This window comes from Nyctereutes procyonoides, unplaced genomic scaffold (genome assembly GCF_905146905.1).
Source record: "Nyctereutes procyonoides isolate TBG_1078 unplaced genomic scaffold, NYPRO_anot_genome, whole genome shotgun sequence".
Taxonomy (NCBI): Eukaryota; Metazoa; Chordata; class Mammalia; order Carnivora; family Canidae; genus Nyctereutes; species Nyctereutes procyonoides.
The window spans coordinates 9,476,528-9,620,706 of record NW_026575117.1 but is presented as its reverse complement, the minus strand read 5'-3'; positions in this window follow the sequence as shown (position 1 = coordinate 9,620,706).

Below are 144,179 nucleotides of genomic sequence, written 5' to 3'. Positions count from 1 at the left end.
ACTCAATTTTACATAGGCTGGGTGTAGTGTTTCATGTCATGGATAGAGTTTCTTTACTGCTTTTAATGGTGGATGTTAGAAGCCTTCTTCCTGCAATTAGTATAATGGAGGATATAAGAGTGGAAATAGAAGCCTTTTCCCCTGTTCACCTAGGCAATGAAAAAGTTTAAAATCATAAATAGTCCCAAGGTTAAAAAGAGGTCACATAGATTATCTCCCCCCTCTCCCCCAACTCTGTAACTGTGCTCATGTTTTGAGAGAATTTCCTGCTTAAAAATTATTCTGGTTAAATGGCATCTTAAGGAGATAGACCTGGTCCCTCATCCACCAACAAAGTGGCCCCAGAGGAAATTCTTAGCTGTGGAGGATATATTCAGCATGGCCTGTGCAGCCTTCTCATCCCAGCAGGAGGCAGTGGACTCTCTGAAGACTGTGATGGTCACCACTGGCCCCTCACTAGCCTCCCTTTTGGTCATGCCCATTTTGCCTCCAGGTTATCACTGCATTTGCGATTCCTTGCCGCCCTGTCTAACCCTAGACTGGGAGCTCCCTGCACGAGGACTATGCTTCAAGCCTTTTTTTTTTTTTTAAGATTATTTATTTATTTATTTGAGAGAGAGAGAGTATGGGCAAGTGAGAGAACATGAACAGGCATGAGAGGGAGAAGCAGACACCCTGCTGAGCAGGGAGCCTGATGTGGGGCTCTATCCTGGGACTCCAGGATCATGACCTAAGCCAAAGGCAGACACTCAACCAACTGAGCCACCCAGGCAGCCCTCCTTATGGGCTTTCTTGGTAAGTAACTAGTGTGATACATTATTTAATCTTAAAGTTCTGATGATTTCATAGATGATATGTTTCATGCATTAGCTACCACTGGTGAATTTAATTTCAAGAAAACTGGTAAGATCCTAGTGCCCTGATAAGATTTCCATGTGTTGCCAAGGCCTGGCATTCTCATTCCACATTTTATTTCTTTGTGGATAGATTTGGTATCTGATAATAATTAAATTCTCAGGAAGTTTAGCATACCAAGTTATTATCACTTATAAAAGCAGGAATAAAGAATCTTGAAGAAGAAAAAAAAAGAATCTTGAAGAAAGTAGGTATGGTGGAAACATGGTTTGGAAACAGGACTTCCGAGGAGAGGAGTTCAATGAAAAGTGGGGAAGAGGTAGAGAATTGAAAGTTTAAGGGCACAAAGGAACTTAATCCATTTTCTTTAATGAGTAGTATTTCTGCCCTGGTAATTCCAGAGAGCCTCAATTTTCATCTAAAATTAAGTTCATTTTTTAACAGCCTTTTGGAAACATACTTGGGAAGAAGAGGACTTTTAGAGCATATCTTAAAAAACAAATATAGCCTACTATTGAGCACCTACCATGTCCTAGAGACTCTACATATTTATTTTCACTTAATTCTCAAACAACTCAATATCAAGAGCTCCCATTTTACAGATGAAGAATCAAAGGCTCAAAGAGACTAAACAATAATTGGAAAAACAGAGATTCCAACCACATCCCCCACTGGACCACCTACTCCAACACCACCAGCATCAACATCACCCCCAACAAGCAAGTCCTCCCAAATATAACACTATGCATGTGATCAAAAATATAATTCTGTGTGGTTCTGATCCACCGAAGCACTTTGCCATACTGCTCCTGGTCCTGACTCAGTAATGCCATGAAACTACATGCTGCACTGGCCTGGCACAGAACTCTTTCTCAGAAGAGACCCAAATAGAAAGTAGCATTAATATTAATAGAAATAACTATTTTTTTAAAACTCAGAAAGCCAGATCTAAGGGGTAGCCAAACGCTTGCACTAAATCTGACTTGTGGTGCTTAGCACATTCATGCTTAATGACCTAAGCAATTCACAGTCCCTGCTCCCCGTTGGTGCAACCCATTCCCAGCAGCCTACATCAAGCTGGTGGTGAGTATCCAGTCATCAGAGCTGGAAATGGACTCAGCACCTACTATGAGCCAAATTATGACTTCATGCAAGGGCTTTTTTTGGTTTGTTTGTTTCTGTAGCTGTAATGATGAATTAAGGAGGAAAAAATTAATGTCAACTTTGAGTTCAACAACCATCTTCTTTTTTTTTTGTAAATTTATTTTTTATTGGTGTTCAATTTGCCAACATATAGAATAACACCCAGTGCTCATCCCATCAAGTGCCCCCCTCAGTGCCCATCACCCAGTCGTCCCCACCCCCTGCCCATCTCCCCTTCCCCCACCCCTAGTTCATCTTTGAGTGCCTCTTATTGCAACCGCCCCTGCGCAAAGCAGGCACTGAAGGGACAGATAGATTTCCACATGTGCTCTCAAGGAACTCATCTGATCATTGGCACGGATATTTAAGGGAAAATAGGCCATCCTGGCCTTCCAGAATGAGACTTTGCCATATTCCACCTCTTGAGTGGAAGAGAAAATGCTTATCCAGATTGAAATAATGTCTTGCTCTTCTCCTGAAGCATAATACACTTTTCTTTATTTGGCAAAATGGACTCCTTTTCCACTCACGCCTGCGGTGAGGGGAGCCCCTACCAGGAGTGGAGAGGTTTCTGTTAGCTGCTGGCTGAGAGAGTTCTTGCTAAATCTCCCCTCACATGCTGCCTCTCGATGTCTTTGCACCCTTCATTTGAATACAACGAGCACGTGTACAATTTTAGGATTAATTGAATATCTACATCCCATACCTCTGCTTTATCAGGGCTTTATCTCAGTCATTACATCTGCCCACCTATTCCACTCAAAGTACAATCCTGCCTGTCACTGAGACAGATTAATGTGATACAAATTGACATTTCCCTCCTCATCCCAGTGGGCAACCTGGTCCTCATTAGAGTCAACAAAATTAAAACATCCCTGGAAAAAGTGTATTTAAATTTTACTCTGAGAACAAAGGAGCAAATGCAAGTACAATCTGTCAGTTTACCACACAAAATTTTGTTGGGTTTACTTAATGAATAAATTGCTGTTAACTCATAAATAAGCCATTAGCAAAACAAAACTGCCAAACAAAACATTATCTCCTAATCTGCTCATCTCTCTTCAGACCACCATGGAAAAAGTGGATAAACCTGTTGATCAATCCACCACAGAGATGGAAGTAAAACACTGAGGACCTATAATCAGGTTGTTCGGAATCTAGAAGAAAAAGAAACGGCACTTGTGCCTCAATTACCTTAAGATCTTGCACTAAAAGTCTTGCTTTGGAGTTGGTGTTTTGGGTTTACTGTTTCACCTCTCACTTTTTTTTTTAAGATTTTATTTATTTATTCATGAGAGACACAGAGTGAGAGAGAAAGGCAGAGACACAGGCAGAGGGAGAAGCAGACCCCACACAGGGGACCCAACGTGGGACTCGATCCCAGAACCCCAGGATCTCGCCCTTTGACCAAAGGCAGGTGCTAAACCACTGAGCCACCCAGGCGTCCCTTTCTTTTCTTTCTTTTTTTTTTTTTAAGTCACCTCTCACTTCTTATTTTATGAACACACATAACCTCAGTGCTTAGAGACTATTTAGTCCTATTTCCTCATTTTAGAGAAATGAGGAACAGGAGCCCAGGGAGGTTACTGGAGGCCCCTGCAGGTAGGGCTGTGCTGAGAACCAGGTGTCCTCACTTCAGCTCCTTCCAAGACCTGAGTATCCTCTCTGCACTACCAATAAAAGGGGGGAGAGAGGAGGTGAGGAGGCCTCCCCCTGCTTCACAGAGGAGGGGGAAGTGCTTCCTTTAGCACTACCATGGAAGGTACTGAAAAAGTATTATTCCTGCAGAGTGTGATGACATCAGAGTGGGTCAAGGGTCTTCGAAGGGAAGTCTATGGGTGCTGTTAAATCTGACCAAATCACACAAGACCGAGATAGAGGTGGTGTGGAGAGATGGGGATATGGTTGGAGAAGAGGAAGAGACCCCAGGCCAGGCCAAGTGCAAAATGACTGACATCCAGAATGGGGCTCTGTGACATCAAGATTCCTTTCCCGAGTCCCCTGAAGGTTTTTCTCTTTTTAAAGATCTTCAGCTGCGGCCATTTGGTTCTCTGGTGCCCTTTGTTTTCTGGCTGGTGATCCTTTTCTTTTTCCTTCCCTACACTTAAGAAAGAAAAGGAAAAGAAGGGGCTGGGATGGGGTAACTGTTCCCAGGCCTACAAGCCACGGCCCTGTGCAGCCAGTCTTAGAGCTCCCCCTGCTGGTCCCAGCAGGGCGCTTTGCCTTAAGCAACCCTACTGGGTCTCACCCCCCAACTTGCTAAAGAGCTTAGACTCCATGCTGAGTTCAGCTGATAAACAGGTTACAGCAACATCTCTGCTGACACTGTGCTTCTGTATGCTCAATAGGAAAAGCTTGGGGGAAAAAAAGGCAAAATTGAGTTTATAAAAATTGTTTCCTGCAGGAGTGCCTCCTAATTCAAGCAGAATGTCACTCACCAGTGGGGTTCAATAAACCCTTAATCTTAACCATCCACTTTATCATGAAAATGGCACTGTTTATTCCACTGGTAATATCTTGTGTCGAAATCTGAACAGTATTTCTTCTCTAATGGGAGTGAGACAGAAAACCCTGCCAATCAAACGGGAAAGAGAAGCCCGCATCAGACAGCAGGCCTCTGTTTTCAGGGATAAAAACCCATATTCATTCGCACAGGACCACTGCAATTTTAAAAACAATATCAAAAGGAAAAAAAGTTAGAATTGCAGAGGAATGTTCTCTGGGTGCTTCTATTTTTCATCTCTTTTCTCTCCCACTTTCTCCCCATAAGGAAAAAAATTAAAGCTGGTTTGATTTCTTGTTTGCTTAAAGGCTAATGTATATTTACAGAAGCATCTAAGGCACGGATTGCTTTGAATTTAGTGGTCCTTCGATATACAATAGGGCTACTGTGTTTCAAAGGATTTGGCCACCCATCATGACCCACGACTCAGTCTGTTGTCCATTAATCTAAACACAGGCTCTCTCAGATATATCCAGATGCCCAAAAATCTTTTACATTTTTTGATACAGACTTCTTGTTTCTGTATCTAAGGGGAATTGTTGCTGATATTCCGATGTGTCCCCAAAGGATTTCTAAGCAAGTTCCCATCCACTTGTCATAAGCACAGAAGAATAGGTTTTCTTCTCCCTAAGCGAGAATCATACCCCTAGACCAACAAGCCACACAGTTTTCTTCTCCCTTGCCAAGTATCCATTCTCATATCAGGTAGACACCAATTGTTGCTAAAACGTGATAACGGTAACAACGGAGTGACCTGTAGTGAGGGAGAGTCTTCCCATCACAGTGAAATCTGATAAGGATTTGATATGACCTTGCAACTCTTTTTTAGAGCAGTTTTGGTATGACCATGCAACTCTTTTTTTAGAGCAGTCTGTAATTAGCAGAAATAAAGTTTCTGCTAATATTGCAATAAGCCAACATTATCAATGGAACTTTACAAGAATGACAATTTTAAAAAGAAAGAAAAAAGAAAGCTGACTCTCAGATATCTATGCCAAGTAGCCAGTTTCCAGCTATGTTTTGGTTCCTTCCCCTTGCCTTACCAACAGCTACATGTTACCAGGCAGGTTTCCAAAAAAACTCCCTTCTCTTTCTCCTGTTGGATCAGATGATTCATGGAATCCACCAAAGAGTTACAATAAAAATTTCATTCTACCATGAAGCAATGGGTTTCACATGGAAATGTCTTCCTGCTTGATTTCACTTGTGAAGTCCTCTTGATCTAACATCATGCAAGGAGAAAATCACTTATTCTGCCGGAAATTTACTTATTTATTTGTATTGTAGGATCATTGCCTCCTCTACGATATTCATAATTTTATTTAGGTTAACAAGGAAAAACAAGAGCGTTGTGTTCCCTAAGATTCCTTCTCATTTTATGGAGTAAAAGAAGGTTTGAGGTATGACCCAATTACTCTCCAAACATCCAGGTATCCAAATCTAAAACATCTAAAATATCCAAAATATCTAAAAACCTCAAATGGGTGAAAGCCTACTTTGTTTGGAAGATATCCACAAGAAGAGAGAGAAAGACCTAGGAGCCTTATTTTAAGTCACTACTAAAGCCTAAATATCCCCTACTACCACAGCCTAAGCTGCATTCCTCCTGAAAATGCTCAGCACTGGTTAACAGAGCAGAATTAAATCCTATGCGGAGCCAGTCATGATGGTTTCCATTTACCAATGCCATGGCTGATTTGCAAAATTAAATGTCTATCAAATTCTCATTTACATCCAAATGATGTCAGAAAACAATCTGACCCAGTTAGTCACTGAAATTCTTTCACTGTGGCCAGGTGCTCTCGAGAAATTCTGTTCTCTCTCTAACTTCCTCACCCACAACTTTCACCCAATCGTTCAACCTTTTAACGGCCTCCAATGACATGGAAAAGTTAATGACCGAAAAATACCACAATGATCCATAATCGTGCATCTATACACATGCTGTTGTTCTTGCTGCATGTTGAGCTTCTATCCATCCTTAAAAACCCATAGTCCATACCATAACCTCTATTATGAAGCTAACTCTAACTTCTAACAACTCCTAACTCTACTTCTAAACAAAGGCTTATCCTGCTTCCTTAATGTTGCTTCTGCTTCCAGCATGACAGTCTCCTCCAAGTGTGGGCCATGAACACCCTGCATCAGAATTACCCAGGACTAGTGTTAAAATTTGCAGGATCCCAAGCTCCACCCAGACCTGCTAAATAATCAGAAACTCTAGGGTGGACACCCAAGAATATGCATTTACTAAATTCTTGTCCCCTCTCCTGGTTAGTCTGATGCAAATACATGTATTTTATTGCCCACATAATTCTGAGTAGCAGTTCATATTTATTGAGCTCCTATGTTATGCCAGGCACTGTTCTAAGCACTTTATACATATATTACCTCATTTAATTATCACAATAACTGTAGAAGAAGAAACAATTTTTATCTCCATTTACATGTTAATTAACTTCTCTGAGATAATGTGAAATTAGAAACTCTCCCAAGAGCACATACTAATAAATCACAGAAAAAAGATTCAGGACCAGGAGATCTTATTCCTCGGTGCCTGTCCCTAAATCACTGGGTTTTACAGTCTCAAAAATAATTGTTTGTCTTCTGCCTCCTTTACTAGGCTGTGAATTCATCTAGAGCAGGAATTGGATCTTTCCATCTTGGTAAGAGCAGCACTTCTCATAGTGCCTGATGTACTCAATAAATGTTTATTGAACTGTTTAAAATGTAGAATAAACCAAGGTATCATCTTTTTGTCTATGGGTAATAATATCAGTGAGGTAAAAAAATTTTTAAAAGCCAAAACACAGAGGAAGAAGAGAAGATGGTGGAAGAGTAGGGTCCACAAGTCACCTGTCCCCACCAAATTACCTAGATAACCTTCAAACCATCCTGAAAATCTACGAATTCGGCCTGAGATTTAAAGAGAGAACAGCTGGAATGCTACAGTGAGAAGAGTTCACGCTTCTAACAAGGGATAAATTTGTAAACATTTATCTCTAGAATAAATCCCACTTGATTGTGAAAAAAATTTAAAAAAAATAAAATAAAAGCCAAAACACTCATGGACCACAAATAATAAAATAATAATAATAATAATAATAATAATAAACAGGTAAATATGGCAATGCTTTGGTGAGACATAGTAAAATTATTATTTATAAAATAAATAAATTAATTTTATACCGGAAACCAAAGTCCCTCTACAGTGTCACATCATAAACTTCATACTGCAGAAAGCATGCCTGGGGACAGTGAAGCAGTCCCCAGGGAATTACTAGGAACTTTCCAAACCATATTTTCACATCTCTTCATCTAGATGTAACTTCAAACAATAAGAAAAAAATACATCAGGTTATGAAGTTGTTTCATTTTGAGGAATGGTATAGAACTCTACCGCTTCCTTATCAAATACCTAGAAACTTCAGCCAAACAGCTTGAAGAAGTAAATTTTTCAAAATCTTTGAAGAAAGATCCAGCTCTACAGGGTGGTAGCACCTTTTAAGTCTGGCTCTGCTCCCAAGAAGGCGTATCATATGCATTCATTCCTTTCACCGACATGGTATATTGACAGGCAGGCCCAAGCGCATTAGAAATGCCACAGATGTTACCGGCCACTTCCCAAGAAGAAAAAAGGCCTGGACTCTGACCTGTTAAAACTGGCATGTTATTTATACAAGTGATATCAGAACCTACATGCTGTGTCTACACTTAGCCTAAGAACCCAATGAAAACTGAGAATGTCATAAACCATTCAGCCAGAAATCTACGCGTTATATACATGGATAACAAATGAGAGGGGTTTTTCCTATTTTTTTAATCCAGATATTTTGATGCTGTGTATACATACATACATATACACACAAATGATTCCAGTCCCCATATTTCTAACCTGTCGCCTCACCTCTCACGTCTTCCGAGTTTGGGCTATCAGCCAGGGGCACAAGTACCCACCAGCAGGTGCACACGCCCCCATACAATGTGGGTCCCAGTGGGAGTTTTAGATGAGCTTTGTGGATCTCACATCTGAGTCAATGCAAAACCCCATCAAAAGAAACCTCCAATCCCCAGAAATTAATTCCCTCCTTGCTTCCAGACTTGCTGAGAAAACATTTTTCTCTCTTTTAAGAAACTGTATACATAATACCCTGCAAGAGCAAGTGTAAAGGGACAGTTTGCTGGTGGTGACTTAGAAGTTCAGAATGAACGAACACTCAGCACAAATATAATATTTAAAGATAAGCTATTTCCAGACACGTGTGTGGCAGCATGTTGCCCAGGGCTGCCCCGCTCTAGACAGCTTGCATTACATGCCTACACCTCCAGAATGTTCCAGCATTTAGGTCACGTGGGGCTCACCAAATTTCAGACAGGGTAAGAAGTGGCCTTGCTTGCACTAGAGCAGCAGGGTCATCAGCATCCTTGTGACTTGTAGTGGTGGAACATTTCCCTCCCTTTCATTTCCAAGAGTTAGTAGTGGTGAAGGATGTAGCTATGGTCAGCTCCTCCAGGACCTACAACAAAAAGCAGAGATCTCATCACCAAAAGTACGATTTTATATGATTTCTGTTTCCTTCTGTGAGTTGCCTACAGATTCTCCTGCCAAGGAATGCAACAGCTTTATAAACAGTGACATGAGGACATAGCTGGACTTTCCAATCTAAGTCAGAAGTGGTTTGGTTTGGACTCGCTAAGGGGAAGCATTCTGTGTTCAGCCTGATTGGTTCTCTCAACTCTCCTTCTAAGGAAGTCTTGTCCTCCAACTGTCAGAACCGCAAAATACAAAACCATTCATCTCTTGCTTTAGAACCTTGCCTGAGCCACTCAACACCCCTGAGGCATGCGTCTCTCCAATCAGGAGCACTTGCTTCCCAGAGCCAAGTACATTTCTATAAATGCTTCACGTGGGAAGGAACAAAACCAATAAGTCAGAAAGCTGACTCAGAAATGAGCGGAAGTGTTTCCTTTCCTCCTCCCAGCAGATTGGTTGTTCTGTGGTGATGCTCTGGTGTGACCACTATGCAAGGCTTGGCGGCCTGTCAGCACAGGACAAAGTATTTGGCCACCAACATCATGACTTCTACATTTGGGGCAATTGCTTGGAACAAATACAAATGTACCAGTGAACAGACCTAGAGTGTACAAATTACACTCCACAGCAATAAGTTCAAAGGGACAAATGCTCCAGATGTTCGGGAACCTGTGGCTGGGTCTCATTTACATTTCGCAGCAATGGAAGCCAACTGTAAGGGCCATAGCTTTGGAAGCCTGGGATCTACCACCCGTTAGAGACTGGACAATAGCCAGCAGAATTCAGGGCAGTTGGGCCCTGGATACTGGGCAACTCAAACAATAAATACTTATTGATCACTTATGCCTGGATCAAAAGGCACCACATTTTTTACGTGAAAGAGCCACACTATGCATTTAGAAAATAGTGCAGCATAAAAGCACTTTTGAATACATTATGTTCTTTCACTCCAGACAACAGACAGCCTCATTAGTGATTACCCTCACTCTGTCTTTATTGACAGAGGAAAGAGCCATCTCAGGGGAGGTAGACGCTGTGCCCTGAATCACAAAACCAGGGAGTTCAAAGCCACACTTAGGCCTAGTCTCTTTCCACTACTGCTCAGCTGTGAACAGTAACCAGAAATTCAGTCCTGGTACCTTCCTCAGAAGAGTCCTATAGCCCCAAGAGTGTCACAAAGTTCCTTGGGAAATCACACAGCCCGGAGGTTACAGGCAGGAGCTGTCCCCGCGCTTACCTGCTGGCCCAAAGGCAGCCCGGCCTCTCTGCTGCAGCTCTTCCAGAATCTGCCACCTGGTAGATCCTTCTTGGTTCTTTCTTGATTAGCTCTCCTCCTCAAGAAGATGGGAAGGTGAGTCAAGACTTGTGCTCACAAAAAAAAAAAAAAAAAAAAAAAAAGACTTGTGTTCACCACAGAGTGCTTAGTACAAAAGCTCTGGAGTCAGAGACCAGCTTGGCAAGGGGCCTCAGTCAGTTAAGCATCTGCCTTCCACTCAGATCATGATCCCAGGGCCCTGGGATGGAGCCTCGCATCTCTGAGCAGAGAGCCTGCTTCTCCTTCTCTCTCTTTCTCTTTCTCCTTCTCCTCTCTGTCAAATGAATAAATAAAATCTTAAAAAACAAAAGTAAAACGAGAGACCAGCTTGGAAGAACCTACTTCAAAGGGTCATTATAAGAATTAAATAATACTGAAAACAAAGCCTTGTATCAGTAAGCACTCCATAATCACTATTCATATTTTTATCATCCTTAATTTTATATTTATAAAATGTAAATGAGTATATTTATAAAATATAAATGAGTATGTTTCCTGTATGAAGACAGCCTAACAAGCATTAGTAGAGCACCTGGCACTAGCCTGGGCCCCAGGAACTGGATGAGGCATTGGATACAGTCTCTTCAGTAGAGAAAGGAACTCCACTCTAGGAGGAACTTGATTTATGGAAAGAGGAAGTAGACACTAGTTTGAACTAAGAATTCTTTTAATTATTCAAAATTTGGAAAAGGGAGTTTTTTGCAAGTCAATGCATACATGCACTACCTGCACCCGGTACCTCCAACCCTCACGGTTCTTGATCCTTTACCTTCCCCCCACACACACACACACATAATGCCTTGCTTCTAGCCCATTCTCTTGGGCATTTGCTAAGTAGCTATTTAGTTTGGAGGAGGGACAAAAATCACAGTGAAATATTAGTGATTTAAGTTTACTACTCCTGGAAAATAAATTCAAATTGGATTGGAATACTAGAACCTCTCCCCATGAGGAGCTTCAAATAATGCTGTTTCTAAGGAGTGGCTATCTGGGGTTCACCAGATGGAAATTCATTCACTCACTTATGTAGCCAGCCAATCAGCCAGACAGACAGACAGCCATTTATTCAACAAATATGTCAGGTTGTAGGTACCCTGACTGCACTGGACTTCTTCTAGTCTAGCATGAGTGACAAGCATTATACAAGTGAACTAAAAAAGAAATAATTAACAAATCATGGTAAGAGCCAAAGAATAAAAGGTAAGATGATAAAGGAGGGGGCAGAGGTATATATACAGAGAGATAGCTGGAAAGACTTATTTAAATGAAGTCTACAGATGGATATTTGATTTGAGGCATTAAAGAGCCAACCCAATTACTTTGTAATATAAACAAGTACTGAATCGTTATGTTGTACACCTGAAATTAATACGTTATATGCCGATTATACCTCAATTTTAAAAAAAACTTTTTTTTAAATAGGAGCCAGCCCTACCAAGGGGGACAGAACTGGGAGTAGGTAAAATGGCAGTGCAAAGCCCAAGGCAGAAAATGACCCAGAGTCTAGGACTCAGACAAGAATAACACTGACAGCTTGGGATGGAAAGCCAGGGAGAGATCATACATCGCCTTGTAGATCCTGGAAGGAGTTTGGTTTTTACTGAAGGACTCCACCAGAAAAGCCTTCCAGATCCCTTACATGTGTTTGATTCTTTAATATATATATTTTTATTTCAAGGAAATGTAAATTCATTTTTAATTTAGGACAAAATCTTTGCTCTCTTAATTCTTGGCCAGCACCTTCTCACTTCTCTGTAATTCCAGATTCTTGCTCCCACCCAGTGTGCTATGCTGGGAGGAGCACAGGCCCCCACTTGCTCTGGTGCTGGCCCTGCTTGGAATGTGACCTTGAGCCAACCAGCGGTCATTGCAAACCTTGACTTCTGCATCTATAGAAGAAGTGGAACCAGGTGATCTCAGAGATCCCTTTGGTTCTAAATTAATTGATCAACATGGAAGGGGAAAGAATGCCCTTAGAGCTTACCCTTCCTGCTGTAGACAGTTTGGTGTGGGGGTTAAAAGCCTGAACTTGGGTGTTATAAATGTAGATTCTAATCCCGACCCTACATGCTAATGCCTCTACCTTGAGCAGGTGCTTTATCTCCCTAAGCCTCTTTCCTTACCCGTAAAATATGGATAATAGTCATGCCTACTTTGCAGAGTTCTCATGAAGAAGCAGGGGTGTCATTATTACTACGGCATCGCTATGCACAGATCATCCCATTGCAGGATGGCAAGACTTGGACTGGGGAGAAATAATAGGTTTAAGACTCAAGGCAGGTCTTTGGAACTTACTCTCATGAATCAGCATCTATTATGCCAATATTAAGGGTGAACCAACATGAAGTAAGGCTGGATCTGTGCGGAGCCCAGAGGTAAAGTCTGGTCTGGAAACTTGAGGCCGTTGAAAGGTTTTCAGCCGAAAAGGTATTTGCTCACTTGATGTGAAACACATGGTCCAGGGGGAAACCTCAGAAAAACACCAGCCGTCCCCAGTCCCCATCTCACGTGTGTGAGGAATGAGAGGGGCGCTTGGACAAAGCGTTATTCTCCTAGATACAGTCGTGGCCAGCAAAAGGACGAATAAGAAAAAAACAATTAAACTTCTAACATGAGCTAACTCAAATAAGCCCACCAACCTCTTAGTAAAATATACAGGCATTGAGCCAGGCTGTCCTGACAACGTGTTTAAAGAATACCCAACGTGCAGAGGAATTGAATAAATAGACTTGAAGTCGTGCAGTTCTTGGGGAATTTTCAAAAGCGTAAATGCCATTTGTTGGCCTCGTCTTCCTCCTCCTCTTCATAAAAGTCACAGAGTCACAGGGTTGGAAGAGAAATCAGAGGTCGTCCTGCCCCAACCTCAGATAAAACGATTCTGAGCAAAATGATCCTTGAGTTCAAATCATAATTTGAACCAAACCGCTTAACCAGATAAGAAGTGATCTGAAGTGGAATTGGGGGCAGGAGCTGAGAAAGTAGTCCCAGTTTGGGCGTCTTTTTATTTCTCTGAGTGCCCAGTGATTTACAAGTCAGCTTCACTGTGTAGAATCCTGAGAATGTTCTGCCTCTGTAAGCGTTTCCCAAACACATCTTTTGAGATCCGCACGTAGGCTCCCTGAACTTGGCACCTTCCAGTTATTAGCCATTTGGAAAGCCAGGAGGGAATGGGGATCAGAGGGAAGGACGGAAGGCAGGCAGATTGCCAGACCCAGCTCCCTTGCTGAAGCTATGACAGGGGAACACAATGATGAATTGGCATTGTCAAAAAAATTAGTGAGTGGGAAATGGGGTCCCACTCTCGTACTAAGGATTACTTGGTTCAAATGTCCTAGACAAAACATCTCTGATAAGTTGATTATCAATCTATATATATGTAGTCTATGTGTTATAAAGAAGGAGCGACAGAGGGGGAAGAGGGAAAGGGGTGGAGGAGAAGGAGGGTAAGAAGCAAAGTGGTAAACCTGCAGAGACACATGAGAATGTGAATTATTAAATGGTGCAACCATTTATTGGAGGTTAGGCCCTGTGTTTTATGCTTTAAATAGGCTATTGTATTAGTCCTCAAAAATGGGTAGGTTATTATTTTCTTTTCCCAAACAAAAAAAGAAAACTTGATGGTTTGTTAATTACTTCAGAAGGTTTGAGGGACTTCTTTTCTCTGCTCTTTTCATAATGCGCAAAGATTGCTTTGAAAATGAAAAAACAAGGGGCTCCGGGGTGGCTCAGTCAGTGAAGCATCCAGCTCTTGATTTCAGCTCAGGTCATGACCTCAGAGTCGTGAGATCGAGCCCCATATCAGGCTCTGCATTCAGCACGGAGTCAGCTTCAGATTCTCTCTCCCTCCCACTGTCTCTCTCTCTCTCTCTCTCTCTCTCTCTCTCTCAAATAAATAAAATCTATAAAGAAAAAAAATGAGAAACAAATGTTTACTGCCTTATGATTGGCAGGGGTGTGTGTGTATGTGTGTGTGTGTGTGTGTGTGTGTGTGTGTGTGTGTAAAAGCACAGAGCAAGGCAGCAACCACCTAGAAGACCCAGGACTCAGAAGGCAGATACTAAAGACAACACAGAGCAAACCTTACCTACTAATGGGGGCATACAAGAGACCCTGAGGGGTCAACAAAGGTTGCCAACCGGTCAGAAATCCCTTTATTTACCCCATCCCTTCTGCAAACTGCATTGTGGCTTGCACCTCTCTGAAGAGGGTAGTTAAAATCCACATGAAACCCTCTCTCCGTCTTCACCTAGTCCTACGTGGGCTATGTTAACTGAGTCAGCTCCTCACCACCGAGCACTTACTCGAGAGCATTCATTTATAATAGACATAGCATTCAAACATACACAGGTTTCCCTCTTCAAAAAAAAATTGTCTTATATTTTGGAATGCGACAGCGGAGGTATTTAAGAGAACAAGCTTGTAACAACAGAGTAAGCAACAGCACAATCTTCTCTAATTGGGAGAGAAGTTCCTCATTTTTCCATAACGGCATCTATATTACATGTCCAGATGCCCTGCCAGATTGTTAACTCTACACCCCAAAGCATCTGATTTTGGCAAGCTTAGATCAGGACACACAACTGAAGCCAGAACTGCCGAGGAGCCATGTGAGTAGAGACCAAGTCTCAATTAGCAGGTCAAGAAACAAGCTAATCAATTAGCAGCCTGGCTTTCTCCAACTCACCAAATTAAGATGCCTTTAAAAGCATAACTGATCTTTGTAAATGAACGTTCCTCTCTGGTCCCTCCTCTGCGAGGTTAGACATTATAAGAAAATAATTGTATGAATCATTTATATTTCTGGAAAATGCTGAGCACCTCCAGGTGTGACACAGATGGTGGACAATAAAGGGGGGAGGGAGCAATTTTTCATGAATCAGGCACACACACCCACGTACTCGCATAAACAGCAAATCCTACTTACTTCCTGGCAGGAATCCCCACCTCTCCACCAAGGCCATCAGCAATACCAAGGCTCCTATGCCCCACACCCTATAAAATCATCCAAAGGAGGTGAGAAATCTAACACACACAAAAGGTAGCCAAAAAGGGCTCTGGAGTCAAACTACCTGGATTCAAATTCCAACGCCACCACTTACTGGTTGTGTGATATTTGGGTAAGCAATGAAGACTCTCTAAGCCACAGCTCCCTCATCCATAAAATGGGTATTATACCAGTACCTCCCTCTTGGAATTGTTGTGAAGACCGAGTTAAAGCCTGCAGAGTAACTAGCATGGTGCCCAACACTAAGCTTTTGTGGTTGGGACATAATTGTTAATCTGGAATTATTTCCACCAAAGAAGAGAGAGAGGGGAAGGAGGAAGGGGTAGAGGAGGGAAGAGCAGAAGGAGAAAGACTCTACAAGAGAGGATGAGAGAGACAGGGAGATGAAGGGGGAGGGGTAGACAGGAGAGAACTATCCTCTTCATATTTCGGTGATGATGGAAGAAAATCGAGCTGAACATCTTCAAGAGTGTCACAGCCAGGAAAGGTGAGATGTGCTTTCAAAGAGGGAAGAGGAAAGCCATGAAGGAAACAAGGGAAGCTTTGCTCCCAGAGTAGTGATGATGTACCACTTATCACACACAGCATCTCGCTTTCCGTAGAAGCACACACTCACACTCACAAGCTCTGGGGTGACCTGCCACATGCCACCTCGTCAGTTGAGCAGTGGAACCGAGATTCAGACTCAGGTCTACTTCGGCCTATAACCCACTTCCTTGCTGTGCCACCACCCAAGAGCATTCACTCGCAGCTGGGGTGGCAAGTTTCACCTGAAAATCATGCGCACTGTCCTGTTCCGAGCACGCTATCCTCCCAGACAATGCCTGCGAAGAAATATTTGAGTCGCAATATTAGTACCAATTAGTTGTACAGTCCCTACTTTTTTTTTTTTTTGGTCTCTACTTTTAAACTGAGGCTCTTACTGGCATATTCATATACAGGAGTTACAGATTTTGGTAGTGGGGGCGGGGGGGGGGAGGTGGTGGTTGTTTTAACGTCAGACTCTGACCAAAAGGAGGAACTGGGCTTCTCAGGAAACATCCTGATGAAAATTAAGTTTGAAATAAGAGCTGTCTTTCCAAATACCTCAAACGCCCCAGGTTTTAAATTAGCCTGTGCATTCAGTGGCCTACAGGCAGAAGTCTGGAATCGTGAGCCCATTTTTGTGGATCTGATGAAGGATGGGAGAAAGACTGCCAGAGAGGTGTGTGCGGTACATGAGGCTCATCGGTGGGTCTCTTCTCCACCTATCTTGCCCACATTATTGAAGAAGCCTCCAAGCTGCTCTCCTACCCTCTTCCCACCTCTAATCTGTCCCTGCCACAGCACTGAAAGTGATTTTAAGGTGCATCAGATCATGTCACACCCTTGCTCAAAATTCTTTTGTGTTGTCACACTGCCCATAGAATAAAGTTCAAAATGTTTCATGTGGCCTGCAGGCACTGTGTGATCTAGCCCCAACACCATCTTAGGCACATTGGTTAACCAGCTCTTCCAACCCATGACCAAGGGTGTTTATGGCCAATCCTCACCAAATCTTTCCTGCCTCAGAACCTTTGAATACTGTGCTTGTTCTGTCTAGAATGATCTTCCCACCACCAACAACACACACAGCATCGTTCCCTCCACTACTTCCTTCTCATAATTTAGGTCCTCAGAAAAGTCTTTCCAAAGCCCCTGCCTAAAGTACTCCTAGGCCCATCCAAACTCCTATCTAAGCCCCTGCTTCTTCGTCTCCACCCCTGGTTTCCTTAGGGGTACTCATCCCATGTCAGTCTCCAATGGCTCCTAAGTGTCTGGAAAAGTCCCTGACACCTGAAGAGCCCTCAGTGAAATGTTGTAGGACAAATGAACTAATGAATGAAGGTGTCTGTGGCATATTATCTTCATTTTGCTTTTCCTAAGTCTCTTATCACACCCTACAATTATATTTTTGGTTTCCTTGCTTACATTTTATTGTCTGACTCTCCCACTAAGAAACTGACTCCATGAGAGCAGATACTTTTCCATGTTTACTAGTTTATCCCTGGTATCTAAAACAGCACCTAGTACATAAGAGGCAAACAGTATTTGTTGAATGAATGAATGAATGAATGAATGGATTGTGCATGAATGAATGAGTGATCCCAACCCTAGGATCAAAGGCAGTGCCTAGGTCAAAATAAATACTTAATAAATGGAAAGGTTGGGATCCCTGGGTGGCGCAGTGGTTTGGCGCCTGTCTTTGGCCCGGGGCGCGATCCTGGAGACTCGGGATCAAATCCCACATCGGGCTCCCGGTGCATGGAGCCTGCTTCTCCCTCTGCCTGTGTCTCTGCCTCTCTCACTCTCTCTCTGTGACTGTCATAAATAAATAAATAAATAAAATTTTTAAAAAAATGGAAAGGTACTCTTGTTTCTTCTCATAATTTAGGAACAATTCAATTTTGGCCTATATTGTGACTATAATTAATTTTTCATATAGTTAAAGACTTTTATAAATTAGTTCACTTTCAGGAACAGGAAATGTCTTTTGCATCACCAAAGCTTTATAATGGTCATCTATTGCAGGTTCTGAATTGAAAACCCCTCTCCTGGTAGGGGTCACTTTTGGCTTAATGGGCTTCCACCACCTTCCCTTAAGGCCAATGAAAATCAATCTTGAGAGAGAAGAGCAATGTGCCCTTCAAACAGCTGTTTTCATGACCAAATCCCACTTCAACTCTTTCAAGTATTGCCTATAACACTCACAAAAGAAAACAAATCTGTCTTGACACAACATTTTGACCAAGTTCAATGTGGTTATTCATGTTATTCCAACTTTTTTTGGTAGAAAAGATAAACACGGTCTCTGAAAAAAAAAAAAAAACATAATCAAAAAAGCAACCACCCAGGCCCTTCCAAGGCCCAGCCCTGGTTTCCAGATGCTCTCCATTTTCAGCTTGGTTTAATTAAAGCTCCATATGTCAGCAACCCATCAGCTTCAGGTGTGATTCAGATTGCCCCAAAGCATCAGAAACCCTGCCAAACTACCCAAGCATGAGAGCAAAGTTGAGAAATGTACTCCCTAGAACAAAGCCCATCATTACAAGGGGAAGGCTTGTTGGGAGGAGAAGTAAAGTGATTATCTCCCTCCCTGCTTTGGATTTTGAAACATAACAAAGAGAACTTGGTTCATATTCAGCCCATGTCTTAGATCAGTGACAATGCTCTTGAGGGAGGCACGAGATGTCTGAAGTCTAACTCCTGGTCAGAGTTGGCTACCTCTCAAACTATGGTCATGGTATGCAAAAGATGCTAAGAACTCGAGTGCATCTGCACCCTTACACAGTAGAAAGCTCACAGCACACTTGTTTATTCTTCTTTTTTTTTCCTCTTGGTGTGTCAGATCTGAGCTTTTTATAGTGCCTCTGGGTCTGTAGGGAGACCAAAAAAAAAAAAAAAAATGCAATTAGCTAACAGAGTTTTCTGGCTGTGGTAGCCAGAAATTGAAAGATAACTCCCAACATGATCCAGCCATAGATGAAAACCAAACTCCTGGAGGGGGGAAGGGGGAAGTCATTTTGAATCAACAGGGCCCTTGCTCAAGACCTGAAGCCCAGAGTGCACAAGCCTGGCAAAGACAGCAAGAGAAAGTATGAAAAAGCTCCCCCAGTTCCAGGATATGAAATACTGAGCCCCAGGTTACATGAATGGAAAGCTTAGCCAACCTCTTAAGAATTTTACATTATGCAGCTAAAACAAATGTAAAACAAAAGTGGTGCCTATACAAAACTGGATAGACAAATCCGTCTCTGTAATTCTAGGAATCACCAAATATCTTTTCTCCACCACATTTCCAAGAGCTGAACCCAGAAGGATTGGGTACTGCCTGAATACAAAGTAGCTCATTAACATTATTTCATCTATAAACTTTCAGAACAATAGATCTGAGTGGCTCATGCTTTGGACTGAATCAACTGGCTGATTGTCTTTTGATCGGGAAGAGAAAAGCTGCAAATGATTCATGTGGGTCGAGAGGGGTCTCCTTGCAACAGCTTTTATGGTATCAGTTGCATCTTGAAACATGTTGAGAAAGATCTAAAAATGAACAAAAACCTGAATCTCCTGGAGTGGCCTTGACGCACAGAATATGAACCAAGGAGCAGCTAGATAGGATGGCTTATCATTGGGATATGGGATGCAGTTCCTCAGAAAACCCACAAAAGCTACCACGCTAATGGGTGTGGTTGGCCTTTCATTACTCTGCAGCCACTTCTCCTCAGGACCAACAGACCATGCTTGTAATCTCTCTCTTAGCTGCAACAGATTCTTGCATAGTCACTGGCCTCCTTCCCTAAACTTCACGCCACCCTGTGTGAATCACTGAGATCTCCAAAAGCTTCCTTTTCTTCCCCAGCACAGCTTTATAATCCCTTCCCATCCCACTGGCACAGGTTATTTTAGCAAGGCCCCCACCTTTACTAATCTCCAGGGGAAATGTAGGCACCTGACTCTTAGTTCGTGACCCAAATCAACTACACCTGAACCTCAGACTCAGCTGTGCTCCCAAAGCTGTTCCAGGTTGGGCCTGTGGCTCCCCAGCAGAAAAGAAAAAAAAAAAAAAAAAAAAAAAAAAACATTTCTTGCTACAACCCCAATCTTGGTGAATGCTTATCCACCAATGGGAAAAGAAAGAAAATAATAACATAAACAATACATTTGATTTCCTCTCTTCTCTCCACATTTTTTTGTATGGGAGGGAGAAAGAAAAGCAGCCATGATGGGTGGGAAAGGCAGGAATGGTTCAGCCTCCCCTTCCATAGGTTCTGTAGTCAGGGTGGTTTTTGGATGAAAGTATAAGCAGTGTCAGTCCGGAGTACGAAGGGTTTCATTGCTATTGTTTTAGTTCTGGGACATTAGCATCAAATTCAGAGTAACAGAAAAATATTTCCCACAACTTCTTGGAACATATCTGGTCCCCATTTCTAGAAAATCAATAGGATTTTTTCAATGTTGGTATTAGATCTATATAACTCTATCTTAATGTAGATCTTAGATTTATTCATTCTTTGTAGAAAGTAACAAAATTAACACATTAACAAACTTCTGGTGACTATCACTCTTTTTAAAAAGTTATTATCACTCTTAAAAATTATGTATGACTCCTAACTCTGGGAAACGAACTAGGGGTGGTGGAAGGGGAGGAGGGCGGGGGGTGGGGGTGAATGGGTGACGGGCACGGAGGGGGACACTTGACGGGATGAGCACTGGGTGTTATTCTGTATGTTGGTAAATTGAACACCAATAAAAATTAATTTATAAAAAAAATGGTATTAATAAAGATGTTGACAAACTCATGAAAAAAAAATTATGTATGTATTAATAAGCATATGTATTGAACATTTTTATGAAAAAATAAAACACTCTGCAAAATACTTCTTGTTTGACAAATTCTTTTCCAGGCAACTATATATTTAGGTTTAACGTATTTTCCACAAACCTAATAATCTGAAAACTAAACCCAATAGAAAAACAAAAAAAAAACCATATATATGGTTAAATTGTAAATTGGCTACCCAACCAGAAGTGATGACAGTGGCAAAAATAATAGTTAAGATAAAGTTGGTAACGTCTTGGGACTCCTGGGTGGCTCAGCAGCTGAACGTCTGCCTTTGGCTCAGGGTGTGATCCCAGGATCCGGGATCAAGTCCCACATCAGGCTCCTTGCAGTAAGCCTGTTTCTCCCTCTGCCTGTGTCTCTGCCTCTCTCTCTCTCTCTCTCTCTCTCTCTCTCTCTGTCTCTCCTGAATAAATAAATAAAATCTTTTTAAAAAGTTGGTAACTTCTACATATTTGAAAAAATATTTCAGACACTACACAACTGACATTCCTCTTTCCATCATCAAATCAAAAAAAAAAATTATCTGATTACTTCCATGGTTGCTATACAGGAAAGTAAATCACATTCAGGAAGAAAAAAAAAAGACATTTCTGCAAACAGGTAGTAGAAAATTTGGCAGAATAAGTATTGCAGTAAAGTGAACTTTCTTAAATTTAATAAATGCATGGAATGGGTCTACTTCTTAACAAATTAGGAACCATTAAGACTAAAGGTTTTGGGACACCTGGGTGGCTCAGTGGTTGAGCATCTACCTTTGGCTCAGAGCGTGATCCGGGATCCTGGAATCTAGTCCCACATCAGCCTCCCCAGAGGCAGCCTGTTTCTCCCTCTGCCTGTGTCTCTGCCTCTGTGTGTGTGTGTCTCTCATGAATAAATAGTCTTTTTTTTTAAGATTATTTAAAGGTTTAGAGAGTTGTACTAAAAACAATTCTTCATAGATCTGTTGCATTTCTTCATATTTTGCAAACAAGGCTACCCTTCATTCTATCTTTTCAAAAATTTGTATAGTAAATATTCTTGGAATGTAGAGATAATATCTTCCACTGGCGCAAAGAGCAGGTTTCCTTACAGTCTTAAAATATAAAGACAGTGTTTCTCTCTGAAGCAACGGGCAGTCATGCTTACTGTCTAGTATAATAGTTAATGTCTTCCATTAGAACAAAGAGCAGCATGCTCACTGCCCAAAATAAAAGATTCAAGTTTCCTAAAGTCTGATTTCTCTCTTGCAACCCAACCCATTGAGTGGACAAGTATCATCTCACGCTCTGGGCATCACCCTGTGGGAACTGGAGTTTAGGGAACTGAGGGCAAAATATTGATGCTCTAGATGTTGCTAGTGAAATGAATATAGTCAACTTTCTTTTGGGGTGTCTGGTGGCTCAATTGGTTGGTCATCTGCCTTTAGTTCCTGTCATGATGTCCTGGGATCGAATCCCACATTGCGCTCCCTGCTCAGCAAGGAGTCTGCTTCTCCCTCTCCCTCTTTCTGCCACTCCCCCTGCTTGTGCTCTCTATGTCTCTCTCTGTCAAATAAATAAATAATCTTAAAAAAATGATAAACTTTCTTTTGATTTATATGACCACATATAATCATATAGTATTTTTCTTTTGCTGTCTGACCTACTTCACTTTGCACAGTACCCTCTAGGTTTATCCATGTTGTTACATATGGCAATTTTTAACACTCTTCCTCATGGCTGATAATATTCCAACATGTGTATATACATTCACACACACATTATATATATATATGACATCTTCTATATCCATCCCCCATCAATGGACATTTAGGTTGCTTTCATATCTTGCTGTTGCAAATAATGCTGCAATAAGCACCCAGGTGCATAAATCTTTTTGAAAATTTGTGTCCTTTGAGTAAATACCCAAAAGCGGCACTACTGGGTCATATGGTGTTTTTATTTTCAATTTTTGCAGAACCTCCATGCTGTTTTCCACAGTGGCTGTGCCAATTTGCATTGCCACCAACAGTGCACAAAGGATTCCCTTTTCTCTACACTCTTGCCAACACTTGCTATTTTTTGTCTCTTTGATACTAGCCATTCTGATGGGTGTGAAGTAATATCTCATTGTGTTTTCTATTTGCATATCCTTGATAATTAGTGATGTTGAGCATCTTATCATATGTCTGTTGGCTGTCTTTATGTCTTCTTTGGAAAAATGTCTACCAGGTCCCCTGCCCATTTTTAATTGGATTTTTTTTTTTTTGGTATTGAGTTGTATGAATTCTTTGCAAACCAGCCAAATCTTGCTTAAGCTCACTTCTTTCTTTGAAAAACTAGCTAAGTCAGTAACAATCAACACCCTCTAGTAACATTCTATTTTCCAGCCTAGAGCTATACACTTTGTCTTCTCTGTGTCTGCTTTCCAAGCTCTCCTAGATAATGGCTTTCCCAAATGTTTCACCACTGAATAGCATGGGTCTGTATCTTCCCAGATTTGATCGTCAATTTTCCCACCGCGCATTGCCAAGAAACGAAATGCTAAGTCAGTGTCACATATTTAGATTTTGATAATATCATATATCCTTTGGCTCCAATTTCTATGTTAATTAAGGCAACAGTAGCTTCTGTGACAGATAAACCCCTAAACTTCAGTGCCTTCACAAATTTCTCTTGGCCTCATCAGCCAACCAGCCAATGATGGAGGAGATAGAATGTTCTCTGTGGACAACGATTTTTTTGTGGACTAAACCTGGATGTTGTATACATCCATCAGTACTACCCAAATTCTCTCAGCCAAAATTCTGTGGTGTGGCCATCTGTAGCCACACGGCATACTGGGATATGTAGTTCTGGCTGTGTTTCTAGAAAGAATAAGAAGTTTTGATAAAGTTGCCACAGTTTATGAATAATTTCATGTTGTGGCCAATTCTGCTTCTATAACTTCATAATTGCTCAGAATCAGGTGATAAATATTCAGAAAATAAGGACCTCCCATAAATCTTAGAAAATATTGGTCTAGTATTTAGTTACAAACTAAGCTCTGTTGGAGGTCAACTTTCTTCTTTTTCATATTGCCAGCAAATAATCATTGAGTCCTTATTTTGTTCCCCAAATGGTGAGCCATCTACCATATCTGCCTTCCTTCATAGGGTAAACCAAGAGAGAGACCTGCCTATTTTCTCTTCCTCCATTTATTCTCATGCCTTTCCTATTCACCAAAGCTAGAGAAAAGTTATTTAAGGTTTACAACTTTATTCACACTGTGGTGTCAATCACTGAAATGATGTAATGTGTAAATTATCTACCCAGTATTTACATTTCAGGCGGTACAGGGTTGGTTTTGTCTTTCTAGAATTTCAGGAGACCACAGTTTTGCTGTGTGAGAGAGCTATGCTGATCCTAAAATCATATTTTGCAAGATAATCCAGCCTCTTTAAGTATGAATTACATTTCAAGGTTTCAAAGGACAGAAGTAAGTGAACTGATTTCCCTGAAAACCCTGCCCGCCAATCTAGCATGCTAGAATTCTACTCAGCTGTCCTGTTGGAATCAGAACAGTTTAGGTTGAAAAAAAAAAAAGACTTTAGGGATCCCTGGGTGGCGCAGTGGTTTGGCGCCTGACTTTGACCCAGGGCGCGATCCTGGAGACCCGGGATCGAATCCCATGTCAGGCTCCCGGTGCATGGAACCTGCTTCTCCCTCTGCCTATGTCTCTACCTCTCTCTCTCTCTCTCTGTGACTATCATAAATAAATAAAAAAATTTAAAAAAAAAAAAAAAGACTTTAAAAACTCTATTCCTATGATGCATATTTTTTGATACCTACTTACCTGACATGGCAACCCAACAATCTGGCCACCCAAGGAAAGCCAGCAGCAAGGAAAGAAGGCAAAGAGACGCATTAAATGAAGTAACACTACTCTGCCCAACAAAGGACAACACATAGAAATCCAGCTGTGCATTCTGGGGAACTAAGCACTTTTTTTAAAAGATTTATTTATTTATTCATGAGAGACACAAAGAGAGAGGCAGAGACATAAGCAGAGGGAGAAGCAGGTTCCCTGCAAGGAGTCTGATGCAGTACTCCATCCCAGGACCCCAAGATCAGGACCTGAGCCAAAGGCAGACACTCAACCACTGAGCCACCCATGTGCCTCCTAAGCATTCTGAAGACAGATGTTCTGCAAGCATTTTCAACACCTATTATGTAGCAGACATTAAAGTAAATGGTAATATGTATGTTAACTCATTTCATTTTTTGCAGTATACAATGTTGATCTAATTTTTGTAGATACAAACAGAAGTTGAATGAGTTCCTAACATCACAGTTAAGAAAGGGCAGCACCATTTCAGCTCTGGCCAGTTTAACTCTAGCATTTGTTTTTACCCCTGTCTACCATGCCTTTCATTATCCTATCCAACTTTCTAATAAACTTGGTAAGCTCATAAACCAGCACCTGATCACCCCCGCTGTTACCTATCCTTAGTGTGTAACTGCTGGGGACATATAAGTCAAAGGCCAGAGCTTTCCCAGAGGATCTTTTGTTTTTTGCCAAACTAAGGTTGAAAATTCAATATCTGATTTTCCCATCATGATGAAAAGGACAAAGCAAAACCAATATGCAGTGAGAAAGGGCAAGTAAAGTGTGCTAAGAAATATCAAAAGGACATATCTTTTGAAATCTTCTTTCTATACCCTTAAAAGAAGAGGTTGCCTAGATATTTTCAGAGATTGGTTCTTACTTGACGGTTGGGAAGAGAAGAGAATAGCAATGATAGAGAACAATTCAACACCTAATTGTATAGGGAAAGTAAAAAGATGCACAAATTTGTTATGTGTGAAGAGTAATCTCCCTCTTTGTTGTAGAAGACATGGTTCAAACATGTGAGTTAAGGGCAGTAACACTTTCCCTATTTTACTAAAAGCATTACAGCCAAGATATTCTAAATGGGTCAATTTCTTGCAGTCTGAATCCAGTGAGAGATAAATGAGATTTAAATCACTGGAAACGTATGCCTGATGCACCTTGCTCTTTAAAAATCCAACATCAAGTTTCAATTATGCAAGACAAATAAGTTCTAGAGACCTGCTCTATATCATCATGTCTACCATTAACAATACTGCATTGTACACTTGAAGATTTGCTAAGAGGGTTGATCTTATGCTAAACATTAACACAATTTTAAAAAATCTATCGCTGGATGACATCAAGAGGAGTTGTCAAAAACTGGTCAGGACATTTCTTGCCTGGAAATCTGAGAGGTCTTAAGATTGTACTTTTAAGGGACCAATAATAGCAGTCTGCCTGACTGGAAATCTTCCTCTTTATGTGATGATGAAAGGTTATTTTTAAAGAAGTTGGAATTAGATACTAAAGGAATCTGTTAACATCTTTTGTCAAAGCAGAAGAGTTTCTAAGAGGTGAATGCCAATCAATTTCTTTTCATGTCTGTAAAGATAAAATGAAGGGACTAGGCTTAAATTACAGTTTGAAAGCTTTCATATCAACCTAGAAATGGGCCTTCTTGAGGATGATAATGCATTGTTTAGAATACTGAGAAATGTGTTAAAGCCTCCATATTTAGACATCTTCAAGAAGATAAAGTATCAAAAAGAAGATGAAGAAGAAGAAAAGAAGAAGAAAAAAGAAGATAAAGATATATATATATTATATATAATATATACTGACCTAGATAAGGATCCCTTGCTAAAAAGTCAGGGAAAAAACAAGATGTTTTCATGAGGTTCCACCCAGCTCTGCTCCATAAAATTAGTATTTCCCAAAGATCTATGAAAGTAGTTGATTTTGAATGTTTTCACTATAAATTTAGGGTTGAAATTTAAGCTAAAACCAAGCAATTCCAAAGCTTATTTTGATTATCCTTGGAAGTGACAAAATGGTCCTTCTCTGAACATCATTACTTTCAAGATAAACTTTAAAATATAAATCTGCCCATCTTGCCCCTGAAGCAATGTTCACTCATACTTCCCAGTCATGGTGTGTCAAAGATAGCTTATATTGGGTCAGAAAAGCCAATTATGCACATCTCTTCCCAACTCCACATTCCATGACTTCACAATAGTAGCTTGAAATTGGCCATGATGTAAGCATTTATATCATAAAAATTAGCAAACACTGCAAATCAGGGATTTGTTCATTTGTTTTGTTGTTGTTTTGAGAAATCTAGTTCAACATTTACCAGTTCATCACTGTGTCCATCTGTTTAGAAAAAGAAACATCAACTTTCTGCCCAACAGAAATTCAAGCTATGTGGTATTTGACAAATTAATCACTCTAAATCTCCCTGCTTACTTATCTTTGAAATGAAAATGATAATTCCTCTTTCATAGGATTGTTGTGTTAATTGGGATAATTTGGTGAAGTATTGTAGCACAGTGCCTACAACAGGAAGGAGTTGGTTGTGGCCAAGATGTGGTATGCTAGTAATAGGCATTGTTGTGACATTATCAGTGGCAATCATGATATAGTAGGGATTTTAAAAAAATTTCTTTGGGGCTTGAGTTGTAAAACTGTTATTGTAAATTTGGAGGCCAATTCTAAGTTTCAGAGGTTCAAAATAAAATAAATAGCACCAAATTAAATAAAAATTCTTTGCTTTCCAAACTATCTGAAATTTTCATACTTCTTAAATAATTGTACCAATTTGCATGGTTTGGGTGTTTTCATGATTACCAATGAGTGAGTACCACCTAAAGACTTCCCAGGAGAGAGGTATAAGACATTTTCTTCTTATCCCACTTCTCTTCAATCTGAGTGGTTTTCAAATTTTCATGAGCATCACAATTATTTGGAGGGCTTATACAAAGAGAGATTGTTGGAACCTACATGCAGAGTTTATGATTCAGTGAGTCCAAGAATTTGTATTTCTAATAAGAATAAGGATGATGTTGATGCTGTCGGTCCTGGAACCACCTTTTGAGAACTGTTCCTCTATCTGTATTCTGAAATGAGCCATTATCTGAGAACCAAACTAATACATGATAGTGCCCTTACCTTTAGGATACTTGCTTTCCCACCCATTTCTGTATCAGTTATATAATGCTGCATAACAAACCATCTGAAAATTTAGTAGTTTAAAAAATAAAAATTGATTCTTGTTAATGAATCTATTGTTCAGCTAGATGGTTTTGCTGATCTGGGCTGACTTAGATGATCTCCAACTGGACATAATCACAAAGCTGGGGTCAATGGGCTGGAAGTTGGCTGGTCAAGGATTGTCTCCTAAGTCTGGTAGTTGACTGACATCAGCTATGGTGATAAGGGCAACTGAGGCCCTGTGTCGCTCATCATCCAGTAGGCTAGCCCAAGCTGGTTCAAATGGTCAAGCTTCCAAGGCAGCACAGAGATACTCACAGTCTCTTGATACCTAGACTTAAAATTGACATGATTTCATTCCCTCTACATTCTATTGCCCAAAGCAAGTTATAAGACAGCACAGATGCCAAGGGAGGGGAACTAGATTCTATCCCTTGATGGAAGCAGCAGCAAATTCACATTGCAAAGGGTGTGGCTGGAGGGAGACATAGAAAATAAGGGACATTTTTGTAATCAACCTCTCCTAATCCGTTCTTTCAAAGAAAACATGAGTTAGCACATTTGGTATTCTAAGAAGTGCCCAGATGCATCTAAACACTAAAGGTAAAAACAGCTTGGGTTCTCTAGCTGACACTCCTACTACATAGATTATGGCTCTTTGAGTATGCCTTACCTCTTCCCATATCAGAGGATGAAAAAAACATCTGATGCCAAAATGTAGTTACCCATAATCACATATTACAGAGCCAAACTTCTGCTTCCCAGGTGTAGCTGGATCCTATCCACTCCCACATGTGCACATCAACCACTTACCAATTGTTTGGTCTTGGAAGAGGGATGTTACATAATAGGTTTACCACATAATTAAGAAATATTTTTCTTGGATCTCTATATCTCCTTCCTCCTCCACTCTGTCCTTAAATGCATTTTATATTTTAATAACATTTGCCCAGACATTGCACTAAAAGAAATTCAGAAAAAAAGTGTTTCTTAAAAAGACTTTGATCTAACTTCCCAGATGAAATCTTTTCAAAACCATTTAACTTTAATTTAGTATTAAAATGCCACGTATTGTTTCCTTAATAGAAATAATGCCAACACTACCTCAGGAAAAGGTCAAAGAGATGAGAAGACTCAGTGAGCCATGTCATATTTATATTGTGTATGGATATTTTTTCTTCTTTATTCTTCCACTATTGATATTAGCCTTTGAAAATGCTTGAAGTGACTTAAAATTATAGTTCTTTATTGGGAATTATTAGAATATGTATGGAGGCCAGAACCCATTTCTAATGCTTTGTGCTCTTCTAGGAAAAGTGTCCCTAAGTTTGGACTGCAAATGGTAATATTGTGAGGGAAAACTCCATAAATAAATGAATTACAAATGTAGCAACTCTGAAAATTTGCTGATGAACAATCCTATAGGATCTACATCCTGGAGTGAATAAATCTATAGGATCTCTTTTCTTTCTCCCCTCTACTTCTTGGATTCCCTATTCTCATACACGTGAATATCAAGGTACACATTTGAAGAAAGAAAAAAATCACAAAAGAGCAGCATATCACTTAACACAGGAATCTGTATAAATGGGGAGGACTAGTCTCTCTGATTTTGCTTTGGTGACTTGCAAAGGAATATATGAGCTCATAGTATGTATAGCGGATAGGAGTTTCCTTGGCTGCAACAACACTGCAAAAGTAAAGCTCTTATTTTCTATTACTGATCTCAAATCTGGATCCTTCATTTCAGCTCAGCAACAGAAAATCTAATTTAGCCCAATATGATCTAACTCAAAACTCAATTTAAACTCAGTTATTTTCTTAAAGGAGTTTTTTCCACTGATTTTCTATTCTCTCTCTCTCTCTCCTCTCTCTCTCTCTCTCTCTCTCTCTCTCTCTCTCTCCTGAAAGCATGGAGAATTTAGGCAGTCAGGTACTAATAATAAAAGTCTGAGAGAAAAGGGCAGAGAGAAGGATATATTTCCATTCTTGATGTGGCTTTGTTCTCATCTTCTTAGATATATGGGCACTTGGCGCTATATGAAGAGTAAGGGTTTGAGCAGATTTAGGCAGCATCTTAGATGGTCTAGAGCCCCTCAGCTGGATCCTTGTGCAGCTCCCTGGCCTGAATGATCCCATAGAGGCAGCACTTTGAGCAGTCTTCTCCATAGACTTTGCACATAGAGTGTGCTCAATTTGCCAAATAACCCCTTGGACATGTTAACAGCTAATATTCTCTGTATCCTAGGTACAGAGGAAACTCATGAGTCTTTGCCAACCATGTAGGGACCTCAGGTTATCCACTGGTCCGGTTTCTTACCAACTTCTACCACAATCTTTGTCAAGCTCCCCAACTTCATGAGGATTTGTGTTAAGCCTCATCCCAACCCTCTACAGGACAACTGGTTTGTGTGTAAGGACAAGTTTAAGTTTTAACTAATTTTTTTGAAACCACATTTATGTGTTTAAGTGGTCTAAGAGAAGTGAAATTCAGAGGAAAACTTATTGCATATTTATTTACCCAAGCACCAAAGAAATCCAGATGTTTAATATATGGGAAAACCTTGAAAATGAGAATTCACTTTATATATTAGCTATGAAAAATGACCAACAATTGACCAAACCAATGCTTATGACAAAACAAAATGTTCTAATTTCTCTTTAACAGACTCACAGATAATTATAAATTATAATGCCAGAGAATTTCTTGGCTATTCAAATTCATTACAGTAGGCAATTGAGAGTTCAGTAAAAAGGTCATCTTACCAATAAAGCTTGAAATGTGTGATTATGTTTGCTAATTAAATCTAGAGATTTTGCTTTGCTATGAATTCCAAACCCTAATTCATGATTTCTCTCTAGCAAGACTATAAGTTCCAATGGGACAGTACATCTTATTCTTCATGTGCCCAGCAACAACTATAAAACTATGTTTTAAATATATTAATAAATACTGATAATTACTTAATTAAAAACCTCAAATTCAGAAAATTCCTAAAGAAAATAAAAGACCTTTTTTTGCCAGAATAGTCTTATATCTGGGTCATCGTCTCCTTCTTTGATCAACATTTCGTCTCTAAGTTTATGAAAAAAAATCTTTCCACATTTGTGGAATTGGATTAAGATAAGAGAAAATAGTTGATGAGTGCAACATTTTAAAAGAAAATACAGTAACCATACAGATGTGGAAATCCCTATTCATGACTACAGGCAGATTAGACCGTATCAATTTGCTACTTGGCAGGAAAATAATAATTATAACTTTCAACAAAACAGAGAACTGCAAATATATAGCCACACATAGTTTATTTCCATCATGTGTTAGAAGCTCATGAAACAAAATGATACAAGTTTTGTACATGGAGAGGGTTGCAAAGTAGAAAGCAAAACTCTTCATTGAAATCACTCTGAATTTTAGCAAATCCTGAAACAGTATTTTCGGATGAGTCTTATTTGCAATAGTCACTATATGCATATTTAAAAATAGCTATTCCATCCATGGTCGAATGAGTTAGAAAACACTGCATTAAATAAAAGTAAATGGGTTTCTTAACTACAGGACGTCCCAAAGACTTAAATATGCTAATGACATTATGAACCTAACAAGGAATTATAGTGTGTACATCTCCAAAACTTACTTTACTAAGAAACACTTTCCTCAGGAAGAAAGTTGAAAGTTGAAAGGTGAAAAAAATCTAATTTGTGAAACCTAGCCATTTAAAATAGTGTATATGTTTCAAACATGCTCCATTTGTTTTAATGCTTCTAGGTACGGATTAAACCAATCCAAATAATGTGAATACATCTGTCAAGTAGCTGAGTCTGCGTTATTCTAAACATTTAACTTTTCCAAATATCTGGATGTTTGCTATTATTTAAATAACAAAAAGTTTAGATGGTAAACTGAATTTTTCATTTCAGTCGCAGACACAACCTATATATACGTACCATTTTTTTAAAAAGAGGGAAAGAAAGGTAAAGTAGGGGATCTATTAAAGCCTCCATTTTCTCATCTAAAGTTTTGGATTATAATAGTCTCTATTACATAACTTTTATTTACTCATTCATTCAACAATCATTGACTGCCGACTATGTACCAGGCATTGTTCCAGGGCTGAGGGAACAGGAACGAGCAGGGAAGAGAGAGGCAATGCAGAAAGAAACAAGGTGATTTCAGATAATGATATGAACTATGAAGACAATAAAAAGCTAGAGAGAGGGACTGGATGGACACTCTAATTTGCATGATCAAGGAAAATCTCACTGAGGAGGTCATAAGCAACATGAATCCTGAGTGATTACAAAGAACCAATTGGCAATAATAAGAGGAAGGATGTTCCCAGCAGATGAAACAGATGCCAAAGCCCTGAGATAGTAACATGCTTGGCTTTTTCAAGGATCGAAGAACCTGGTCTGTGTGGCTGGAGCATAGTACGGGAAGGCAGAAGGAAAGGGAGCTCCAAGTAAAAGCCTTAGGCTACTACCTGACCCATAGTAAATGCTCAATATATGAAAGTTAAGGTGATGATGATGATGATGATGATGATGATGATATAACAATGATCTTTTAGGAATAGAAATAAAAATAGAATAAACTCCCAAAATGTCAGAGTCACGAAATATATTTTAGAGTAAACATAGGTTAAAATATCAACCAGTGGCCCTCACCCTTTCTGCCATGATGTAGATGATGTATTAGTCAAGGTAAGTAAAGCTAATAACCCGTGACGCTGAAATCTCAGTGGTGTGCCAAAATAACAGTTCTTTCTCAATAACTGTCTGCTTTCAGTTCTTAGCTCTGCCCCAACTGGTACCTCAGTGATTCAAGCTCTTTCCATCATGCTACCCCACCATCTTAGAATCCTTCAATTCTTGTGCCAGGCAGATAGGTAGGGGAGGAAACAGTGAGGAAGCTACACCTCATACTTTGCCATCTCCCAGAAGCAACGGCCATGACTCCAGCTCATGTTTCATTGGCCTGGATCAATCCCATGATCTAAAAGGGCTGGAAAAACAGGTTCTTCCTGTGTGCTCATAGGGGAAATGGAACAGTTTAGTGAGCACAATTGCATTGTCTTTGCACAATATACTTAATCTCATGAGCATAGCCAGATTTTGGGCAGGGAGGAGAGGATCTCCTCCTTGAGTTGGCAGAGAAGTAAAATACTGTAGCAAACTCTGAGAGATTCAAAAATCATTCACTTCAGGCTGTGGAAGGATTGGGCAGATTCTGGGTTATCCTACCCTTTACCCCTTTTTTTCTTTCATCTAAGAAAGTGCATCATATTGTCAGTAGTGGCTTTGAATCTACCTATAAAGGCTATTTTTCTTTTTTTTTTTTAACCAGAACGTTTATTTTAACTAATTGTTGAAATCTAAAGGCTATTTTTCAATAAGCCATTGGAAAACTTTCTAGGACAACAAATTATTGAACAAGCCTCATGACAGATTGGTACATAGTGCCACACCTGAACATTATGGTTAGGAACTGCCAGATGAACCGCATCATAATAGAACATACACAATAAACAAAAGACTGTGCTGGTCATTGTTCAGTTCATTTGGCCTTTCCTTCAGCGATTATTAACTGAGCACCCATTATGTGCCTTCAGCGGCCCCATCAGAACCTTCATACCTCAAGAACGTTTTTTATCATCCCCATTCTGAAGGGCCAGCTGGAGTTCTTCTCTTCCCTATGGCTTTCCCTGATGACACTGACTGAAGTGTAGAGAATTATGGAAGGAGGGAGAGAGGAGGAGACAGAAGGCTCTTTAGACCTCCAGGTCTGAGGTGATATGAGGAGATTTGAGCACCTTTGCATGAAAAAGGAAGTGATAGAGCACAGTGTTAAGGAGCACGATGGTTTTTCAGATAGTGAGACATTGCACAAGTGACTTTATCTCCTTCAGCCTCAGGTTCTTCGCCCATAAAACAGATGACAGGGTTATGGCAAGGATTCGATGAGAAAATGTGTGCAGAACACTTAGCTGCTCAGTGCCTAGTTGATAATAAGTGGTAAATGTCAGTACATAGTATGGTAGATGGAGGAGAGATCTAGGCATCCACGAAACGTGATCCATGGGATAGGCTGAGGTAACTGATGAACATTATCCAAGAACCAACTAAGGGAAGGATGACTAACAGGATAAAGGGAACAGACTGTCAAGAAACCACAGGGAGATAAATCGGTGAATGTTCTGCTTAGGATGAAGGCAGACAGGGAAGAAAGGGAGGAGCATGCCCAAGGCTGTCCTACAGGAAAGCTCAGGGCGTGACCCGTGTGTGCTCCATCCCAACCATGCTGCTGAAAGGAACCTTCTCAGAGCTCAGGCCACCCACTCCATAATTTGGCCCAGTCCTGCCAGGATTCCTGATACAACGCAGCAGCTATACCACCCACAGCCTGTGGTTAGAGCAGTCCTGAAGGAGAAGAGACAGACCTAGCAAAGAAAGAAAGGAAGCCACAGAGGAAAATGGGGTGCAGGGAGAAACAACACATCCTGATGTTAGCTATATTATTAGGTACTTGCACGTAGAAGGGATAGGAAGCTGAAGTCTAGACAGTCTGCAATTATACTAAATTTAATTAGTGTAATTAGATATAAGTGAATATACAAATATAATTGATATACAATATATTAATTCAATTAGAGAACCATGAAAAGCCTGTGCTGATAACCTGGTCTGATGAGGCCATGATTAACAACTCCAGTGATCAATAGGAATCAAACGCTAACAAGCAAGAGAGACGGGCTCTAAAAAGTAGGTGTTCTTCCAATACTCAGAATCTCATATTGCCAAGTTCATTTCAAAATCCATTCACTAATTTTTGACTTTCTAAATCTTGGAAAACATGTAAAAATGTGTTCGTTGTTCAGGAGATATGACCCACAAAGAACAAGCCCAGCATTCTTTCCTATAGTATCTTCTCATTAAGCTCCTGAAAATGCTGCTTGTTTCACACTTTCGCTTTAGAGCCCCTTAATTTCAGGCATATATGTCCCAAGGAGAGGTAACATATTCATCTGTCCTTAGTTGTTAAAAACTAAGCATAAACTATGACTTGAAACCACCTTAGAATACATAGGGTAGAATCCTGAGAGAACATGCAGAAAACATGGCTACAGAGATTGAACCGTGGTAGCCCAGAATCCACAGGAGGGCATCCACACCTGGGGAAGAGAAAGAAGAGCATAAAAGATATGGAGAAGAAGGTCCAAAGGCAAATTTCTCTGTAACTTTGTGTGAGCCAAGCGAGTACAAGAGAGATGAATGCATCTATAAAAGCTGTGAATGCTGAGTTCAGATCTCATCACAAGAATGAGATTATACAAACAGGAGAGATATGACCCCACACACAGGTCTAAGAATGCTCTATTCCATTGGGAAGGTCAATATTTTTATTCAATTATATGAGAAAGCTTTGGGTCCTAGTTTATAAATATGTAGAATTCTCTTGAGTGTTATAAACCTTTGTTATCTTTATCGGAATGTTTCCAGGCTGGTGGACATTTTGGTGAGTCCAGATCCTTCTAAAATCTTTCTGCAAGTCTGATTAAATCCATCTGGCTCTGATTAATTTACAATTAACCTGCCAAGTACTGTCTCAGAAGAACAGCAGAGTCCAAGCCTCTCTGAACCATCATTTTGCTAAAACTAGATCTTAGAAGAGCGTGTGAAGCCCAACAAGAGTTCAAAGGAGAGTGATGTCACTGCGGGCTGGAGGCATCAAGAGGTTCCATGGAGAAAAGGGAATGTGGGCCAGGCTGGAAGGAAGCAAGAATTTTATCCCTTTGTAGCCACCCCAGTGTTCAACAGTGTCTTACAAATGATAGATATGCAATAACTATGTGTTGACTAAAAAGAAGGGCAATAAGAACTAATATACTTCTCAATAAATCACCAACAGAGCATCTCCAAGATTTCAGTTAAACACCATCCCAAGGTTTCAGGACCGTATGTGACCTCAGTGAAAAAAATCTGCCTTCCTAAGCACTAGCACCCTGCTGGGGAGGCCTTTGTGGTCACTGATATTCCCAGTCACTTCTGAGACTTTTGCCCAAGTCAATTAGACTACACATTGAGAGTCAAAAATGCTCTTTTTAGGTTATGGGACAGGGAGAAGACAATACAAGAATTGGTTGTTTGAGCAAATTCATTAGGTATATTGGTGGGTTCTTGTTTTTTCTTCTTCTGTTTGCAGTCTAGCCTATTATTTCTCCAGGAAGTTTAGCCTCAGTATTCTATGCCCAAAATGTTAGGGGAAAAGAGGGAAAATGTGGGGCAAACTCTTGTTTGTCAGGGACAAACTTGAGTCCAGCAGATTTCTGATGTTGTCTACTGATAATGTCTACTTGACTTGCCCTTTTTAACAAGCTTTTTGCTACTTCATAGACCTTTGGTTTCGTAAAGACAGATATGTATTTCCCAAAGACTCAACATTCCTGGGATTCTCTATTTTTTCTACTGAATGTTGGACAAATATGTCTACTTTCATGTCCTCAGTGGCTCTGACTGAAGAGTACTTTCTTCCCCAGCACTTCCAAGATGGCTCCCCATTCTTGGTCCTTTCCTCCTATGTTGTCACTTTCCAGGCTTCTATCTTCTTCCTTCTCTTACCCTACATAATCTTGCTTATCATATATATTCCACTTCTACCTTTTAGCCATAACTTATAGACTGATGACTCCCAAACTGCAGCCTCACGCAGATCTTACTCCTGAATTCTGAGTGCTTAGTGGATATATTCACCTATAAGTCCCATAGGCCCATGTCCAACTTGAAGTCACTAATATTCTCCTTTACATACTCTTTTCCCTGTGTTTCCTATTTTAGGGAATATGAATTATCTATCCTTCCCACAAACCAAAGACTTATGAGGACAACCTTTCTCCCTCTCACTCCCCATTCCCAAGGTATCACCAAGACCCGCTGACTAGCAGGGGACTACCTCTTAGAGCCACCCACTTCTCTCTTTGATACCACCACCCTCATTCTGTCCCCTAAGCTGCACCTGGACTATTGCAATAGGCTTGACTGACCTCCCATGTTTCCACCCCCATTCATCTCCACGCCATTCTCCACATTGCAGCCAATGTGGTCTTCATAAAATTTATAAAATTCAAATGTGATTAGATCACATCCACCTACACACACATCCCGCTCTGCTTAAAATTCTTCTCTTAGCTCCTCTTACTCTGAGGATAAATACCAGAATCCTCTACACAGCCTTCAAGACCCTGCATGACTGACTCCTACCTTCTCTCTAATCTTATTTCACACCACTTTCTACCTTTACCTTACATTCCAGCTACACTGGTATTTCCCTATACCTCCCACACTCATGTTTCCCACAACTTCATGCAGTGCTGACTCAGCCTGTGTAAGATTCTCTTCTTCAGAACTTCCCCTCCAGCAACTGGTTGATTTCTGTTTACCCTTCAGATCCCAACTCAAAGCTCTCTTGCTCAGCCTTCTCTGAACTATAGACTAGGTAAGGCTGTTATACACACACAATCCATGCCATCCTGCTCCTGTGTTTCAGGCCACTTATGATTTTATATTTGTGATTACTTGATCAATAATAAATCTCCTGTCCATCATATCCACAAACAGGGACTAGATCTACTTTACTCACTATTATCTCCCCTGATCCCTGTATGATGCCTAGTATGTTGTAAGCAGTCAATAAATGTGATTAATGATTCCACGAATAAGTGAACGGATTCTCTATATTACTCCAAACAATATGTACCCAATTTTTTTTCAATTCTACCTCTTTAACATCTCTTATCTTTAGCTCTGCCTCTCTATCCCCAATGCTACTCATTCAGAGCTTAATAACCTCTCACCTCATCTATTACAGAAGTCCCCTAAATCCCTCCTTGCTTCCAGTGCTATAGCATTACAATCCAGTGAACACCCTAAAATACAAATTTCAGTATGGCTCTCCCTTGCATAAAAATCCTTTGGACATTTCTAAAAAATGGTGGCAATTTCCATCTCAGTCTATTTGCCTTAGCACCTCCCTCTACTTCTTCCCTCTTCAAATGTGTCATCTTAGCAGTGATCCCCAACATTTTTCATGGCATGGCACGTATTTAAAAATGGCAATATTTATACAACATACTGGAGTCTTGTAGAGGAGGTTCCAAGAGCCCAAAGGCTAAGGAACTTGGCAACCTAACGCATTTATACTCCCTGTGGCCTGACACCTAGAATGGGAAGCTCTGGTTTGGGAAATATCAGTACAACAGTCAAGTCTCGCCGAGGATTGGCTTTCTCTATCACTTTTTCAGTCACTTTTGTGACTCTACTACTGCCTGGCAGACTTTTTAATAGCACTCTAAATACTCTGTTTACATTCCTGTTTTTTTCTGTGAGACTGAAAACCCCTTTGGAACAGAGAACATATCTCACCCACTTATGAATTCTCAAAATATAATGGCTGGGCCTAGATGAATGAATAATGAACAGAAAAAGGGACTAGAAAGATTCAAGAGTCCAAAAATCCTGGATGGCCATTAGGTAATTTTCTTCAATCATCACTTTAGTGTGTGTGTGTGTCTGTGTGTGTGTGTATACACACATATGTATATTAGAAATTAAAGTGATTTCTTTCCCTTCCCCTAAGCTCCTTTTTTCTAGAGGCAAGTTCCCAAGCTACAACTATGACTAGAGTGCTGGCATTTTAAATTATAAATACACCAAAAAGCAAAATACGGCTACTCTGAGAAGTTGAGTCCTCAAGTACCCAATAAGGTCATTGTGCTTTTTACTGCCAGAATATTTTCTATCAGTTGATGCTTCTAAAATCAGATGTTTCTCATCAGCAAGAATAACGAGATTTCAGAAGGTGAAGATATTATAAACGCATTGAAAAAATGTCAACATTTTTGGTTCAAGTTATGATTTAAATAAGTATAGCCTCATATTTTAAAATGCTAGGAATGCTCTCAATGTGGCGAAAATGCAAAAGGAGAGCTGAGGTTCCCAGAACAATGTTTTCATTTCTCAGATGGACCTGACAACAGAATGAACATGGCCAGAAGCCCCCTTTCACCTGAAAAGCTCTCAGGTACTTACTGAGAAGTCAGTAGACATCAGCAAGTTCATCAGTTCCATCTAAGAATGGATGGCTCCAATCAACATGCCCAAATTCACCAATTTCCATCAGATTGCACTTGGGACACTCAATTTATTGCTGCTGACCTAGAAGCCAATGAATCATTTCTTTGTGGTAATAAACATCCCTGCTTCTTTCTCATCCTCAGTTTCCTGGTGAATAAATACTCCAGTGCCCTCACTGGAGTAAAATGTACAGAATATAAACTGGACTGCATTTCTCAGTATTTCCTTCCATGCATGGTGCCAGGTTGGATTGGCAGGAGAAATTTCCCTGAGTCTTGTAAAGGCACCAGTGAAGCAGCAGCCTTTATACTCTGAAGGTTGCTAAATGACATGAGGCACAGTTGTAGCTTGTGGATATTGTCACTGATCTATCAGCTCACCTTGTTGACATGGGACTCCCCAGGCCTACATCAAGTCCAGTTCTTACCACAGAGCTTCTTTCGTCTTCCTCCAGTCCAAGGCAGTTTTTCCTTAAGTCCAGTTGAATCTCATAGGTTCCGTTAAATTGAAGTATAGTTGCTCCCTCCCATTCCACAAGGAGCTTCCTGACCGCAGTCCTACAGACTTGGCAACTTCATGCCCACGTCAGATACATCAGAGCAAAGAGCCTTCTACAGAGTTCTTTACCAGATCCCACAATCGTGGTAAGCCTAATCACTATCACAAACCCCTTATTTTATGTCACTCATTGTCGTTCTCCTTCTCAAATTAAACCTGATATAAGAGAATTCCTGCTCATCTTACCTTTCCCTCTAACTATTCCTTGGAAAACAAAGTGAAGCTTTCTAAGGAAGTATATCCTCTGTCACAGGTGAAGCAAGTAGGTATCATTTGACTCAGGAATGCACAGTCACCAGTGCATCATCCACCTCATCCCCAATTACAGGGGATCAGAGCAAACATCTATGTCCTTGTAAAACAAATACCTTAAGAGAAATATATGATCTTCAATCTGAAGCATCCAATGGACTCAGATCCAAAGGAAGCAATTCTTGATTCCTGTAACAGCAGATGAAACTGGGGAGGAAAGATCCTAATGCTCCTCCAAATTTCTTAAGTTCCTAAACTACCTAAACTCAACATGACCAGAGCTAAAGGAGTTTTTCTGCTTTAAAATACACATACAGCATGGGAAACTAGTCAATGGTATTATAATATGGTGACATAGAGTAACTATACTTGTGGTGAGCACAGCATAGTGTACAGACTTGTTGAATCACTATGTTGTACACCTGAAACTGATGTAACATTGTGTGTCAACTATACTTCAATTTTTAAAAAGGAGGGGGATGCCTGAGTGGCATAGTCAGATGAGCAATGATCTCAGGATTATGAGATGGAGCCCTGCATCAGGCTCCATTCTCAACAGAGTCTACTTAAGATTCTCTCTCTCTCTCTCTCTCTCTCTCTCTCTCTCTCTCTCAAATAAATAGATAAATCTAAAAACAAACAAAACAAAAAAAAAACACCTCATCTTCACATCCTGGACCACATCATCAATAGCCCTTTCAGAAGCAGAAGAAAACACATATCTGGTGCTTGCTGTGGACTTAGTGTGTTTGCCAAGTTGCCCAGGCAACCAGAACCACTGACTTCATTACTTCTGTCAAATGTTTCAGAAAACACATTTTTAACTACAGAAGATAATTTCCATAATTCAACCTTTCTTCAGAGTATCACAGCCAAAGAGCTGCTGTGTGACCTCATGAAAGTCTAGGTGTGTTGAGAAAACAGGGTGCATTGTCAGTATAAGCACTTAATTACTGATGGTGCCTCATGTGGCTAGAGCACTTGCCAGGACTCAGGAGGCTCATCACATCTCATCCCATCTGAGCTTCACAATCATCTTATTGGTCAGTGATTATAATACTCTAGTGGCCATTTTACAGAGGAGAAAAATGGTCACTCAATACTGACATGACTTTCCACAGTCACATAGCCACTGAGCAGTAGAGTCTGAGCAAGAGCCCAAGTATTCCAAGTCTTTCCACGGAGGGTGCCTACTATGTCACACTAACTTAAGACAGTTGTTCTTGCACAGAAATATCATTTTACAAGTAGACCAGGAGGTTTCTACCTTCTTCCCCAGGTGAAGTTTACCACATCTACTGAAGTGTTGTAAGCACTGGCCAGTTATCAGGATGAGCATCCAGGCCCAAAGAAAAGAACAAAGTGGATTTCACTGATTTGATATGTCAAAAATACTCATTTTTTAGCAACTAGTCCTCTGTTTTCCAGGCTTCAAAGAATTGCAGGTTGTTAAGCAGGGAGAAGTAGCCAAACAGAACTTCTCCAGAGAAAGAAGGTATCTACAAGAGGCACGCTATCTCCCTGACCCCACCTGTATACCCTCTGAGAGGAGACAGAGAATCCTTTTTAACTGGCTTCCACTCCCAGCTTGTCTTGGGAAAATCCCTTTCATAAGCCTCAGCTCTCTTGTGTGTAAAATGAGGAGCTTGGAGGAGATACCTGCAAACATACCTTCAGGTATTATGTTCAATGTTTGGTGGACGATGCTTGAGGGAACTAATGTGTCATGGGAGAGCACTGGATAAGGAGTCAGAGAATAGACTCCGATTAAGCTCATCTGTGCCTCTTGCTGACTACATGACATCAGGTCACTCAGTCAGCCTCTCAGAATTGAAACTGCCCCTCTCATAGATCATTTGTGAAGAGCAAATATACAAGTGACAATGGGATGGGCTATTAGTAACTATCACAAAAGAGTTACCTGCCAACCCCAGATGAGCCACTGGGACTCTAAAACCTATTTCCTGAGGTGATGTAAACTAAGGAAAGGAGGTCCAAAGGCAAGAAGTTTTACTCATGGTATCTTGAAGAAAGAAGAGTTGGCTACAGAAGAGGACAAGCATGGTGTATGAGTCCCCTCCCAGGCTTAGGGGGCTGCACCTACCTTTACCTCCAGGAAGCTGCAGGTAGAACCTAAAATCATTTCCTTGAGGAACTTCTACCTCAAGATAAGTCAAGGTTCCTTTTAGGACCCAAGAGATCAGATTCATGCAGTTGGAGAATGGGGATATTTCTGCAGGGGAACACAGCATTGTTCTAGGCACCATGGAGGATCCAGAAGAGCCATATTTGGCACCTAAGAACTCCCACCAGGGTAGCACCAAGTCTGGATGCTGCACTGTCTCCCAGAATGCCTGCAACAGTGGCTACCCAGATATTTCCTTCTGGTGGTCAGTGTGAGGAGCAGGAAGGACAATGGCAGAGGGTAGGATAAGAAAAAAAACACATGCGAGCACATAGAAAATGCTTCAGGGACTCCTAATGCCTCCACATTTGCTGGGCGGTGGGGCAAAGTATATGAAGTTTACTATGACTCCATGGGTGTCCATGAGTAGAAAGGCAGGGGCTATTTGGGGTCTAGTCCATAGACTAGACTAGGGTGGATGAGAAAAATACTTATCCCAAAAGGTCATTCAATAAGCAAACTACAAAGTAAAACTTCAAACTAAACCTTCTTTACTTGATTTTTATACTTACCAGATATTTTAAAATATATATTCTTAAAAATTCTCCCCAAATGATATATTCCTTGGCCACTTGACAATATAAATTGACTCTCAATCCATCGTGCACAGGTTAGTGTCCATTATATAATAAGCTGGTCCCTGGCTTCCAAGCCAGGTGACTTAATTTTGTTGATGCCACCTTGCTCAGAGTTTCTTCTAGATGTAATGAATTTCAAGCCATCCTGTTTATAAGAGGAAAAACCACACAGGAAAAATATTTTTGAATGTGAACTGTATTACTCTGAGTCCTATCATATAAGACTTTCACAGGGGGTGGCAACATTTGGACATATCAGAGTACATTTGGACAGTGTCACATAGAAATACACGAAATGTTGAGCTTTCTTATTCACCTGCACAACTGAATGCATTGTCCAGGTGTTCCTCAAGGGCTTGTCCAGCTTCAAAATTGCATCTCAGCATTTCCAGCATGATGGGACCTGCAAATTCCATCCATGGGCATAAATCTCCCCCAGAACCCTTTAGAACATTTTTATGTAAGTATTGAATAGTACATGATACATTTGTAAATAAAGATTTGTTTTAGATTGGAATAGTACTGACTGACTTACAAAGTTCCATTATCAATAAATAATCATGATACATGACTCCTTTTGACTTAAGTTCTGTTAAATTTCATAATACAAAACAATTTACAAAAAAAAAGTTTTAAAATGGCATGTCATATTTAGAAACCATAGGATATACATAATTTTATACCTGTAAATATGTATATAAATACAAAAATTATATATATTAAAATGTGCACTAAAATTTAACCAAATATTGGCAACAAATTTCACTTTTTCAACCATTTTGTTTCCAAATTCAGAAGGAAGGTTTTTTTTTTAAGATTTTATTTATTCATGAGAGAGAGAAAGAGAGAGAGAGGCAGAGACACAGGCAGAGGGAGAAGCAGGCTCCATGCAGGGAGCCTGACATGCGACTCCATCCCAGGCCTCCAGGATCACACCCTGGGCCGAAGGTGGCAGGAAACCACTGAGCCACCCGGGCTGCCCAGGTTTTATATTTTTTTTAAAGATTTTATTTAGTTATTCATGAGAGACACACACACAGAGAGGCAGAGACACAGGCAGAGGGAGAAACAGGCTCCATGCAGGGAGCCCAATTTGGGACTAGATCCTAGGACTCCAGGACCATGCCCTGAGCCAAAGGCAGACACTCATCTGCTGAGCCACCCAGGTGTCCCTAGAAGGAAGGTTTTAGACTTTTATTTGTAGACCCTCTCCACAAATATTGCTGGTATATAGTCTTTATTCTCAATTATAATTTCTCTTTAAACAGTTTTTAAAGTACTAAAACATCTCAATAAATTGTGTAATAATTTATATCAGATAAATGAAACAAATATCATGAAGAGCCTCCAGAGATTAATTTATAGAATTGTACCCATATTTCAGCATCAGTGTTATGATCCTGTATTTATCCAACAGTGCTGTTATGGATACAAATTTCAAGATACATGAGACTAAAAGTCATTTTTAACTGGACCACAAGGGAAGAAAATGTTCAGCTGAGAAACAAATTAGCTGAGTGACTGAATCTTGAGCAGCCTCCCAACAAGCTCACATATTCACTAAGTCCTGAGAGTCTTTTGCACTGATTTGTTTTGAAGGGGAAAAAAACGAATGACTTTTATTTATTGATTGAAAAACAGATGGCGTTCTTGTGTTTAGTTATATAATCTACAAGATACTTTGCAAACCCCAACACTAACAGCCATGAGTTAGGAAATGTCATAATATTAAATCATTGTCTAATCATTGTCTACTCTGGTGTAACTGAGTTCTGTTTGCCAAGATCACCAGAACTTGGGAAGACAGAGACACTGCTTCCCCACTGCAGTCCTAGGATGGGCCACAATGTGAGATACACACATCATTGGAACATCTAAAATCACCTGTTTTGTTTTTTTTTTTTTAATCAAAGGCAGGCTTTGTGTCTCCTAGGAAAGACCCTTTCTTGCTAATAAATCTCCTTCGACTCTGCTTCTTGTGGTTTGTTTCTTTGGTTTTTGCAAATTTTTTGCCAACTTCTTCATCCTTCCTGGTTCTGAATTACCTATGTGGCTTGACCTGGGACGTAGCTCTCAAGCTTTCTCTTGACCTTACCTGCCCACTCTCCCAATTTAAAATCCTGACTCAGCACTCAAAACAAAAAGCAATTGTTTGCCCCTTTTCAGTATTACTGTTCATCTCTTGAGATGACAGGTCTGAAACAAGACCTCAGAGATTCAGATGAAAGGTGGTAAATTCTAAGACAATGGGACAATATCCAGGAAGGCAGGCAAGAGAAAATTCATCAAACTGCTTTTTCTAGACACAGCTGGCATCTTTCCATTTGAGTGAAAGAGAAAATAGAATACATTTTCTTAATCGAGTCTGTTTTTCCATTTCTAAATTGTGTTCTTTTTAAGATCAAAAAGAATCAAAGAAATCTCTTGAGGCTGTTTTCTTGTCATTGATGTTTTAAAAACAGTAAAACACCTTCACTGAATTGTCATAAATTCAAAGCCGCGTAAAGGAAAAATGTTGATAGTGCGTGTTCTCTTTTGTCAGAAAACATTTTTACAAATCCTCTTTATATCACTCCTGCTATTTTTTTATTACTTCAAATACACTCTGTTGACCTTTTTGCCAATAACAGTGGGGTCAGCCCAACAAATTTTGCTGATAGAAAGAAAACATCTTGCACGTGTGAAGCACACTTCACATTGACCTCCATCATGTACTTCACCGATGTCATCACTAGCATCAGAAGAAGAGGGTTGTCTTGCAACTACATATACATGGAGGAGTCCAGCCTTTTAGGAAGGCAGCAAAAGGTAAGGGCCAATAATAGTGATCTCTTCCTCTCTGAAAATAACTTCAAGCCATTGATATAGCAGAAGACAGTGGTCCCACTCAGCAGTCTGTATCTACTGACAAGCATCCATGAGAAGAGAGCCTCAAAAAACTCAATTAGAGGCCTCTTGTGGAGTGGGCAGTCACAGCCTTAGCATTGCAGGGTGTCAGAAGGAACACCCCATTGCCTAAAGGAAACAGGAGAAACATGTTGCCATGCTTCTGATAGGTTCAATTATACATGCTCCAAAAGGCCATTCTAACTCCAATAAGGGATTGCAAGGGTAAGAAGGCTTTTGGACTCAGGAAGAGTTCTCTTCTCTGATTGTCATTGTGTTTTGCCACTGAAGGGGCCATGATATGTGTCTTTGTATAGCTCATTATTTCAGAAAAAAAATATTCACAAAGAATACAAAATGTAAAGTATAAGTGGGGGGGTGGGATTGGAGGGTAAGAAATTACATACACCTATTGCAAACCTCCCTCCATGAGAGTGAATAAACCCCAACACTGGAAAATATAGTCTTCTTTATCCCTCATAGCTTGCCTTTAGAAAATGGAAATCTCATTATAGACCAGAATTAGCCCACTGAACTGTAGGGGACTAAAAGTTTTTTCTCTAGCCTCTTAGATTCTATAACCAGGGTTTGTAAATTAAGCTGGAAAAGACAGATTAATAAGATCAAAAACATACAAATTGTGTTAACATTTTTAATTTTACATGCACAGTGGCTTCACAGAAAAAAATATATAGCTAGAGATAAAAGAAAACAATTAGACTTGGAGTTTTTATATACCACTTTAACAAAGGGTGATAAATTATGACATACAACTACACATATGAGAGGGAGTTTGAGTTTCCAGGGGCAATAAATTGTGGGAAGGTAACTGGGAAATATACAGAGGAAACTCACTGTAGATTAGAGTTATTTAGTAAGCTTTGCTTAATAAGATTTACCTCAATACTATCTCTGTCTCCAGCGATAAAGTTTATTCTCTCTTCCTGATATAGGAGAATAGGAACAACTTCCAAAATTATATATATATAATAGGTTTTAGGAAGATGGAAGAAGAACAGAGAGCTCTTCCCATGTCTTCTTTTTCCCAAACATGGCCGAAGTGACATAGGTTGGGGTGACATATTTAATCAATATCCTTCAACTCTGTCTCTGACAGGTGACATAAGCAGTGATGTGATGCATCCGGTCCACAGGTTTACAGAGTCACTTATTAAAATGTCAAGGATTTTGTGAGCCAGTGTTAAAATAGGTGTTATTAAAAAATCAACTGTATAGCAGGAAGTGTGCTCCCCCTTCTCACTCTGTCTCTGTCTCTGTCTCTCTCAAATGAATAAATAAAAAGATCTTTATTCAACTCTACAAAAACTTATATGAGTTATACTAAAAAACAGAGATAATAATACTCTGATAATACTCAAATAAGTATAATACTTATAAGTATTTATAATACTTATAATACTTATAAGTATATACTTATACTTATATAAGTATACTTACATAAATATACTTATATAAATATACTTATAATACTTATAAGTAATAAGATAATACTCAAAACTCCCATTTATTTTAGTATATTTTATAATCACCTACACACTTATACACATCTACCACATCTGTATGATAATACTGTAAAATATTGTGTTATTGAACACCACCACTTCCCAGTTTCTCTCCCAATTGCATGTTGGTGACTAGAAATCAGCCATAGTAGTAGTATTTACACCGTGGAAATCAGCAAAAACTAAACATCTGGGTTTGATTTATTGTGTTATTTTTTAGTCTTAAGAAAGATGGAGAAAATGTTTATAATGCAGATTAACTTTAAAAACAAGTTAGCCATGTATTCTAAACTATACAAAATACTGAGGAAATATTCTTCCAGTATTTGGAAAGTATCTGATTCAGCAAAGAGTCACTCATGTCATCAACAAATGAGTAAAGTTCTGACATACACAGTACCGAAGCTGAAAAAATTTCTGTTTAATGAATGTGATTTGGACAAGAATGAGAAACAGCTGAATCATAGGTCACATAACATGTGTGAGGACAATAAATTTTACTGGGAAAAGAATTAGCAGATTGAGATGAAACTCTACTTGTCAGGTCATGGTTGACCTACAATCATAGACTGGCTACAGACATGAGTTCAGCAAGAATCAACAGAAGCATTCTGAGAATTGGCTATATGGAATTTACAATAAGAAGTGCTATACATGCTACTATTATTTGTAAATTGTGTGCTATGCATCTATATATCTGTAATATTACAAAATACATATATGGATATGTGTACCTAATGCATATATTTTTTTTGCCAGTGATTAAACATTTACCAGCACATCATTAGACATTAGATGCAAGGATGGTTGTGGGAAACCATGGGAGCTGACCCCCATTTATTAGCTTCAAATGTGATGAGCCCTGAACATTCCTATGTTCTTTTTAAACTTCTTAAATGGATTCTTTTATCTATGAATTTAACTAAAACTGACTTGAATGTGCTCATATTTTTGGCCTATATGATCTCAGGGGATAATGAGTTCCACATTTCTTATTCATGCTTCATAAGATTTTAGAAAAAAATCTCTTTAATCAAGCAATGCTAAGACTTCTTTTAAAATTAATTGCCCAGCATACATAAGATACTCTCAATGGTCAGTCCTGGGAAGTAAGATTGAAGAGTCAGGAAAAGTGAAGGGGTATTTTTATTTTCATTCTCTATCAGTCTAACTTGGTTTCCTGAAAAAAGGGAAGTATAAGATAAGGTAGGAAGAGGAGGATCAGAAATGTGCTATGTGGCACATTTTGTATGGGATAGGAGATTTTTATTTATTGAGATCACAGTCAAGAAATATTTAAATGGCTTATAGAAATTCATATAATGCAAATGGACTAAAATAATGACAATACAACCAAGGTGATGGGATAATCATGGTAGCACAGAAGGGGAAGCCACAGATAAAGTTAGCATACTAAAATACATGCCCTAAGGGGTTGCACTACTATTATGGGTAAACAGGATTCACCTCTACACGTGGGAAATTTAGAGATCAAAACAGAAAGCTATATAAACCAGTTTTTTCAGACTTGTTCACAAAGACTTCTAGGCACTAAATAACTCTTGCTCACTGTTGAGCATTATTGGAGAAGGCAAAGAGCCATTTACAGAGCAGCGTGAGACATGAGAGCTAACAATACCATTGTGGCTTTAGCTACCAGTCCAGTGATGCTTCTTGCTCCTATCAACTGAACAGATTAGCATTCCAGTGCTTCAGGATTCCACATTGAAGTGGTCCCTGTGGAAGCTACAGCACTAAATTAGAAGAGCCTCTAAGCTCTCTTGACCTTCTATTTAGTTCAAGGAGTCCTTCACAGGGCACTCCAGAATGTTTCCTTCACTCCAGACTGGGGTATCATGTAAGGGTCATTCAAACAGTCCCTGAAGCAATTCTTTCAAACCTAGACATCTCTCTTTTCCTCTACCCCTCATCAAATTTTCCCAACCAGTCAAAGCCCAGCTAAAGCCCCAGGTAGTCCCTTTTTGAGTATACAATAACTGATTGAAATTTTTATCTACTTTCCATGACTAAAGCTAAATATTTTCCTGACCATTTCCCAGCCAGAATTCTTTGAGATGGGAGGCTTGTTGGCAATAGGCACTCCTGGCTGAATGACTAAAATGACATCGCTACCTTAGATAGGTAGAAAGGGAATCTGAAAGCCAAGGCAGAATGGAAAAAAAAAAATCAATAAGGCAGCTTTTTAAAGTACAGGTATGTTGCACAAACATCACACTCAAGGCCCTGGGAAAATTATCCAGAATACATTTCCATCCAGGTCTATGTTTTTTAAAAACTACATTATAGCTGGAAAAAAACTGCTCCATTCTTTTGGAGAAACAAATGTATCAAAAAACTTAGATTTCCAGGAAGATGGGAGTAGGAATTTCCCTAACTTGAATATCAACAATGAACAATTTGACAGAATTGGCTAATTCCTCAAAAAACACAAGCCACCATAACTCATCCCCTAGGAAACAGATAATAGCCCTCAAAGAGGGAAGATCAAATTTATAATTTAAAAATTCCCCAAAAATGAAGTCTCCAGGCCCAGGTGGTCTTACTCGACAATTCTACTAGATGTTTAAAGAAGAATTAACACCAATCCTATGTAATTCCTTCCAAAAAATAAAAGGGAATAGTTCCTCCAACTTGTTTATGAACCTAGTGTTACCCTGATACTAATATCAGACAAAGGCAATATACAAATTAAGGAAGGAACGAAGGAATGAAGGAACGAAGGAGAAAGAAAGAAAGAAAGAAAGAAAGAAAGAAAGAAAGAAAGAAAGAAAGAAAGAAAGAAAGAAAAAAGGAGGGAAAGACCCATATTTCCTTCTTAAATAACTCTTTGTTATAGAATATAAATCAATAGCAGGACTCTCCCCCAAGAGATTCAGGTTGGCATTACACACTCAGCAAACTTTTTTTAAACATTTAAGTAGTATTACAAAACCAAAAAGATAAAGCAGATATAATAGAGAATCTGGATTAGGAAGATGCTATCTTGGAGCCTTTAGCAGGCTTCAGGATCCTTGGAATAATTATAAAAACACAAACCTCTGGACCCCACCCAAAGAGTGTCTGATTCCATACACCCAGGGGAAAGCCTGAGAACTCACCTGTCCAACAAGTTCCAGTGGATGCTGATACTGCTGGTCCAGGAGCTACACTTTGAGAACCACTGCCTTACTACTTTGTAGCTCTAGGACTATCAGGATACCACCTATATAAGTTTCAATGTCCTCATTTGTAAAATTCATTTGGCAATAACATCTATACAAACTATCTAAAAAAAATAAAGAGCTATGAAAATCAAAAGAAGAAAATGTAAAAAATAAGAAAAAAATGTGAACAATTGTGTATTTTATCAATTAGGAAGAATTACATGAATTCCTTCATTCAAAAAATATTTTTATAACACATATTAGGACACAAAACCAAATCAATCATTGGAGCTTATTGTCTAATATGGAAGAAACATTAAACAGATATTTAATTTTGAGTGTAAATGCTGCCTTTAATAAAAATATTTGAAAAAATAAAAATAAAAAAAAATAAATAAATAAAAATAAAAATAAAAATATTTGAACAAAGTTTTATTTTTTTTTAATTTTTTATTTATTTATGATAGTCACAGAGAGAGAGAGAGAGGCAGAGACACAGGCAGAGGGAGAAGCAGGCTCCATGCACCGGGAGCCCGACGTGGGATTTGATCCCGGGTCTCCAGGATCGCGCCCTGGGCCAAAGGCAGGCGCCAAACCGCTGCGCCACCCAGGGATCCCCTGAACAAAGTTTTAAAATTTGAAATAGAAAGCAATAAAGTAAAAAGAAGTGATTAGAAAAATAAACCAAGTTAAGTGAGGCCATAGGAAGTTTCCAGATAAAGCCCTGTCAACCCATCAGCTATACTTGAGTGCACTGGATTCCTTCTGTAGAAAAATTAATTAAGGAAATAATCCCCAGCCCTCCTAAATTACTGTCAAGCAGGTTGAGAAAGTTTTGTGATGTCTGGAGTATAGAAGATACAGCAATCAGACCTAGTAATAAGAGGCAATTGAAGAGAGGAGATACATCCAATTCCAATGTTCAGTCCCAGCACCTGCAGGAAGCAGTCCTGGCCACTCACTTCAGCTTTCAACAGTACTTTATGTTTTGCAAGTTATTACTCAGAGCCACAGCATATTGCCTTTTATTAAATCTGACTGGAAATAAACTGAATGTTTTCCTTAATCAAGTCCACACTACCACTTGAGTCACCTTTAGGCCAAAATGTATTCTCCTGTGCTCATCAGAAGACTCTCTAGGGGAACTTTATCTTTGAGAGGGAATTTCCTAGATTTTCAAGCTGGCAGTGACCAGGAACCTGTCTGCCCTCCAAGAACAGCCAGCAGGCTGGAAGAGCCCTGTGCTGCCCATCTGCATTTAGTAGCAAGTTGGTGATTTGCTCACAAACTTGAAAATTCAGCCAAATAAATACAGGATTAGATTAGAAGTCCCTTTTTTGGCTCTCTCCTCAGTTCTTTTAAAACTAAAAATTAGGGACGCCTGGGTGGCTCAGTGGTTGAGTGTCTGCCTTTGGCTCAAGGTGTGATCCTGGGGTCCCAGGATCAAGTCCCACATCCGGCTCCCTGCATGGAGCCTTCTTCTCCCTCTGTTATGTCTCTGCCTCTCTCTCTCTCTCTCTCTCTCTCTCTCTCTCTTTCTTTCTGTGTGTGTGTGTGTGTGTGTGTGTCTCATGAATGGATAAATAAAATCTTTTAAAAATAAAAATTATTTCTTTTTTCTGCTCAATACTTTAAAAAGGCAAAAAAAAAAAAAAGGATTTCCTCAAAGAGCTTTCTATAAACTATGGGAAGAAAGAGTTCTGTTTTCCAGAACTCACTTTCCAGGAAGAGACCAAATTTTTCCAATTTCAAAATATTAAAGTTTACCCTTGCTGCTCCTATGTCTCATTCACAGCAGAGGACAAGTCTACAAATCTTGACCAGACAGGCATCAGTAGGTGATGGGACAGTGTACCTTCAACTTAATTTAACATCTTGAATCTATCTCGGGATAGTTTATCCTTGAAAAATACCTGCAATAGCCCAATCCACCACCATGTCTAATTTCTATCTTTGTCATCATTATTCCTCTTTCTTTTCTCCACACGGATCTAAGAATAGAATTGTATGTCTTGATTTGAGTGACCTGAAGAGACCCAACTGGCCTTGTTCGCCACATGTTTTCAAGCCTAGAATCACTACCATCACTCATTCCCCCATCCTTGTACTACCCTTTCCTTTGTTTAAAGTTGCTTTCAGAAGGAAAACTCCCAGGTCTATTTGCATGTGGAAAGAGGGGAAGACAGAGGCCTATCAAGAAAACAGTCATGGGGGACAAAAGGCAAATTGAAGACTGTTTGTTGCAGACTGGACTCTCCTGAAATCAGATTCTGATACAGGTATGTGTGCAAGAAGCTGACTGGTCCCAATTTTGAGGATGAACACCTGCTAGGGAGAGAAAGATGCAGATTGGTCAGGGGAGAAGCTGGGCTGTTATAGCAAAGGCCTCAACCAATGTTATGGAGGGCTCTAGAGTTGGCATGGTCTTGCACAATCTTTTTACCCTACACTGTATCTGACTAGCCACTGGATACAGGATGCCTCCCCTTCCCCCCAGGAAAGGAATATGATCTTGATTGAGGTGGCTTTCTTCAGTGGAGGACCAATCACCAGAAGGGAACTCAACCACTAACACCTCTGGCAGCTGGAGGAATGAGTATATAAGTCCTAAAAGAGGAAATCTGGACAACACATCGAGCATCTATAACAAAGACTAACTACTATCCCACTTATTTTATAATTTTGCCTGAATCTACCAAACTTCAGGAGCTCAGGCTCATTGTTAACAAGAGGAATTGGGAGGATCAGTCAAGATCCCAACAGGAAACAGATGACACACTAATGATAGGACAGTGTAAAGAAGGCTTAATTACAATGGAGCTTTTTGCAAAGATATAGGTCAGGTACAAGGAAATAACAAGGTGACCACATAGAGATTATTGCTCCTAGAGAGAAAGAAAGAATACTGGAACACAGCAAATACCATGTAAGGGAAGTGATGTTCTTTAAAGAAGCAGAGACCTTCAGTTGAGGTAACAGCCAGCTCAGAGTTATCATAGAGAGGAGCTGGGAGGACTGAATAAACCAATCTTACATTCTTACTAGGGCTCCCAACTGGCCCAACCCAACCTAGCAAGGGAGCCTATTGCTGGCATCCACTTAGGTCAGCCTCCTGGGACAGAGAGCCAGATGACAAGAGTAGAGAATGAATCTAAAAGCATAGATAGAAGCTCTGACAGTGACTTAAAGGGACATTGATTTGCTCAATAATTTGCTCAATAACACAACTCCATGCTAGCTCCCACTTCCAACAATGAATATATAAGGTAGTGTCAATCAGTCTCCAAAACTGAGGCCACATCTTAGTAAAAAAAATTCATAATGCAAAATACAGTAGCAGTGAGGGTCAATGAATGTTGAGATATTAGGGAGGTCATCTTTCAAAAAAATGTTTTGAGCCTTTGGAATGTGCTGATAATGAAAGTCAGTGATATGGTGTGTTTAGAAAGTCAGGATTAAGAAACAGAAAAAGAACCTAGCAACAATGAGAAGGTAACACCTGGGAATATACCAGTGACCTAAGAACCTAAAAACAAAAACAAAAACAAAAAACAAAAAAGTTGAGCTTTATGGACACTGAGTTAGAATCAATGCAACCTTCATATTTGTATCTTTAAAAATTCCACAAGTGACCTCAATGCACAATTGTGGTTAAGAAACATTGTCATGTCCCTGAATAGATAAGCTCACTAGGGACTTCTGCAAAACATAGACAAAGAAAGAAAGCAGGACACTTTAGCCTTTGACTGATTTAAAGAACATGAAAGCATAAAGTATTTGGAGTGTCTTCTGAAGGCTAATGCCAAGTAATTTGAACATAAAAACAATTTGCTGCTTCTCATCTGATTAATGTTTATTATTCATATCAGGCTATCTACAGCTATATACTCTTTGTAAGTATGATCTCCAAAGCATATAGAGGAGAAGATATTACTGAGAGTTTTCTCAGAATACAACCCTATTGTACCATAAAGTCAATTAAGCCCCATATATGTCAAAATTATACAAATAGGTGGCAGAGTCTTAGAGAAGATGTTAGGAAAAGGGCAATCTCAACCCACCTAATAATCTCTCCACCCTGACTCTACTCTGTATATTCTTGAGCCAAACTGCTGCTGGGGTCCATGGCCACCCAGATATAGGTAGGACCCCAGCCTCTGCATAAAATCAAGTAGAAAGAAATGACACTAGCATTTCTCTCTGAAGAGTTGGCCTAATGGAAGCTAGGGAAAAACCTGCTGGGTGGACTGAGTCCTCCCTACCCCTGTTGCTGGAGATGTTGCAAGGAGATCTGGGAAAAAGGATAACACAGGGGCCCTCCTCTCTACTGCCAGAAGAGCAACCATTTGTAATTCAGCACACCCACAACCAGACCTGCAGGTCCGTGAGCCAGCAGCATGAAATAAAACTTAAGGATGCTCAGCATCCACAGAAGGGAAGAAGTATGAGCACAAAGCAAGTACAGACATTTTTATAATCAATGAGAAGGATAAAATTCCCTCATTTAAAAAAGACTGACAGATGAAGCTAAACAATGAAAATAAAGCTATATTCTATTTACAAGAAACACACTATTTAAAAAAGATAAAGAATGGTTAACAAAGAGGAAAGGATGAGAAAATACTAGGCAAATATCAAGAAAAACAACAATGGCAAGAAAAATACCAAATGAGTAGAATTTAAAGACAATAGCATGAACCAGAATGAGGAACATTAGTAAAAGGCACAATTTGTGAAGATAAAATAGTGATAAACCTAAATACATCACATGACAGTTAAATATATAAAACACATTAAAAAATAAGCTAAAATACAATTATAAGAAGTGATTTTAATATATTTCTTACGGAATTAAACATATCTAATTATCTAATATATCAGTAATAACTAAGTCAAGGGTAAGTTAAAGTAACACTTGATTTTAGAAAGAGGAGAATTTTAATCCTTGAATAGAATATATATTCATTCCATATATTTATAAGATATTTGCAAAAGTGAAGCACCTGGGTGGCTCAGTTGGTTAAGCATCTGCCTTCAGCTTAGGTCATGATCCAGGGGCCCTAAGATCAATCCCCACACTGGGCTCCCAGCTCAGGGAGGAGTCTGCTTCTCCCTATTCCTCTGCCCCTCCCCACACCTCAAATAAATAAATAAAATCTTTTTTTTTAAGAAGACATTTGCAAAAGCAAGTTATGTATTTGACCACAAAAGGAAAGTTTAATAAATTTAATGTAATAGAAATCTTACAGGTCATGTTTTCCGATAATATAATAAAATTACAAATGAGAAACAGTTGATGCACAAAATATTAAATTCTTAGAAGCATGCATTTACAAATATCTAGATAATCCTTGGTTCAAAAGATGAAGCTAATTCAAAACTGGCTGAAGACCCAAGGAGTAATAGAAAGATGTACGCTTCATATCAAATCCTATGAGACTTAGCAAAAGCTAAAATGTACAGCTTTAAATGCCTTCATATTTGAAAAATAGAGAATGTACCAACTTAGTTCTTTTTAAAAAAAAATTAAAGGTAAGCCATTAAAATAAATGAAAAATACATAGGAAGGGAAGTCTGCGTGGCTCAGTCAGTTGAGCACCCAACTCTTGGTTTTGTCTCAGGTTATGATCTTGAGGCAGTGAGATCAAGCCTGGCATCTGGCTCCACACTCAGTGGGGAGTCTGCTTATGAGTCTCTCCCTCTCCTTCTTCCCCTCCTCTCTTTCTCTCTCTCAAATAGATAAATAAATCTTTTTTGAAAAAAATACATAGGAAGAGGGAATTAATAAATCTAAAATGTGGTATTGGTGAAGTAGAAAATAAAATTGATAGATAAGATAAATATACCCAAGAATTTATGCTTTCAGAAATAAGCAATGCCATTGTATACCTAATTACAGCACAAATAGATCTGACTGGGAATGAGGAAAGGAATGAAATCAGATTCAGGAGAGATCAAAAGTATAAGAGAATATTATTCATACTGATCTATGACAACAAATCTTAAGCTCATAAGAAATGATTTGCTACTATTATAAAAATAATTTTTTTACGAGATGTGGAGAACTTGGATAGACCAACAACCACAAAAGGAAATGGGAGAGGTGATTTAAATCTACTGTGAATGGGACACAGGACAGGAGGGTCAATGGCTAAGCTCTACTCAATCTTTAAAGAACAGATCATTCCTATGTAATTTAAAATATTTTGGCCATATAGGGACACCTGTGTGGCTCAGTCAGTTGAGTACCTGACTCTTAATTTTGGCTCAGGTAGTAGTTTCAGGGTCATGAGACCAAGCCCCACGTCTGCACTGAGCACAGAGCCTGGTTGAGGTTCTCTTGCTCCCTCCCTCTGCCCCTCCCCTGCTCCCTTGCTCTAACTAACTAAATAAATAAACAAACAAAATCTTTTTAAAAATATTCTGGCCATAGAAATTACAATTCCTAATTCACTTTATGAAATCAGTATGTCTCTAAGGCCAGAATATAACAAGCAAATAAAAATAATCTCACTCTTAAATATAAAAGAAAAGTATCTAAATAAAATAGAACTATAAAAAAAGAAAAAATAAATAAATAAAATAGAACTATAGCAATCAGATGAATAATACACTATGACTAAGGAAAGCTTATTCCAGAAATACAAAGGTAATTCAATATTGACAATAACTATAACCCCTCCATGAATTCTTTATCATACCTTTCCCTCTCTTACCACTATTTCAATCTTTCTGGCTCACTCTCTTTGGTACCCAACTCCTACAAGTATTTCCCCCCTACAGGATCTCCAACCCATTGATCACACAACTATATTACTTGCCCCCACTTTACTCCATGATCAATCATTATAATCAGGTCCTTACATATGCCTTGGACAGTCTTTCCATCTCTAGCTTTACACTTTTTGGAAAATGACAAGCCTGGCTATATCTAGCAACCCAATCTTCATGCCCTCACCTGAATATTTGAACATGACTAAGGAAAACACATATAACTACCCTGAATGGTCACTGAAGTTTCTTATTGAATCTCAAGTGGCTCCTTAATTGCTCAGTAATCATATTGGATTCCCTAGAACCCTCATTTTCCTGCATTACATCTCCTCCCTCCTTAAGCCTCCAATCTTCAACTGATGATTATTTTGCATTGCAGTGAGAAGGTTCATCAGAACATAATTTCAACAGATTCATACTATCATATCTACCAAGATGTGTTGACATTTATAGCCATATACTCTGCTTTCCTGCCTTTTACTAATGATGCTGTCTTATCCAAAGCCAATCCCTTGTGCATTAGATCCAAAAAAACATATACACTGTCTCCAATTCCTCTTCTTCAGTGTTCCTATTTTCAATTTTTATTGAGAAAAATGTTAAGCATACTTAAAAGTTACAATAGCAGAATGAAGATCCACATAGACTCCCCCTAAATTCACTTATTACTAATATTTTGACACATTTTCTTGATACATAGATGTATGTGTAAAAAATAAAATGCGGGCAGCCCTGGTGGCTTGGTGGCTTAGTGGTTTAGTGCCGCCTTCAGCCCAGGGCATGATCCTAGAGACCTGGGATCGAGTCCCACATCAGGCTCCCTGCATGGAGTCTGCTTCTCCCTCTGCCTGTGTCTCTGCCTCTCTCTCCTCTCTCTGTGCCTCTCATGAATAAATAAATAAAATCTTAAAAATATAAAATTCATGCATGTGTTTATTACACATGCACATGTATTCCTTTGGCTGAAACATTTCAGAGTTCATCTTTATTATTCCTAAACACATTAGCATGTATATCCTAAAAATATTTCCCTAAAGGACTACAATACAATCATACTCAGAAAATTTATCCTGCTACAATATTATTAATAGCCCATATTCAATTTCCCCATTTCTCCTAATAATATCCTTTACAGATTTTTTATTATTGATGGTAATGGTAAAAGCCATGTGGTAATAGACAGTAGTATTTTAACCTAAGATTCAATCAAGGATCGTGCATTACATTTAATGATTATTCTTGAACTCTGTATTAACTACATTACAATCAAACTTTCACCCCAACACTGCACTCCACTGGTGGCTTCTTGTCAAGGTCACCAATGTCTTCCATATTACCAAGTCCAATATCCTCCTACTCTGTCTATAACTAGCATCTTGACATGGCTGAGCACACCCTCCTCCTTGAAAAATGTTTTTCCCTTCGTTCTAAGACACTAAACTCTCTTGGTTTTCCTCTGACTAATCTTGACCTTCTTTATCACTCCCCAGTATTCTTCTCTGCTCTACCACTGCACAACATCCCTCCAAAAAAAAAAAAAAAAAAAAAAAAAAAAAACACTACATGAAAGAAATATGGACTCCCAGGTCTCCCCAAGTGAAGATCATTATTTTTTAAATCTCCTTCAGATCAGATTCCAAACTAATAGGAAATAGCCAAGGGATCTATAAATAATCAATTGTCTATAAACAATTCCAAATAGCCATCAAATGTATGAAAAGAAGTACAAACTCTTGGTACAGGCACTATGGAAAACATCATGGATGTTCCTCAAAAGTTAAAAAGAGATGTACCATAGGATCCAGCAATCCCTTTGGGCATTTATCCAAAGGAAATGAAAACACTAACTCAAGATGATATCTGCACCCCCATGTTCATTGCAGCATTATTTACAATAGCCAAGATATGGAAATAACCTAAGAGTCCATCGATCGATGAATGAATAAAGAAAATTTGTATACACACACACACACACACCATGAAATATTATTAATAAAAAAAAAGAAGGAAATCCTGACATTTGTGACAACATGGGTGGACCTTGAAGACACTATGCTAAATGAAATATCAAGCAGAGAAAGCCAAATACCATATGATCTCACTTATATGTCTAATCTAGAAAACAAACACCTTATAGATACAGAGAAGAGACTGATGGTTTCCAGAAGAGGCAGTTGGGTAGTGGGTGAAACAGATGAAGGTGGTCAAAAGATACAAACTTCCAGTCACAAAATAAATGTCATGGGGATATAATGTATAGCATGGGGACTATAGTTAATACTGTATTGTATATCTGAAAGTTACTCAGAGAGTAATCTCAAAAGTTCCCATTACAACTATGTGAGGTAATGGATGTTAACTGGACTTACTGTAGTGATGATTTCACAATATTTACAAATATCAACTCATTATGGTATACACCTGAAACTGTTATGTCAGTTATATTTCAACTTTTTAAAAAAAGTACAAACTCATCTGTAAGATATGAAAACAGCACTTGAGATCTAGCAGACAAAAAACTAAAAATAACAATAATAGATATTACTGGCAGGGATGAGGAGGAAATGATAGAAATGGGAAATGTTGCAATCTTAATCTATGCATGGACAGATGGGTTACTGTAGAAATATTTCTTTAGTAAAATTCTTGAATTAGCATTTTTTAAATAGCCGCATCAAAACAGTGGCCCCAAAGGGAAGTATATACCTTCCAAATAGGTTCATTTAGACCAAGAAATGCCCAAGATCCTGGGAGAGGAAACAAAAGATAAAGAACTGGAGAAGGAAAGGTCAAAGTGGCCAGAAGCTCTCTCTGTTCTACTCAAAGATTCCCTCCCAGCCATTTACCCAGAGCACTAGCAATTTCCTGAAGGTCTAAAAACAAAAACACATCTCACCAGGAGTAATGACTATTGATTTCCAACACAATTAAAATCCTTTTAACCAGCACTGAAAGCCACCAGCATACAAATAACTTATATTACAATTGTCTGTAGTTTGGAATTTATTTGCCCATAAAAACAGTATGATAAATCTCCTAAAACATCTCAAACTTAAATCACTCTAACAATGGGAAGAAAAATGTAAAATCTTGTTACTAAAGTTCATTATTTCAGCAACATTCTGTGTCTGCCTTGAAACCCAACCTCCATTTGTAATGTTTCAGTGGTCTTGGTCATCTCCCAAACAGGTTATGTGCTCCTGACCCTCCCCTGACTCTCCAGTTGGAGAATAATAGTATCAATATCTACTACTTAACCCTGGTCAAGTTCATGATACTTTTCACATGCATCATTTAATTTAATCCTCACACAACCCATGCTATAGATATTATTATCCCTACTTTCCTTAAATAAGGCAATAGGTTACAAAATACCTATCTTCTTCCCTGTAACCAATAGATGGCCGAGAGAGACATATCTGACTCTGAAGCCATGTTCTTCTTACCTGCTATACCACCAAAGTTCCAGTGTTCTGCCCCCAGAACCTTAGTTCACCTACCACCGGCCCTGGGTTCCTAGACTATGTGCCCAACCAAATTCTAGAAACACCAGGCTCCTGGACCTTTACCACCACACCATGCTTTGTTCACAACCACCAATCCAGATGAGAGTATGTGGGCATCCAAGTAACACATCTCTGTTCTTGAGAACATTCCTTTGGACAGACTGGATCTTCCACTCCAATGTACAGAATTCTAGATCCATTGGTGAGCTCCTGCCTAGTGTTTTGGTTGCCTCCATGGAGGCTGTAGAGATAAGGATTATGTTTCAATTTCTGCCCAAATTTAACCAGGGTCCAACTGGCTGTAGACGCTCCACATTTGGGAATATTTTGACTCATAAATGTCTATGATCTTGCATGCTAGCCCCACATGAATCCAGCACACGAGGTTCTTGTTTAATAGGTGACCTTCTCAAAATAGCTTCAGATATTAGCTCGCCCTGCAAGGTCTCTCTGGGGAAGCTTAAGAGACAGATTTGCCTTTCAGCTTTCCAAATCCTTTGTTTGGGGTTTCAGAAAATAACCCACAATCCAGCACTCCCTGTACCTATCATCGCTTTACTTTTTAGAAAGTTGAATCACTTGGAGCTTTGTACTATATTCATTTTCACTGATCTCATTTTTTCCCCTTTCTTCATTTTTTCCACTTAAAGGGCCATTTTCCCACAATTTTGCCTAAGGCTCTGTCTCATGAGAGGTGATAATAACTAAGTTAAGTGCTGAAAACTTCCAAGATGTTTCTTGTGGATCATTTTGGGCTGTTGCTTTTCTTCTTAACACGAAAGACAAAAGGGATGGTAGGACAGGATATCTTCGAGATTCTATAACAGGTATACAGCTTAACTAAGATGAGCTCACTTCCTATTTTGGAAGAAATGGAATTTTTAAGAACTGAATTTCTCAAGTGATATCATCATCCTGTGAGGGGGGTAGGAAAATCTATGAGACAAAGGATTCCAAGGGAGCAGGACGCTCTTCAAACAAAGAGTTCTGTAAGCACAGAGGCAGACTGACCCATTGTGAAAAAGGAAAGGAAGCCCAAGGTCAAGTTGGCCACACCTGAACTCTGGAGGCTTCTAAGAGGAAGAATTGGACCACAGCATTAAGTCAATGAAAAACAGATTTATTCATTCATTCATCCACAGTAGTTATTGAACATCTACTAAGTTACTGATACATTATGCTAGGCACTAGGATATCAAGATAATTAAGACCCAGTTCTTATCACCGAAGAACCACCGCCACTCCCAACCCCATTCAAGTGCAGTGGCTTCTACTGTTTTCTGTCATGCTGTTTCTGGTTTAATATAAAAAACTTTGGTGAGGTCATGACAGTAAGTCCACTCTTAAAACCCACTGGCTGGGAAAATACACATGCCTATAGACTTCTAGATCTCTTAGAGTAAGTCAGGGGAGTACCTGGGTGTGAAGAAGCACTGGGTAAATGAGATAACCAATAAAAGCAACATGACGAAGAATGAATCTTGCTCAGTTTGGCATGAGACAGAACTTGCTTTCTGAATTAAAAACTGTGAGTGAGCAAGTGCCCACTGCAGTCACACAAACATCTACTAATTCTTTGCCTGATGCTCTAAATTCCATATTAGTAATAGCTCTGTGACAATCAAAGTATCAGAATCATCATCTTGTGCACTCTTTATAGTGCCCCTTGGAGATAAGGATTATTAGCAGCAACTATGAGACAGACCACTGAGGTGGCTTGCACAAGATCACTGAGCTAGAATGGGAGAGCTATTCCCATGATCCTTGCAACTCTGATGCTCTTTTTACTACATCAGGCTGGTCCTGCTAATAAAGGTCATGCATAATTCCCCCAAGTGTACCAAATATGTCCCATATTACAAATGGAAGGAAGGAAGAAAAGGGGGGAGCAAGGAAGAAAGGGGAAAAGAAGAGACACCTAGCTAAGTGCTTCTTATAATTTTATCACCCCTTTCACCTGCCCACTTACAAAGTTGTAACTATTCTACAGAAAATTTTATATATGTGGAAACTAAAACTCAGAGAGATTGAATCGCTTGCCCAATGTCACATAGCCCATAAGAAATGAAGCCAGAACTAAATCCCAAGTCCAACTAAATCCACAGCCCACACTCCTAGCTCCTTACCTCCCTGTCTAGTATGGTTCATGTGGGCAAATTCTGAGGAGCTCACATAACATCTGAGGATCATTTTTCCCATTCCTCAAATGGGACGTTGACAGAAACGACCATTTTTTTAAAAGATTTATTTATTTGAGAGAGAGAGAGAACACATGTGAGCAGGGGTGTGGGAAGGGCAAAGGGAGAGGAAGAGAGAATTTTTCAAGCAGATTCCCCACTGAGCATGGAGCCACTCTGGACCCTGAGATCACAACCTGAGCTGAAACCAAGAGTTGGTAAGCTCAATGGACTGCACCACCCAGGCACCCCAAAAAACTACTGTTTTTTAAGCGTACTTTACCTACTTCTTTTTCAGAGCTCACAAATGTGCTGCATGACATGTGTTTTAGCCCCCTTTTACTGGAAAAAAATAGATCTCAAAACAACAGATCAAAAGCAAGAGTCTGGACTTGAACCCAGGACTCTCTCATACCACAACCCAAGCACTTTCCACTATTCTGTGCCATCTCTCCAGACAGTGGACAGGCAAATGGTGGAGAACAAATGAGATGATGAATTTGATAACCCTTCATGAAACATAAACTAGTAACACTAACATGTTATTGGTGTTAGTAATAGTTAATTTCCAATTATTCAGCTGAGATATTAGACAGAGGTTACAGGTTGAATAACTTGCCCAAGATTACATTGCAAAGAACTGAGAGTTGGGTTTATATTCCAAGTTCTAAGTCCTAGGCCAGTGTCCTATTCCCTTTCTGCTGTGACTCACTTAATCACCTGGTGCCTCAGCCTCCTTGGCACTAAAATGAGAGCAATGGTAACTGGCTGTGTGAGAGCACATACACACCTACCAGATGTTCCTTAAAAGGATTCTTTTCCCTTCTCCCCAGCACTCAGATCACAGAGCTGCACCCTGGTTGCATGCGTATAATGACCTGCCACATTTTTACAACCACAAAAATAAAACAGCATTTTGAAAGGTCATCTCCCTGCTCCCTGGCTACTTATGGAAACACTTGCTACAATAAGATCTGTGAAAAGCCACCTCTGTTGTGCAAGCCACTTGGGGGTGGTGCTGTGGTAATTGTAGATTTGGGGCAAATGGTGTTGTTTTTTTTTTTTTTTCATGTCATCATCCTTTCAACAAATGTCCCAACTACTCCTTCCACAGGGAAGAACTCTAATGACCTAATGCACCGGAACTTTAGTGCTACTAACACCATCTTAATAATCAATTCATGCTGTCAAGATGCTTCCAGGAATTGTACAATTCAGTAACTGAAGTTCTCAAAACAAATAAAAAGACCAAGTTCTCAAGGGTTGGATTTTCCTATGGGAGCATATAATTCAGCGGATGTTTAACAAGTGCCAGATTTATCAGGATACTTCCAACCCTGCATCTGATAAGAAGTGTCTAGAGAATAAAGTCTTCTATTTCTCCCCCTGGACCTAAACAGCTGGAACCTTACCACTCCCAGACACCGCAGAATTAGCATTAGCCTTTGCTACTTGCAAGTAGGTCATCCGGATAAGCCTGTGTATTGGCTTACACATATATTTGAAAATGAAATTCCTCCAGCAACTGTAGCTCCACTGTAGTTTTTCTCAGGTAACTCCTTCACTGGCATCGACCTTCCTGTAACATGCTTCTTTCGATTTTATAGTGATTACTGTGATGATAAAACTGTGTGTGCCCACAACAGACTATCCTCACAGTGAAGCTTCATGCAGTTCATTCAGGGTCAGGCAAGTAGGTCCATTCCATGATTCTTAACTCATAGGCAGATATCGGGAATGGTACGCATTGCTGATCATCCTTTCCCTAGAAAAGCCACAGCGCATGTGTCCTCATGCCATGTGAGAAATCAACTGTTCTTGCTCTGTGTTCCCACAGCACTTTGTTCTTGATTTGTATACAGTTGTGGTTTATCTGTGTGCATGTCTGTGTCCTCCACAGCCTGTGAGTCCCCTCAGGAGCAAACCAAAGCCACAGCTAATTGATTTCTCATATTTGCATCATCAAGCACAATGCTGGGAGTCCAGAAAAGGTCAAATGAATAAACTGTTAATAGGAGCCCGAGAACATACAATGTTGTTGGTTTTCAATGGACAGCGTTCAGTGAAGTGACAATCTGGAAGTGGACTATACAGGTCAAGGGTTATGTAATTTGTGTTCCCTTCATCTGTCATTAACCAAGTGGCTGGATCTCATAAGTGATGGACAGAACCATAGTTCTGAAAGAATGCTTGTCACCAATGCAAACCATTCCAATTGTTCAGTTCCCCAACCTCAGCTCTGAGAGGAGCTCTCAGAAAAAAACCCACTAAAAGTCTAGAGCGAAGTCCCCTGTGTTTTTCTTTAGCCTGGGATAGAGCACATACATCGGTGGCTCATTGCCAATCTTCCTCTCCATTAAAACCCCACAGAACATAGTCTGGTCTCTCAGAATTGACACATCCCTTTGCTTGACAAACTCCTCTTCTTCCAACAACAGTGACTCATTCCCCACTAGTGTCACATGAAGATGACCAATTGTCCTAGGCTCAGTGGGTTATGAAAAAGCAGCTTGGCACGATGACAGCCTGCCCTCCCAATCCCCAGTCACAAGCCTATTTGGCTGTCTACCCTCAATTCTGCCTTTTAATTGCTCATCACCCGCTTCCCATTCGCTCTTCTCTGTGACCCTACACAGGGGTTCAGAGTCAGAACCAAGGGAAATGGATAAAGAGTCCACTCAAGCATTTTATAATTACTCAGAGGCTGACAACTTTGGCCTCTAACCATGTTCCATAGTGAAATCTTGTCATTTGAAGAAGGATGAGGATGCAGAAGGTTTTTAAGTAAAATGAAAATTAAGATGAAAAAAGCATAGCAATCATCATTCTAATGGATCAATTTAGCATAAATGCACCAAAACTGTCTAGAAAGATACCCAAAGAAATAGATTCCTTTGCATGGAGTCAAGAAGATAAAGGGGGCTTCAGATTATAAAAAACATTTCATGGGGATCCCTGGATGGCTCAGCAGTTAAGCGCCTGCCTTTGGTCCAAGTGTGTGATCCTGGAGTCTCGGGATTGAGTCTTGCATCAGGCTCCCTGCATGGAGCCTGCTTCTCCCTCTGCCTGTGTCTCTGTGTGTGTGTGTGTGTGTGTGTGTGTGTCTCATGAATAAATAAATAAAATCTTAAATAAATAAATAAATAAATAAAATAAATAAAGTGTAATTCCTGTTTAAAAAAAAAAACATTTCAACATTTCATGATGCTTCCACTGGTTCTGAAACACTTGTGAATCTATATGAAAGAAACTTTTAAAAGTAAGAAAAACAGGATGCTGTGGCTTGGATATAATTTTCTATTATACAAACAAAACAGATTGCTGGAGATACTAACAGAACACAGTTTAGAGAAACAACAAACAAACAAACAACCCTCCTGTTTTCCATGCCTAAGTTCTGAACCAATTAAGAGGCACAAAAAAAGAAGTATATAGAGATGAAAAATCATCTTTTTCATCAATCTCCTTTTGGAGAATGTGGCTTACAGGTTCAGAATGAACTCTATGTTACTGACTCCTAGAAGCAGGCGTATGTAAGTGTGAAAAAGCACAGGCTTTCTAGTTAGGAGCTTGTCCCTATAAAATGTTCAGTGTACAGAAGCAGGTCAGAGTGTGTTTACAGGCTCCGAAATCTCCTCTCTACCCCTATCTCTCCTTCACCCATTCCCACAAGGCAAAATGAGACTTTCTCATGTTCCTCATCCCAAACTTCCTGATCCCAAATGTATTCTCATTAAGACACTTCTTCCCAAAGAAGACATGTGTGAGGCCAGGATAGTGTGCTAATAGAAATTCCTCAACACAGAAGCAAACATCAATATTGAAGACCAGTTCTTAACCATAGGGTGTGATAATCATTCACCCCAAAAGAATCTGCTGATTGCTTAGTTGGCAAGAAACTTTGCCTTGGGCATTAAGGAGAACGGCAAAGGAAGAGGAGGAAGCTACCATTTGTTGAGCACTTGCAAAGGCCAGGAACCATGGGAAGGCACCTTGGGCATCTACCATTTCACTGAATCCATGAAGTTCTGGGAGGTAAGTATTAACATCCTCTTTATTCTTTTCACAGAGGAGGAAAAAAGGCTTGGAAAGATTGTAGAGAAGATGACATAAGTTTATAGCCAGTTCACAATGCAAAGAAATTTGAATGAAACCATTATAAGGCCACAACAAATCCAATCATCCATGCTGAACACAAAGAGAATGAAAAGTAAACACCATGGTGTTTACAAGGAGAACATAATGTACAGATCGACAACCTGCAAAACCAGAGAACAGAGGGTGAAATGGGATCACTAGCTGGAAGTAGAGACAGAGGGCTGGAGACGGGCATGGGGAATGGAGAGCAGAGAGAGGCTCCAAAGATAAGGGAGGAAGTCAGACATCTTTGAACTGGTGGCCTGGATCCTTCAGCTTTGATTGGCACCAGGCGTTCCCACTAAAGTGCACTCCTGCATTTAGGCTCCTATCAGCACTTCTACTCCAGAGAGGCTGAAAGAGGAAAGTCAGTCTGAGAAGGTGACTGGGTGGGGAGAGAGGAAAATGAGTGTGGAAAGTTTCCCTTCTTTGTTTCTGCTGCCTCGTAACCCATACGAATTGATGTTTTACTATCTCCCATCACACAATCAGCAGAGGGATGAGCATACCCTGTTGCCACGAGTCCAGTGTTAATGCTAAACAAATATTTCATTTCAGACTCAAAAAGCTTTCTCTGCAACCATTCACAAAGGGAAGAACTTCATCAACCAAATATGTGCTATTCTTTAAGACCAAAATAGCTTTTGCAAAAAAAAAAAAAAAAAAAAAGCATATACTTTCTTATCCTAGGAAGAAGCAAATTGATCCTTAAAACTTGACCACGGCAGCCCCGGTGGCTCAGCGGTTTAGCACTGACTTGGGTCCGGGGCGTGATCCTGGAGTCCCGGAATCGAGTCCTGCGTCGGGCTCCCTGCATGGAACCTGCTTCTCCCTCTGCCTTTCTCTCTGCCTCTCTCTGTGTGTGTCTCTCATGAATAGATAAATAAAATCTTAAAAAAAAAAAAACTTGACCACATAGATCTAATAATAATACTACCACCTACTAAAGGAATTTGGGTAATGAAGTAGATTCCAGTTGTAGAGTTCTACAAAGCTGCCTCACACGTAAAAATCCTTTTTATTCTAATTTTATAGGTAATGAAACCAAAGCTTGAAGAATTTAATTCATTTGCTGTCACATGTCTTAAAGACAGTAGGTTAAGCTTCCAGTCTAGAATTCTCAAACTTCAAAAATTTCTCCAAATATTTCATCATGCTAGCCAAAAAAATATGAGCCAAAGATACCTAGGAAATTCTTAATCGACTCTTCACATCTTTAATCAAGGGCACCTGGTGGCTCAGTGGTTGAGCATCTGCTTTTGGCTCAGGTTGTGATCCTGGGGTCCTGGGATCGAGTCCCACATCAGGCTCCTTGCAGGGAACCTGTTTTTTCCTCTGCCTATGTCTCTGACTCTCTGTCTCTCATGAGTAAATAAATAAAATCTTTAAAAAAATCTGTAATCAAATGTCTCTTGTTTTGGGAGTGAAACTGAGCAACCATCCAAATAATGAAGACTTTCGGTAGTTTTTTTTTTCTTAGCCACTTGTGAACCCCTAAGAAATATTTTTTATTTTATATTTCCTTTTATAAACAGGGAAAAAGAGCACTAGGACAAATGTTGTGCTGGTAAATGTTAAACACTCAGATCTTCCAGGACCTTTACAATTCGATGGTTTCTGTGGCACCAATACCCCCACTACAGTCTTTCCAGCCACCACTGTGAGGTCACTGAACGAAGAACTGGGTAGAGATCGCATCATCAGCCATACAAGGGGGTCCAGCACACCACTGCCCTTGACCATCAAACTGAATTAACCAGAACCCTCGTAATGAGGTAGCCCTTGAAGAAATACATCACCGGCAGAGCACTGCATACAAATAACAGGCTCCAGGTGCAACATTTATGAGACTAAGGGTTGGCAATGGAACTGGTCTGACTTGCAAATGAAGATATGAGCCCTTATAAAGGAGTCTCAGCTTTCCAAATCAAACTAAAGTCAGAACTGCCCACTGGAGGTTTTTAGCTTGAGAAAGCAAGCCTCTAGGTGCAAAGAGATGAATGAGCTGCAGCCCAGATCTGACCTTTGGCTTTGCCCTTGCCCTTTCTAACTTGAATCCCCACTGCTACCCCTTCACTGGCCCCTGTGGTGAGCAGCCTTGCTTTCAACACTGTGGATCTTACCTTGGTTTGCATGGGCCCAGGACTCACAGGTTCTAGCCCACTGTACACTTCGAGATGCTTACCCTAAAACTCAAAGGGCTGATATAACTGGACAGCTTCCTCCCTGCTTACCTCTAACTTCTGGACTTTTTTTCACCAAGAAGCCACCGTATTAGGCCCCACCACCTGGTTGCTCCCCCCTTGAAAGATCTCAGTATCTGCACCCATGCTGAAGACCAAACATTAGACAAAATTAATTAATTCCCACCTGAAAGCATTTCACATTCTCTCTTCTTGTACCATTTTCTGACCTGAACCATAACTCTTCCTCATATCAGGAAAGTTGTCACCCCCCTCTGAAGATACAACCACACCTCCTATAGACTCACAACATTTTCTTTAAAATATACAATAGCCATAGCATTCCAATAATGAGAAGTTCACAAGTACCATAATAGAGATATCGTTCCCTCCCTCCAGTTGACCTGAGGCCTAAGCAGTCTGACCCTTACTTCACCATCACCACGTTTTAGGAAACCAGAATGCTGTAGGTGCTCCAGTCTTGAAAAGGAGATGGTCCTCCCTCTGATGTTCAAAATAAAAAAAAAAAAATTACAAAAATGCCTTCCTTTCTTGAGGATCAAGTCAAGCTCCATAGCTTATTGACCCCAAATCAGTATTCTCCTTAAAGTAGCCCCCTAGGCAGCTATGTACATACTCCCTAAAAGTCCCACTGATGCAAGCTTCACTTGGAAAGTTGGAACTTCACTTTGAGAATCACCTTCAAAGTTATGGCTCACCCGGGCGGCGGCTCCGCGGAGGGGGCTGCGGGGCGGGAGCGCGAATCCCACAGCGCAGGCCCCGGAGCACAGGGCGCCGGGACACAGCCCAGGATCCGGCCTCCCCCGGGACAGGCAGAGGCCGGGAGGGCCCAGGACAGCGAGGACGCTCCTGCCCCGAGCTGAGCAGATCAGCGGCCCCGCCCCGGAGCCTCCAGCCCTGCAGACGGAGACCGAGAGCCCCGAGCCCCGTAGTTCCTGCGGAGGCTGAATCCAGGCTTCCAGAGTTGCCATAGCAACTGCGGCTGTTCCTCCTGGGGCCCCACGGGGTAAACAACCCCCGCTGAGCCCTGCAGCAGGCAGGGGCAGAGCAGCTCCCCCAAGTGCTAACACCTGAAAATCAGCACAGCAGGCCCCTCCCCCAGAAGACCAGCTGGACGGACCAGTGATACTCCCCCGTGTTCCAATACAACTTGTTTTTGGCCACTCTGCACTGAGCAAAATGACTAGAAGGAAAACCTCACCTCAAAAGAAAGAATCAGAAACAGCCCTCTCTCCCACAGAGTTACAAAATCTGGATTACACTTCAATGTCAGAAAGCCAATTCAGAAGCACTATTCTACAGCTACTGGTGGCTCTAGAAAAAAGCATTAAGGACTCACGAGACTTCATGACTGCAGAATTTAGATCCAATCAGGCAGAAATTAAAAATCAATTGAATGAGATGCAATCCAAACTAGAAGTCCTAACGACGAGGGTTAACGAGGTGGAAGAACGAGTGAGTGACATAGAAGACAAGTTAATGGCAAAGAGGGAAACTGAGGAAAAAAGAGACAATCAATTAAGGGACCATGAAGACAGATTAAGGCAAATAAATGACACTCTAAGGAAGAAAAACCTACGTTTAATTGGGGTTCCCGAGGGCGCCGAAAGGGACAGAGGGCCAGAATATGTATTTGAACAAATCCTAGCTGAAAACTTTCCCAATCTGGGAAGGGAAACAGGCATTCAGATCCAGGAAATAGAGAGATCCCCCCCTAAAATCAATAAAAACCGTTCAACACCTCGACATCTAATAGTGAAGCTTGCAAATTCCAAAGATAAAGAGAAGATCCTTAAAGCAGCAAGAGACAAGAAGTCCCTGACTTTCATGGGGAGGAATATTAGGGTAACAGCAGACCTCTCCACAGAGACCTGGCAGGCCAGAAAGGGCTGGCAGGATATATTCAGGGTCCTAAATGAGAAGAACATGCAACCAAGAATACTTTATCCAGCAAGGCTCTCATTCAAAATGGAAGGAGAGATAAAGAGCTTCCAAGACAGGCAGGAACTGAAAGAATATGTGACCTCCAAACCAGCTCTGCAAGAAATTTTAAGGGGGACTCTTAAAACTCCCCTTTAAGAAGAAGTTCAGTGGAACAATCCACAAAAACAAGGACTAAATAGATATCATGATGACACTAAACTCATATCTGTCAATAGTAACTCTGAACGTGAATGGGCTTAATGACCCCATCAAAAGGCGCAGGTTTCAGACTGGATAAAAAAGCAGGACCCATCTATTTGCTGTCTACAAGAGACTCATTTTAGACAGAAGGACACCTACAACCTGAAAATAAAAGGTTGGAGAACCATTTACCATTCAAATGGTTCTCAAAATATACCCTAAAAACTATAGAACACTTCTGAAAGAAATTGAGGAAGACACAAAGAGATGGAAAAATATTCCATGCTCATGGATTGGCAGAATTAATATTGTGAAAATGTCAATGTTACCCAGGGCAATTTACACGTATAATGCAATCCCTATCAAAATACCATGGACTTTCTTCAGAGACTTAGAACAAATTATTTTAAGATTTGTGTGGAATCAGAAAAGACCCCAAACAGCCAGGGGAATTTTAAAAAAGAAAACCATATCTGGGGGCATCACAATGCCAGATTTCAGGTTGTACTACAAAGCTGTGTTCATCAAGACAGTGTGGTACTGGCACAAAAACAGACATATAGATCAATGGAACAGAACAGAGAACCCAGAAGTGGACCCTGAACTTTATGGTCAACTAATATACGATAAAGGAGGAAAGACGATCCACTGGAAGAAAGACAGTCTCTTCAATAAATGGTGCTGGTCACCAAGATTGTCAATTATATTTTGTTTTTCTCACCCATCATATACACTGTACTTGGATCTTGAAAAAAGGCCAAAATGCTGTCATTACTGAGCATATTCAGAACAGTTGCCAGGCAACAGTATCTCCTCCACACACATATCCCCATACCACCTCACACCATCTCAGACTGCCCCAAAGACAACTTCTAAGAACAAAGGAGCTGGGGATCCCTGGGTGGCTCAGTGGTTTAACACCTGCCTTCGGCCCCAGGCATGATCCTGGAGCCCCAAGATCTACTCCCGCATCACGCTCCCTGCATGAAGTCTGCGTCTCCCTCTGCCTGTGTCTCTGCCTCTCTGTCTGTGCCTCTCATGAATAAATAAAATCTTCAAAACACACACACACACACACACACACACACACACACACTCGAGCTTATTTTTACAACTAAAGCTTCTATCATTGTTTACTCTCACCCAATTTTTCCTTAATGAAATGACTAGAGAATGGAGTGTAACATATGGTATGACCAAAGCACAGGCTAGTACTCTCCTTAGAAGGGCCCAGAAGCCAGGGATTCTCATGGGGAGACTGAGAGGGACCCAAAGAAGACATCTAACCCATCTTTGGGTCTCAAATCAGTTTCTTCCCACATTAGGACTGTCAGAGACTGAGCTGCTGGACTGGATCAGGTCACAATATCCTAGTGCCAGCCCCTTGCTGTTCCTCAAACATGCCAGGCAAGGTTCCATTTTATACCATTCATGCCAACCAAAATAGCTCTTTATGTGCAGCTAATTCTCTCTCCTCCTTCCAGGTTCTGCATAAATATCATTCTCATACTGCAATCCTTATTTAAAATTGTAATCATTCTCTAACTCTATTCAGATTCTTGCCAATAGCATTCTACTCTGTTTCTCTATATAATTGTTACCTTCTACCATATAGTGTATTTATTACACTTATTATTTATTCTCTGCACCACCCACTCCCCTATTAGAAGATAAACTTTTAGAAGGCAGAGATTTTTGTCCTTCTTGTTGACTGAATATCCAAAGTGGTGGCATAGTAGCTAGTACAAAGTTGGTACTCAAAAATATTTGTTGAATACATGAATGCTAGCAGAGACCTTCTTATGCAAACTGCAACCTCCTCCCCAAATATGTTCATAATGCTTTTCCAAGACCACTTACCATCCTCTGTCAGGTTCCCATTGCCGTGGAGATGGTGGGCACTAAAGCTAAGGTGTTCCCATGAGCACATGTATAGGATTTTTCTTTTTTCTTTTTTCTTTTTTGATTTTATTTGTTTAATTCACCTATTTACATTCAGAACTTTTTTAAATAAATTTATTTTTTATTGGTGTTCAATTTGCCAACATACAGAATAACACCCAGTGCTCATCTCGTCAAGTGCCCCCCTCAGTGCCCATCACCCATTCACCCCCCGCCCCCTCCTCCCCTTCCACCACCTCTAGTTCGTTTCCCAGAGTTAGGAGTCTTTATGTTCTGTCTCCCTTTCTGATATTTCCCACACATTTCTTCTCCCTTCCCTTATATTCCCTTTCAGTATTATTTATATTCCCCAAATGAATGAGAACATATAATGTTTGTCCTTCTCCGATTGACTTACTTCACTCAGCATAATACCCTCCAGTTCCATCCACGTTGAAGCAAATGGTGGGTATTTGTCATTTCTAATGGCTGAGGAATATTCCATTGTATACATAAACCACATCTTCTTTACCCATTCATCTTTTGATGGACACCGAGGCTCCTTCCACAGTTTGGCTACTGTGGACATTGCTGCTAGAAACATCGGGGTGCAGGTGTCCCGGCGTTTCATTGCATCTGAATCTTTGGGGTAAATCCCAGCAGTGCAATTGCTGGGTCATAGGGCAGGTCTATTTTTAACTCTTTGAGGAACCTCCATGTAGTTTTCCAGAGTGGCTGCACCAGTTCACATTCCCACCAACAGTGTAAGAGGGTTCCCTTTTCTCCACATCCTCTCCAACATTTGTTGTTTCCTGCCTTGTTAATTTTCCCCATTCTCACTGGTGTGAGGTGGTATCTCATTGTGGTTTTGATTTGTATTTCCCTGATGGCCAGTGATGCAGAGCATTTTCTCATGTGCGTGTTGGCCATGTCTATGTCTTCGTCTATGAGATTTCTCTTCATGTCTTTTGCCCATTTCATGATTGGATTGTTTGTTTCTTTGCTGTTGAGTTTAATAAGTTCTTTATAGATTTTGGAAACTAGCCCTTTATCTGATATGTCATTTGCAAATATCTTCTCCCATTCTGTAGGTTGTCTTTGAGTTTTGTTGACTGTATCCTTTGCTGTGCAAAAGCTTCTTATCTTGATGAAGTCCCAATAGTTCATTTTTGCTTTTGTGTCTTTTGCCTTCGTGGATGTATCTTGCAAGAAGTTACTGTGGCCAAGTTCAAAAAGGGTGTTGCCTGTGTTCTCCTCTAGAATTTTGATGGAATCTTGAGCACATGTATAGGATTTTTCTAATCTTGCCTTTTCTTCCAGAACCTGCCTAATACCTACTGTACATCATCAACACACACATTAACCCAGGAAGGATGGGGAAGAGGAGCATGGGATAGGGAATGTGAAACACACATGCAGGACAGAGAAATTCTGCAGGTAACTAGAGAGTGTATATGTACAAGCGTGAGGGGATAAGGTGAGGGAATGCATGCTCCACTGTCCATGTGCCTGCACCACCTGGGGGTAAGGGATTCTACCTGTCAATTACCATGCTTCCCCAAGCCAGCAAAAATAAATGCATCAAAAGCTCAGCCTTACGTGAGTTTTCACCATGTGGTTTAGCTCCCTCTACAAGCTTCCCACCAAAGGGAAAAAAAGAAAAGAAAACTTTCATTTTTATTTTAAACCTTTAGGACTGCAAAGAAAGGATAAAAATGAGAAAGTACGGTGGCTGGGGGTTTTCTCCCTATTCTCTTTTATATAACAGCTTAAGAGTTCAAAAGATCATAATTCACTATCGGTGAATTGAAAACCATGATCTGAAATGTGCGCTAGCACACCGTCATCCATAGAAGGGTTTTCCAGTGGTTTGTAGAGTTACTTCAAGGGTACATGAAGTAGGACTATAAAATGGATCCACACTCCAGAACTACCCTGGGCTGGAGGAAGAGAGAGGGAGACAATCCACTACTGGGCAGGGAAACCAAAGGCATAGGATCCATGTGTCTGCCAAGGAAATTTCTGTTCCACTCATCACCTTCCAGTACCTTCGGGACCATCAGCAGCAGGACACTGTTAAAGCACTCACCTTTCTCCATAAGCAGGTTTAACTGAGCATATATTCATGTATCAAAAATGCTACTGTTAAAAGTTGTACTAGTTTTCCTGTCTTATTAGTATTAAAGGATGTTCTAACAGCATGATTGCCTATGTAAAAAAATCTAATGGCACTATAAAAATCTACTAGATATAGTGAGTTTACCAAGGTTCCATGCTGTAAGAGAAATGTACAAAAATCAACTATATGTCTATATACTAGCAACAAACAATTGAAAATTAAAATTTTTAAAGTACTATGCATAATAGCAGTAAAAAATGGAATACTTAGGAATAAGTATCACAAAATATGTGCAAGACTTGAAATCTACTGCAGAGAAATTAAATCAATTGTAAGTTAATGGTGAGATAGAATATGTTCAGGTGAGATATAATATGTTCAGGGGTTGAAAGACTTATTACTAAAATATCAGTTCTCACCCAACTGATCTACAGACTAATGGGTAGGAAATATCAGAAAGGGAGACAGAACATAAAGACTCCTAACTCTGGGAAATGAACTAGGGGTGGTGGAAGGGGAGGAGGGCGGGAGGTGGGGGTGAATGAGTGATGGGCACTGAGGGGGGCACTTGACGGGATGAGCACTGGGTGTTATTCTGTATGTTGGCAAATTGAACACCAATAAAAAATAAATTTATTATTTAAAAAAATAATAATAAAATAAAATAAAATAAAATAAAAAATCCAAGCAGGCTTTTTTATTTGTAGAAACTAGCAACCTGATCTTAAAGTTTATCTAGAAATGAAAATGACCTATAATACCCAAAACAATTTTGAAGAAAAAAAGAAAAAGAACAAAGAGAACTAACACTATCTGATTTCAAGCCTTATTATAAGGCCTTAGTAATCAAGACAGTGTAAATTTGGCCTCAACAGAGACAAACAGTTAAATGGAACAGACATAAGCTCCATATAGGTCTTAGATATGACAACTGATTTTTGACAAATGAAAAGAAAAAGAACAATTCAGTTGGTATAGAATACTATTTTCAACAAATGATGCCAGAACAATTAGATATTCATATGTAGAAAGATAAAATTTAATTCATACCTTACACCATATACAAAAATTAACTTGAATTACAGTCTGAAATCCAAACCTAAAACTGTAAAATATCGGGAAAAAAAAAAAACATAGAAAGAACTCCTTGTGGCCATGGGTTAGCAAAGATTTCTTAGATACAACACCAAAAGCATGATCCATAAAAGAAAAAACTGATAACTTGGACTTCATCAAAATTTAAAACTTTTTGAAAGACTATTTAGAAAATGAAATCACACATCACTGAGTTGGAGAAAACATTTTCAGATCATGTGTCTGATAAAGGACTTGTATCTAAAATATAGAAAGAACTCCCAAAACTAAGTAACAATTGTTTTTAAATAGGCAAAAGATGTGAACAGACACTTCACCAAAGAAGATATAAAAATGGCAAATAAGCACAAGAATATGTTTATTATTAGTCATTAGATAAATACCAATTAAAAACACAACAAAATATTAATACATGCATATTAAAATGGCTAAATTTAAAAAGACTAACTATACCAAGTGTTGGTGATGGTGTGGAGGAACTGGTCAAACTATAAAATGGTTCAACCATTTTGGAAAACACTTCGGCATTTCTTTAAAAGCATTCAGTTCCCTAAAAAGTTAAGCATTTATTATGATCCGCCATTCAACTCCTAGGTTCTGGCCTAAGAGAAATAAAACCATATGTCCATGAATAGGAATGTTCATAGCAGCTAGTAGCTGCTATGAATAGTAGCTGTTCAGAGCAGAATGCAATGACCAAAAGCTGGAAACAACCCAAACACCTATCAACAGGTGAATGGATAAACACATTGTGGCATACTGCTTCAATAAAAATGAATGAAATATTGATACAAGCATAATATGAATGAATCTCAAAATAATCATTATGAGTGAAAGAAGCCAGACCCCCCCCAAAAAAATGTATTGTATTCATACAAAATTCTAGAACATGCCAACTAATCTGTAGTGACAGAAAGCAGATCAGTGGTTGCATAATGATGGGAGGATTCAGAGAGAGGTAAGAGGGAGAGAATACAAAGGGGCATGAGGAAATTTAGGGGATGATGGATAGGTTCATTATTTTTATTGTGGTGATAGTTTCACAAGCACATACATATGTCAAGACATCAAATTATATATTTCAAGTATGGGTAATCTACTGTATATAAATTGTATATCAATGAATCTGGGGCTTTTCTAATTTGTTTGAAATAAAAAGAATGTTCTAAAAAGATGCTAATATCCCTAAGGCTTTACATATGATCTCTCTCTTATCAGCTAATATCTTACTGTAGAAAGAGAATGAATGATCATTAAGGACAAAACTCCTAACTTTTCCAAGAACTTACCCTAATGACACACTAATCAGGTAACCCAAAACTCTTGACAAAAGTCTTAATGATGGTGTATAATACTGAATCCACTCAGGGATACTTCCTTTTTACTCAAAGTTTCCACACAAGCCCATATAAAATTAAGGGGTGGGCACTACCTGGATGGGAGTAGTTTTTCTATTTGTGACCCTTACCCTTTTATTTCTCTCCTCTCTCCACCCAGGTCCCCAAAGTTAGAATCAAGCCATTCAAATCAGGACAAAACAACAGGACAATTTTCTGGATCCCAATTAGCCATCCTAACCTCTCGGGGCTTCTCCAAAGCCAAGAGAGGGAACCTTATATAGTGGGGACCTTGGCATGCTGTGTGACGATGGTCTCATCTTTAGACCACCCCCAACTTGCTGAACTACAGAGGACATCTGGTCCTCACTGAAATTCTTGGGCTTGAGAAAATTCAGCTCTACCGTTCATGTCAATTCAAGCAGGTACTACTGATCATAAATGAAGAGAGTGCTCTAGAGACTGGGGAAATGGAAATGTGTCATGTCCTATAATTTTGCAAATAACCTTCTAAAGTTTCCCCATGCCATGGGCTGACTAGCATATGATGCTCATCATTGCATGGGTGCCCAGTGCTGGCACCCGACCAACTCAACTGGGAGCATTCCAAACACCAAGCTGAATAAGGGAAGAAGAGGACACCGAACCTCTCTGAGCTCTTTCCATTAACAAGGTGAAGGGTTTCTGGCAGAGTCAGATTTCTGGAGTGGAATCATCAGTTAGCCAGCAGAGACCATTTCAAATCCTGCTTCCTGTCAGATAGCATCCTAACTCATGACGAAATGGAAGGCAAGTTCCAAAGCTACTTGGCCGCCGGCAGAGTGTGGGCAGCCCTCAGCAACTTTGACCTCCTCGCACTGAAATGAGAGGAAACTGTGATCCAGGGCTGACATTTCCGCAGAGCATCGCCCAACTCTCCCAAGAGGGGGACCACAACTCACTGATAATGGGGCTTTGAAGTGTCTGGCCCAGGGCCAGGAAACATTGGAAGTGTCCTTTGGAGAATATCTGTTTTAGATTACTCCCAGTTTATAGGAAGCCACACATGCTAACTTTAGCATTTCTCCTGCCTTCAGAATGCAGGGGCTTTAGAAGATTGAGCGCAAGCCTGCTCTTTTGGCTCCGACTTAAATGGCAGGCCTACTGGGTTTGGGTGGTTTAGTTTGGATTTTTTCCCCTTCTGTGCTACATTCTAACCCTACATACATTTCCCCTCCAACTGTCTTAATTCTCATATCACAGGGGACATTTTATTTCTCCTTTTTTTCTCTTTTTCAAAAGGTATTTCTACAACAGAAACCTAAATCTACCTGACAATTAAATGCTAGCATAAAATGCCTCCTTATAATACCACTTGGATTGTGAGATGGGTCAAACAATATGCCCCAAAATGTGCTGAAGCAGCTCTCTCATTTTAACTTTAAAAATCCCAATCCACTTTTTTTTTTTTAAGATTTTATTTATTTATTCATGAGAGACACAGAGAGAGGGGCAGAGACAGGCAGAGGGAGAAGCAGGCTCCATGCAGGGAGCCCGACGTGGGACTCGATCCCGGGTCTCCACGATCACACCTTGGGCTGAAGGAGGCTCTAAACCACTGAGCCACCAGGGTTGCCCCAAGCCCAATCCACTTTATAATGGGATTCTGCTCCTTGGTCAAAATAATCAGAAATTGGTTCTGCTGAAATGTGTGCTGTTAATTCTACCAACAGACCCAAATTGATTTGGCCCTGATTGCTTCTCTCTGTAGCAATTGCTTTTGATGAATAAATCCAAATTATAATCTAAATCCTCCCCCCTAAAGTATGGTTCTTGAGCTGCCAGCATTGCCATCACCCTGGGAGCTGTGAGAAACTCCTGCTGCTCTCTTCCACCTGAGAAATTAGATTTTCTTCTAGTCTAGTCTCATCTTTGGGTCTTAAACTAATAATCTTATCTGCCCATTAAGAAAACAGCTTTTCCATCAGGTTAACATTCCTAAACCCAGCCCAGCCCTTCCCCAGCTTCCTTTCCAGCTTTATTGCCCAGGCACTGAAATCCCAGTAAACTTTTGGTCAAGCCTCTCTGTTACAAAAGAGGTTGTCAAGTGTCTATGCTCCTGGCCATCCATTGGCTTTGCCAACTCCTGGTGTATTACACACAAACACAATATATGGCATGGAAAATACTATATAACTGCAGGGGACCAAGGGCCAGGGTCCCTCTCCTGGAGTCTGGACACTGGTCTCTACTCTAACCCAGAGGGCAATGGGCAACAGGTCACCTGTGTTTGTTCATTCATAAATTCAACAAGTATTTACTTAAAATAAGATTACCAAATATTTACATGTTGCTTTCATGTGCCAGGTAGTAGTCTAAGGATTTTTACCCTAATTACCCTATTTAATCCTCACAGCTCCACCGCAAGGTAGGTATTAGTACCCCCACTGCCCACTGAAGCATGGCTCCAGAGACTACGCTTTTTACCACTATTATCTTACTTCCTCTACCAAGTGCCACTGTGTGCTGAGCACTGTGTGCAACAGCGAAAAGCAGGCATGATTCTTGCCAGGTGGGGGGATGTTTGGGAGACGAAACATACATTAAAGACAATGCCAAATTAATCAAGAGTGAAAGTACTGCAAAAGAGAAGTGTAAGATGGAGTATGAGCCTATAAAAGGGATGATTACCTACTGAGGGGCTAGGCAATGCTTCCCTGAGAAAATGACATTTAAACTTTTCTATGGACCTGGAAATTAAAGGTTCTACCCTGAATGACACAGAGAAATCCTAAAGGTACAATCCTCTTCAACTGCATCTAAAACATTTATACTGCCTACCCACATTGCAAAAGGGTAAGACAGAATTTTGTTAAATGTCTACTCTGCGTACTTAGCTCAGAGCTACAAAGAACAGTCCTGCTGTCTGGCCTCGAGAACACACAGCATAGTTGAGGAAATAAGATTCACATCCATTCACTGATATTTATCACACAAATTGAAAGTCCGACTCTGGAGACACAGGACAAAGCAGAATTTCCAAAATTATAATGACATACTATCTAAATAGCGGGTAACGTGGAGTGCTTACTATAACCTAAGTGCTCTGGGTACATGTGTCATTTAAAGTTCGCAAAACCATGTAGGGCATATTCTAGTCTTATACATTTTTTTGGAGCATTTGGAGATGAAGAAGAGGTTTTGGAGATGAAGAAGAGGTTGAAGAAACTTGCCCAAGGTAACATGATCAACAACAAATGGGAACATGGAAATTAAAACGCAGGTCAACTACAAAGCCCCTATGCTCACCACTTCAAGGTTCCCAAACTCTAGTGCCCCCAACCAACTCGATATGGACTACAAGTCAGGGAAGCAAACCTGAGAGCACCTGCCTTGCTCCAACTGACAGTAGCTATGGAGCAGTGGGGTCCCTGGGATGCAGACCTTCTGATTTTTTTTTAAGATTTTGTTCATTCATTCATGAGAGACAGAGAGAGAGGCAGAGATACAGGCAGAGGGAGAAGCAGGCTCCATGCAGGGAGCCCTACGTGGGACTCAGTCCCAGGTCTCCAGGATCACACCCCGGGCCAAAGGCAGGCACCAAACCGCTGAGCCACCCAGGGATCCCAGACCTTCTGATTTTTAAAGAAAAGCCAGAAGTTTGATTTCTCCATGAAATCCCTTTCCCAAGTTGGCAACTAATTGTTTAAGCTTTAAACACTATGAAAGGCATATCAGCCACCTTTGTAGAACCATATGTGGCACCACTTTACCATATCTACGCTTCCCCATATCACTCCAGATGCCTAAGGAATCCACAAACAAATGCCAATAAGTCCTTCACGTGGGTGAGTGAAATAACAGAGAAGTACTACATCTAAGATGAACATAAAAGAGGAATAGGTTAGATCTATTTGAGTCAGAAAGAGGCACAGAGAAAGCTCCACAAACAAGCATCTGAGTTGATGTGGCTACTGAGTAGCATAGAAGGCAGGGAGGACAGCATTATGAAACCTCAAGAAAGCACCATATTCTCAAGAAGTTATAGCAGCTTGGGGATCCCTGAGTGGCTCAGCGTTTTGGCACCTGCCTTTGGCCCAGGGCGCAATCCTGGAGTCCCAGGATCGAGTCCCATGTCAGGCTTCCTGCATGGAGCCTGCTGCTCCCTCTGCCTGTGTCTCTGCCTCTCTCTCTCTCTCTCTCTCTCTCTCTCTCTCTCTCTCTCTCTGTCTCTCTCTATCATGAATAAATAAATAAATAATCTTAAAAAAAAAGAAGTTATAGCAGCTTGAAGTTCATAGCACTAAAAAGGAGCTTGTGAGAGAGTAATAAAAGGCCAGATGGAAGTGGTAAGCAGAGGCCAGCTCTCAAGTGATTCTTCCTGCCCCACTGAAATGGTTGCTCCTTATCCAATGTTTTCATGCATATGAACCAACAGTGCATGACCTAAATCTATCAGATAGGCATTTTACAGAGATGCCTCTGGCAAGAAGAGAGGGACCAGAAGCAGGAAAATCAGTCAGAAGGAAATTGCAATAGTCAGGAGGAATGGCAAAGTCCTGAACTAGTGAAAGAGGAAGGGAGATATAGAGGTGATAAGAAAGTGGAGTCAAGAGAGCCAGGTTACTAATTGCATATGGCGGCCAAACAGGGGAGAAGGGTTGGCTCTCAGGTGTCTGGCCTCTGGCTAAATGGAAAGTTAAATGCAACATGAGGCAGCACCTGGCAAGTGACTCCCCAGGTAAAATTCAATAGTAGCAAAGAAGTTTATTAACTCTAAAGAGCTGAAGACTGGACAACACTCTTAGTGACTTATTTATAATAGAAACTCCAAAGCTGCTCTAAAATTAGTGAAGGAAATGGAGGCATATTGCAATAAAAATTCCAAATACATTCAGCAAGTCTAACAAACAAAAATCAGAAAGATGAAAAAATAAGCTAAAAAGAGACAGGTGATTCCACAAGAACTATAAAGACAGGGGATCCCTGGGTGGCTCAGCAGTTTAGCGCCTGCCTTCGGTCCAGGGTGTGATCCTGGAGACCCGGGATCGAGTCCCACGTCTGGCTCCCCGCATGGAGCCTGCTTCTCCCTCTGCCTGTGTCTCTGCTCACTCTCTCTATCTGAGTCACTCATGAATAAATTTTTAAAAAATTAAAAAACTATAAAGACAAAGATTACGACTCACAAACTTTAAATGAGGCTACGGCATATTGGTGGCTGAGGCAGGAGAAGGAAAGCCATAGTCTTCTATAACAGACAGCTGGAGGCTTTGACCTGGTAGGGAATGCACAGGCTTCAGAGTCTGAGGGACCAGGGTTTGAATCTCAAGCTAGTTACATACTGTATGATCCAAGATTCATGGTTTAGGTTTTCTGAGCCTCACTTCCCTCTTATGAAAAACGATGAAAATCATCTCGGGGCACCTGGGTGGCTCAGCTGGTTGAGCATCTGACTCTTGGTTTTGGCTCAGGGTCGTGAGATCAAGCCCCGAGTTGGCCCGGAGCAGGGTCTGCTTAAGATTCTCTCTCCCTCCACTCCTTCCTACCCCCTCTCTAAAAATATATAAATATAGAGGATAGATAGATCTATCTACCTATCTATATCTTTAAAAAGAGAAAATCATCTCTGTACTGAAGATGTGTGAAGCATCTTGCTCATCATAGGTCCTCAAGAGATGATCCTTACTATTATTTTTCCTCAGAAGACAAAACCTTTCCCAGGCATTAAATTCTCAGAGGAACCGAAGCTTGCTCAGCAGAGACAGGTAGACAGATGCACACTTTTACAAGCATTAGGTCACCCAAGCAAATGATAGAATAGACTGTGCCTGAGCAAGTCAAGAACAGGAGGCTCCCTAAATCTGGAAAATCTTTCTTCTTTCAGGGAGGTCTCAGTTGGGTGGAACCAAAAGTTTGGAAACCTCCTGTTAAATAGAAGGTGGAGAAGGGTCAGAAACGTATCCTCCAGGCTGAGGAGGCACTTTAAGATCGAAAATGAAGCAAGCCACCCCACACCATTCAGTTTCGTTTAAGATAACTTATGGATAGAGGGGGAAGCAAACAAGGACCCAAACTACACAACTATTTTCCACAAAGTCCGGACCTTAATCCCCAGCTTTTATAGACCAAGGGGTGGTGTGGCGCGGTCAAAGGGTAGTTACCTAAAGTGGCACCATCTGCGTACTAGTCATCTCTACTAATCATCTAAAGTGTGGCTGTCTTTGCCCATCCTCTCTACTAATTAGCTAAATAACACCTTCTGTGCACCACTTTAAGGAACATCAGAACAAGCCTTCCTGCATTCAGTCAGGGCATACTTAAGCTTCAAGTTACCTAAAACACGTAGCCTGAAGGGAGGTCATTGGGCGGACATGAATAAGATGGAGGGCCAAAGATGGAGGCAGTGTTGTCAGCACTCCTACATCTCCCTATAGATGAGCCCTGGATTTTTCTCAGTTTAGGGTCCTGTGGGTGATGTCAATGCAGTGCTGGGAAAGTGTCTACCAGATGAGAGGCTCCATCCCAGAAGCCTTCCATGGGATTCACTGATGCATACAGTCTACAGGTCAACCCCAGGACAGGACCAAGAAGATTAAAGATTCTCACTTGAGCCTCTTCATAAGTTATAAAATCCTCTCCTCCAGTAGAAATTTAGTCCAGGGGAGTTTTCTGGAAGACAACCAAATACTGGTCTTGAAGTCATCCTCCCTCCTCACCAACCTTTACTACTTCTCTTGTTACCCAATTACCTTATTAAGTCAGACACATGTCTCTGATACAGACACATCTTTGTGTCTCTAAATGAAGGAGGGCCATGCTCCACCTTCTCTCTTCAGAAAGGAAGGTGTGGGGACACCTGGGTGGCTCAGCGGTGGAGCATCTGCCTTCGGCTCAGGGAGTGATCCTGGGATTCCAGGATCAAGTCCCACATCAGGCCCCCTACATGGAGGTTGCTTTTCCCTCTGCCTATGTTTCTACCTCTCCCTTTCTATGTTTCTCATGAATAAATAAATAAAATATTTAAAAAAAAAAAGAAGGAAGGAAGGAAGGTGTGGGGAGAAAAGGTAGCCATGGTTTTAGAGGAAGTTGGGGACCTCAGGAAGTGAGAAAATAAAATATGGCCTTTTAGCCAGAAGATGGCTCTGTGATTGGAATCTCCAACATAATCATTATTACCATGGATAGAAGGCCCAAACACCCTTCTAAAACCTAAGTCTGTTGGAAATTTAAAAAAAGAAAAAGAAAGATGGAGAGGTGAGAAGGAGAGAGAGAGAGGGAAGAGATGCAAAGTGATAAAAGAACAATAATTAAAGTCTGTACTCAGGGCAGCCCTGGTGGCCCAGTGGTTTAGTGCCGCCTTCAGCCTAGGGCCTGATCCTGGAGACCCGGATTCGAGTCCCACATTGGGCTCCCTGCATGGAGCCTGCTTCTCCCTCTGCCTCTCTCTCTCTCTCTCTCTCTCTCTCTCTCTCTCTCTCTTACTCTCTCTCTCTGTGTCTCTCATGAATAAATAAATAACATCTTTAAAAAAAAAATCTGTACTCAGAATGAGTGTGCAAACAGCAGTTCCAGAACAGATTGGAAAAATGCACTACTGAGAGAGCAAGCAAAATCAATCATTGGAACTGAATTAAGTCCGAATGATATTAATTTTGTGGAGTAGTCTGAAAAAAAATGTGTTTGAGAGTTCAAAAGAGATCAAAAAAAGCATAGTATCCATTTTTCTTAAATAAGAAAATATTTTTAAGGAATTTTAAAAAATGAAGTAACAAATAGTGAAAAAGAACCCAAGAGAATTTTTGGAAATACAAAATCTAGTCATTAAAATAAAAAAATTCAAATTATATGAAATGACATAAGTTCAAATGTTAATATGCAAAGATTATCAGATAGGAATTAGAAATAAAAATTCCAAAGTAGAAAAATATGTTGGAGAAGCTTTATAAAATATTCCTAATAACTCATGAAAAAAGTCACAAATGAAAAAAATCAGAAATGCAAGATGAAAAAAGTACAATATATGTGAAAAAAACACCTTGTAGAATATAACTAAAATCATATTTACAGGGATATTTGTAGCTTAAAACATAATTATTTAAAATAAAAAGGAATAAAATAATGCATTAAGCATCCAACTCACAAAGCTAGGAAAAAAGAGAATAAATCTAAAAACCAAAACAATAGAAGAAAAACCCTCTGAAGTAATAACTAATGAAGTAGAACATAAAAAATAATAAACAAATAGAATAAAAAGTAAAATTTAAAAATAAATACTAAATAAAACAAAAGAACAGCAAAGTTAAAGCTCATACTTCCAAAAAGACAATAAAAGAGGCAAGAGTTAGCACAATGGAGCAAAAACAGTAGAGGAAAGTTATAATTAAACAATATTTAGAGGGAAAAAAGGACATATCCATAGACAGAACAGAAGTTTAAAGATCAAGAGAATTTAGGCCTACCTTTATACCAATACATTTTTAAAACTTAGCTTAAATATAATGTATATATATAAGTATTATTATATATAATATATAATAAAATATATATAAGTAATAAATTATACATAATAAATAATATCTATTATCTCCAAAATTTGCTTAATAGAAAACCTAAATAAACAAAAAAAATAAAAGAAATGGAATTAGTCATCTGAAATACTTCCCTTCAATGGACACCAGGGTCAAAGGTTTTTATGGGCTAAATCTACTGAAACTACAAGGGAGGGAAGGTTATATAGGTTAAGTTTTATAAAATAAATGGAAATATAAAATATCACCTTTGTTTCTGATGAAGCCCATTAGTGGCTTTGTTCTGCTTCTACAGTGTTTTCATGAGGCCAACCTCCCACATTTATTATTTTTTTAATAATAAATTTATTTTTTATTGGTGTTCAATTTGCCAACATATAGAATAACACCCAGTGCTCATCCCGTCAAGTGCCCCCCTCAGTGCCCGTCACCCACTCACCCCCACCCCCCGCCCTCCTCCCCTTCCACCACCCCTAGTTCATTTCCCAGAGTTAGGAGCCTTTATGTTCTGTCTCCCTTTCTGATATTTCCACCCATTTCTTCTCCCTTCCCTTCTATTCCCTTTCACTATTATCTATATTCCGCAAATGAATGAGAACATACAATGTTTGTCCTTCCCCAATTGACTTATTTCACTCAGCATAATACCCTCCAGGTCCAACCACGTTGAAGCAAATGGTGGGTATTTGTCATTTCTAATGACCTCCCACATTTAAACTCACCCACTAATTACAGGCCCAGCTCAACACCTTCAGAGTCAAAAATGTGTGCTCCGTTAGCAAGAGGAGCTGTTTGGGATGTTTCAGCAGATAGGTGGCAGGGCTGATAAGAAGATTTGCTTGGCACCAATGAACAGGACAAGTTGGAAGTCATAAATACCTATGGCAGGGAAAACCCTTTAAGAAGAGATAAGGTTGTGAGTTAAGTAAGAGCAATAAAAACACAAGGGTTTAAAAAAAAAGGATGAATGCAAGAGATTGCACAGATAGAAGCAACAGGATTTAGCAGTTGATATGGTATTTGGGAGAAAAAGAGGCTGCAGGGAATAAGGATTTCACTCTAGGGAGCAACCAGGAGTGAGTTTGCCCCCTAGGGAATATTTGTCAATGTCTGAAATTAGTTTTGATTGTCACATCCGGAATGGTGGAGGTACTCCTGGCATCTAGTGGGAGGAGGCCAGGGACACTGCTCCACATCCTACAATGTGCAGCACAGCCCCTTACAACAGAGACGTATCCAGCCCCAAAGGTCCACAGTTTGGGGACTGAGGCTGAGAAACCCTGCCTTAGAGTTATGGGAAGAAAAGTAATACCTTTAACCAAACTACAGAAGTTAAAAGGAGATAAAGAATTTTTAAAAGAATAGGATAAGCTCTGATTATACACATTGCGTTCCAGGAATTCATAATACCTACAGGTTGGAATGTTCAACAACCAGTAATGCAACAATTATGTAAACATAAGCTTATCAACTCGGTTGGCTTCAGCACTATATTGGCAAGACTTTGGATTTTGAAACCTTACCTGAACACAAAGAGTGGTTCAAAACTTGGCTCTACTGCCAGAGGTATTTTCAGAAAACATTTTAGATTCCCTGATCCTTGGCCTCCTCAGCACATTAAAATTATTCTCAGATACTTCTAGTGAGGAGTAAATGAAAAGTATGTGGGGGCTCCAACCCAATGTCTGGCACAAACTTGCTGTTCAATAAACATTATTTTTCTTCACTGTTTTTGAAATTAATGTTACATGTTTTTTTCGTAGAATATGTGTATTGTGTGCCTGGTATGTGCCAGACTAAATTCCAATTAGAAAAGAAAGGAAAGGACTATAGAAGGAGTTCTGTTAATTAGCTACGTTTCAGTATTCAAGTTCAGGAGGCTAAATGAAAAGGCCACTTCCCAGATGGCCAACTCCAACATACCCTTCCAATCTAGGTCAGCTCTGGAGATCCCACCCCAGATCAGTGTCAGGTCAGCAAGTCTGGGGTAGAGGGGTGAGGGGGAGAGCCCAGTCCAGGCCAGAAAGACACCAAAATGATTCATGAGAGGCCAGAGCTTCATGTACTTTCCACTTTCCTGAACTGGAACTAGAACTGGAGCTGTCCCATAAAAAAAAAAAAATTAATAAATTAAAAAAATAAAAAACCAGTTTTGCATAATCCTAGACCCAGAATAATCCAGAAGCAAGGAGTGTCCTGAAACAGATATAATAACATCCAGGGGTCCTTATATATATACAACTGCTGTTATCAAGAGAAAATAAATAGGGTATCCCTTATAAGAAAATGAATCACAAAATTTAGGGGAGAAAGGCAATTATGATTATCTATGTATTTGTCAAGTTAAGGTCCTGCTTTACGGTCTTCCCAGGCAAGTGTTAATATCTGGGTACTCAGCAGCCATAAGTATGGCCCTGGGAATAAAACTAGGAGGCAAGGGCCCTGCTGTTGAGAAGCTGAAAAAAGATTCAGGGAGATAGACATGGAATTCAAAAGATGAACAAAAACCATGTGTAGGCTGCACAAAGTGTAGTGCTAAGTCTCCCGCGCAGCCCACACCCCCATCAGCTTTCTCTGTGTCACCACCCTCTTCAACCTCTGCCACGGTCCTGGGGCCTCTTCCCTGAAAGACTCTCTGTTCATCAAATGCACCAAGTGCTGAGTTCTCGCTATGCAAAATGGTTGAGTAAGAAGGGCCAGAGGCAATCTCTGTGCACAGAGTTTCCAAAATAAAAAAGCTAGACGAGGACACACAGAGAAACATGTCGTGATCGTGACTTGGAGGAGCCCCTGAGTTCATACATGGGCAGCAGAATGAAAGTCCCTGCGCCTTTTTCACGCTCTGCCTAATTGATTCTTGCCCCGGTAATTAAGGAGCTTCTTTGACATCATGTTGGATTCACGAGAGAACAATTCAAAGTCACTTAGTAAAAACAATAGCAAACACAGCAGTTTCCAAGACACACAAGGCTCTTTCTAGCATCGATATAGACATAGATGATATAGATTATAGATAGAGATAGATAGATGATAGAGATAGAGATAGAGATATGGATAGAGAGAGATATGGGTAGAGATAGAGATATGGATAGAGAGAGATATGGGTAGAGATAGAGATATGGATAGAGAGATAGAAATAGAGAGAGAGATAGAAACAGAGATAGATAGAGGTAGAGATAGAGAGATAGAGATACAGATAAAGATATGGATAGAGATAGATATATGGATAGAGATAGAGATAGAGAGATAGAGATAGAGAGATATAGTTAGAGATAGATAGATAGAGATAGAGATAGAGATGATAGAGATATGGATAGAGATAGAGATAGAGATGATAGAGATCTGGATAGAGATAGAGATAGATAGAGAGATAGAGATAGAGATAGATAGAGATAGAGATATGGATAGAGATAGAGAGCTAGAGATAGAGGTAGAGATAGAGAGAGAGAGAGAGAGAGAGATGATAGAGTTATCCTCTGATTCCATGTATTTCATCCCAGGAACTAACAACACAAGCACATCTTCTGACTGCTGGTTCTCTTAGGAAGAATCTTCTGGGAGGATCTGGACTCCTCCCCGAGGAAGGCTCCGCATGTTGGCCAGTCTCATCTCTAATGAAGAGTGTGACCGCCCTGGCATGCACCCCCTCGAGGCTCCCTCACCAAGAAATTGTTTGGCTTGGCTGATGTTCACCAGTGGCCTAGCAACTGCAAATCCCCCACCGTTCATGTCAGCACTGAGCTGGGCTAATTGTTTTACATGATGAGTCATCCGGAGCAGCCAACTCGTTGTCGGTCATCTCTCCTACCTTCCATGGGCATCTCGAGGCAGTGCTCCCACATCTGGTTCTTTTTTTCTTTTTTTAATAAATTTATTTTTTATTGGTGTTCAATTTGCCAACATATAGAATAACACGCAGTGCTCATCCCATCAAGTGCCCCCCTCAGTGCCCGTCACCCAGTCACCCCCACCCCCCACCCATCTCCCCTTCCACCACATCTGGTTCTTCTTGCTGGCTGACGCTAAGGGTGCTGTGTGATTTTCACCAACCTAGAACCTCCCTGAGCTTCTGCATTATCACCAATTAAAGGGTAATAATCATCCCCTTTTGCGAATATCAGGGTCTAACATTTACTTAGTGATAAGATTATAATTTGACTAAGGACTTTAGAATCAGTGACCAAGATCTCTATTACTAGGTAATCTTCCAACTGCCTAGCAGACTGTTCTCAGACGTGTTACCCACCTGGTCCACTGGCTTCAGGGTTCCTATCAGTTAGACGGTTCCTGTACCTTTCAAGCACCAGCCCTAAATCATGGGCATGACTGCGGTGTTGGGCTTTTGTGTTACAGTTCCCCATGGATTTGTTGCCATCAGTTTTTTCCTTTTGCATATTTCTTTGCATGTGTCTTAGTTAAAAAATGCCTTTTAATGGGGATACCTGGGTAGCTCAGCCAGTTGAGCATCTGCCTTTGGCTCAGGTCATGTTCCCAGGGTCCTGGGATCAAGCCCTAGATTGGGCTCCCTGCTTAGAGGGGAGTCTGTTTCTGCTCGTGCTCACTCTCTCTCTCCCTCTCTCTCTCTCAAATAAACAAAATATTTTCTTTTTAAAAAGAAAATGCCTTTTAGTGCTTGTTTATACTATGTAAGAGGGTTAGAAATAAGTCAGGTCAGTATTTCATTGTTTTGGGTCAAGTGACTGAAAAAGGTTCAGAACAAAGCCTGGGAAGAAAGCAATCACCAGAGAGGATCACAGAGTCAAGACAGAACCACTTTTGTACACATATTTCTGAATTTGAAATCAAGCTTTATGCAATTTTAACTTTTGGACTTAAAATCACTTGAACTAGACAATGTAAAAAGAGAGATACTAGTAGTCTCTTTGTCCAGTCTTTTCTGGAATGGTTCCTTCCATGAATTCCCAAGAACCTTGCTATGTGTTTTTACAAATGAAGAGCACGTACTCCATTGAAGAAGAGTCCAATGGCATCTGCTTCCCATCAATACAACGGGAAGTAGATGGCCAGAGCTTTATTGGAGACAATTCTGTTGGGGGTCCAGTAACCCCCCAAATGACAGTGATTGTCTGGCCTGCCTCTTTCTCCAACTTCATCTCACACCACTAGCCCACATATCCTTTTTGTTCCAGCCACACTGCACGGTTTCCAATTCATTAATCTGCTGTTTTTTAATATCCCTGGACCCTTGTATCTGTACCACTGTCCAAAATGCCTTCCCCATAGTCCCCTTCTCTGCCAGGTTAAGTCCCACTTGTCTTTCATCTGTAAAATGAAGATAGTCTTCACACATACTTCAGAGAATTGTGAGAACTGAAAAAGATCATCTATGCTACATTCTGAGAATGGTATCTGGCCTGTTCTACGTACTCAGTACCCTTTAGCTGTTATCATTACTCTTGTTTCCAGACTCAGTTCAAACATCACCACTTATAGGAAACCTTCCACAAAATCCTTTCCTGCCTATTAGGTACCTACCCTATATGCATTCCTTGCACACTGAACATGCCTCCATCACAATGAAACAATAACAAGGAGTGGTGGGATGACTGGATGGCTCAGTGGTTGAATGTCTACCTTCGGTTCAGGTCGTGATCCCAGGGACCTGGGATCGAGTCCCCCATCGAGCTCCCCCGCAGGGAGCCCACTTCTCCCTCTGTCTATGTCTCTGCCTCTATGTGTCTCTCATGAATAAATAAATAAAATCTTAAAAAAAAAGGAGTGCTATGTGCAGACATTGCTCAAAGTTCTTACAATATGAATCCTTACAATAACACTATGAGGTAGACATATTATTATTCTCATTTTAGAAAAGAGCAAACAGGTTAACCTATTTTTCTGACAACTGACAGCTAGAAAATGACCAAATCAAAATCTTGAATTCTGGGGTACCAGGGTGGCTACAGTCAGTTGAGCATATGACTCTTGGTTTTGGCTCAGGTCATGATCTCAGAGTGGTGACATCAAGCCCCACACTGGGCCCCACACTGGACTCCACACTCAGCCGGGAGTCTGCTTGAGATTCTCTCTCCCTCTCCCTCTGCCCTTCCTCTCCATTCTCCTCTCCTCTTCTCTCTCTCTCTCTCTCTCTCCCTAAAAATAAATAAATAAATATTTTTTATTTTAATTTTATTTATCTATTTGAGTGATTGATCAAGAGAGCACAAGCAGGGGAGAGGCAGAGGGAGAGAGAGAGAAGCAGGCTCCCCACTGAGCAGGGAGCCCGATGTGGGACTCGATCCCAGGACTCTGACATCATGACCTGAGACAATGGCAGACGCTTCACTGACTGACCCACCCAGGTGCCCCAATAAATAAATCTTAACAAAACAAAACAAAACCTTGAATTCTCTGGTTTGAGCATAAATTTCTTATGCTTTATCACATTGAATTTTGCTATTTTTTGTTTTGTTGTTATTTCTCCCCATTAGACGGCAAGTTCTTCAAGGACAGAGATGTGTTTATTGTGACTATCGTTTTTGCCAGAACCCTGCTTTCTGCCTGGCACAAAGCATTTGTTCAATAAATGTTTGACAAATTAATATATATTCCAATTCTCACCACATAAAGAGGAAATGAAGACTAGAGAGTCCTAGCAAAATAAGTCAATCCAGGAAAGGCAGAAACTTGTAGTTCCCATTTCCTGCCTCCATTTTATGGGTAAGATGAGGCTCTGGACCCTAAGTTCTGCCTGACTAGAATTCAGCTGCATCCACAGCCTTATATTCCCATAAACAAAGACACGGGGTGGTCCAGTGCTGCATAAATCCAACAGGGGAAAGTAGTTGGATGGGAGACAGCTCTTCCCTGTGAAAAATCTATTTAGCAAGGAAACCAACCAGAGCATGACACTTGCCTGGATTGCCTTACCTCTCCCTCCTGCCAATCCATCCACGTGGCTCCCCTGAACTCCAAGCGGCCCTCCAGGTGCCCCCCACCTCCCCACACCCACAGGAGAACACAGCATGTGCTGTCTCTGTGTTCCCGCAATTCTTGGATAGACTATTTGAACCACCTTAATGGGTCTTCTTCATGTGTTAGTCACAATTTGTCCTCTCTGTGGCATGGTTACAACCATTTTGTTTGTCTCCTGGATTAGATTTAAAGCAACAAAAACTCAGTTGCCTAGCCTGGCACATGAGAGACCCTCAGCAAATACTGGATGATTGGTGGACTGGGTGAGTGGATGACTGGATGAGAACCAAAGAATAGAACTAATTCAACCTTCTGTTTCCATCCTACCCAGATGCTGGCTCATCAAAACCCACTGACAAATCCTGCGACCTACATCCATCCCTTCCCTGTAATTTTTCAGTATCTTATAATATAAATGTAATTATGCCTCAGTCTTCTTTTTGTCTACCACAGCTAACATAGAGCTGGGTACATAACAGATTCTGAATGAAAGGTAAGTGAAATCATTCATTCATTCAACAAATATTTATTGTTCCAAGCTCTGTGCTAGTATATTGCAAGACCTACAATGACATTTTTGACATCTCTGAGCCTCTCATGGCTCCCAAAGTCTTAGCTATAAGTTCTCCTTCTCTCACCAAATATGACCCCCCAACATAGGAGGGAAGGCTCACCACCACCCCCCACCCTCCAGGTCCTCTATCAGCCAGACCAGCTGCATTCCACCCAGCCCTCAACCCTAATGGATTCCCCTCTCTAGTAGCCCACAAAGCATTCAAGGGAGCCAATCTCATGCTACTGACAGAAACAAGAGTCATCTCACCTGCTTGTCTCTACAAAGCCTGCCTCCCATAGCCCCTGCTGGTTCCCTATTCCTGAGGGCAGCCCCCATGTGGCCCTGCATGGCAGGAGGTGTCCTGTGCCCCAGAATGTCAATATATGTAACTAATAAACTCCTGTCAATCTTACTTGTCCAGTGTCAGGAGTTGAGTGTATGACCATCTCATACTATTTTATAACAGGCAATCACTCCTTTACTAATTGAAGTGAATGAAATGTGATTAGAATAATTTCAGCCATGATCAAGATAAACAAGTCTCCTTGCTGAAAACTGGGATTCTTATTCCAACCAGATGCCAAATGTACTGGCTCCCTCTCCTGAGATGAAACCTGACTTCCTAAGAGAGAAGCTATTACCATGAGAGAGGAAGGTAATAAGCCTCTGAAGAAAGTTCCTGGGATTGGGCGAGTCCTGCTGGGGGAAGCTCTAGCCTGAGCAGGAGTTAGCCAGACAGAGTTCTAGGCACCAAGGATGGAGTTCCTGCTCTCAGGTGTCCTGTGTCCCAACAGGGGAAAACAAAGCACAAAAAACAAATGAACAAATAAGACAATGTTCAGCCGCATGAAAAATGAAGGAGGGAAATACACTGGAACTTCAGTTAGTAAGTTACAGCCTTTAGGTCAAGGCCTACTTGGGTACAGCCTACAAACTAACTTTTTAAATGATTGCAAAAAAAAATCAAAAGAAGATTAATAATTCATGACATGTAAAAACTGTACACAATTCAAATTTCGATGTCCATAAATAAAGCTTTATTGGAACAGAGCCACACACAATTTACGTACGAATTGTCTATGGCTGCTTCAGCACCACAAGAGCAGACATTGCAGGGATTACAAAGCTGTAAATAGTTACTATCTGATACTGTGCTGAGGTCTGCCCACCTCTGAATTAGGGTCACAGGGGTGGAGACAGGGAGCAGAAGGCTGGCAGGAACAGGCTGCTCTGAGGAAGTGGGTTGAATTAAAACCTGAAGAATGACAAAGGGCTGCCAAGTGGCAGTCTGGAGGAAAAGCATTCCAAACAGAAGAGAAGCAAACATGGAGATTTTGACATGGTAACCAGGTTGATGAGCTCATGCATTGGACAAAGCATCTCTGAGACCAACTCTATGTCCAGCACTGTTCTAACTATTGAAGACAGAGACTAACAAGCAAATAATCCTTGCCCTTGTTGCTTAAATTCTGAAGGAACGAATCATAAAAGACTATGAAATAGAAATAAATGAATGTATAACTCATTTTCACATAGTAAGATGAGCTCACAAGAAAAATAAGACAGCAGGTTACAGACTAGGGAGCCAGGTGGCTGTTTCCTGTTTATTGACAAAGGCCTGTTTAAAGCAGCGTCACTCGAGATGAGGTGGAAATGAGGAAGAAAGACATGTCCTGGGCCACCCAGGTGCTCCAGGCAGTGGAAACAACAAAGTGCAAGGGTCCAGAGATGGGGATGGGTTTGGCGAGCTTGAGGAACAGCGAGATCGTGGGACCCATGTGACAACAGCAGTGGGGAGAGGGGCAAAAGCCAGACCTGGTTGGTTTTGTACATCACTATCCCGTAATCTGATTTACATGTTTGAAAGAATCCTAGACATTGGTAAGTGAGCCATGGGAGGATAAGAGTGGCAACAGGGAGATGAAAGAGAACACTGGCAAAGCTATAAAGAAATGGCACCATCAAGTAGATGAGATCATGGTGGCAGTGCTGAGCAGGGGCTGGATCCTGATGGTTTCAACATAGAACCAACAGAATCTGATGAGAGACTGAGGTGCAGGAGCCACACAGGGAAGGACCAGGGTCAATCAGAAGACAGAGAAAGTTAGAAGGAAAAGGCAAGAGCTTTTTCTATGGCTTCTATGTAAAAGAATGGGCAAGGCAAGGTAAGTCAGTTTAGGATTGGCTAGTTTGAATAAACTCAGCAGGCTCTGAGGCGCTGCAGGGGTATAGGCGCTGTCTCAGCAGGGGTATAGGCGCTGTCCCTAGTTGTCTGGTACATGGCCCTGGGGGATTATGTCAGAGGAATATTGCCCTGGAGTATAAGAGCTGTGTGAGACCCCAGTAAAGAAGGTGGTTGGGGGTACAGGATTGGGATCAGGTGGTTTGCATTTGAAAGGCACACTCAGGGCTGAGTTGACTATAACCTAACCCTGGGAGGAAGAGTCCCTTCATTCTCAGCAAGACCCTGAAGGTCAAAGCACCAATATGAAAAGACCTAGTTAGTACAAGGGATCATCCAAGGAGATGAGAAGTCACCAATAATGTGGGAGAAAGTGGGGAAGTGTGTGGTGCCCTCAGAGGACTAGAGAAAGTAGACAATCACACTATAAGCTAGTGATACACAAAGTCAAGTCAAAACAGAAAATCAACTACTAGATTTAGCCAGATGGAGTCACTTGTGACCTTGCCCAGTATCGTGCATGGTGGGAGATAGAGTCTGTTTAGAATGGGTTGAGGGGCAAATAGGCAGATGACAAGTATAGACAGTGGTTTCAAGAGGTGCTCTTAAGAGCATCAGACATAAGACAATAGTAAGTGGAGGGTGTTGGAAAATAGGAGGGCTTCTAAAAGATGGACCTTATCAAGACCAGCTTATGTGCTGATTGGAATGACACAGAAGAAAGGGACAACTGGTGGTGGAGACAAGGAAGGGGTAAACAAGGAGCCAAGTCCTTTAGAAGGCAAGAAGCAATGGGATCCAGAAGGGAAATGGAGGGAATACTACCTGTGGTAAGAGACCCATTGTCACACGATGGTCTGCATCACTGTGTAGATATAGATGCAGGGGCATGGGTAGAATTGAAGAAATTCTCACCTGGCTCCCACTGTATTGTCTGTGAAGTGTAGGATGGGATAACTGCAGGATGAGAATGGGAAAGTGAAGTCTGGTAGGATGATCAAGCAGAGAGAAGGGCCCTTTGGAGATGTGTCATCATCATAGATACATAATTATCTCCAATAACATTCAGGGGCTCAGATGCAGGTGCGGTACCATCAGACAGTTGTGACTCTGAGCTCTAGATCCCACACTATAGGCTTGAAATCCAAAAGAAGCCAAAATGCTCATCCCTACCTTTGTGGAGCTTCGAAAGAGCTTGAGAAAGCAAAATTAACCAACACCCTGGAAACAAACACAGCAATGTATAAAACAGGAGGTGGTGTTCGGGTCCCTTCACTCATGATCACCTTTATTAGTCATCAGATATGAAAATGGCACTGCAGACAAATAACAAAAAGGACAGAATCAACAAAATTATATTTGACTTTGTGCTTTATACTATTATTCTTTTCACAGTAATTTCTGTTATTGAAATTAGCTTGGAATCCAATCGAATGACAATAAAGAGGCGAGGCTAGAGGTATGATTGGTAGAAAATTTAAAAGGAGTCTTAGCTTTTAACTTTTATAGCAAATAATCTTAACAATGAACAGACAACACATTCTTCTGGATTAGCGGTCCATGAACTTTTTCTGTAAAGGGCCAGATAGTAAATATTTTAGGCTTTGCAGGTCAGACAGTCTCTGTTGCAAGTGCTCATCTCTGCCGTTGTGATGTGAAAGCAGGGTTGGGGGTGCGTAAGAGAGTGAGCGTGACAATCTCCTGATAAAACTTTGTGCGCGCTGAAATTTCACCTTCATATAATTTTCACATGTCATGAAATGCTAGTCTTCTTTTGATTTTTATTCAACAATTTAGAAAATGTACAAAAACATTCTCAGCCTGCAGGCCATAGAAAAAGCTGGTGGTAAGCTGGATTTCGTCCATGGTCGGTAATTTGCCAACCCCTATTTTAGACCACAATTAGGCACTCAAAGCTGGAGGGGAACCATCTAGCTAAATGAAAGCAAGCATGTTCAGTTCACATCAGCTCAGCAATTATTGAGCACCTGATATGTACAGGCAGTATGCCCAAGGATTCTAAGTTATTTGGAGATCATGTGAACTTACTGAACAAAAGCTAAAAAGACAACTCAACTGGATTCCCATGTGACTTATAAAATGATCTCACATTTGCATCAGTTAAGTATATGCTATTAAATTCTCCCACCCATGAAAGTTACCGGCTTTACAATATAGAGCATGTTTCAAAGGCAAAGGAAAATAACACACAGTGTCTGCTCAGTGCAGTATTTTTAAACATCCATAACTTTGTTATTTCAAAACCAAATTTCTTCAAACAAGGCAAAGCACACATTCCTTACTCAGGGTTATGTACCAGGGATGCCAAGTTTGAAATTTCCAAACAAAGCTGCTTTTGAGTAATCCAAAGACTAAAAAGTATTTGAAAAATCTCTGAACTGCTGAAAAAATAGCATTTTTTTTCACCTTTAGATAACTCTGAAATGGGTAAATGGACTTTCATTTACCTTCCAAAGTAAATCCATTTGGGAATGAAACTGAGAAAGAGAAGCCAGAGAAATCTTCCATAGATTCCATTAATTACTATTGATGCTCTGGGGCTTTGGGGGGGGGGGAACACTAGGAATCAGAAGATTTAGATTTCTAACTACTTTTAGTTGTCTGCAATCCTCTCTCAATATCACACATTCCGTATAAGAATGGGCCCCAAACAGATTCCAGTGGGATATAGGAACATCACCATGCAAACTTCGTGAATAATGCACTGTCCCCATTAACCCAGGGTGGGAAGTCAGGGCTTAAGTCAGAGTTTAAGCAGTGAGGAAGATGGCTTGGCATGGTGTGGAGGCCAACCAGAGTGAGGAGAGTACCCACACGGGAAGTGGGGGGACAGGATTGATGAACTAAGTAAATAAATACAGTAGGATGAGAGCCAATGCTCTCAATGTAGGAGAAAAGATAGAAAGAGAAAAGAGCATAATATACTGCATGGTGTTGAACTGGAATTGGAGAGATTAAAGTTAAGAGATTAAAGAGATTAAATTCATGTGTTCGGTGTACATGGTAGATACAGATACAAGTATAGATATGAGTGTGCGTACGCACATGTACGTGTGTGTCTGTATGTGTGTATACATGTGCCCTGTCACTCTGTCCACTGAGGGGGCCTGGGAGCGGCAACACCCCCAAAGCAAACAGCACACCAAACGTTCTAATCTTCTGAATACTATTCTCCACTAAAAACAATCAGGGATCCTTGGAGAAGTGACTGACTCCATGGCTAGAATAGGAGTGAGGAAAAGTAGAAGATGAGCCTGGAGCCAGAGGCAAGGAAATACTCAGAGAAGGCCAGGAACACGCTACACAGACATGGAAGCCAGATTGAAGGGGTTCCCACCGGCCAAATCTGGGATGATTTGAGTATGCAAATAAATATAGTAATGAATGATAACCCATTGAATAAATAGAAAACCATGTGAGTCCCTTCAGATCTTAATTAGCTAAAAGTTTACATAGCTTCAAAGCAACTCCCTACAATATATTTATTAATTACAAAGGGGAAAAAAAGTTTACAGGGGAGAAGTCTGGCAGATACCAACTTCATCAAGTCATCAAGACAACGGGCATCAGTAAAGGACGAAATGGAATTGTGCCCCACCTGACAGGACGCAATAAAAAGAGGAAATAGTCTTTTTCCTCCCTTCCCAGCACATGGTACGATTGTCCTTCCTCGGTTTCTTGAAGTTAGGCATGAGGATGACTTGGCCAATGAAATGGGAGCACAAGGGACACAAATCATTTCCAGACAGAAGATTTGAGAGCCAGATTCATTATTTCTCTCTCTTTTTCTTTTTTTAACTCTGTCTTGGTGGGTAGAAGTATGTGTCGAGATGAAACCTCTGTTGGTCTCAGTCCACTGATTACAACAAGAAGAGCTCCATGCTTCCCCCAATCGGCCCCACCCTGTCTGCTTTGGACATGTAACATGACAGAAAAATAAATCTTTGCTGTATTAAAACATTATTGTGGTAGTTGTTAGCACCACATAATTCACTGACGCATACACTGGTTGATAAAGTGGTTTTATTTGCATGTTTGTCTCCTCGATAAAACATAAATTTCATCAAAGGCAGGAATGACACCAATTTAATTCCCTCCCCCGCCAAGAAAATCTGTTCTTGTGTCTTGCGCACCCCCCCCCCAATTTTTTTTCTTTTTTTAAATTTTTTTATTGGAGTTCAATTTACCAGCATATAGCATAACACCCAGTGCTCATCCCATCAAGTGTCCCCCTCAGTGCCCGTCACCCAGTCACCCCCAACCCCCCGCCCACCTCCCTTTCCACTACCCCTTGTTCGTTTCCCAGAGTTAGGAGTCTCTCACGTTCTGTCTCCCTTTCTGATATTTCCCACTCATTTTTTCTCCTTTCCCCTTTATTCCCTTTCACTATTTTTTATATTCCCCAAACGAATGAGACCTCTGTCCTTCTCCGATTGACTTATTTCACTCAGCATAATACCCTCCAGTTCCATCCACGTTGAAGCAAATGCTGGGTATTTGTCATTTCTAATTTGCCCCCCAAAATTAATGCCAACAACATCCACCTAATTCTTGAAGCCAGAAAACTGACCACATGTCTGTGTCCTTCTAGATCTTTCACCTGTCCACCTGATCCTGTCCATCATACCTTCTTAATACCTCTGAAATCTCTCCTTTTCCCCCCCAAGCTACTGCACTATCTAAAACAGAATAACACCTTCTTTTCTTGCACCCATCTCTCTAGTCTCCTGGCTTCTAGACTACCCTGCCCCAACCATTCTCCACACTGTTCTCAGAGCTGGGATTTCTAAAATGCAAATCCAACTATGTCACTCCCCAGCTTTGACCACTTCAAAGGCTCCCCACTGTCTTTACACTAAAGCCCAAACCCTTTATTATGACAAACGAGGCATATTATGACCAGGTCCGCTCTAAAGCATATGCTCCCTGGGGGCAGAGGCTTTTATCCGTCCTGTTCACTGCTGTATCCCTGGCATCGCTCAGAGTCTGGTCCATGGAAGACTTGCATGAATTGTTGTTAAGCAAATGGTCTTTGCTTATGTCCAGCCTCACTCAAACTATTCCCTCTTTCCCTCTCTACCTCCCAGGCCCCGGTCACACAGTCTTCTCTAAGGTGCATTCCAGTTCCCTCTTGCTGGGAGGTACTTCCTCTGGTAGCACCAAGGACTGGCATGGCAAGTTTCAAGTCTTGGCTCAAATATCACTTCCTACGAAGGTAGGATAAGATTTATTCCTTATCCATCTTATCTGAAGTAGCCCCCACCCCACCAAGTTCCTCACTTATCAGGTCTTCTCTTTATATCCTTCTTAGCACATTTCATAATATATTATTACCTATTTATGTTTATTTTTATGTACCGTGTCTCCTCCCCCCAGAAGGTAAGCTCTTGAGGACTGTCTTGCTTTTGCCTGACATGTAAGAGGCACTCAGTAGATAAATAAATGAATGCCTATTTGGCCCCCATGCCCTCTTTTTTCCTATCTGATTTGGGGTTGCACTTCCTTTTCTACTAAGTGATCCATGTGCAACTTCAGATTTTAAGATTATTGTTGGCTTTTCTCCCCTTACTACCAATTACCAAGCAAATAGGTGTGAATGAGATTTCATTTATTAAATGTCACTTGTAGTTACCTAGAATTTTCTACTGACACTGATTTTTCCCTTTACCAAGCCCTTCTTCCGACACACAAAACAAAGCTTTTACTATAAACACCACATACTGTAATGGAATTCAAATGTCCCCAACATAAAAAAAAAAGAAGCAGTATTTTTAATGAACCATAAAATTTTCTGACAAAATTTTGAACTGGATAACCATTGACAAATCCAAAAATCAACTTAGAAGTGTGCTAAGAAGCACAGGCTGCCCACGCCTAATGCCTGAGGCAGTCAGATCCCTCCACCTCCTTATTCCCTGAGGGCTCACCCCACCCTGCCATGTTTGCATTTGACTCTGGATCACAAGGAACAGAGATCTGCTCTAGTTGCCTTGGGACATGAAAGTTTATTGTAAGGATGTACACAGTAATAAAGAAAATGGGAATGTCAGCCAGACATTCTTTCTTCCAGAAAATGGAAGCTAGCCCTTCAGTACAATTCAGAAAAAGATGAACCACCAGGATCCTGGGGAAAAGTAGAAGTGGAGATACTAACTGAAGGATTGTTCTAGATACAAAGCAATTCTACAGATCTTGGCAGAAAGATTTCTGGACTATCCCTCTAAGGTTCTGCCCTCAACCCCACTCAGCTCCTTGGCTTTTTCTGTTTCCTGTGCATTAGCCTGCCTCTCTCCCCATAACAAGTGATTTATTCACTCTCTTCTCTCTTGTAGCGGCTCTTCCTATTCATTGACTCAGCTTCCTCAGACCCTCATTTGCTCTGGACATCTCATGATGACATCGAGGTCCACTTTTTGCTTTGCTTCATCTTCAGTTCCCAGCCATATCTGAAATCAGTCCTGCTTCCCAACTGTACATTCCTAAGAATGACCCACTGACTGGGACAGTAGTTTTGGTCAGAGCATCTCGGTTGTTTGAGATGGAACAGCAGCCTCTAGATCAGTGCTTCTGTATCTTGACTCAGCTGGGCCTGGATGGAACAAGACATGTGGTTCAAAGCATAGCTGGCTTGAACCTCCCCCACACCCCCAAACAGCAGCGGAGAAATGACACGGGGTCCCTGAGGAGGAGCCGTGGATAGACATGGACCATGGTTACATGTTCAATACTTTGCACTGAGCATGGATGTATTTGTTTAATATTTTTGACGACTGTACTGTATTGTAACTGGCTTCCTTTGTATGTGCTCATTTTATACATCTAAAAATGTTACTCTAAGAAGGCTTCCAAAGATTTTGCGAAACTGCCAAGGGAGTCCATGGCACAAAGGTTAAGATCCCCTGCCCTCAACCCAGATCACCCTGAGAGCCATGTCTCAAACTCTGCTGTGCCCTTAGGGTCCAGTATAATGCCAGCATGGAATAGGCATTGAGATATGAAACAATGAATACTTACATCCCCACCACCCCCAGTATCAAAAACTATGCCCAGCCCATGGAAGACACTCAAAGGAAGTTTATAAATGAATGACTCAACATCTGAAGCCCCAACTTGTGAGCCCTTTGCCTCCCTGCTCCAGTCTCACGCAGCTGACTCTGCATTCCGGCATGCTGAAGCAAGGAATCATTTATCAAGTAGGCTGGTACACTATCAACAATCAAATTTTACAACAATGCAAAATCCTCAGTCACTCATAAATTACTTCAAGATAAACTCCAGGCCTTGAAGTGAAGTGCTGCCAGATTAATGAACAATTCCAGAATGTAATGAGAGGTTTCTAACGTCTGGAAGGCCTCTTCCAGGGAGAATTCTCTAGGTCTAAGGATAGGCCTGTTATTTAGCCACCCATGTTCCCGGGCCCCACAGAGCACAGTTTTTCAACCCAGCTGGTAAGAGTCAGTAAGGCCATCCGAGGACTTGGACGGATTTCTTTGTCTGCAGAGTTAATTGGCTCATATGGAGACTGAACCCATGACCTCGATTTCCTTAGCCCCGTAGCCTAACCAGCTGAGCTCATCATCTTGACCACCTGAATGGCTTCAGAGCCATGCAGAGTAGGAGCATAGCACAGAAGAGATACACAGGAAGCCAGAGTGAAACAGAATTAAGCAGAGAGAGAATTCTTGAATAACATCCTTGATATTTCACTTCCTGCTCACAGTAATGGGCAAAGAGCTTCAAAGCTACTACCTCCTTCCTACACCACCCAAACCCTGACCCTTGAGTGCATGACCGTAAAGGGCAATGAAGGTCATGTCCTCAAATATCTTGCATGATTGTTGGCAATGATACCAAGAACTAATCCAGATTTTTTGCTACGATATATTTTGAGTTTTCTTTTGCCAACTTTTTATGAGCTTCGCTTTTGATCCGCCCAGAAAAATATAGGAAGACCAGGGTTCACATCCTTCCCACCCCCTCCCCAGGAAAGCCCTTCCTGACTGCATACAGGGACTTCCCAAGGCTATGATGTGCTCCAAGGGATAAGAACTTACCAATGGCTTTGGATGCACCAGAAATAATACTGGCATTTTACAGCTGTCATTTAATTTAATTCAGAGGGATGGATGTTTAAAAACTATTTTAAACACCATCCTTCTAAACTGCCTTCAGAATTAGTCCTTAAAATAAGTTAAAGAATATATGAGTTGGATACATTCATTAAGTGAGGAGAATGAAAAAGTTAATAGAATAACTCATCTGCCAGGTAATTCTTACTAGGGATTGATTTATCCGATTACCCATTGTCATTCCTGCCATGCAGGAAAAACTGTCAATGGAATACTGGTATTTTAGGGTTTTCTTTACGGAGATATTTCTTCCAGGAATGTAGTTAATAGTATTAGAAGCATAATAAATTTTGAAGTTGACAGGAGTAGATGAGAGTTCTGGGAACCAAGCCACCAGTGGGATGTCATCACGTGGGGTGATGAGAAGGCACATGATAGGATGACTGTACATCCCAGAACAACCCTGTTTGTGCTAGCAATCCTAGAATCCTCTTTCACTCTCAGATGTATCCCAGTTTATATGATCATGGACCAGACTCAATATTGTTAAGATGTCAATTCTCCTGAAATTGATGTAGAAGATCAACAAAATTTCAATCAAAATCTCAGCAGGATTTTTTGTAGAAACTGTCAGACCAACTGTAAAACTTATATAGCCATTCAAAGGACCTAGAAGAAAGCAAAAATGAACTATTGGGACTAAGCAAAAATGAACTATTGGGACTTCATCAAGATAAGAAGCTTTTGCACAACAAAGGATACAGTCAACAAAACTCAAAGACAACCTACAGAATGGGAGAAGATATTTGCAAATAACATATCAGATAAAGGGCTAGTTTCCAAAATCTATAAAGAACTTATTAAACTCAACAGCAAAGAAACAAACAATCCAATCATGAAATGGGCAAAAGACATGAAGAGAAATCTCACAGACGAAGACATAGACATGGCCAACATGCACATGAGAAAATGCTCTGCATCACTTGCCATCAGGGAAATACAAATCAAAACCACAATGAGATACCACCTCACACCAGTGAGAATGGGGAAAATTAACAAGGCAGGAAACAACAAATGTTGGAGAGGATGCAGAGAAAAGGGAACACTCTTACACTGTTGGTGAGAATGTGAATTGGTGCAGCCACTCTAGAAAACTGTGTGGAGGTTCCTCAAAGAGTTAAAAATAGACCTGCCCTATGACCCAGCAATTGCACTGTTGGGGATTTACCCCAAAGATTCAGATGCAATGAAACGCCGGGACACCTGCACCCCGATGTTTCTAGCAGCCATGTCCACAATAGCCAAACTGTGGAAGGAGCCTCGGTGTCCATCGAAAGATGAATGGGTAAAGAAGATGTGGTTTATGTATACAATGGAATATTACTCAGCCGTTAGAAATGACAAATACCCACCATTTGCTTCAACGTGGATGGAACTGGAGGGTATTATGCTGAGTGAAGTAAGTCAATCGGAGAAGGACAAACAGTGTATGTTCTCATTCATTTGGGGAATATGAATAATAGTGAAAGGGAATATAAGGGAAGGGAGAAGAAATGTGTGGGAAATATCAGAAAGGGAGACAGAACATAAAGACTCCTAACTCTGGGAAACGAACTAGGGGTGGTGGAAGGGGAGGAGGGTGGGGGGTGGGGGTGAATGGGTGACAGGCACTGAGGGGGACACTTGACGGGATGAGCACTGGGTGTTATTCTGTATGTTGGTAAATTGAACACCAATAAAAATTAATTTATTAAAAAAAAAAACAAAGGACCTAGAAGAGCCAAAATGACTTGGAAAATGAAGAACAAAATTGGAAAACTAACAGTACCTTAGTTCAAGGCTTATAATCCAGAGCACTGTGTGGTATTGATGTAAATATAAACAAAACAACAACAAAACAATGAAAATAATGGAAAGTCCAGGAGACCCACACACGTGGACAACTGATTTTTCACAAAAGTGCAAAAGCAATCTAGCGGAGAAAAAAATAGTCTTCAACAACAGGTGCTAGAACAGTCAGCTATGTATATGCTAAAGATCCGAACTTTGATTCACACCTCACATCCCATCATATATAAAAATTCACTCAAAATGGATCATGGGCTTAAAGGTAAACCTAAAACTATAGAACTTCTAGAAGAAAAAATAAGAGAAAAGCTGACTTTGGATTAGGTATAAAAGAACAAATTGATAAATTGGATTTCATCAAAATTAAAAACATTTGCTCTGGGAAAGATACTGCCAAAGAATGAAGAGGCAAGCCACAGAAATGGAGAAAATATTTACAACTTTGCATCTAATAAGGAAGTTGTTATCTAGCCCATATAAAGAACTCTCAAAACATAAGAAAAAAAAACCATTTCTTTTTACTGGGCAAAAGATTTTAATAGATACATGATGGCCAACATGCATAAGAAAAGATGCTAATCATCGTTCATCATGAGGAAAAAAAACTAATCAAAACCACAATGAAATACTAATATACACCTATTTAAAATAATGATAATACCAAAATAAAATAATATAATGACCATACCAAGTGTTGAAGGGGATGTGGGAGGGAATTAAAATTCTTGTACTGTACACTAATAGTGGGAATGTAAATTTTACTTTAGAATTTAGAATGTAAAAATACTTCAGAAAATAATTTAGCAGTTTCTTAAAATATATATATATATATATATATATATAAATATATATATATACTTATCATGTGAGCCTACCATTCTACTCCCAGATATTTACCTGAGAAAAAAGAAAATATATATCCATGCAAAGAATTCCAAATAGATGTTCACGGAGCTTCATCTGTAACATCCAAAAAGTCCCAAACAACCTAAATGTCCAGCAACAGGTGAATGAATAAACAAGCTGCAATTTATCCATGCAGTAGAACGGTAGTCAGCAATAGCAAGGAATGAACTAATGATATGACACAGAATAAATTTCAAAATAAAGATGCAGGGTGAAAGAAGTCAAGCCAAAAAGAGCATCTATTGCATAAGGTCATTCATGTAAATCTTTAGAAAATGCAAACTAACCTATAGCTACAGAGAGATCAGTGGTTGCTTGTGGCGTGGGGAGTGGGGCTGGGTGGGGAGAAAGAAGATCCTATCAGGAAAGGGACAGCAGAAACTTTGGTGGAAGGATGTAGAGGTACATTATCTTGTTTGTAGTCATAGTTTCATGGCTTCATGGGCATATTCACATATCAAAACCTAAAAATTGTACTTGCTAAGTAGGTATGGTTTATTATGTGGCATTTGTACTATGATTATACTGTTAAGAAACCTGACAAGTAACTTGGCCCAGATCTCATGTTAGTAAGTGGTAGAGTTGCAATTTGAACCCGAGTTTACAGCTTCAGAGTCCATGCTGTTATGTCTCAGCCACTAAATATACAAAAGTGTAGTTGCTACTATTATCATTATTATTTACCCAATCCTAGGCCTGTCCTTTATGGAAACCAACACTGGCCCCAAAGAAACAATAAGACTTGCCAAATTTCCCCTAGGAGTGAGCAACAAACCCAAGACTGTGCCTGTACGTCCTGACTCCCACCTCGGAGCCCAAGCCCTATTTCTCTGCCATGAAGCTCCTCACCGGTCACTATGGGACACCTGGTGATACATTAAGGAAGTACCCATCCCCTTACAACCTGGCCCCACCACTGGCTGAGTGAGTATGGATTCTTCATATGACATCTTAGTTTTCTCATTGGTATATGAGATCGTAAGACCAAAAATGCCCTGGTTTGGATGACAAATTATAAGGTCACTTTAGCATTATTTGATCCTGCGGCCCTAGGAGATCACCAAAAAGGAGTAGAAGACATTAAAAGCAGAGGTGAACACCCGAAGACCAGTGTCACCACTTGAGGACTTCACCCAGCCTGGACTCTGAGAATGGTGTCACACATAGGAGGGGTCACAGCAGCGTGTTGGCCTGTCCAAGGACACTTCTGGAATCCCTCCCAAGACATGCTGAGAAACCTAGCACTCCAGCCACCCCGGCTTTCGTGTTGATGGGCCAGGAAGTGCCCACCTTAGAAAGCCTTTGAGAAAGTTTCTCCCCAGGACTTCAGGGAGCAGTACGGTAATAACAGGATCCAGGCTTTCTGGTTTTAACAACACAGTTATAGAAGAAAGTCTCTCTGGCATCTTAGGTATTCTCCTTCCCCTCCTTTGTATTTCTTTCATTTCATTCCAACTACCTAAGTAGACCGTGAGGAGGCCTCCCTTAGGTCCTTCCCAAATCTATATGACATTGTCCCTCTCTCTCTCTCTTTCTCTCTCTCACACACCCATACACACACAGAATGCAAACTATTTAGGCAACTTTCTATTTTAGTTTGGAGCTCCTCCTTAAGAAGATCCTAAAACACAAAATCAAGTGTAAACAGTTTATTTGAGAGGAAATCTCGAGAAACCCCATCAGGGGAGTTTTCAAGGAAGTGAGAGGGCAAAGGGAAGACAGCCAGTGATAGGTTTGTTATCAAGCGAGTCATCGCTGCAGACAATTAGAGCTTAATCCTGCTGCCATCACTGGGAGCCAGTGTAGAAAATGCACCTCGGGCTCGTGCCACCTGAGTGGTGACGGAGCAGAGCTATTTATACACTCCTTCCCATCAGTCATCGATCAAGTCGATGCTGCCTTAAACAAGCTGAATCTAGTGAGGGAGACAGAAATTTCAACAGTATAAACTCCTCGATGGCTGCTATATGTCTTATTCAACCTGAATCTCAGCCTGATGTAGAGTGGTTCCCTGACACTGGGAGCCTCCGATGCTGAAGGCAAAGCAGGAGGCCAAAGCAAGCTCCAGCTCCCCGAGACAGACTTCAGGCAAAGAAATGCAGCTGCTGGCATTGGGAAGGTGGCAGGCACACACTGGAGGGGTCACAGTGAGGGTGGGACACCAACACTTGCTTTCCTAGGGCATTACAGCATCCCTCAGCAAGCCTGACTAACATATTTAGTGCAGCATGCTCACCGGATACTCATGGGCTCACCCATATTTCCCAGCCCTGTAACCAAAAGGCTGTGAGCAGGAGGGCCATGCATCATTTCCAGGCAAAAGCATTTATGAGTCAGTACGCAACCCTTCCACCCTCCCTTCCTCTATAAGAGCAACCCAAAAGCTATATGTTCCAGGTCAGCTATAGGATATAGCCATCCCGGATCCCAGTGTTAACTGGAAAAGGAGCTGATCTGGAAGGCTGCAAGACCCACAGCCAACTTTGCGGAAAAGAAAAACAAACCTCTGTGCTCAGGCCCTGAGATTTCCAGATTTACTTGTTACTGCCGCATAGCTTCACCGAGCCTGTCTAATATGTTAAGGTGTTTGTCCTGCTTTCAATTTTATGCATTTATTCAACAAATAATCATGAATAAATCAACATGTAATTACTATGTCCCAGACGGTACTGTTGGTGCTGGGGAGAAATAACAATGAACAAAAGGACAAAAACAGATCTGCCTTTATGGGGGCACCGTACATACTAGTGGGAAGTCACCCTCGCCATAAAGGGAAAAAGTTTGTTTCTCCGCACAGTCATTGTAAGAGGTGCAACAGGAAATATGCCTCTGGAGAGAGAGCTGTTCTGGTATTTTGATGGGATGAAGTCCATCGGCTGACATGTGTAAGGCAAGGATGTTAGAGAAAAGAAAGGAGGATATCATGGCAAACTGCTCTTTGCACGTCGCACATCGTTTCAACATGTGGACCAGGCTCTGTGCTAGATGGCAGAGATCAGAAGGTAACTAAGAATAAGGCCGTGCTTCACAAGCCAAATCTAGTGAAGGGAGAGAAAGACACACCAAGTATAAATTCTTTGATGGCTGCTCTGTGTATTATTAAACTTGGAATCTCAGCCTGACACACGGTAGATGCCCAACAAATGTTTATAAAATCTACTAATAATTACATGATATTGTTTCACTTGATCTGAAAAGAAAGACTGCATTAAAGCAACAAATCAACCCGTATCTCTGCCGATCCTCGCCCTCAGCTTTTGTGCATCGGTGCTAAGGAGACCAAGGCTATGACTTCCTACATCACTCCAGGAGTGTGTGGCACATGGCTCTGCAACAGGCAGTCAACTGAAAGATTGGGCTCTGGGGATATGAGCATCAAAGACCTAACAGCTGTTCAGAGCTCAACTTGAACTTGAAAGCTGGATAGAGTAATCCGTAAGATGGAATGTTAGCCCTCGGGACTAACACTCAGTCAGCAACCTCCCATCTGAGGCATGTCCCGTCTACATACCTCAGTGCAAATCGCAGCTATCCATTGCAAGGACTTGCAAACATTTCAAGAAATGATTACCTCTAGCAATGCCCCAGGTTTAGAGAGAGGTAAAGGTACCATGTGCATCCAGAGAAGAATTCAAATTGGTGCATTTGTTACGTTTTGGGATCTCTTGTTGCCAGATTCTCACCTCCAGGGATGTTCTCTGCCATCCACATGCCTCCATCCTCCTGCGACTCTCTTGGTGTCGATTATAGGTAATATGGTACCTATAGCATAAGTACCACAATCAAAATAAATCAAAGTTGTAGAAATGCATGAACATTTACCATTTAGCAACACAACTTACAGCGAGGTGTTCTTCCCCTGAAAACAGAGCCCCCTCAACCTCTTCTCTTTTCCAGGAAATATTAAAGGTTTGAGAAATCTCAAAAAAAGAAAAGAGAAATCTCATCCTAGGAGTCACCACACATCCAGGGGTCCATGGAGAAGAGAGAGCACTAATTTCCCCTGTTGGACACCATACCACTACCCAAATGGTCTCCAGTGTGTCGCCTTTGCCCATCTTTGTACTCACTGGGCCCTGTTTCTTAATGACTGTTCAATTGCTTGTGGATTAGCACTATTTAAAATATAGGATATCTGCAGTGACTGCCACAAGTTACCAGCCCCTTCTTCCACCCGCCCCGGGAAATTCCTCTTACTTGGCAACAGCTTTGTCGAGGCAGTAAAGAGCTCCGTGAAATCTGATCCAATGCACTGTGAAGTTTAGCAATCTCTTTCTGTTAGATACACAGCCTACCCTGTATCTTACCCCAACAGTTGGAAATAATATTAACTGACCCCCTTATAAGCATCAGAAACCAGTTGCTTCTCACCACTAATCATCTATTTTTGGAAATAACTGCAAAACAAGCATATGGTCAGTCACGGCTCTAACTCTAAAACAACGCCTCTTGATCTTTCATCTCCCCCCCCCCCATTACTTGGTTCTCTTTTCTACCCACCCACCCCCTCCCATGACTTTAGCCCTAAGGATTGTTTTTCCTCTCTTTATTCCCTCCCCACCCCCAATCCTTACCCTTGTACCACAGCAAACCACATCTTACCTATGTGGAATGCAGAAGAAATGTTTTCCTTTTGATATTAAAAAGTCCTCCCACCAATTAAGTAAACATTGGCCACACCGCAGAGCTGGTATGTTATTGCAAAGCACAGGAGAGCACAAAGCCAGAGTTTTCGCAGAGCTGTGTCAAAAGGAACCTCAGGCTTTGGCCTCACCTCCAGGGAAGAGATGAAAACACGCTATGCACGTGTCAGAATGCCAAGTGCAACCATGTGCGTGCCTTGCTACAGTGTTGGAGGACGTGACTGAACAACGGGCCTGTGGGATTCCCTCTCCTCTTCCCAAACAGGATCCAGACTGAGATCAAATGCCATGCTCTAGGAGGTTCCTCTCTGGCGACAACAGGCGACACTGGAACCGTGTGGTCCATGGGGCGCCTTCACGGTGCTTGAGGAATTGCAGCACAAAAGGCCGAGAGCCAGACTGTGCCACGGACATCAGCCAAGTACACATCTTTCCCAAATTTCTTAGGGTTGTGACGTTCTGAACCACAACCGTAAACAGGAAGATGGGACCAGGAACCGTTTAAAGGATTCTTTTCAGTGCACCTGCGTTTCAGTATGGGCAATTTGCAATTGTCTGAGATGAAGTTTCAACATTTAGTCGCACATCATTGAGCTAAGGCCGTCCACTCTGAGGCTTCACAGAGGGCATATGGCATGCTGCTCCTGATCTGTGTTTGATGTGCCTAATGGTAACAGGAGGGCCGTTTCAACTCCCCTTCTCCATTTCCCCATCCCTTAAAAGAGATGACTCCAATTCTTCAATAGAGCATCAAAGAGCACCAAGAAATCATAAGGCTTCCATGTGAAAAGTCTCCCACTGGGATGCCTGCATGGCTCAGTGGTTGGCCATCTGTCTTTGGCTCAGGTCAGATCTGGGCTCCTGGGATTGAGTCCTGCATCGGGCTCCCCTCAGGGAGGACTCTCCCTCGGCCTATGCCTCTGCCCCTCCTGTGTGTCTCTCATGAATAAATAAATAAAATCTTTTAAAAAGATAAAAAAGTCCCCCATTGTACCCATAGGGATTCAGTCAGTTATTAATAAAAACACCCCACTGAAGGTTTCCATTTTTGCCTGGGATCTGAGTATGTGGTTACTTTTGTCCACGGCATCCAAGGGCGAGTTAATTTTATTAAGAACATTTCGAGCAAACTAGCATGTCAGAAGTTGACACTACTCTCTCTCCAGTCCCTCTATTCTTGGTAACATGGTTAAATATCGCCTGGCCCCAAAAGCCAGTTGCGCCTTTTTTCAATCTAACAGCCATTCTGTGGATAGCATTTGTTTTCCATTGCTGCCAAGGAGACAATCTGGCTCTCATTTCCTTTGAAGAAGAGCCCGTTCTGATGAGTCAGGTCTACATTGGGAATAATTAGGTCAAATAAATGAGCCCTTCCAGCTGCCTGTGGCATCACTCAACACCCCCATGTTGCAGATAAAGGAGACAGCACTGGAGCAAAAGCAGAGGTTATCTGTTGTGAGTTATACCTACCTCTTGCCCAAGGGATGTTATCAAAACGTATGCAAGGTAATTACGGCTCCTCTCTTTGCATCTGGAAAAGTGAAAACTGATCCATAAAATCGTACGGTGGTCCCACTGCCTTCCCAGCCTGCAGGAGAAGGCTCCTATCCCATGAGGAAATGCAAACCAGCTGGAAGGTCTCAAGACAGCCTTCTGCCTTGTGTCACATTTGCCCCCGTGGTCTCCCAGTCACCTTATCCTGAGCTGTCATGTCCACTGGCAGGAGAGAGAGGAAACTCGGTGAGGTTGGAGGCCTACGCCAGCTCTTGCTAATGTTCTGCTCAAGCTGATACGTGCAGCTCATCATTCAGGCAAGACTCTCAGGTTAGTTTACCAGTTTGCTCAACAACGCATATGCACGGCAGGAGATTCATCTGGGCTCGGATTAGAAATGCGGAACTGCTACCCCATTTGGGAGCTCCCCCGTCCAGATCTGGGCAGCGGGAAGTGGAGAATGGAGAGAAAAACCTTTACAAGGTAGTCTTTCATCCAAGAGGCTCATTACTCAGGGAAGGTGGGGAGGACTCTTTGTTTCTCCCTCACCTCTCTCTCTTTTTTTTAACTTTATTAAACCATTTGGAGCTCTCAAAAGTTGCACCACCAAATCCCACCAACCTGGGATTTTGTACCTAACATTGACAAGGGTCACGGACTTCACACAAGGGTTAATGATGCATCTCACCCTACATCAGGCTGACCAGACCAGGTGCTCTTTCCCAGCAGCATGTTCTCACAATTATCCCACCACTACCTGTTAAATCAAAACCACCATCCGAAGCCTCTCGTGCAAGTGGATTATCTTGAGTTGTGGTTGCTTTGTTTCCCCACGGACTTCACTATTTGAGTTATGCCAGTTCTACAAAAAAAAATGTGAAACTTGCTCCCTTAAAAAATAAGAAGTGAGAGAAATTCAGCTTACATTGAAGTAATAGGTAGGAACCAAAACACTGCTGCCCAGGCTTTCCTGCCTACAGTGATTGACACATCTCACGCCTACCAGGTGGTATGTGATGCCCGAGGAGAAGCCTGGGAAGGACAGAACAGGACAGCTCTGAGATTCAAAAATGAGCCCATTTTCAACTGTTCTGGGGCAACAGACTGTCAAAGTCAGTGTATCATAAAATATCTTTCATTCAGTCACTCAATAATCAATCACTGAAGACTGCTGGGTACAAGGCACTTACTTTTGTGTCCCTGCGCCGCGCCCCAGGTGTAAACACCAGCCCTGCTGGCCCTCCATCGTACAGCAGACCCTAAATCCAGGCGGCCTCCCTGATGCCAGAGCAATTTGCAGTGATGGGAGGTGAGGAAGGCTTGCACCAGGACACTCAGTTGAAAGGCAGCAGGGCTGACTCATAATTCAGGTCCTCCGTAGATTCCCACCATCCTAATTTCCTCCTATATGAAATCTCCAGGTCGAGGCCAGGAGCCCTAATCCCATGCTGCCTGTGGATTCACCCAGGAGAGAGGATCTCATATCCCTAAATGAGGAGGAATTACCTTTTTTTTAATCTCCTTGTAGCCTTGAAACAATCTCACTCACTTGTCTTGCTCTAGTCTAACTTCCTCTCCTGGGATGTGTCTGCAAGGCTCATTACTAAGAAATGCTGGCATCAGCCACATCATAGGCTTGAGACTCCAGCACCTCTGCTTCCATGAGCAAACCTCAGCTGTAGCAGACTGAAGCTGTATTTCACCTCCCCCAAGAGGCCAGATCTAAGCCATCCCACAGACTCCAGAAGCACAGGCAAAGGTGGGGTAAGAAGAGAGGCTCCCTTGCTGGGACAGGGGAGCGACCGCAGGTCCTTTGCCACCCCAAGGAACACACAGTCGGCTTTGTACTGCCATCCCGGGCCGCAGGTGCAGCACGGTTCATGCATGCACCAAGTGCAGGATGTGCTTTGGGTCAAGGACGAGAGTGGTGTGTTCACACGTGCAGCCAATGAAGCCTGGGGCTGTGCTCAGTGAGGCGAGGCGAGGGAGTCGGAGTCTAGCAGGGTCCGTTAATCCATCCGAGTGTTGTCTGAGCTGGCTGGACTGGAAACGAATTCACAGCAGGGCGGCCTCATGGCCCCACTGCTATAATTGGGGTGGAGACCACAAAGACTTTTAATTGCTGGTAATACAAATGGAACAAAACTTTAAAATGTAATTTCCTCCTGTTTCTCCCCTACCCTGTGTCATCTTTAATCTGTGTTGGGGACGATATTGGGTGTATCAAGAGTACAGAGGAGAAGGAAAATCCTGTGATATGAAATATCCTTCAGCAAGAAAAGCAATCGGAGAAGTGACTGTAAATCCACTTCAGCTGTTTGCTCTCTTCTCTTTCTCTCAGATTCCCCCTAGTAAGTAGTAAAAAAGACGATGGCTTTGGAATGCATTTTTTACTGGAATTGGAAGGAGTTTTACCAAAAGAAGTCCAGAACACTCCTTTTGCACCTGAAGAAGGACAAGACACCACACCACCACCACCACCCCACCCCCCCCCACACACACACACACACCCCGCCATTGCAGCACCAGATTGGGGGGCGGGGAGCCCTGCTGATGAGCTCTTAGCTATTTCCCTATTTGCAGACTCTGAAGCGCCTTGACTTGAAAACTGATGAATAAGTTTTCTTTTGTAGCATAAGAATAGGTGACCTCTTCCCCCTGAATTCCCATCCTGGGGGCCAGGGAAGAGAGCCCGGGATCCCTTCTCTTGGCCTTCACACCGTGGGAAAGAGTATCTAGAGTTTAAAAGCCTGATAAATGCCCTCCAACAGCTTTGAAAATCACTCAGCGTGAGCACTTGCCCCCTGAACAAACATCCACGTTGTATCGCGACAGGCATGCCTGGGGTCTTTGACCCAGTCACAGGCGCAGAGCTGATTCCCTTTGTCAATAGATTCAGGCCACTTGTCTCGCTTCTGAAAACAGTTTCTAAAGAATGATCTGGGGAAGTCAGTTTCCTAGGAGAATCCATCACATCTCCCGAACAGATATTTCCAACTCTTGCAAACCATTAGATAAACTTAAAGAACAAATTAGTCCTCACGGCCAGCCTCCTCAGCCTGCCCAGTTCACCACTTAAATCACGCTGCTTTCTCAGTGGATTTGAAGCAAGCTTTCAGATCAGAGCCCTCCAACCAAGAGCCCGAGTACATAACTCATAAGAACAATTGCCCAACAACTGTTTCTTCAATTTCTCACATCTGGTATCTGCTCCCTTGTGAATGGGACACCCACCAGCCTGAAGGGTTAGGGTGGGGGTGAGTTAAGTCTTGAAAAGAAAGAGGTGATGGAAGAGCAGTGAGATCAGAACTGTCCCAGGAGGCAGATGTCAGTCAAGGGTTCTGAGACCCTGCACATAGCTATTTCGACTCTGTCTTGATCTTGTCCACATCTCCAGATATATATCCCTGCCACCCTAGACACTATAAGCTATGCCGAGCCACGTACAATCAACTGCAAGTAACTTTACAAGAGTCTGTTCCTCGACAGAATCAGAAAAAAACTTACTTGGATTCAGTTAATATCCCTAAACTGAACTAAGCATCACAACGGCCCAGTATGGTGTGGAAAGCAGACTTCGATGTTAGGTAGGATAGAGTTGCTGTACTTTGCCTCTGCTGCTCATCAGGTAGTGTGGTCAAGGCAGGCTACTCACTGAGTCTCTGTTTTCTGCTCTGTAAAACTGAAATGATGACACTTAATCTTATATGAGGCAAACAAGAATAAAATGAGAAAAAAAAAGAAATGACAATAGGTCTTTCACACACTTGATACAGCATCATAAATAGTATCTAGTTCCCACTATCTTTAATGTACATACAACCATAACTGGGACCCCATCACTAAACTGGTTCTGACATTTTGACTTGTCTTGGTTTCCTTTATAAGAATTAATGAGCAATGCCAGTATCCAGGCCGGTTACCCATAATCGTTGTAATATTGATGCACCAAAATAATCACATGGTAAATTATAAGGGCAAGTTATTTCACACAAAAGGGAGAAAGGAATGGCTGGAAAGAGATGAGAAGTAAATTCACAACTTTAGCTACACATTCTCCCAAAGAAAGTTTTACTATATTTTTATATGTCAATATAATGTAGAGTATAATATTATAGAACATTTTATTAAATTATAGAATTTCAGAGTCATTCAACCCAAATCCTTCACTGATACCTGAATACCATGTGAAATACTTTTTATTTTTAACTTACTCTTCAGAGTACTTTTTTTAAAAGGCTATTAGAGGATTCCCGGAGTAAGCAAGATTGTGGCAACCTAAGAATAAGAGGTTCCAAGTCATGAGGGCAGGTAACTTGAGAGAATCCTCTCAGTTGACATGTTCTGAGCTGTAACTGGATATATGTCCTATAATTTCTTTTGGAAGAGATGAGAGAGAAGAAACTTAAAAATCTAAATGTCATGGCTGCTCCCACATGGGCACAGCCACTGCAGACTGGCCATGCAGTGAAAGGCCAAGTTCAGCTCATCCATGTGGCCCATAATCCAATGTGTCTAAGTCTCTTAGGGAAAATGGGCTGTTGGTGGTAGATATTGAAAATGGGGCCCCAGGGGCACCTGGGTGGCTCAGTGGTTGAGTATCTGCCTTCCGCTCAGGTCATGATCCTGGAGTCCTGGGATCCCAGTCCCTGACTGTCTCTGCCTCTCTCTGTATGTCTCTCATGAATGAATACATAAATAAATAAATATTTTTTAAAAAGAAAGGACAAGAAAATGGGGCCCCAGCCCTAAACTCCTGAACAGAATCTTTGAAGATGATTCTGAAATTCACATTTTTCATAAATTCTAAATGTCTAACACAATTTGTAATGCGAAAAAACTGATGAGACAAAGCATTATACTCATCACTGAAAAGAGGCAAAGTAGTTTATGTATTAATGGAGAGAAAGAGGAAAAACAGAAAGCCAGTCACCTTCTTAATGTGCAGATGTGTCATACTGTGTCATTTAAAAAGTGCCCATGTAACTCATCCCCCAATTAGAAATATTACCCTATGCTTCTAAAATGAGTCTCAAAGTTTAGTCACATTTAAAAGGGTAGAAGCAGAAAATATTTGCCTCAATATAGCACTCAACACTCAATACTACATTTTTTTTGTAAGCGTCCAAATATGACGTTTTTTGGAGAAAGAAAAGCCTACTGGGAAAATAATACGGTTTTGTTGGGTCTGAATGCATCTTTCCAGAAAACCAACTATGCTGCATTCAGCCACAGGAGGATAAATTCTTCAGAAAGTTTCTCAGGAGATAATAACGGTGAATAGACTAACTTAAAATCTCAAGCAGAAAAATTTTTTCAACTTCCAAAAAGAAAAATCAGCACCCTCTTCTAGTTCATTGAGAGATGTAGAAAGTGTGTCATATTTACCAAAGGCTAAGTGATTCCTATTCGTTCTAATGAGAGCTCCTGAGAGCCTAATTTTTAACTTTATCACAAGTTAAAATAAAAAGAATAAAGATATGATAGAAATCCAAATTCACACTACCCATGAAATGAAGTTTCCACCGTGGTCCACCATGGCCATTAGACTACATAACCTTATACCTATCAACAGTCCCTTCTACCTTCCTCATTCCTATGTCTTCATCACACCCTTAACAACATGCCATCTGTCTAAAACTGGACTGAGGGGATTGTCATCCTAAAATAATGAGACAAAAGTTAATATATACAGAGTACTACAGAATCTTTAGAAATTAGAGGTAATATCTACCTGGGGCAATTAAAAAAGAGTTCATAAAAATAACATTTTTATCAACAGAGATGACCAAGAAAGGATGTTATGGAAAGAGAGAGAGTATGAGTCAAAACATGAAGATCAAAGATGAGGGACACAATTAAAGGGAGGCCTTGCCTCTCTTGCCACTTTTCCTCCACATATTTTATCAACCCTCATATCTTCTATTAGACTCCTTCAATATCTCTCCAATCTTTGCTTGACCTTCAATTCTCTTTATCGTTATTCTAATTTATACACTCAGTATTTTTTCTCCAATTAGACTCCAACCATTTGTTCATCTTTAGATTAATCTATTTACTCCTTAGTTTAACATAGATTAAAAGCAGGATTGGCTCCTTCAATGCCTATTGTATAGCCCCCTAAACCCTTACTCTAGCATTTAATGTCCCACCCTATCATTCTAGTTTTTGGTCTCAAAGTTTCCCTTAACACAGATACACAGAGGTCAGTGAACAAGTGAAGAAGTCAGGTAACAAGAGAACTGAATCTCAATTAAACAGCCACTTTAACCTTTGAGAGCCCAGTCTCAACAGAATGGTGGGAATGAGCCACAGTGGATATGGGGGAGGAGGGGAAGAGGCATAAAGGTGAGCCAAATAGGTAAAAATAGCTATTATAGATAATTCTTTGGGAGCAGTTAGACAATAAAAGTAATATAAATAATAGGATGCTATGCTTGGAGAGTCAGGAGTGCCAAGGAATGGCTTCTTGGTGGAAGTGGGAGTGGTAGGTGATAATAGTAATAGTAGATGGAGGTGGTGGTGTTACTGTTTGTGGTGGCTGGGATCAGGAGAGAAGAGACTGAGTCCCCAGATTTTCTACCCAAAATCACAGCAAAAATGAGAGGTGCTCACCCGCAACCAGAGAAAAGTGAGGAACAAGTCAAAAGCCCTTACCAAGCCAACAATCTACAAAGAAATCTTAAAAACATTTGTAAGAACCACAGCTTTGAGTAGAAAAATTATTTCAGCATATTTTGGAGAGGAGGAGGCAATATCAATTAAATATAAACTTATTTATGTATTTGTTTATTCCCCAAACTTGTTCCAGAAAGAATCTAAGGCAGCCGCAAAGTGCTAGGTGCTGGATAAAAGCCACCACATCCTGGAATATGAGCTAAACTCCCTTGGCCACCAGTGCTATAAGACCCAAGCAAATCGTAAACAAAGAGCTCAAAGCACCAAGCTCTTAAACAGAAGGAATAAAACTGAAGGACCATGATGAGAAGGGGCAGGTCCCCCAGGTGTACCTGAGCGCTGAACTGGTTCCCACCACATCAAAAGCAATGGCACAGCCCCTAATTCCAATTGCTGAAACATTTTAACAGCTGGGAATTAAAATAAGCTGTCAGCCAGCTCAAAAAGATTTTTTAATTCAAAATAAATCAGGCTAACAACCTGCAGATGTTTGGAAAGAAAATGTTTGGGTGACTCATTTTCAAAACCCAATTCCCTAACTTTGCCATTTCAGGGTTTCTGAATGACTGCTACCTGCCCTTCGTGTCTAATCATGAGACAAACTGTTATGCTGGCGTTGTCAGATTTAACATTGGTCTAACATGTTGGCGATCGTGGATTCCATCTGGTAAACTAGGCTAACATCAGAACTCAAGAGCACAGAGTTGGTCACATTACTAAACGTGTTACCAAGTCTCTGGATCTCCAGAAATCCTTCCATCTTTAACAGTAGATAGAGATACTCAAAAGTTCTGCCCAAAAGTCTTTGTACTTAGGTTTATGCCACATTTGTGCATACATTTCTTAGAATGTATTAATTCCTGGGAGGTATTTCTTTGTGCCACATTTCTTTTTTTTTTTTTTTTTTGTGCCACATTTCTTAGAAAAAATCGGGATCATCTCAGAATGGGTCGAACAACAGAATAGAAACAAGGAGAGAAAACAAGAAGAAGAGGCTGCAGAAGCAATCAAAAATATCACAGACTCAAGATCAATGGCCAAAGAGAAATCAGCACCTCAGAGTCCCATCTAAGGACAATATGAGAAGTGCACGTGTCAGTGAGCTGCCCATGGAGGAAGAAGAGGAGAGCTTTTCCACCTGAGAACCATCTAGGTCAATTCCATTCGGCCTCTTTTAACTGGTAGATATAAAACAAACCACAATAATACAGTACTAAATCTGGTTCTAAAATCTGGGAGCTGTTGGTCATCAAAGCGATGAGATGAAGGTATTAGATTGCTGCCAGTGGGAGGGGAAACTCTTCACCCATTCATACTCAGCAGGTGATTTTGCCCCCCCCTCCCAAGGCCTTCGCTTCTCCTTTACCTTCCCAGAAGTTCAGGCTGCTCTAATGTAATGCCATAGATTGGGTGGCTGATAAATAACAGAAATTTATTTCTTACAGTTCTGGAGGCAGGGAAGTCCAAGATCAGGGTGCTAGCATGATCAAGTTCTGGTGAGGATCCTCTTCTGGGTTGTAGATTGCCGACTTCCCAGGTATCCTCATGTGGGGGAAGGGGCAAGAGAGCCCTCTGGGGTCTCTTCTATAAGGGTACTAATCCCATGGGGGCTCTGCCCTTATCATAACCTAGACACCTTACCAAAGTTCCCACTTCCTTATCCCATGACATTAGACATTAGGATTTCAACAAATGAACTCTGGGGACAAATTCAGTCTACAGCACTCTCCTGGCTTCAAGTCGCCAGTGATGGGAACTATCTCTGGCCTCAGTTTCCAATTCTTCTGTACATCCACAGGCATTTGCATGTTCCCCACTGAGGGTCTCACACCCAGCAAGGACAAAATGATCTGCCTCCAAGTCCATCTCCCACTTCATCCTTGAAAGCAAGAGCTATGTCCTGTCATCTTTGTATCCCCAGCACCCAACATGGGGCCTAGCATTTAGTAAGCAGTCAATAGCTATTTGCTGAATTAATCAAGTTCATTAAGGAGAAGATTATTACTTTTAAAGAGAATAAACTGAAAAGTCTCAAACAATGTCTAGATAGGTACATTTTCCCAAACTGTTGATCAATCTGCCTTTTAAGACCAGAAGCTGAAAAAATAACAGAATGTCTTTAACTAGAAGTTGTTTGATCAAACAAAAAAATGAGAAGGAAGATTTCTTAGAAACATACACTTATTTCTACATTTGGAGCTTCTTCATATCTCACTGCCCGAGCCAATATCAGTCTCCCTGAATCCCTTTGAGCCAGAATTCAATACAAATAAAAAGTAGAAGCTCCTAGATCCTTAGCTCTAAGAGAAGAAAAGGTGAACAGAAACGATGTTTCATTCCCATTTCATCCTATTTCCTTTTCTCATCACACCGATCTCATTGAGAAAGGGGTAGAGTCCCTACTCTGCCATCTTATGCATAGTTCAAGACCATCTCACCAAAGAGTCAACATCCTTGATAAATGAAAACCACATGACTATCAAGAGTGTATTCCTTTCCAGCAAGGATCTATGGCCAAAAAGACATAAACTGAGCTTGATTTGCTTCCACATTACAGAAATTAGACTTTCTCTAGCCATGATTATATCCAATCTAAATTGTCAAAATCAAGTACCTTTGTATTTGACTCCACTACTTACTAGTTATACCAACCTGGACAACTCAGTTCATTTAGTTAGCAAATATCACTTAAATTCCTGCTATGTGCCAGGCGCCATGCCAGAGGCTAGCGATAGAATGGGTAGATGGATAGAAATGGTCTTTGACCTCCCAGAAATTAATCCGGTTCTCCCCACCTTAGCACCCCCTAATGGCAAACCTCTGTTCTTGATACAAAGGGTTCCAATTAGGAATAAATGAAGTAACCTATGTCAGGTGCCAGATGCAGCACCTGGTAAATAATATGGGCTCATCAAGCACAAGAAACTCTTATTATGATTAACGAATAAGTTAATGTTGAAATTTCATAAGCTGTAAAATATAATACAGTTGTTCCTGTTATCATTTCTCTAATAGGGAATTTTTAAACCAAGTTGTTAAAATAAAGCCAGGATTATATTTCCATCAATTAAAGATGCAGCATTTTATATAAATTTAAACTTCTAAATGTGGCTGTTCTGATAGCCTAGGCACACTCCAGACCTAGAAGATATTTTTAGGTAGCCCCATCTCCTACTACTCTCTGTAAACCTTCTATGCACCAGCTACACAAATGGCTTGCAATTACCTGATATAACAGGGACATCCACCCTATACTCCAATGGAGCCCCATGCAGACTCCAGTTTTGTGCCCCCATTACCATCTGTCTCCTCACCCAGAGCTCAGGTATTTGAGGACATGGAATCATGTTTTATCTTAACTTTCTATCCCTCATGGCTTCTTGTTCAGTTCTTGGTATGCAGTAAGGATTTGGTCCAAAAAATGCTCATTATTTTAAAAGTAATGATTAAATGAGGGCCACCTGGGTGGCTCAGTCTGTCAGATCTGCCTCTGGCTCAGGTCATGATCCCGGAGTCCTACAATCGAGTCCCACATCAGGCTCTCTCCTCATCGGGGAGTCTGCTTCTCTCTCTCCCTCTGCTGCTCCCCCTGCTTGTGCTCTCTTGTTCTTTCTCTCTCTCAAATATTAATAAATAAATAAAATCTTTAAAAGTAATGATTAAATGAATCAACCAGAGGGAAAAAATAGAATATGTTATTTATGCCTTAATCATCTTCTTAAATGTAAAATAAATTACATTAAAAGTATATTTTCTATTCAGTTAGAATTCAAAAAGCATTTCATAAACGCACAATTAACTATTGTGTGCACAACCATGTGGGAGACCTTATGAGTGATGTAAAAATGCTATAAACGCTGCACACACGGTATACAAATTTTCCAACTTTGGAGGCTACAAAAAACTTTGGAAGTCATACCATTCAAAAACTATCATTTTATGGGTCATGAAACTGAAGTTCACAGCGTTTGACTGGCCCAATATAAGAAATAAAAAAAAAAATACCAATGACAACTAACATACCCTGTACACTTACCAGATGCCAAACACTTCACTGGTATTATTTCCTTTAATTCTCAAAACCACACAATGAAACAAGTACTATTATTAACCCCATTTCACTGATGAGGAAACTTAGCATTAAGGAGATTCAATGACTTGCCCAAGACGAAGCCAGGTCAGAGAAGAAGGCTGTGTGACCCACTGCCCACTTCTCATGCCCCTGCCCACATTGACGGAATAGCCTGAAATGATCCGAAGGCAATACGTGCGCAGAACTCCAAGCAGGAGCGGGGCTAACCTGGCACCTCTCACCACTCTGGACGGTGGCATCAGCAATGACAGAGCCTGTGGCTTCTGCAGTCCTCCCAAGCTGGTGTGGGACTTCTCATCTGTCTTGTTATTTATTCAATGAGATTCTGGTTACTTTTGTAAAAGCAAAAAGGAAGGTGTTCTTTCTCTCTCCCTGCCCCCACTTTTCTCTCCTCTCTCTCTCTCTCTCTCTCTCTCTCTCTCTCTCCCCCCACCCCCTGCCTCTTCTTTCCCCCCCTTCTCTCTCTCTCTTTCCCCCCCCTTTCTTTCTCTCCCCTTCTCTCCCTCCCTCCACCCCCCATCTCTCTGTCTCTCTCTGGCACAAAAGTAGAGACAGAAAGAACATGTGTAGGGCCACAGACTTGGAATCAGACCCTCCCCCAAGCCACTCACTTCACCAGAGCAGGACCTGCCACAGTCCACTGTAAATAATTGCCTTACTGCCCTCCCTCCTTCTCCCCCAAAGGCGATCAAAGTTCTTGGTGAGGGAATTAAACTCCTCTATGAGCCACTCCTGCCACCTAGTGTGAAGAGATCTAGAGAAAAATAATTTGAGCTGATAGCAGAAGAAACACAATTTAACCTCCATATGGCAAAACATTTTCAAATAAACACCATCTACTTTCCCTGAACTCTTCTATGAGCTGCAAAACAAATGAGCGTCTATAGGTCAGAGGCAGTAGATTGAGGCCATGATTTTAAACCAGCGGAAAGCTTCTTGACATTTTGCAAAAGAATGTCCCACGAGCACAAATTCCAAGACATGCCACAGTCACTTGGAGATCAAAATCACGTGTACAAACTATGAAAAATTTCAAATCAGCAGGGACCAATCCAATGAGATTGTTTATATATAAATATATATAAATATTGTTTATATATAAACATATTTATATATAAATATATATATATATTCTGCTATGAAATTGCTTTTCCTAAGATAGCTCAGGAGAAGCACATTTTCCCTAATGCTGAGACATGAGAGCATCTCTTTGCTTGTTGGTCCTGTTGTTGTTAACCTGATAAAAATGTCCCTGTGGCGTATAAGATAATGTTTTCAAAAACTTCCCTACAATAAATATCACACGTTTCACACAGCTTTCCCTATACATCGGTTGGCATAGGCTGGAGACCACCGCAGGGTGAAATTCAGTGCAAGTATCAATTGCAAGACGCCAAGACATCTCCCCAGCACACAGCTTTCTGGTGCTGTGGTTTTACTCAAAGGTAAAGTAAGGTGTGGAAAGCCTGATTCTCTCTTTCAGAAAATCTTCAATAAAGACTTTCTCGGGGCACCTGGGTGGCTCAGTCCATCAAAAGTCCCACACTTTAAAAAAAGAGAAAAAAGAAGAAAAGAAAAAAAAGAAAAGAAAAGAAAAGAAAGAAAAGAAAAGAAAAGAAAAGAAAAGAAAAGAAAAGAAAAGAAAAAAAAGTCCCACACTTGCTTTCTGCTCAGGTCATAATCTCTCGGGGTCGTGAGATCGAGCCCCACAACCAACTCTTGTGCTGAGCCTGGGGCCTGCTTGGGATTCTCTGCTCCCCCACCACTCGTGCATTCTCGAAAAAAAAAATTAAACAAATAACAATTTCTCACAACTGGCCGTGGTAAAAGATTGGACAGAGAGAGTTTAGGTTTTTATAACTTCTGGAAAACCCTTGGAGTGTGGACAGTGATTCTGATTAATGAAATACTGATTTCCTTCAATAATCAACCAGGAAAAGCATCAGGCTACTGTCCTTAATGGAAACTAAAGAGCCAAATAAGCTCCTTGCCGATGTGGATAAACCGCCCCCATCCGGAAAAGAGGGGGTTAGTACAGTCCCTGGGAAATCAGAGTGAAATTTTCGGTTGAAATTCACAGCACTTGAACCCCTGCCTCAGCACCTGCCTCCTCAAACGCACAGGCACCCGCATACAAGCAGAATGTACTGATCCCCAATCTCTCAGAGCATCTAGTGAAGGAAACAGAGACCCTGGGGAGAATTGCTGGAAACCAGAGGGGCACTCAGATCGGGTTCCCGAGCTGCAAAGCACCAGTGACTAGTGTGAGCACAAGGGAGTATGAGAAACAACCTCTTCAGGCCTCGCACCGGGGATCCAGTTACATCACAGAGGGTGAAACCACTTCAAAGCCCAGATATTGGCAGCCTGAAGCCCACTAAGGATTGAAATGAAATACTACCTATTTCACCAGGCCTGGAGCGACGAATCAAACAACTTAATTCCTCCGCCGAGCCTTGGTTAATGATCAAGAGGCTCGTCTCCCCCTGGCTGGCTCGGTGTATTGAGTGTAGTTTGTCTTTATGTACGTGTTTCATTTTTTGGAAAGCTATACGAGATGATGGAAAGGCATAAATTAAAGAAGTATTTTATGGGGGGTAAGGCATTTATTTATTTTTATTTTATTTTATTTTATTTTATTTTATTTTATTTTATTTTATTTTATTTTATTTTAGTACTGCCACCTGCAAAGTCCTTTTAGGGCCACAACCGATAGAAGCTAAAAGGCCAGGAGGGAGAGAAGCAAGAAGAGAGAGTCTGCACCGTAAAATAGGAAAGGCTCTAGGAATGTGGCTCTAGGCCCAGGAATCCAAACTGGTTATCTCGGACTATAATTCTTTCAAATTATTTTTCCAAGAACAGAGGCTCGTATCCCTAGACTGAGATTGTGCCGGGGAGCTCCTAAACTCCATTCCAGCATCTCGCCTTAGAAAGGTCTACAAATATCAAGGAAAAATGAGTTCAAAAACACACAGAAGTCCTACTAGCCAGCTGCCCAGCATTCCTTCTACTTTTTTGTTACTTGTTATGGGCCCCAGGGGCTGTTTCCACCTCCCTGGTACTCCCATGGCCAGTTCAGAGTGCTGGTCCTCTTCCTTGACAACTGCTGAAAGCCCAATTTTGTGCCCAACACCCATAAGAAAATTTCTCTGCAAATCCCATAGATTTATAAAGCCCTTTCCAAAAGCCCTACTGGGTTTCTAAGTCACCTATTACGTACCTCAGTTTCTTCATTGTTCATGTGTTTGTTCTATTTCCAAAGAGATGATTCATTCTTGAAAAGTCTTAGGGGTGGTTATACCTCAGGATTCCCCAAGCACCTTTGTAGCCTGACAACATAGTAGCTACTCAGTAAACAGTTGAGGATTGACTTTAAGGTCTAGATAAACTATTTAAAATTGTGTGCGAATTGGTCCTCGCAGCTCAAAGGTCTTGAGATGTGACCAGGGTGGGATGTGCATAGGAAAATGATTGTTTCATCTGATACAGAAATGGAGGTGCATGGTTTTTATAGTTTACTGTGGCCTAAGCTAGAGATTCTTCTTGTCTTGTGCTCAAAGACTACATATGACATCGTTTACCTTTAGAAAGAAAAGAATAGCTGCTTAAGGAAAGGGCACAAGAAATAAAAATAAAGGACTTCCCACTCCTTTTTCCCCAAGTCCTCAGAATTGGAACCATCGACCAAGCACCACACAAACAGTGTGTGTATGAGAAGGCCTGCAGAATTGAGATGGTTTTAAGAAATCTGTGCATACTTGATGGGATGAGCACTGGGTGTTATTCTATATGTTGGCAAATTGAACACCAATAAAAAATAAATTTATAAAAAAAAAGAAAGAAAGAAAAAAGAAATCTGTGCATAAGGAGAGCGGGAAGGCTTTTCAAGGCACAAGTCTGTGTCCCAGAATGCCTTGGAATCTAAGATGCTGCTGCCACTTGCTATGGGACCAGGAACCTTGCCACAGAGGAGAATTAGCACAGCAGAAAAATTGATGTGACTGAGAAACCAGACTCAGACTGAGTCAGAGCCAGCGTGAGGCACAATTTGCAAGCAGGCGAAGTTGGCCGGGTGTGTTCTTGTGATCCCCCTTTCTGCACCTGTCTTTCTACTTCCCATCATCCATCCTCCAGGTGATCCTCGGGAAAACTGCTGGATTGCAGGACCCTGAGCGCTGGGGCCTCTGCAGCACTGCTTTTCACAATGGTCCCTGACACTCTGAGACTCTTGTTCTATATATCAAGTACTTGGTTTGGAAAGCAATCAGATCAACTCATGGAACCGCAAAATTTCTAAGCAAAAAGCTTACTTAGAATTATTTCATCTGACCCCCTAACACCAAACAGAGGCCACAGAGCTGAAATGATTAACCCTATCCGGCACAGCTAACTAGTAGCAGGACCAGGACCGCCACCCCCAGAGCTTCCTGATTTGCAGTCCTCTGTCCCTCCTGCCATACCACTCAGTAACTCAGCCAATAAATATTCACCGAACACCAACCATGTTCCAAACCCTGTGTTAAACTGCCAAATTGAAATCACCAAAAGGTTACAGACTAAAACTCAGTATTATTCTTTAAATCATTCATTCATTCAATAATCATTCATTGAAACTTCTAGAGGAAAAAATAGGCAGGAAGCTCCTTTATATCAGTCTTGGTGATGATTTTTTCGATTGGACAGCAAAAGTAAAGCCAACAAAAGAAAAAAAATAACCAGGTGGGACAACATCAAACTAAAAAGCTTCTGCACGGCAAAGGAAACCATCAACAAAATTAAAAGGCAACCTGTGAAATGAATGAAAGGTGATAGGAGGAAATACTTGCAAGTCACATATTTGACAAGACGCTAATATCCAAAATATATAAGGAACATAGAAAGAACTCATACAATTCAATAGCGAAAAGCAATCTGATCTTAAAGTAGGCAGAGGATCGAAACATTTTTTTCCAAAGAAGACATACAGAAGGCCAAGAGGTACATGAATAGATACTCAACATCAATTTATACATCTATCTATATATACCACCATATAGATATGTAGATATATCACTAGATAAATGAACATACACACAATGAAATATTATTCAGTCATAAAAAAGAATGAAATATTGCTATTTGTGACAACATGGATGGAACCCGAAGGCATTATACTAGGTGAAATAAGTCAGACAGAGAAAGAGAAATACTATACAGCCTCGTTATATGTGGAATCCAGGGTGGGAAAAAAGCTAATAGAACATATTAGTGGTTGCAAGGGGTTGGGGGCATGGAGGATGGGCAAATTTGGTGAAGGGGTTCAAAAGATACAAACCTCCAGTAATAAAATAAATAAGTCATAGGGATGTAATGTACAGCACAGTGACTATAATTAATAATACTGCTTTGCATATTTAAAAGTTGCCAAGAGAGTAGATCTTAAAGTTCTCACCATCAGAAAAAAGTCCTATAACTATGTATGGTGATGAAGGTTAGCTAGACCTGTGGTGACCATTTTATAATACATACAAATATCAAACCATTATGTTGTAACACCTGAAATTAGTATGATGCTGTATGTCAATTAGACCTCAATTTAAAAAATGATTTAAAAATAATAAAAGGGGCGCCTGGGTGGCTCAGTCAGTTAAGCATCTGCCTTCAGCTCGCGCCATGATTCCAGGGTCTTGGGATGGAGCCCGATGTTGGGCTCCCTGCTTGGGGGAGCCTGCTTCTCCATCTCCCTCTGCTGCATCCCCTGCTTGTGCTCTCTCTCACTCTCTCACTCTCACTCTCTCTCTCTCTCTCTGTCAAATAAATAAAATCTTTAAAAATAATAATAATTTACTAAATATACACTATGTGGTACATTCTGCTTATATGTTCATGCCAAGAGTATCTAAAACTTAATTATTATGATAGCTTTGCTGAATCAACTGCATCAACTTCGCTAGTCTGGAACTAAATTTCCCAGAACGTCCTCCTCTGTGTGGTGTGGGTTAGGGCTGACCTCTCAAGGGAAATTTGCCTGGAATTCAGAAGGCAGGAGTAAATCAGTGGCCAGGACATCCTGAAGGTCGGTGTGGGTGCCAGGCACTGCTGTAGCAGAGCTGCTGGCTCATCTTGCTGGCTGGGGGCAGCAGCCCCACCTGCAGTTGGTTCAGCTTCCAGCAGATCTGCAAGTCCTATATGCAGCTCAGGAGCGAAGAGTCTGGCTCATTCCATAGGTCACCCTTGCTTGTTCAATTCGGAAGTGGTAGGAGACAGCCGGGGGTTCTGGACTTTCCTTGGATTCTCTGCATTTGCCCTTGTCCTACTGTGCTATCTCATGCCCAGCTGTTTTCCCCAGCTCTGCAGAGCGACAGGCTGGCCATCAGGCCAGACACAGAGACAACAGCCTTCCACAGACTTCTCCAACCCCCTACCCAGTTGAAGATCAAATCCCTACTAAAAAAAAAAAAAAAAACTCATTCCAATTGGCTTATAGCCGTTCCCCTTCACTAACTGACCCCTGATACAGAAAAGTATTCTTAAATCTCCTTTAATCCGGTATTTCTGAGACAGAGTAATATATGAACTCTTAAAAACAAATGTGCAGGGCAGCCTGGGTGGTTCAGTGGTTAAGCGCCGCCTTCATCCCAGGGCGTGATCCTGGAGACCCGGGATTGAGTCCCACCTCGGGCTCCCAGCATGGAGCCTGCTTCTCTTCCTCCTGCGTCTCTGCCTCTCTCTCTCTCTCTCTCTCTATCATAAATAAATAAATCTTTAAAAAAAAAACTTGCAGTTTCCTATGGTTGACAAATTATTTTTATTATGACCTAAATACATACAAATATTGATCAGATAGGTAGAAATACTGATCTATAACTATAAACTAAAATAAACGTTAAGTTTTACATATAAATAAAACTAAAAAGCAGTGAAATTGAAATCAGTTACATTACTTTAATGTGCCTAGCAACGTCATTTTGCTGAAATGAAGTCATGAATAAACCTTCGGTACAGGTTCTTTTAATATCTCAGGACTGTGCCACCAGGTGCCCTGCGATGATTTAATACTTATGACCCTTCCTTCTATTCAGATTATTACAAAGCCTTCTTTTATACAGTTTTCTGAGATGCCGTATGCCTGTCACTTGGTGCAAACACATCATTTGGTGATAAATTTCAATGATAATAAGAAGTTAATTTTGCCACTGTCCGGGTTTCCCTCCTCCCTCTCCACCGCCCCCCCAACCCCGTTCCTCCCTGGGGACACCATCCTGTCTGGGCTTAGCCAGATTCCTCCTTCTGGCAGCTAAATCAGTCTTCCCCAAGAGAACAAGGCTTTCCAGCCTCCTACATACAAGACCTTCTGGCCAGGGGAAAGCTGGTGTTCCTTATTGAAGATGAGAACAACACACCCAACTCTGTTATATGTTGGAAAATTTCAATGAAAGGGGCAAAGATGCTGTCTCTGCTTCCTCAGAATAACCCAGAACAATTCATACTATTGCCACTGCACCGTAGCTTTCATCTGGAAATTTCATCCCGGAAGACCTAACCCTGGCATAGTCCAAAACCACACTAAGAAGCCTGCAACGCGAACAAACACGTTAGCATCTCTCCCTGAAGTTGCTTAACTCGAGCCTCGGGCACCACCAAATTCATGTAATTCCAGCAGACACTCTTGCAAAGACTTAGACACACAATACATTCGTGATAATGGTTATTTCTCAAGGTTGGCTTATTTGCGGCATTTCCATATGTGAAGGGTGATTAAAATCTGTACTTTAACCTAAAAATCATTCCTTCCTTTGTGTTCCCCTGGGCCAACTGATCATCAGTGGAACGAGTAAAAGAGCTTATGGGACTCAGCCACCTCCCAAGATAAAATTTTAAAGAAGAGCTAATCTGCTCAGATAACATAATGGACGGCAGACCCATAATGAGGTTTTAACAAAAATAAGAATGTGAGGAGGGCGGCACCCAACCTCGGTGGCAACCGGGCCACTCCCTACCCGCACACCTACCTTCTAGTCTCACTCTCAGACACAGGAAGGCACTGGAGTGAGGACTTCCGGAGCTGCATGCTCTAGACAAACAAGCATGGCTGTTTCCCTGGAAAATCCACTGTCATCCAGGGATGTCCAGGCACCTCTTCCAAGACTTGTTCTCAGCGTGGGAAGTTATTGAACTTGAACGATGAAACACAAAAGAAGAGGACGATTGCAATCATTGTGACAACTGCCCTTCCCTTCTCCTGGGCCAGATAGGGACGCCTGTTTAATATTCACAGGAACCCTTTATTTTTCAAATAGGAAGCTAGAGCCTAGAAAGGTGAAGAATGTCGCCTGCCCCCTACATAGGCGAATGAAGAAGCTGGCCCTGCCTGACCCCAAAGCCCAGCCCTTGACCACGACTGCACCATCCTGCACTCAGCATGACTTCACTCAGCACAATGCCACTCTTCTCTGGCCCTCTTTCTGAATTTTACTATAACTTTGAAACCTCTATCACCTGCCCATTCCCAGTTACATGATTAACAAAACTCCTTGCATGTATTTTCTGTATTTCTTCTTAAATGTCTTCTTAATGTCTATAGCCAAGAATTGTTGGAATCCCAACATATGCCAGACGAGGCACATCTCCCCTTGTCTTTTAGCACCCTGATGACATTTGCCTAGTTTGGGAGGTGCGCTGGTTAATCGTGTGACTGTCAGGCATACCCTTTCATTGCTAGTAATTTTCACCCAGGCCTTATTTAATTTGTAAACCCGTGTCAGCAGGGACTATCTGCTCCCTAATGCCTAGCCTGGCGCTTGGCTCAAGAAACTCACAAATGAATAAAGAAAGGCAGAGAGGAGGAGAAGAGAAAGAGAGATGCTTAAATCCCTCCATTCCTTGAGTGCCAGCTGGAGAAATATGTGGCAGCTACCCTAAAAGAGCTCTAGTCCAATGAGGAAAATGGACTTGGAAACAAATAATTAGAATATAACGTGAGGGATGCCTGGGTGGCTCAGCGGTTGAGCATCTGCATTTGGCTCAGGTTGTGATCCTGGGGTCCTGGGATTGAGTCCCACATCAGGCTCCCTGCATGGAGCCTGCTTCTCCCTCTGCCTGTGTCTCTGCCTCTCTCTGTGTCTCTCATGAGTAAATCAATAAAATCTTTTTTTAAAAAAAAAGCACAGTGTGAGAAGGACTATCAGAAAGACAGACACAAAGTACTATGAGATCAGGATCAGGGAATCTGGAAGGCTTCTCAGAGGAATGAAATCTGGCATCGAAAAACGAGCGGCATCCAGCATCGAGGACCAACTGCTGAGGAAGGCTGGAAGGAAGCCAGGCCAGGTGCTCTTCTGTGCTCTTTGGTTTAAGTCCTGCAGTAACCATAGGTGAGGGGCAACATCAGGACCATTTTTACAGAGAAAACTGAGGCCCTCGAGGAGGGTTAGCTGATTCGCCAAAGACCACAGCTTAAAATCATGAGCCCAGAAGTCCTCCGCTTTATTGTGGATGGTCAAGCCAGCAAGCTGGCCGCTTAAGGCCTAACACTCCTCTGTCGTTCTTAAAAGTTTCAGGTTTTGCGGATCATTTGATGATTTGGCCTCTGTGAACAAAAGGGAGTTTGTTTTCAGGTGCGTTTTCCTTTCATTCTTTAGACTCTCCTGCCCTCCCGTGGTTAGATAGAGTTATAGCCATCTGGGCTTGCTTTGTGCATCACGGTGCACACTGACCCAATAAGGAGGGGTAAGAGGGGAGAAGGGGAAGAAGCAGGGGTATATTCAATTATAATTATTTGCAAAGAGGTAGTGCACGCATGTTTAGAAAGCCCAGCTCAAGGGGGGGAGCTGCATGTCAAGGTAGATCATGGAAACTCAGGAACAAAAAACAGTGGGAAAAGGATTGCTCTAGACAAAGCTGCTATGTCAGGTTCTGGATCCCACAGACTTGCCTCCCTCTCTACATGTCAGGTTCTAGACCCCACAGACTTGCCCCCCTCGCTACAGTTTTGCCATGTGAAACTATGTCTTCAGTCAGTGATGAAACAGAAACAGCCTGTCCCTGCAGAGAGGACATCTGTGTGAACCCCACGTGTCAGAACCAGACCTCGTCCTTGGTCTCAAACGAGTATTTGAGAAATACCTACAAACAGCAGAAACTACTAGTTTTGCCTTTTATTCTTCAGAATTCTTGCTACTTTCAGATAAGAGACAGGGTGAAATGGGCATGGCCCATCCGAGCAGAGGAGAACACGACACACAGCTAACAGAGGGCATTCCATTATTCAAGACAAAAGGCCTTTTATTGCCAGGAAAAATGGCCAAACCTCACCGCTCTCAGTAAAGATGGGAGGAAACTGGAAATAGAGCACAAAGTGAAAATTTTATTTTATTTTATTATTTTATTTTATTTTATTTTCAAAGTGAAAAATTTAAATCAGATGCAAGGAAGAAATTTCCAAAGGGAATGTGAATGGCAGTGTAGTATGTTGCAAAGAAAGCTGAACTCAAAATCTAGAGGGCTGGATGTTAGTTCCCACGCTGCCACAACCCAACAGGGTGACCCCGGGAGAGTCGTGTCACTGTTCCCAGTCCCCTCCTCTGCAAAGACAGTGTCACACTCAGCAGTCTCTCTCTGTCCATTCAATACCAAGTGTTCATAAGCCTAAGATTCTGTGATGCTTCCCTTTGGAGACTGTCAAAGGGAGGCAGGCGGGGGGGGGGGGAATATTTTAAACCGTTTCCATTGGTTTGGACACAGATGTACTCGCCACCAGGGGAATGGCTACAATGGCCTTTTGGAATGACCTTCTATTCCAAAATCGAGGGAATTTGAGGATGCTTCCCAAATAGAAGCATTTTACCTGATGGATAAAATCCTAGCATCTCAAGATTTCAAACGTTAATGGTCCTCTAATGCAACCCCCTGACTGATGTTTCAATCCTACCACTAGCATTTGGGCTCCTCCTTAAATACTTCCAATGCCAAGGAACTGCTCCTTTTCAAGGCAGTTCAAGCAGTCTTTGAAAAGCTGGTCTTTAGAAGGGATTTCTGCATCCTTAGCTAAAGTCCGCCTCTCTATAGCTGCTAATCACTGGTCTGAGCTTTGTCTTTGGAGTCAGAGAGAAAGAAACCTAATTCTTCTTTCTCCTAATAGTTATTCAAAGATTAAAGGGTATTTACCAGGTTCCTGTGACTCTTCTCATCCAGCATCCACACTACCTTCAACTACCCTCCCATCCAGCTTGGTTTGAAGTCCTTTCACTGTTTGGAGTGTTCTCTTTCAAGTGTCTGATAAAATAGTTGAAATAGTTGAAGCGTTCATGCAGCATAGTGGTCAAGAGCATTGATTCTGGAGCTATACTACTTGGGTTCAGTTAGAATTTGCTGGATCTCAGACAAGTTACCATCTGTGTAACCATGGGTAAGAACTTACCTGGAGGGTATGATGCTGAGTGAAATAAGTCAATCGGAAAAGGACAAACATTATCTGGTCTCATTCATTTGGGGAATATAAAAATTAGTGAAAGGGAATAAAGGGGAAAGGAGAGAAAAAGAATGAAAATATCAGTGAGGGTGACAAAACATGAGAGACACCTAACTCTGGGAAATGAACAAGGGGTGGTGGAAAGGGAGGTGGGCGGGGGGTTGGGGTGACTGGGTGATGGGCACTGAGCGGGGCACTTGGCGGGATGAGCACTAGGTGTTATGCTATATGTTGGCAAATTGAACTCCAATTAAAAATTAAAGATTTTTTGAAAAAAGAACTTATATTTTGCTATGTCTTCTTTTTCTCATCATAAGGTGTGGGTTAAATGAGTTAATACGTGTGAAGCACTTAAAATGGTGCCAAGCACAATGAAAGTGCTTGACAAATTGTAGCTAGTATTATTATTACTGAATTATTACTGAATATTATTACTGAAATACGGCTTCACAAAGGAGAATAAGTAAATCACCTCCTTCACTGCAAACATTATGCCTTTATTAATAAACCCTTAAGAATTCATTAGGTTTCTTCGGGGTCCACCAGTATACTAAGGGAAGTACAATGAACTTCCTACCAATTAAGTCAACTATCACTTAAAACCTCTTAACCGGTTTTATAGACCCTACCTCTACACTTTTTCCGTATCATACTTGGTCAGAAGGGGCTCTACAAAGGATGTTTTCACCAAGCAAAGATGAAAGTATACCTAATGTGTTTCAACATCCTGAGTGGTTTTGACAACTGGGGTAAGTGTTTGGGGTTGAATTGGTGATATGTAAATAGAAACCTAAGCAAACCAAAAAGGAAAAAAAAAAAAAAAGAAACAATTTCATTAAATCTAGGAAAAACAAAACATTGTGCAAGAAAGGAAAAATACTCGTTTTCGCCACCATTAGAAGACCAGCCACTCTGTTTTGTATTTATTTTGTAACCAGCGGATTGAGGAATTGGAATTTCAAATCAGTGGGAAACAAAAAATATTTTTAATCACTGTTTTTATTCACGCTCTGTCAAATCTTTCTCCCCTGCTTGATAATAAATCCTTTAACACCTCGGGCAGGTCCCACAACTTCCCGGTTCCTTGCAGTCATTAAGACCCAGGCCCATCCTGTAACAAGTCTGGGCTCACGTCTGACTTCCTCCTGCCTCAGTGCACGTCAGATCCACGGCCTGAGGGGCTGGAGACCAGCCTGCCCTGCAGCACCTCCTTCCTGCTCAGACTCCAGACCCTCTGGGGAAGGGGTGGGGGGACCCCTGAAAGGCAAAGCATCTCCCTACTTAGCTCGAGTCACCCTCGCTCTGGCCAGTGAGACCAGGCCTGTGGGGCCCAGGCCCCAAGCTGACTCTTCCATGGGGTTCGTGAGTATCCTGGCTAGAGGATTCGAGAAGCTCCTCCTCACTATGGGCTGCACCGCATGGATCCCCTGATGTGGGGGTGCTGCTCTAGCTCCATCTCTCCTATCTTCCCAGATCCCAGCCTTAGAGGCCCCCGCATTGTGGGGTAGCCTACTTACACTGAGTCTCAACAAAAGGGCTCAAAGCCAAACCCCTCCCTCAAGAACAGCCAACCCCCTAAAGATCAAGGCCCCTCCTGAGCCAGGACGAGTCTGGCAGGCCGCAGCCCTGCTGCCCCCGCTTCTCAGCCCTGCGGGCTCCCCTGCCTCTTCCCCCTTTCTCAGGGGCCCATCAGCAAGTCTGATGCCCAGGGCACGAGATGCCCATCTCCCTGCCCCACAGCCTCACACCCCAGCTTCCCAAATGACCGTCTGAGGGGTCCCTTCATTTGATGTGAGGGAAGGAAAAGCACCCCTGTGCTCCCTCTGGGGGGGCAGCCAGCCCCTCTTACCATGAACACCGCACCCCCCACAAGGCTAATCATAAAAACTCCCCTGTCTCTGGGCACCTTATATAAAATGACAGATCAGATCTCCCCCTTCCTACCCTTTCATCCTGTGGTGGCTGCAAATTTCTACCAGCACCTACTAGGTCGTGGAGGGAGGTATCTGTCTGCTTCCCTCCGCCTCTTCTTAAAAAGCAGGAGTCTTGGGGGCACCTGGTGGCTCCGTGGTTGAGCGTCTGCCTTTGGCTCAGGTCGTGATCCCAGGGTCCTGGGATCGAGTCCCACATCAGGCTCCCTGTGTCTCTGACTCTGAGTGTGTGTGTGTATGTGTGTGTCTTTCATGAATAATAATAAATAAATAAATAAATAATAAATAAATAAATAAAATCTTAAAAAACAAAAAGAGTAGGAATCTCTGAGCCTCTTTCTATCAGACTGGGGTTTTAGTCACAGTTCTGGGACAGCATCTGTTTCTGCATCTGTCTCCCCGACTGAACTGTGTGCTCCGTAAAGACAGAGGCCATGTCTCACTCGTTGGTGTATCCCAGCCCAAAGCACAGCACCAGGCAGGAACGGGCGGGCCCTCCATAAGTGTAGACTGAATGAAGTGGGATCAAAAGAATAATTAATGGATGGATGGATAAATAAGCAAGTGATTTATAAATAACAGATGGATAGATAGCTGGGTAGATGGGTAGGTGATGATAGATAGATGATAGATAGATAGATGATAGATAGATAATAGGACCCCTTTCCAACTCCCACTGATAGTGACAAAAATAAACCACCACTGGTCTTGTGTGTTCTCTCAGCCTGAGATGTCACAGGCAGAACAGTGAGAACTTTATTGAAGAATCCCCTGGAAGGGATGCCTGGGTGGCTCAGTGGTTGAGCGTCTGCCTTCAGCCCAGGGCATGATCCTGGGGTCCTGGGATCGAGTCCCATATCGGGCTCCCTGCATGGAGCCTGCTTCTCCCTCTGCCTGTGTCTCTGCCTCTCTCTTTCTCTCTGTGTCTCTCATGAATCTAAAAAAAAAAAAAAAAAATTCCCCTGGAATTGATTGTTTCAGATTCTCTTTTCATCCTCTTACATCCTATTCTTCCTCCTTCTCTCAGGTTTCGTTAAGCTCAGATACAAGGATATTTACACTATACTAGGAAGAAAAAACAAAATACTCTCTTCATCTAAAACATCTGAATGAGAGAAGTGTGTTAAATATCCCTGGTATTTATAAGAAGTGAGATTTGTCCAAAAAGTCTCAAAAATGTCCACCACTCTGGAATGGTATAAAATAACACTTAAATAACTGTCTCACTTAGAAACACTTTCTAAAAGTCAGGTATTTGGGCGGGGGGGGGGGGGGACAAAAAGCCTGGCCTGCCCATGGCTAGCGCTTCTCCTTTGTTTCTTCCTAAAGGCCCACCATCCCAAGGACATAATCCATCCCAAGCCATGAAGAAGAACCAGAAATCAAGAAACACGAGATGCAGCCTTGACCCTCCCACCAACCTCCATTTGGTTTCCTCATCTGTGAAATGGGGAATTTGAACCTTAGGAATCGTAAGAAGCTGTCTACCTCTAAAATTCTATAATTTTAATTTAAACTCTACATACTTGAAACCCATGAACAATCTGACAACAATGAAAGTTCTTCTTGAAAGAGAAGGTAATTTCCAAACGAAGTGTGGTAGGCTGAATGATACCAACCCCCAAAGTTGCCCATACCCCACTCCCTGGATCCTGTGAATACGTTACATTACGTAATACAGCAGACATTGCGGAGATAATTAAGTTTACAGACCTTAAGAGAGAGAAGTTATTCTGAATTATCCAGGTGGGCCCAATCTAAATGCATGAGCCCTTAAAAGCAAAGAGATGTCCTCGGCCAAGAGGCAGCAGTAGGAGAAGTCAGGGAGATTTTAAAAGGTGAGGAGGACTCCACCCATCCCCGAGCCATATGAAAAGCATGAGGAGGCATGCCAGCAGCCTCTAAGAGCACAGTGAACCACCAGAAATTGGGATGGGGGGACCTCAGTCCTATGGCCACCAGGAACCAAATTGGGCAGCAACCTGAATGAACTTGGAAGCAGATTCATTCTAAAAGTCTCCAGAGGAGGAGGGGCACCTGGGTGGCTCAGCAGTCGAGCATCTGCCTTTGGCTCAGGGCGTGATCCCGAAGTCCCGGGATCAAGTCCTACATCGGGCTTCCTGCATGGAGCCTGCTTCTCCCTCTGCCTGTGTCTCTCATGAATAAATAAATTTTTTAAAAAAATCCAGATCTGCTGATTCAAATCCACACTCTTATCCATATGCTGTCTCTCTTTAACAGAACTAAGAAAACAAGAAGTCTTGTTCAAAGCTCTGTTCACACCTATTGACAAATGGCCTAATACATAGGGACTATACATAAATATCCTAGACTAAGCTCCCACTTGCATAGATCAGCCCTGCTTTCCACTCTTGCAACCATTCCACATAAATCATATTTGGGATAAAGACGGGTTCGTAACATCTACAGAAATCAGATGTGCAGAAATGACAGCAAAGCCAATGAATTAGCAGCAATGTTTTTCCCATTGTTGCATCTAGCACTTGACGTGGAATCAATGTCTAACCCTAACCCTAACCTTTCCTTTTTTTTTTTTTTTTTTTTTTTTTTTTGTGGAGAGAAACATCCTACGGAGGGACATACTACAAAGAAACTTCTGGACATCCTCTGAAATTATCGAGTCTCAAGTGGCAAATGATGCGGATTGCCATAGAAGTAAAACTGATTCTTTTCCCTGCGCTGTATGGCAGGTCGAATGGCTTGTTGGCTTTTGCAGATCTGACCCCGGTAGATAAAAATGAACTGTAAGTATGATTCCCTTTACACTCCAACATGACTTCTGCCACTTTGGAAGGATTAGAGAAAAAAATGACAAACTTGCTGTGCAACCAGGGCTTGGATCAAGGTGACCAGCCAAAGGACCTCACTCCTACAATAACAAGTGAAAACAGGAGTAAAAACAGAGCACCTCAAAGCATGGCATTTGGCACTTGAGTTTTCTGGATGTAAATGAAGCAATGTGTTCTTTTAAATTACATTATGTTAAATGAGCCCCTGATTCCTCCCAATCTTCCCACAGAGGGTTGTAAGGGACAAGGGAGCCCCTTTTACATAAACTGAGGAAGTCTTCATTCACAGCCAGAGACAGGTGCAGCCCCACTGCAGAGCCAAAGAGCCTCACTGCCTACAGGGCTGCCCATCTGGGATGCGGAATTCACCACCTCCCCTGTCCCCAAAGAGCCTTAGTACTGCAGTTAATGAGGTCGCCATAAAAAAACATCCAAAAATCATTACAAGTCCTCATGGGTTTCTCCCCTGAGTAAAGTGAATCTGTGAGTCCTCGTGCAGAATGCCCCACGAATGCTAGGTTGAGAGAATAGGATCCTTTCTGGGCTTCAGAGCTTTCAATCACCATCCCTGAGTGGCCTGGTAACGATCTGGATGGAGTTACCGTCTAGCAACTGGTTCCACCATTTTGACTGACGCAAGTTAGATTATTTGGCCAAGTACAAATCAATTAAATCTGATGTTCAAAATTGATCAATCAGTTCAACCAACTCAGCACGGGCCAGTTGAGAGCCAAGACACATCCTGGGTGGAATTCAGGAGGATAACAAATTTCTCCAATATGGGACAAAAAACAGATTCTGATACAAAACCAGTGAACATTTCTGGTAGCCAGATGGCCCGTAACCATCGACCACAAGACCAGCGATCCATTCCGTTGCTGCTGCCTGGGGATTCCTCGGGCTATGCGTTTTAGGGAGTCACCACCCTTGAAGGAACTGGCCTTACTCTGACCTCATCCTAAGGCTGCCTGGACCACTTCATTTGTTAAAAATACCCCCAGAACTGTCCCCATTTCAGAAAAAGCAGTGCAGTTGTGGCCAATGCTGATGTTGCTGAAGAAGCCAGCAAATCAGGCCACTCGGATTCAGGTCCAGCTACACCGCTAACTGGAGAGCCTTCTGCCCCTGGAAAGCCTTTCTGGGCTTCTAGTCCTAAGGGATCTGGGAACACACCTCGGGGTCTTTGGGGGGGGACCATCCAACCCTGTTATAGCAATGAATCTCAAAAAAAGGAGAAATAGAATGTAGGTACATGGTTCATCCCACTGACTCTCTGCCTGCTTTTCTCTCCTACCACACGCAGATGAAAACCAGAAGCAGAGACTTTCTTAAAGAAAGGAACTAAAGCTCCGGTCGTACCCATCAGCTCTCATCTTAACACTACTCTAATTCTTCCAGAAATGAAGCATGACAGTTGAGTCTGCCAGCAACTTTGCCCCCCCTGACCTTGGCAGCATGGAAAGAGTACTACTTTCCCACTGATCCGAGAGTCACTATTTGAATAATTACTCGAGATAATCACTACAAATAAACTTTCTCTCTATAATAGTAGCTATTCCACTTCTGGCTTTAATGTTACTCACCTTCTTCCAAACAAACATCATTTCCCAATGCCTGGAAAGTTCCAATCTGGTTCCAAATTTACATATTACTTTTCCATTATCTCAGGGCAGCAATAATAATAATACTAACAGTTACAACATCTTCCTTCTCCAGGAAGAATCCTGGCCACTTCTTGCACTTTTCTGGTCTGGAATTCTCTTATGGGCTTATTTTTTTTTTCTTTCTCCTCCTCCTCCTTAGTGGAAAATGTTACTTCTAGCTGCTGGATTTAATTTAATTTAATTTAATTACAGCATTTTCCACACATGCCCACAGGCTTTTGGTAATAGTTGCATTTTTAATAAATCTAATATATAATAATGACTTTGTTTTTAATTTTCCACTGAGAGTTGGATCCTAGGTTGAATACAGAACTCCAGACAGGGGCGTCTGGTTCACTCCATGTGATTGGGTTTCAGGGAACCAACGGTCTCCTAATTGGAAAGTGACTGAGCCTTCACCTTCTATCCCTGCACACCTGTGTTTAATGTCCTCAGCAAAGGATGTGAAATGACCAGTCATTTCAGTCAAAATGATCAAATAGGTTGTGCAGGCATCCCCCAGGCTGGACGATGAAAGGCCAAGCGAGGTGTGTAGGCAGTCCCTGGCCAAGACCATTATGCACAATGATTTTGATGAAGGACCTCCTGCTCTCCACCTGTGGCCACGTCACCGGGCCAATTCAGAGACGTAATTAAATATAATCCAACCGAAAGATGACTCCTGTGACCACCGATTTCTCCTTTACAAAGACCATTCCATAACCATTGTCAATATTCATTGACTGGCAGCTCTATGACTATTGGTCCAAACTCAGTTAATTCAACTCTGTGGTAACTTAACAAAGCTTAGGGTTTTTCTTCCCTTGTCTTCTTCCCCTACCCCAAGTGCTCAATAGAGAACACAATACTACAATATGTTCTCGATAATATCTAGGGTTACTTTGATTGGGTACTACCATGGGTCAGACACCATTCTAAGTGTGTTACTCATATGACTTCGTACAAGCTTCTCATGCTATTGTCCCCACTCAATAGATGAGGAAATGGAGACCTACAGGGTCCAGACAGCTTGCTCAAGTTCATCCTGCTGGTAAGTGTCAGAATCTTCCAACTGCAGAGTCTAAGCTGTCCACCATCAGGTGTGTTTACCAAGTAAAGCCCAGTACAGCAAAATCTGAAGCCAAACAGTGGGAAAATCCTCTACTTTCTTTTTGTTTTTTTTTTTAAGATTTTATTTATTTATTCATGACAGACACAGGCAGAGAGAGAGGCAGGCTCTATGCAGGGAGCCAGATGTGGGACTCCATCCCAGGACTCCAGGACCATGCCTTGGGCTGAAGGCAGGCACTGAACCGCTGAGTCATCCAGGGATCACCAACCCTCTACTTTCTTAATCAACCGGGCACCCTCTTGAGGTCAAGCATCACAGACCTCTGGTCTCCCAGCCAGTAACTGAGATCTGTCCATAGAAAACTTCACTACAGATTCCAAGCAGCTCTGAGAAAACTGGACCAGCAGGACAAGCCACAGCCTCAGAATGAAACAAAAAAGGTTGCTACACTCTTTCTCACTTGCCCGTCGCAGGGGGCATTTCTCAAAAAGATGGTGTAGGGGAGCAGTTTCACCACTGCGCCCTGGCACCCTTCCACATATCCCCTAGGCCGTGCAGGCAAAAGCTTGAAGCACAGATCATCTGAGGCATCCCAAAATGGCTCATGCTTTTCCCAGAACACAAGAGCATGGGAGGCCCATGGGGAGCTGTTGGGAGGCCATAGCCTGCTCACCTCCCTGCCTCCCCTGAGAGGCTGTCATGAGACAGCTCATCACCGCCTCCCAGGTTCTGATGCGATATGGAGTCTTTGACATGCCTCCCTCACAGCAGAAATGCAGAATATAAATCTATGTAGCTGCAGTTTAGGATTGACTCTTCGGGGGATCCCTGGGTGGCGCAGCGATTTGGCGCCTGCCTTTGGCCCAGGGCGCGATCCTGGAGACCCGGGATCGAATCCCACGTCGGGCTCCCGGTGCATGGCGCCTGCTTCTCCCTCTGCCTGTGTCTCTGCCTCTCTCTCTCTCACTGTGTGCCTATCATAAATAAATTTAAAAAAATTAAAAAAAAAAAAAAAAAAGGATTGACTCTTCGGTAGTGGGGAATCCATAAGTCATGTTGCAAAGATCCAGCCCCTTTGTCTGGGTTGTACTTTCCGGTGTGAAAGATAAGGATCACAGGGAGCTGCATACCTATTGTTTCTTCTGTTGCATATGTAATAAATGGTCTGAATCTGAAGGTGGTTTGTTTTATCTCTACCAGCCCAATCAGTCAGGCCTTGGCCTTACATTGTGTCTTGTGTGTGTGTGACGAACTGCCCCATCAAATTGGTCACCTACTCAGACAATGTAATGAAAAAGAACCAGAAAGAGTATGTTTAAATAGGAGCTCTCATTTCAACGGACAGGGTAAAGCTGATACCACCACCCCCAAATTTATATATATTTATCAAACACACACACATTTCTATTAAAAATATCCCTGAGAGATATTTTTTAAAAAGTTGCTAATCTAGGAGCATTTGCTTCTATTTGCCTTTTGTTGAACAAGCTAATGGATTTGGGAAAAATAAATGCAAATGCATACAGTTTAACAAAATTAATATTTATTTTCCATAAACAAGCTCAGGAGAATTCTCAGTGGGCACATATTTCCACATCAGACTTTAAAATTAATTATCAATTCTGAATTTCAGAATCTGTGTGAATCCAAATGCTAAGATGTGTCTGAGGATAGATCTCATTTACTCATCAGGTCTCATATGGGCCATAACAATAAAATGAACGTGGGGAACTCCCTGTTACATGGCAGGATTTGAAAATGAACTGTTCTGGTTAATAAATACAGAGGTGGCCAATTTTCAAATAGTTATGTTCAAAGAATTATGTGGAAAAAAGGATTAACATTAAAAATACCACGAACTTATTTTAATCGATTTGTGATGATTCAAGAGTCACTTGCAAGACAAAGGAAATGAATAATTATTAAGTGACCTAATTGCCAAAGAATACGGGAAACACACAAAAAAAAGTAGAGGAG